The sequence below is a fragment of the Lethenteron reissneri genome, chromosome 21 (assembly GCF_015708825.2).
Source record: "Lethenteron reissneri isolate LAM-NWPU_2019-01 chromosome 21, ASM1570882v1, whole genome shotgun sequence".
Lineage (NCBI taxonomy): Eukaryota > Metazoa > Chordata > Hyperoartia > Petromyzontiformes > Petromyzontidae > Lethenteron > Lethenteron reissneri.
In genome coordinates, this window is record NC_083799.1 from 11,961,010 (window position 1) to 12,105,188 (window position 144,179).

Below are 144,179 nucleotides of genomic sequence, written 5' to 3' on the forward strand. Positions count from 1 at the left end.
AGCAATTGGTAATTAAATATATATTTTTTTACCTAAAAAGTGTACAATTTTGGAGAAGAAAAATTCACCAAAATAAATTGTCACGCACAACGAGGCTGTGTGCAAAATGTCAGCTCGATTGGATCACGGGAAGTGGGTTAAAAAACGACCGAAAGATTTGCACGGTCGTAAGCGCGCAAGCAAGCAAGCAAGTGAACTTAATATAAAGGATTTTAAAAAAGACAAAGATCCCCCCGTATGGCTTTAATAAACTGTCGGGACCAGCGCTGCAGCCCCCATAAAGGCCGCCACGATAAACAAGGAGGTGGGTGGCCAGCTCCCGACATAGACAAACACACACACGCGCACACATGGCACGGTCAAACCAGACGTGATCCGTGTACTGACTCGGCTGTTGCAGCGGACCTGTAAGCCCCGGCTATAGCGACTCGCACGTAAGACGCCTTTAGCCAGGGATTAAGTGGCATTTAAACATATACCTCGCGCGCCGGGTAATGCGCGAGGCGATTATCCAATTTACCCATTACTGCAGGCAGGCTAACCACAGGCTGCGTGTGAAATCTCGTCCAACAGCAATGAGCGAGACGTGCGATTAAAAGACCTTTTGCTCTCATGCACACCGGCTCACACACACCGCACAAAAGGCAAAGACCCCCCCCCCCGTATAGCCTTAACAAACTGTTGGGGCAAGTGCTGTTAGCGAGCACCTATGAAGGCCGACACGGCACACGAAGGGGTGGGTGGCCAACACCACGCCCGGCCGCCTTTGTCTCCCCAGCGGCGATGTTTACACGTCGCACCAGGTACTCATTTGAGGCTGAGTCGACCTAGGGCAGGCCCAGGACCGGTTCAGATAATCGTCACCGGCGTTGGCAAGCGCGCTAACCGCTACACTACCGCTCCCCACTCGCACACAAAGATCCCCCGTATAGCCTTGACGGACTGTACACAAGCACACACGCGCGCCCTCATTCCCCAAACCACAGCCCTCGCTGCTGCTGCTGCGTGTCCACAGGCAATCAAATTTTCACACTCGAGGCGTGCTGGGTCATTCTATTACGCTTTGGGTTTTGAACTAACGGAGCTGCTTTTTTTTGCTCTGACCCCCCCACCCTTCCCCTGCCCCACCGCTCCTTTCGCGGTTGGAGGAAAGCGATCGCATTTTTTTGTCTGGAGTTTAACGCGCGCTCGATTTCGCTTACGCGATGCGCTAACGAAACCGTCTCACACATTGAATCTGTGAAAGCGGCTAGCCGTCTTGGTAATTGAGCCACGTGGCAGAACGTTGGCGTGATCTCCCCACACCTTCGATTAACGCGGCTGGCTATACGGACGGCGCGAAATAAGTTCAACGTGCACGGGTACATATCGAGTGTGCAGGCGGCACAACTGCACCGGAGCCCACGGGCCATATGAATCCACAACATACGGGAAGATTTGAAGACGGGAGGGGTGGGGGGGGGGGCACATTTCATTATTTGCAACCATAGTCCATGACAACTACTTTATCGTGGCCCAGGATGGGTCGCATGGATAAACAGAGGCAGATGTTTTCATCGAATAAGGCGACACGAGTACAGCGTGTCGCACAGCGACGTGTCTGCGTTGGATTGGGTAACGAGAACCTTTGGGATGATCCTCGTATTTGCAAGAAGTGTTCCTAATTGGTACCCTACCCGATCGGGATCCCCTCTCTCGCATCGTCCATGGGATCAGAGCAGACATTTATTCTCGGGATAAGTCGTCAGCCATGGTCAATCCACTGCTGAATTAATATATCCCTGCGCCCATTGAAATTGGATCGTGGTAGTAACATGTATTTGGACCGACCATCTCTCTCCGTATGGTCAATAGAGGTGAATTGTGCGCTAAAGAGCTCCGTTGAATAATGCATTCATTGGGAGCCAATGTCCTTGACTGTTTTTTTGTTTTTAAGACAAAATAACGCGCTTTGTGGGTGAAAGAAATCCTCGCTCCGAGCCTCAACGCTCGTTTCCAGGAGGATCCAATTAATTTGTTAAACGAGTGTCATGGGAGGAAAGTATTGGTAGCAAGAGATACCACACGAGGGACTAACACTCAAACCTCCGCGCAGATGCATTCAAGCATTCCGGCGTGCTACTGCCAAATTGCTGGCCACTTCGAAACCAAAATTGGTTCCAGAGAGGCCCAACACGTGATCCACCAACTCTGGCCTCCACATCGCTGGCTCACAGGCGTGGGCCGTCATCATCGTCGGCCACGAACAAGTCACTGCTGAATGAAGACTTCCCCAAGTCGTTACCATCTCTCGCGGTCCCGCGCACGAGCCGATTTCATCGCTTCCTGTATTTTTCGATTTAAAGCTTTCGTGACTGCAGGGATTCATCTTCTTGGTTCTTTCGGTAAAGTCACGTAGAATGGAAATAAGTCATTCAGACTCTGTCTTCTTGACAGACCTGTTCTCCACCTGAGGTCGGCTGCTTGCGTTGTGGCCGAAACGTCGTGATAATTATTTTATTATGTTTTATTTTTATTATTTTATTATTTCCATTCTACGTGACTTTACCGAAAGAACCAAGAAGACGCTTCATGTATGTTCTGTATGTCGAACTCCTTTCACACCGTATGTAGCCAACCGCGCTAAACGGAGGTGCCGGGTTGAAGGACAACAAACAGCAGTGCTAAAGAAATGAGTTTCCAATCGAGATTTGATCTCCACAGTGGACGTCCTCTCGGCCTCGTGCCCTCCGTTGGTGGCCCCCACCACCACCATCACCCCCCACCTCCCTCCAAATCTTCTCTCCACCCACCGGCAATCTTTCAAGCGCAATAACATTTCCCTAACAGTCAAAATTATTTCCTGATCCATGCGTTGTTCCGCTTTGCTTGTGTCTCAGTCTAATTCCAAGGCTGCATCTGCTCGTGCGTCCTTTGCGCACTCTTCGTCGTCGGTTCGAGTTCCTTCCTGAACGCCCACGTGTCGGACCCACGTGTCACAGCAGGTAGCGTGCACTGCGCCACCACACCAGTAGCGTAACTAGCGTAGGGGGGGGGGGGCTGGGGGTGCCTTGGCCCCCTCCGGAGTGGATAAAGCTACGAGTTGGGGCCCCCCTGACAACCAATCATGTGAAATGTTTTCAACAACAGTCAAAAAGAACAATCCACTTATATTGCGAAGACGGAGAGCCCCGACAGCATTAAATGTTCGAGACCGTAACGACTATGTCATTCGACAAAACGATCCGCGAAATACAATGGCCTCTAGGTGCGACCGTGCGAGACAAATAAAATATTGCGGGGAGGGTCCCACCTGAACGATTGCCGCACCCCCTGAGCTGATGAGTGCGACGGAGCGATGTACGGCTACCTTGGGCCGATAAAATGTGCGAGGCCGCTCCCTATCCGCCCGGGGCTAAGGTCAGCGGCTCCGCGTTCAAGGAATGAAAATTCCCCACTAATGTGTCGGCGCACCGCGCAGGCGATCAGCGATGGAGCTCGCCATCTATAGACCGCACCTCAACTCATCGTCATCACCACCTCCATCCTCTAACTTCCCATGCACGCTCTGCCCCATGCAGCCTGCGCTTGTGGGAACGGGAGGCACCACCACCCCACCCCGCTTCCCCCACCCCTCCGCCCCGTACTTTTGTCCCCCCACCCCAGGCCCATACCTCTATGGCCCCCTCCTGTCACCAATCGATCGATTGAGCTGTTGGGTGTAGACAGGTGCGGGTGGCAGGTGCGGGTGACAGGTACGAGTGGCAGGTGCGAGTGACAGGTGACAGCGTCCGCTTGCAATTGTCTCGTGGAGGTTGCACGTCATCATCATCATCGTCACTGTCATCGCCAGCACAGCCACCATCATCAGACACATCACCGTCACTGGTCGCGTGACCAGCAGCAAGCCCTGCTACCGTCACTACCTGCTACCAACACGTATGTATGTACAACTTTTTTTCGCACCGTACGTTGCCAACCGTGCCAATCAGAGGTGTGGGGGGGGGGGAAGGAGAAATAACTACTGGCACCACCACCGCAACTGACGCCACCGTCACCATCACCACCCCAACGCCTGTTGCGTTTTCGTATTATTCCGAGTGTTATTCCAGTTGCTATCGGCGTCATGTTTTAGCTGAGTCATGACTCAACTAAAACAAAACTTTATTTTATACTTCACCAGGTAAGGCCCACTGAGCTATGCAGCTCTTTCTTTCAGAAGCCACGTGGTCAAAAATGATAGCTCAACGAAGTGGACATTTACAGCAGCCAAATATTCTGAACGGGTGTTGATTCTAAATGTGGAGGCGAAACCAAGAGGACCCGGATAAAAATCCACGCGACCACGGATAGAGAGAGAGAAAGAGAGAGGCATGCAAACTCCAAAAATACAGGCGTCAGGGTCGGGATCGAATCCACGACCTCCTGTATACCAGGCGATGGAGTTAACAGCTCATAGCCACCGCGATTCCCCCCGCCCCCCCCCCCCCCCCAAAGTGTCCGTTGGAAATGATCCCAGCAGCAGGGCTCAACATCACGCAGCCACTGATTCTGAGATGCCGTGCAGTCGCCTCGTATCAACACTGCGGCCGCTGCGGTGTTGACGTTTTACCCCCCCGCCCCCCCCCCGCCCCCATGGCATTCAAACTTTTTAAGTAAAAAAACATAAATTAACACTTTTTTAATTATTATTTCGCAGCCATATGTCATCGATATATCATCTCAGCTAATGATAGAGATGTGAGAGATATATGCACGTTGAACTTCTTTTGCACCGTACGTAGCCAAACGGTGCTAATCGGAGAGATCGTCAGCTCCGAAGATCTATCGGACATCTGCGTGGGAAAAAGAAAAAAAAAGCGGCTGCGTATCTCATCGGATTTATCTCCAGGATGAATACAGATTCCGATTGTGGTCGTCGGCTGGCCGCACTCGAGAACCCGGTTGTAAACCTCGGGCAGCGGGTGAAACCAGGAACATGAATTCTAGACTTGAAGCTTTCGTGACTGCAAGGATTCATACTCTTACTTCTTTCGGTAAAGTCACGTAGGTAAAAAATTGAAATTTTATTTTTTATTAATTTTAATTTATTTTTTACCTACGTGACTTTACCGAAAGAACTAAGAGCAGGAACATGAACCCAGGTTGTCGGTGGTGCCGGTTGAGTGCTCTCACCTCCCGAGGCACGCGGTCACCTCTGGCTGTAATGCGTTTGAAAGGTGTGATTACTTTCTTTGCACACCACCGCACAGGCACTCTGGAAGTTTGGTGTAATCATTTATTCACGTTTTTGCGTTGCAAGTTTAAGGCCGCTCGAACGCCGTGTCGAACGTGGCCTCTTTGCTGAACATACTTCGCCGCGCTCGTCAAGGCGTGAATGCCGGGGTGGGGGCGGGGGGCGGGGGGTAGTGGGAGGCCCAGGAACGATTCAGATGTCACTTGCAACCGATGTTAGCCCTGGCAAGGAATCGAACTCAAGACCCTAGATTTATAGTGTACCGCACGAGTTACTGCGCCTCCGAAACCACCTCAAGCATAAACATAACAAAAAATCAGCCCGTATATATATATGTCCCCTTCAACAACAAGCCTAACGCTCGATTGTTGTAAAAGTTATTATTATAATAATAAAAAAATGGTTTTCATCGTGCGGTGCAGTGCAGTGCGCCAACCACTAAGCCACCACACGGAACCTCATTTGCCGGTACCAAAATATGAGAATATATTTTCCCATTTTTTTCTGGCAACAAAGCAGGTGTTAAGATGTTAAAACACCAAACTGAAACATTTTACAAGGAATCATGTCTGCGTTAACCACACTACTTTTGGTCCTCTGGTCTAACACCGTTTGAGACGAGGCTCAAAAGAAAGCTGTCTCTGGTGTGGACCAATCAGTTTCAAAGACAATGCATATATTTACATCATTAGACCTCCTTTGCCAGTACCAAAATACAGAGCACAGTGAAACCGCGTGCCGTGCGGACCAATCAGCGACGAGGACGCCCTCGCATCCGGCGCAATGCCCCCATCCCTAGGCTATCGTGCTCATTCCGTCGCGAGAGTTACGACTAGAACCCCCCCCCCCCCCCCCCCCACGAGGTTAGACAGGGACGTTAAGTCGCTTATTGCGCGACTCCAGACTCGCCGAAGGGAAGTTTCGGGCAACGGACGCTTTCGAGTGGTCTTCTTGGTTCTTTCGGTAAAGTCACGTGGAAAGAAAATAATAAAATAATAAAAATAAAACATAATAAAATAATTCTCACGACGTTTCGGCCACAACGCAAGCAGCCGTCTTCAGGTGAAGAACAGGTCTGTCAAGTAGACAAGAGTCTGAACGTCGTGAGAATTATTTTATTATGTTTTATTTTTATTATTTTATTATTTTCCTTCTACGTGACTTTACCGAAAGAACCAAGAAGATGAATCCTTGCAGTCACGAAAGCTTTAAATCGACGCTTTCGAGTGGCTTTGTTTCAACTCGGATCAGCGCGTCCGTGGCAGACGCCCGCGGGATCGCGTCTCCCACGTCTCGCCACCGTCAGGGTCCGCCCGTGGCACGCGTCCTGATATCTCGTTCTCGAGGTGTGCTTTAATCGAGTGAGGTCATCGCCATTGCCGCGCCTACGACGAGGGCATCATCCCCTGTGCGCGCCCGTTTCCGTCGCATGTCGCAAGCTAAGCGGGTTTTCGCCTGGCCAGCACGATGAGTGACAAACAGCCGGAGCGAGAAAACAGCTGAACACATCACAGAAGACTTGATGCAAGTGGGAATGAGAGGGAAACTGAGCTTTGTTTGGGCACGTATGCCTGATGGAGAACAGCAGACAAATAAAAAATGTAATGATGAGAATAATGGAATGACCTGGCAGAATAGGACGACCCTGTAGAGCAGCGGTCCCCAACCTTTTTGGCACCAGGTACCGGTTTCGTGGAAGACAATTTTTTCACAGACCGCTGGGGGGGGGGGGGGGGGGGTTCATCATTCTGTCTTTCCCCTTTTCAAAGAAGCTCTCCAGCGACGTTTGTTTTTTACTCATTGTGGCTAGGGGTTAGCAGCTTGTGGGCTTACCAACACTGTGACTGAGACAAGTGCGCGATGCAGGAAAGAGGCGCGAACGTAAGTGGTAAATAATAAAAAAATGGGCGGGCCACGCGCGGACTCACCGCCCTCACCTCCTGCTGCTGTGCGGCCCGGTTCCTAACAGGCCACGGGTCAGTACCGGTCCGCGGCCCGGTGGTTGGGGCCCCTGCTGTAGAGAATGGCTGGATGACATTAGAGACTGGTGCCAGAGAGATGTGGCACAGCCTCAGCATCTTGGCACAGGATAGAGAGAAGTCGGAACAAGTGACAGAAATTGCGGTGGACACCTACGGGCATTCTGCCCGTGGAGTTTGATGATGATGTGTGGTCGGGTTAGGGTTAGCACCAAGGGTGCCAAGGGCTTGCCAGGCTTTGGAGGCGTAACCTTGAGAGGTGGTGGCCAGGAGATGGCAGCGCTGAAGGCAAAGAAACACTCGTTAATAGAACGGTCCATCAATAAAATGAGCCAAACATTTCCCAATGCAGGATCCTCCTCAAAAAAGACGTTGTACATGCAATCGTCATTTTAACAAGTAGGCTTTTGCGACCAATATCATCCATAATAGAGGTTGTTTTGGGTTAGATCGCGTGAATGTATAAATCTGTCGTTTAAACCCGCCACCACCCGACACAGCCAACTAGTAAGGGTTGTCACGTAAACAGAACGTGGCCAATTCGTCACTGTCACAGTCAACACATCTGCGCGTCTATTTAAAGAACGAAACAGTAAGACTTCTCCACAAATCTGGCTGTCGCCTGATGAAGCTAGTCGTAATTACTGGCGAAACGTCGTACTCAGATTGTAAATGTTGCGGCTTGGCTCTCCAACACACCGGTGTGCTGTACTAGTGACGAATTGGCCACGTTCTGTTCACGTGACAACCCTTACTAGTTGGCTGTGTCGGGTGGTGGCGGGTTTTAACGACGCATTTATATAGTCACGCGATCTCACCCAAAAGACCTCTACTATGGATCAATCGTCATTATACGTTGTCATGTTATGCACGTGCGTGCCGGTGTCCTGTGGCTGCAAGAAACGAGCCCAATGTGAAGTGAAAACCACTGCTCTGAAAGTGGCGAAGCGTAGTCCCAACTCCCCTCCCTCCCCTCCCTCTTTATAGTTCGGCCCCTGGGCCCCTCCGACTCCCGGAGCAGTTGCACCGCCTGCACCCTCGATCGCAACAAAGACAAAGACCCCCCCCCCCGACGTATAGCTTTAACATACCGTTGGGGCAAGTGCTGTTAGCGAGTAGCACCTATGAAGGCCGGCACGGCACACGAGCGGGTGGGTGGCCAGCACCATGCGCGGCCGCCTTTGTCTCCCCAGTGGCGATGTTTACACATCGCACCACGTGCTCATAATGTAATGCTGAGTCGACCTCGGGGAGGCCCAGCAGCGGTTTGGAAAATCGTCACTGGTGGTGGTCGTGAGCGGGAATCGAACCCGGTTCGCCGGGCTCGTAGCGCAGTGCGCTCCCCACCGATCGTGACGCCACGGCACTGACACACGCTCCTGCAGCCAATTAGAACGCGTCTCTGGATCAATTAGCGCAGTCATAACTATAATTGCACGAGAGCGAGGGGACAGGGCAGGGCTCGGGTAACCGATTGTCGAACTGTATCAGAACGTCTTGTGTCAATCTACTGCAGGGTGACAGTATCCACGTTGCCGCTCCGGTCAGAGGGGTGGTTTGACCATACTGCACCGCTCTGGTCATGTGCGAGTTTTGTGTAGAAGAAGAAGCTGACCACAACCACCGGTTCATCTATCTCCCACCGCTGGCGTCAGCCGTGGATAGGGGGGGGGGGGGATGGAACTCTTTGTTGTCGGGTTCAATAGTGCAGCGGCGCTAACCGCTGCGCCACCGCTCTATAGTAGCGCCCGTGTAATTGATGGGTGTGGAGCAACTCGGAGACCCAGAGAGACGTCTGCGGGGTCGTGACACGCTTGGAGTCTCCAGCCTCAGCCATCACCCCCCCCCACCCCCCCAGTCTTTCTCCAGTCTCGATGTCGCTCCACGTTTGTTTTGTTTTTTTAAGTTAGAGACGCGTCCCCGCGGGGTTTGCTGAGAACGTGATAATGTGTACCTGTCCACCTGTGCCTTCACACACGCAGAGAGAGAGAGAGAGAGCGACGAGGAAGGGTCACTAGGGACATGGAATCCGGTCTCGCATTAGATGTTCCGACCAAGATTCGAAAGAAAAAAATCTTAATTCATCTTCTTCTTGAACGCACGCAACCGCCCATTAATGGCGTGTCCGGCAAAACAGGTGATGGCATTTATTTTATTTATTTTTATCCACACATGATGGATGGTAATGACGATGGTGGTGGTGGTGATGATAATGATGACATTGATGATGACGGATGGATGGATGGAGAGTGGGCGAACGGGTGACTTGCTTGGCTGGATGGACGGATTGATTTAGTGGGGTGCGGTGGTTTTTTGTGAAAGAAAAAAAAGAGGCAGGGACGGCTCTCGACACTGAAGCCGCGTGGCCGCTAAGGGGCGAAATTCACAACGGCGACTCTCCGTGCGTGCGACACCGCGCTCGGAGAGAGAGAGAGAAGTCCGTGAGCCCAAGGGAACCCCACCTGGGGGTGGCATATGCCGGACCTGCGGTATCCACTACGAGCTCGACGGCGTAGCTTGTTTACTCTCCGTTGCGTGGGCCAAAAACCGGCGAGTGATTTTCACATTCCGCGCTCGTTTCGCATCTCGAAACTCTCTTTCGAAACGTAAAGGCGCCGTGCTTTGACATGTTACGCAGAGAGAGAGAGAGAGCTACCACGGGCGCCTTGCCAGCTGTCATCTCAGCACGAAACGCTGCAAGAGCATCCTGGGCTATGTTTTTTTATCACCCAACCACCGAAATCGATCCTTACTTAGCCCGCTTAACGCAGACTTTGCGACACACGAAGTTAAACATTGGCCCTCCGACCGCGTGGATGTCCGTCGAACTTATTTCGCACCGTAAGTAGCCAAGCGAAGAAGAAGAAGAAGAAAAAAAAACGACAATAATAATACGTAATAATAATCATGTTTGACAGCCCTCCGTTAATCCCCTGATAGACGACGGCCTCCCCTGCAAGCCGTGTCGGCCGTGGGAGAGGTGTGTCCATCACTTCACCGCGTGTCGCCGCTCCCCGCTTCCCAATGGCGTTCCTCTCGGCTGCTGGAGGCCTGAGCCCAACCAGTGAATAGATTATATCAGTGGACGATCATGACGATACGAGCATCTTTTCCACCGTCCTCCGGCCCCAGACCCCCAACCCTCGCACCTCCCCGTGCTCCTAATTCCCCTTCCACAATCAAATGTCCCCCCACACATCTCCCGCATCCTCCTACAGCCCCGCACCAAAGACAGAGACCCCCACCCCCCCGTATGGCCTTTCACAGACTGTTGGGTCAAGTGCTGTTAGCGAGTAGCGCCCATGAAGGACGGCACGGTAAACGATGGGATGGGTGGCCAGCACCACGGCCCGGCCGCATTCGTCTCCCCAGTGACGATGTTTACACACCGCACCGGGTACTCATTTGAGGCTGAGTCGACCGATAGGGATGCCCAGGACCGGTTCAGATAATCGTCGCTGGTTTTGGTGGCCCGCGAGCGGGAATCCAACTCGAGTCGCTGGGTTCGTAGCGCAGCGCCGCTAACCGTTGCACCACCGCTCCACAACCCCCCCCCCCCTCCCAGAATCCTCCACCCCCCGGCACCACCCCCACCGCAGTAGCCAGCACGAGAGAATGCGGGACTCGTTCTCTCTCTCCCCGTGTGTGTGTGAGTCGTGGCCGAGCAGGCCTCATTATCTCCAGCCACGCATGTTTATTGATGCGGCCAGTTTGCTGATACCGAATCAAAACAAACTCATTAATGTTCATAATTTGCCAAACGTAAACAAAGGCTCCCGTTTGTTTCATCCAGTAGCAACAGCAGCCGAAGCCCTGTCACGATAACTGCTGCCACTATCACCACAAGCACCACCAATGCCACTTCCACGAATGCCACCATCATTACCACGTCAACCATCGCCACAACCCAGAAGCATCACCACGTGCACCATCACCGGCACGACACCACAACCACCACCACCACCGCCGCCTTCACTACAATTACTAACGCGGTCACCAACGCCACCACCACCAGCACCACCAATACCGCCAACCACCATTACCATCACCACCACCATCAAGGACCCTACACCATAGCGCAAACTCCGGTCTTCCTCGCATCAACGGCTTTTGGCTGCTGGCCATCGAACAAAGAGGGCGGGCCACGGCATCGCGCGCATTCAGATGCGCTTCTGCGGCCGTCTGGAATGCTCTTCTTTCTTGCATGTACGTGTAACTTCTTTCGCGCCGTACGCAGACAACCGTGCTAATGGGAGGTGCGGGGAAAGAACAACTCGCCTCTGGAGGTATGCACTTTTAAATCTAGATTGAAAACTCACTTAGATCGAACTGCTCTTTCGGTTGAGTTTGCTATCCTTACTCCGCAACTCCGATTAGCGCGGTGGGCTATGTACGGTGCAAAAGAAGGTCAACATATACACACCACTGCCGCTACTACGATCACTGCCGCCACGACCTCTATTTAAAAATACAAAGACCCCCCGTGTAGCCTTTCACAGACTGTTGGGGCAAGTGCTGTTAGCATGCACCTATAAAGGCCGCATGTGACACGAGGTGGTGGGTGGCCAGTACCACGCCCGACCGCCTTTGTCTCCCCAGTGGCGATGTTTACACACCGCACCAGCTACTCGTCATTTAAGGCTGAGTCGACCTAGGGGAGCGCCCAGGACCGGTTCAGATAACCGTCAGCAGTGTTGGTGGCCGTGAGCGGGAACCGAACTCGGGTTCGCCGATGGTTCGTTCCGCAGCAGAGCGCACACCGCTCACACTAGCGCTCCTCACACCTCGACTATCATCACCACCACCACCACCACCACGGCCGCAAGCATCTTCTTTCTGTTTTAATCTGAGGCTGTGTCGACCGGGCGCGCTTGTCTGCACACGCCGCTGCGGATTTGACTTGCGAATCAAAGGTAAATTGGACATTAAGGTGACATCCAATTATACAATGGGGTACCCATAATAGCATGTACTTGCCTAGGTAATCATAGGTGGGCAAATCGAAAGGTTTGCTCGAAAATTGCTACCTTACTCCCGCAAAGTGTGGCAGAGTTATTAATTATCTGAAACAGCAGCAGCAGCAGACAGAGGCCAGCAGTTTCCTCCCGAGGATGCGGACCCGAGTTCAAGTCTATAGGCGCCAGAGGTGGGACAAAGTCATTGTTATGCAAGTCCAAGTCGAGTCTGAAGTTATCAAATTCATGACTCGAGTCTGACTCGAGTCCAAGTCACATGACTCGAGTCCACACCTCTGATAGGCGCGGGGTGGAAGATGATGAGCCGTGGTTACTGTCACAAATATTGTTACCATATTCTTTGGGGTCTTTCGGTAAAGTCGTCGTTTTTTTGGTAGACGTAGAGGCGATTGTATTGCTCCAGGCTCCTTTCGTAGCCTTACCGCGTATCAGAGCGAACTGTTAAGGCACACACAGGGCGATTCGACTTGCCATGTTTCCATTCAGCGGTTGCGAGGTGGTGCAGGCGTTAGCACACCGCACGATGAGCCCCAGTTGAGCGCTGGGTGGTGACTGACTTCAGTGGCGAGTGCAATCTGAACCGTTTCTGGAACTCCGACTCCCTAACAACCAGCGTGGCGAAGTATAGTCAAACATCTGACCGACACGGCGTGGGGAGGCCTTCGTCCAGCAGTGGATTGACTAAGAGCCGCGAAAGAATAACGTTCATTATTCATTCCAAGACTAAATTTTAACTGTTTACCTACTCCGCCAAATCTGTATTTTATTTCCCGTTAGTGCAATCCCTGTCAACCGAAGCTTTCGCGAGAATAACGGCCGCAGAATGATCGATTCGTCGAACGCACGAGTCGATGCGAGTGCCGTTCGAGTAAGAATCGTGTTTTAATCGATGAAAGTCACACGGCTACTGCTGAGCCACGAACCCTGGACCTCATCCTCCTCCACCTCCACCCCTCCCCCCCCCTCGGCCTCTGATAGGGGAGGGTCAAATCCCGTGTTATCGATTATGACTGTAGGTGCGTCCGTGCGACAGGATACACCACAATGCAACATCACCTCTCAATAGGGGCCGTCCGTTTAGTAGGTACGCAAAAAATCTGTCAAAACTTGACCCCTTAACCCCTCCCTGTACGCACGCTGACTTTTTACACCCCCCCCCCCCTACCTGCGTACGTACGCCTGACGCACCCCTCCCCCGAATCCTACAGAACGGCCGATTTTTAATCCACGCAGAAACGATCAAGGATTAATAATATTAACGTGTTTAAGCGGACTAACTCTTTTGAAGGCCAATGTAGACAAATTATTATCGAGGCTTCACCCCCCCCCCTAGTTTCCTATGCGTACGTACTAAATGGATGTCCCCATAAGAGTCATCGTTCTGACTATACCTCGCCTGGTATGCAGGAGGACGTAGGTTCGATCCCGATCCGGACGCCTGCTCTATATTTGTGTCTATCTCCCCGTGGTCCCAGGGATTTTTCTCCGCGACCTCCGGTTTTTCCCTCAACATTTTAGAACCAACATATGTTTAGAGTACTTGGCTGATATAACATTTCCAAGTGTTATCAGCTACTTCGTTGAGCTATCATTTGTGGCCAGGTCGCTTCTGAAAAGAGCTACATAGCTCAGTGAGCCTGACCTGGTAAAAAATAAAAATGAAAAAATTTAGTTTTTACTTTTTGTTTGCTCACGCTCTTGCTGTTAAAACCTTCACTAGAATGAGCTCTAGAAAGCCTCTCTAGGTGGTATTTGGCCTACTCTTCTCAGGCTCACCAGACGTCTTGGGAGACGTGGGAAATACCCACGCCTCACCCCACCTCACTATTCTATTCATGCGCATGATGGCAACTCGGTTCAGGAGTCCTGTTGCTAGCCACGACGAGAAGGCTTCAGGAGACAGAGAGAGTTCGTGTCGTTTCGCCGTTCATCCTCCTCCTGCGTTGAATGGGCGCAGACCACAGCGGTTTACCGTCCGGTCCGTAGTGTGGGTTACATGGCCACGGTCGCCCTGCTGTGGTCACGTGTCTTTAGTTTTTCATTCGTGAAGGAGATGCGCGCAATGGCTTGTTGGTGTGATGATGCGGTTGATTGCCACACCACCGTCAATTCGGAGGAACGTCAAAGCGATGATGTTTGGGTCTCGAATGAGGTGAGGTTTTTTTTTTCGTTTTGCGGACATCCACTTTGATCCATGCTGTTCGCCAGGGTTCTGAGATTCTAGGATGGTGACCGCAGCAGTAGCAGCAGCACGATCCCAGAAGGTGGATCGGGACTTGAGTCGACGACGAGGAACATTGCTCAGATCATGCTTGACGATTGGTAGGAGGGTTGCCAGAAAACGTGTAAACTACCTCGCAGTTTGCGCGACGTCTCCGCGGATATTCAGTGGCAGAATTTTCGCCAGAACAGGGAGCCAGGGGGGGTCGATGTCGGTTTTCAGTGTTCAGGTTGTGACCCGCACCGCGTTATGTTATTGTGTTTTTGCACATCGAGCAGTTTTGTGTACGAGGCCTGAGCGAAGCGACTCTGCGCCCCAGGCCTCACCACCACTGCACAAAAGTGCTCGCCACAAATGAACCACAAATATCTTCGCCGATGTCGTCAATGAGCACAAAACTCCATCACGCGAACTCCGCTCATCTTCGCAGCGGCGGTGGTGGCTTTTGGCTGCTTGACCATCGATCAAAGGCGGCGGTCACCGCATCGCGTGGCGCTTTCGGATGCGCCTTCTGCGGCCCTCTGGGAAGGCTCTTCCTTCCGGTATTAGGAAGCCGCTGGAGCTACGCACTTTGACACCATCGAGGTTGAAAACTCGTTTCTTTCAAGCTGATTTTCGCGTTTAGTTTGCTTTTCTTCGCCCCGCACCTCCGATCAGCGCGGTTGGCTACATACGGTGCGAAAGAAGTTCAACACACACATGCGCACACTGAGTAGAGCAGTGAGAGGTCGCTCCTGCTAGGCCGATCGACATTGGCGGTGAGCCCATTCACACTGCTGGGTGGATGAAGGCACGAATCTTCTTGCGCGCTGTTTAAACTTCCTGGCGGCGACCTCCTCCTACCCCCACCCCTCCCCCCCTCACCCCCCACGCCCCCCCCATGCTAAAGTCCCTCGTTATCCGCTCCCCGATCGCTCGCACAGCAGCTTAATGAGATGACGACCTGCAATCTCCCCCTAATTATAGCGCGGTGAACGCGCGACAAGACACTGATGAAGCAATATTCGAATTTTTGTGTGTGTCTGATTGCATGCGGCCGTGAAGCGGTCACACACACACTGCTCCCCCATCTCCCTCCCACCTCTCAATTCACCCCTCTCTCTCCCCCGACTCTCCATCCTACTCTCCCTTCACCCTAACTCTCCCTCCCCTAACTCACATCCCTCCTCACTTTTCTCCCCTCCGTACCATCCTCCCCTCTCTATTCCCTCTCCCCTAACGCTCTCCTCTGACTCTTCCCATCCTCTCCGGAATCTCTCCCCGAAACCTCTCTCCCTACCATCCTGCCCCCCCCCCCCCACCCCGTCTTTGTCTCTCATACACTCTCCTAACTTTGAGCGGTCTCATAACTTGACCTTACCTCTCCCTCCCATTCGCCTTCCCGTCCTCTCTCTCTCTCTCTTCTCTTACCTAACTCTCCCTTACGTCTCCCTTGCTGTATCTCCCCCACCCCTCACTCTCCCCACGACGCTCTCCCCTCCCTGCACCGAGCCCCTCTATCCAGCGCGCACTTTGACCGCGTCTCACGCCAGTGAAGCAGGATGTTGATGGCAATTCGCGTGCCTCGACTCGTCCACTCTGCGTATCGATCCGCGCCGCGGGAGGATTTTTCTGTTCGGTTTTATCGCTCCAACGTCGTGGGATCACGCAAACAAACAAAAAAAATCGGCGAATTGCACGTTGTTACTTTCAATCTTGACTTAAATATTTCGTGACTGCAGGAATACGCATTCTAAGGGTCTTTTGGTAAAGCCACGTGAAATAGAATTTAAAATATATATATATATATCACGACGTTTCGATCGCAACACAAGCAATCGTCTTCAGGTGAGAGTTAAAATATGAGTATCTGTCGCGATATTTATTATTATTTTTCTATTTACGTGGCTTTACCGAAAGACCCATAGAATATATTTTTTGGCGCAAAGGGTGTCGCGTGACGAGGCTGGTTTTAATTACCGGTGCAACGTCACGGCACTCGCATTGTTAATGTTGTGGATTTACTCTCACAAAGTGCCCGTGTCGGGTGGCGGCGGGTTTAGCGACACGATCTAACCCCCCCCCCCCCAAAAAAAAAACAACTCTATCAAGGATTATAAAACTATAATGAAATGTTCTTTATTTATTTGACACACCCATTGCCAAGCCACGGTGGGATGAATGCCTCCCCCACGTCATGTCGGGCATGAGGGTTATCATGTTTTTCCCATTACTTGAACACGATGTTGAGTGCCGGAGGTGATTAATTGATTGATTGATTGAGTCAAATATCATTCGTCACTCATGTTAGCCGTGGCCGGAAATCGAACTTGAATCGCCATGTTCACAGTTGCAATGGACGACCCACTGCGCTCCGTTGACAGTTGGGTGCACAAGCACACTTAATAAAACAATGACCACGAGACATTCGGCAAATAGCACTGTGGCTTTACAAATAAAAGCACACATATATAATAGGCAACGTTACGGGCAACGATCCTTCTGCATAGCACAGAATCCAGAGAGAAGGAGTGGACAATAAGCGTTTGAGACTGTACTTTACACCATGCGGCCTGATAAGAATTACATTTAAGACTTAGTTAAATATATAAGTAGCTTATCAGTAAATTGCTCGGCTATGTGCTTTTGGCTCTGGATTTTTTTTCTCTTACGGTTCATTTTCTGTAAGGGGTGGACAATCGGGGTGGATAATTGAGGTGGACAATGGGGGTCGTCGATCGAGGTGGACAATCGGGATGGACAATTGAGGTGGTCAATCAGAGTGGAGAATCGGGGTGATCAATCAGGGTGGTGGACAAGGACCCACAGATGTAAGGGGGCGTCAAATTATCAATGATAGGCGGCGATATTTTGCATCACCGTGGATATCGAGAGGCACTGAACGAGGACACCGCCAGAGACACGGGGAGAAAGACACGGGGGCGACGGAGACACAGAGAGACAGACACGGGATCGACGGAGACACGGAGAGACAGACACGGGATCGACGGAGACACGGAGAGACAGACACGGGGACGACGAAGACACGGGGAGAGAGACACGGGAGCGACGGCGACACGGAGAGACAAACAAGGAACGACAGCACGACAGGGTCACAGTGCTGGACATCTGTGAAAAAGAGCTTTATAGCTCATCGGATTCCTCCAGTATAAATAGATATTCCGATTCAGAGGCACAGTACAGGGACCTCTACATCATATGCATGTGGTCGTGAAATGTATTTAAGTCTCCATTGCTCTGCTTGTGACACTTAAGAGACTAAGACATTTAAAAACAATTGAATACTACCCAACGATGATATGTTCACGCTGCCCGGTCAACACGAACGATGCAACGTTGGTAGCAAAGCGTGGAATGAAATTAGGAACTTTCCGCATTCGTCATTCACACTCACGGCTGATGACAGAAAGAAGAAGAAGAATAAGAAAAAAGACACACACGCCATAGGCCGACGTTTCGGGCGATTGTCCCTTTTCAGGGAATATAGAGAGAGGGCAGACAGGACGGAGTGAGTGATAGTTTGAAGCGGCACTTTATTTACACCGTGGGGTAATGAAGAAACTAAATCCGTGCAGTAAAAAAACATAAAGCTGCCACTTGGATAAGTCGAAATGCGGGTATCGAGTGAACAATATTTCTTTATCTAGTTCATAAATCTTTGGGGGGTGGGATATAATCACGTCCGTCAACCCGCACGCGTTTATATTGTTTGACGCTTCAAATCGCACCCGGAGAAACACGTGTACAACAACAACAACAACAACCACAAAATAACACTCAGCCTTTGTGCATCGTGCAACAACAACAACAAAAAACCCCATCAACAGCTTCTGCACAACTTCCCCGTGGGACCTCGTGTCTCTTCTCGAGGCCACTCCTGTTCTGGGTGACTGACTGCGCTGCGCAGGCGACAGTAGCACGGAGTGGAGTGGCGTTGCGTGTGTGTGCAATGGGCGATTGGAGCACAAGTTAATTATTTGTCATCGATGCCATCAGCTGTTTATAACGTGCGATGGAAATTCCTATTAGAACAGTGGGAAATGCAAAACGACGGGGGGGGTGGGTGGGGGGGTGTAGTAGGGTACACGTTCTTAGACGCACCTGTGATGGTGTTCGTGACGGATTACAAAGACAAACACACGCACATCGAATCTCAACAACAGCAGACTATCGCCACGAAAGTTCTGACGAAAGAAATAACAAACCAAGACCCCCCCGCCCGCATAGCCTTAAACAGACTGTCGGGACAAGAACTGTCAGCAAGCATCAATGACGCCCGACGCGGCCAGAACCACGCCCGGACGCCTTTGTCTCCCCAGTGCCGATGTTTTACCCACCGCACCAGGCACTCATTTGAGGCTGAGTCAACCTACGACACGCTCAGGACCGGTGCACACATCATGTTCCAACGGATGCAAGTTATCCCGTGGCTGGTTCGTGGGGTACAGAGCGCAATGCGCTAACCGCTGCGCCACCACTCCACAGCTCTCAATGTCAAATACCCCCCCCCCCCACACACACATATATATACCCTTAACAGACTGTCGTACCAAGTGCTGTTAGTAGCGAGTAGAACCTATGAAGGCCGGCGCGGCACACGAGGAAGTGGGTTTCCAGCACCACGCCCGCCCAGCGCTCTCTCTGTGCTTCCAGTGTTCAGGGGCCTGCTCAAGGCGCGGCTCCGGCTGGAGCACGCCATGTACCACACACGTGTCGGTGATGTGCGCGTCTTCTTCGAACGCTGGGGAGCCGGACAAGCCCCTCTCTGTACCAGCGTGGACGGCACCCTCGTGGTGTTCACCTTCTGAAGCGCTCGCTCGTCACCATGGCGTGCGCGATGAACACCACCACGTGACTTTTCTTTCGTGTTATGCGCGGTGCATTTAGCGCCACAGCGCGTGGATTTATAGCGTTTGTTTGTGTTGCTGGTGACTGTCTATTTCATATCGGAATCGCCTCCAGTGCTGTTGCTGCTGGCGGCAATAAAAGTTGTTTAAAAGTCTCTCTCTCTCACACACACACACATTCTCACGCTCTCCCAATACACACGCACACACACACACAAACAAGTGTGGCTGTACGGTATTGATCTGTCGTTGACAATGCACGCATTCATTTCAACTCGGTTCCGATAATACGATATCATCCGCGCCGCGTGATAAAGAGTGCTGCCGGAGGATTGGACGGCAAGGTTAATCATTTACAAGCCACCTCCGTCAGTCCGCTACTGGATGAAGGCCTCGGCACGCCGCGTCGGTCACGTTGGTTGTTTGACCATACTTCACCACGCCGCTCAGACACCGTGTGCTAGAGTTGCATGTGCGTCACCCGGAGCGAGCTTTGTCCAACTCTCGACTTTACCGGTTTACTCAGAGTGATTTATAGTATATTTGGTAAAGAGTTTAGCTGCCAGACTTTACTTATGCGTTACCCAAATGAGAAACATTCAGATGGCCACTTTTGTCAAGGTCACGTGCCATAAGCCGAGACTACAGTTGTGCCGCATGTAGGGCTTTGCAGCCCATTCGGAAAAGAAGGAAATAAAAAACCACGAGGATTCGTTCTCGCGACGGGGACCCCGAGTGGTGTTGGAAGTGCCCCGGGCATTCGGTGCAGAGAACGTGGGAACGAGTCGTGGGGACCATCCCTCCCATCGCCTTATAAGTTGACAAAGACAACGATCACCCGTATAGCCTAAACAAAGTTTTCGAGGGAGGGGGGGGCAAGTAGTGATAGCGAGTCGCCCATGTACGCCTCGGCACACGAGGGGATGGGCGGCCAACACTACGCCTGACCACCTTTGTCTTCCCAGTGTTCATGTTTACACACCGCACTGGGTACTGATTTGAGGCTGAGTCAACTTAGGGGAGGCCGAGGACTGGTTCAGAAAATCGTCACTGGTGTTGGCCGTGAGCGGGAATAGAACTCGGATCGCCGGGTTCGTAGCGCAGCGCGCTAAGCGCTGCTCCACCGCTCTCCTCCCCACATGCACACATAAAACAAACAAAGATCCCTCGTATAGCCTTAACAGACTGTTGGGGCAAGTGCTGTTCGCAAAAACCTATGATGGCCGGCACTGTGGCACACGAGGGGGTGGGTGACCAGTACCGTGCCCGACTGTCTTGTATCCATTTTGACAATGTTTATACACTGCACTAGGTACTGATTTGAGGCTGAGTCGACCTAGGGGAAGCCCAGGACCAGTTCAGATAATCGTCACTGGGTGTTGGCCGTGAGCGGGAATCGATCTCGGGTCGCCGGGTTCGTAACGCAGCGCGCTAACCGCTGTTCCACCGCTCTCCTCCTCACATGCACACACACACACACTGACATATCCTCCTTAGCCCCCATCGCTCCGACCCCGATCGCGAAACACACGGAGCGCTCGTCTGTGCGCGTGTGTGGGTGGGCGGTGGCGCAGTGGTTAGCGCTTCGCTGCGCAGCGAACCCGGTGAGCCGAGTTCGACTCCCGCTCACGGCCAACACCTGTGACGATTATCTGAACCGGTCCTGGGCCTCCCCTAAGTTGACTCAGCCTCAAATCAGTAGCTAGTGCGGTGTGTAAACATCGCCAAAACGGATACAAGGCAGTCGGCAATGGTGCTGGTCACCCATCCCCTCAAGTGCCACAGTGCCGGCCTTCATAGGTTCTCGCGAACAGCACTCGCCCCAAAAGTCTGTTAAGGCTATACGGGGGATCTTTGTCTTTGGGTGTGCGAGCGGTAGAGCGCCGGGTGTCAATGCGAACGAAGTGGGAGGGCGCAGGGAGGCAAGGATAAGGGATATGGAAAGGGAAAGAGCTGGGAGCGAGAGAGAGAGAGAGTGAGCAAGTGAGAGATGGAGAGAGAGAGAGGGCAGGGGAGGGGAGGGGGGTAGATTGGATGAAGGGTGGGGGAGGGTTGAGAAGTGCTAGCGAGGCTGTCGCGGGGAGGAGCGGTGGGGGTAAAGCAACACTGGGAGGAGGAGGAGGGGAGGGGAGGGGAGCCGCAGCAGGAGGAGGAGGGGAGGGAGATGAAGCATTGGGTTGGTCGCTGGGCAGCTGTGCCGGCACCTTCCGGGCAGAGTATAAGCGGGCGGGAGGGAGCTGCAAGGAGGGCGGGCGGGCGTACTCTCGGCGCACTTCATAAGGGAACTTTTGAGTCGACCTCTCCGGGAAATGTTGGTGCCGCACGGCCGGGAGGCGGAGAGAGAACCATGCTACCGGCTGCGCTGCGCCCATCCAGCGCAGCGTCGCACGCAGCCGCTCTGCTCCTAGCGCTCACGTTCCTCACCTGCGCCTCCAACCCCGTCGCATCTTACTTCGGGTAGGGCGGTTGGTCCCAGCAAGCGCGCGCGTGTGTGCGTGTGTGCGTGCGCGTGTGTGTGTGTGCGCGTGTGTGTGTGCGCGTGTGCGAGTGTGCACGTGTGTGTGCGCGTGTGTGTGTGCGCGTGTGTGCGTGTGTGTGTGCGAGTGTGCGCGTGTGCACGTGTGTGTGTGCGTGTGTGTGTGCGTGTGTGTGCGCGCGTGTGTGCGCGCGTGAGTGCGCGTGTGTGTGTGCGCGTGTGTGTGTGCACGTGCGTGTGTGTGTGCGTGTGTGCGCGCGTGCGCGCGTGTGTGCGCGTGTGTGTGCGTGTGTGTGCGCGTGCGCGTGTGTGCGTGTGTGCGTGCGCGTGTGTTCCCGCGTGTTTGTCCGCGTGTTTGTCTGCGTGTCTCCGTGTCTCCGCGTGTCCCGACGTTCGTCGGATCACGAAAAGGGATCGGTGTTTCTCGTGACGGCAGCGTCAGTGCTGCGCCCGTGTTCGTGTCGGGATGTACGGGGTATATAATGCGCGTGCGTCGCGATCATCATCATCATCATCATCAGCAGCAGCAGCAGCCACGGTCCATCCACTGCTGGATGATGTGCGTGAGTGTGTGCGTGATTTGTTGTTTGAGGGTGAGTGGTTCGGGGCAGCGCCGCGCGCGTTCTACCTCGGCGCGAGGGGGGAGTCGGGAGGCGCTCATCAGCTCCCCCGAAAATTCGCGGCGCGCACACAGCGCCGGCTGACCCCTACCACCACCACGACGACAACTACAAGAGAGACTTGCAACAACAAGAAAAAATCATTAACTGCCGCGGTTAATATTTAATATTTTTCACACTAGTCCCAGTTTTTTGTTTATTCTTCCTCTTCTTCTTCGTCTCCTCCACACAAATGTAACCGGTGGAAATACGGACGTGGTCATTTGCTCAACCCTGTGCGAAACAAACGGTCACCGCTCATCACCGTCATCATTGGCCACGGTCAATCCACTGCCGGATGAAAGCCCCCCCCCCCTCCCCACCGCTCTCCTACTCAAAGCCACCGCCGCAGCCGCCGTGATCCTACGCACGAGCCAAACCCAAACGCTCCATCTCCGCGGCGGACGTCCCGTGGCGCCCTCTCGGACGCGTTCCGTTTATTGGCCGCCGCTATCCGATTGCCAAGCAAAAGCGGGCGCCGGTTTCGTGTCGTCTTGAGCAGTGCGGGCATTCAAATTACGTGGAGCGACAGACAATAAAAAAAACCGAGCCGGGAAACTGTTCATCATGGAACGTCGGTTATGCGTAACGGAGGAGGAAACACCAACAACGAAGATCCCCCCCCCAATCCACAACCCCCCGTATAGCCTGAGCAGACTTTTGAAGCGAGTGCCGTTAGCGAGTAGCACCTAGCGTGCGACCGCCTTTGTCTCCCCCGTGGCGATGCTCACACACCGCAGCCAGGCAGTAATTTGAGGCTGAGTCAACCTAGGGGAAGTCCCAGGACCGCTGCAGATAATCCTCGCCGTTGTTGGCAGCCGTGAGTGGGAATCAAGCTCGGGTCGACGGGTTCGTAGCGCAGCGCGCTCGCAGCTACACTGACGCTCGCAGCTACACCATTGAAAAACCACCACCGCTACCAACAACACCACCACCAACACCACCACCGCACCAACCTAAACAACCTCTCACCTCGCGCTCGATTCACGCGGCGAAACAACGCGGGTTCAAAGTGTACAAATGCAATGATTTACCGTTGATCGCAGAGTAATGTCCATCACACACATCCTCCCCTCCTCTCTGTCTCTCCACCACCACCAACCCTACAACCACCTTCGCTCCCCACTGCCCCCCCCGCCGCCCCCCGCTAACCAACACAACCACGACCGAACCACCCATCAAACCCCACCTCTCCGTCTCACCCCGACGACGGGTTTACAGATTAACGGGCAAGGAACCCCTCTCCGCGTTCATCTCGGGGCCCGAGGCGGCTCACGCGGGCCCCGTACCCCGACCGGGCCGCCTCAAGGGCTGCGAGCGTCTGCAGCTGGGGGGCGAGAGGAGGAGGCTGTGCAGGAGGGACCCGGGCGTCGCCGATGTCCTCCTGGGCGCGGCCGAGCTGAGCGCCGCCGAGTGCCGCGCGCAGTTCAGGGGCGAGCGTTGGCAGTGCGAACTCGAGGAACGCTACCGACTCAACATACTCAAGCGAGGTACATCGTGCAAAGATCGCCCCACCCCCCACCTCATCAGCGCACGCGTCTTGTAGCGTTAATAGACTCGTTGGGGGGGGCAAGTGCTGTCAAGCGAGTGGGACATGCGAAGGGATGATCACGGCACACGAGGCGAAGGGTGGGCAGCAACGAGCACGGCGATTTTTTTTACCATCGTCGCCGTTGTCAGCATCAGCGCCATCATCGCCGTCGTCATGAACATCATCATCACCATCATCATTACCACCATAATCATCATCACCACCACCATCACCATCGTCATCACCATCACCATAGTCATCATCACCACCACCGTCATCACCACCGTCGTCATCACCATCACCACCACCATCATCATCGTCGTGACGTGGGTTCTACCGCATGTTGATCGACGTGATGTCTCGACGTTTCGTTCCACCGTCGATCTTCCCCGATAACGTTTCATTTCTTGATTTAATCCACGTGCTGAGAGCTTCCTTGAGAGACTGAATCGAGCGCCTCACTTGAGCGTCGGGAAAGTGAGCGGCTCGATTCAACTGTACAAATAAAGAAGCTCCCAGCCAGCACGTGTCGCGAAACGTCGGACATCACATCATGCAGCACGTGTCGAGACGGCGCCATAGAAAACGAGTGTTCTAGATAATAGCAAAGATCGAGCGGTGGCGCTGTGGTTTGCACAACGCACTCTTTGAACCAGGCAAATTGAGTTCCAATCCCGGACGCGGCTGTCATCAGTTGTAAATGATACATGAACAGATCTTAACCACCCACCACCACCACCACCACCAATCCCGCTCCCCCACCCGTGTCAAAACCCCGTAGTGAAGATCACGGCGAAGTATGTTCAAACATATTCTTTGGGTCTTTCGGCAAAGTCACGTAGATAGGTTCAAAGAAAATCATTAAAACAAAATCTACGACGTTTCGATCACAAACGATCGCTTGTGCTGCGATCGAAACGTCGTAGTTTTGTTGTTGTTATTTTCTTTGAACCTTTCTACGTGACTTTACCGAAAGACCCAAAGAATATGAATTCCTTATGTTCAAACAACAACAATTCAAAATCGACAATTGCACTGGGAGATCATCCCGAAGGGTGCTGACTTCGGGGCCGTGGTACATTGCGATGTCTATTGTTATTCTGATGAAGGTCAAATAAAAAAGTCGCTGGGTAAATACGTACTTGCAGAGCGTGGTGGGCTTGCAATGATACTGCTGCTGCTGGCACCACTTGCCACGGCTATTACTGCTGCTGGTACTGCCAGTAGCGTAGCGAGCCACGAATGAATGACTACTGCTGCTGTTGCCGCTGCTGTTTTGCCGTATGCGGGTTTCCCTCGCTCTGTGCGCGTTGGGAGCGACACATTTGGGACAGAGTCGGGTTCCTTGCACAAGTGTTGCTACGCCGAGTGGAGTTTTTTTTTCTTTCCATTTTATATCCGGAGAGCCGCTCCTACGATGGATGGAGTTTGTTTTTAGTTGCCCGCAAGCGACGCACGGTTGGGTTGGCCGAGGTGTCGCATCCTGCGTTCGGATGACGAATTGTCCACGCTCACTCCGCACCCGAGGTCGATAAATGAGTACCGGGTTTGTTGGAGGTCGATAGTGGTCCGTGCTGTTACGATTGTAGAAAACTTCCACCAACACTATCGCTAAAATTACCATTACTGTTGCAATTACTATTACCACTACTTCTACCATTACTATTACCACTACTGTTACTATGACCACTACTATTACCATTACCACTACTATTGCCACTACTATAACCACTACCATTACCACTACTATTACCACTACTACTATTATTATTACCACTACTATTACCACTACTATTACCACTACTATTACCACTACCATTACCACTACTATGACCACTACAATTACCACTACTCTTAACACTACTATTACCATTACCACTCCTATTACCATTACTATTACCACTGCTATTACCACTACTATTACCAGGACTATTACAATGACCACTACAATTACCACTACTATTAACACTACCACTATTCCCACTATCGTTAACTCGGCCGCTACTATCACCCCTACTGCAGTACGAATCGTACTACAGTACTGCTATCAGGATCACCACTGCTGTTACCACAGTACTGTTTGACCATAACTACGACCAATAACCAGTGCTGCCCTACCACAATCGCTCCTACTTGTGCTGTCGCAATAGTTACTACTGGGACCACATAAGTCATAGTTCGCGGCTGCTACCACATTGACTCTTACCGCGACAGCACGCCACGAAGATAACCTCAGCAGACTGTTGGGGCAAGTGCTGCTAGCGAGTAGCGCCTATGAAGGTCCGGCACGGCACCGCGCCCGGCCGCCTTTGTCTCCCCAAGTGGCGAACGTTTAACACACCGAACCAGGTACTCATTCGAGGCGAAGTCTACCGATACAAAACAACTGTCACCATCACGACGAGCACATTGCTGCTGCGCCTGTGGGGGCCGTTGGCCCCCGGGGTCCCTCCCGCCAGCATCCCCTATTCCGTTTAAGTTACCCCACCTCCCTATTACTCGCTACGGTTTTGCCGGCATTCGAATGCGACGCCACTACGGTTACAGCCTCGCGCCGCGCTCCCACGCTGCGAGCATACGTGCGCACATCATCGTCAATCAAACGCCGTGCTCGCAGTATAGCCCTGTGCGGCACGTTACCAATGCGCATCCGTGTCCGACATGTAACGAACGTATGCACACACACACACGCCGCTCCGTGCACTCCAACTCCACACCAACTACGCAAGTTATGATCGCGCACCTGTATCACACACGGAGTGAACACACGCGACACCCACTCTTGCGCCGCTCTGCGCAGCGCTCGCCGTCTGCTGGCCGCTTGCGTTATGATCGCGCACCTGGGGTACGCCTATTACGCACGCCGCGAGCTTACGCACACACAGTACCACACGCGTTCCCACACGCAACCCGCGCGCTCAGCTCCGCGCAGCGCTCACTCACGTGGCGAACCACTGTGCACACAGCGCACCCACACGCTCACACTGCACGACAAGATCACGCGAGACCACGCTTCGCTATTAATGATTTATTATATGCCACCTGCGAATTGATGTTGAATCAGTGAGTCGACGAGGCTGGCCTATTCCACTAAACCTGTACCTATTCCCTATTTATCGGCTATGATTCTAATTCCCCTTCTTACTCACTGTTAAGTGTCCACGGCGGTCCGCTGATCCTTGTGTTAACCGCGTGCCTCGGTGCGTCGCACGGACGTCCGGGTCGGTGGCCCGAGCTGCGTCTGGTCGCCTGGCGCTGGAGTAAGAGAGCGATTTCCCCTCTGCGCTCCTCTATTTATCCTCCCTACCTCCCAAAGGGGATGCTGCGCTGAACAATGGGCTCGTGCACCCCAAGCCCGCGCACGGCAGTCCCCAGGCGCTGTTGATATGCTAATCAGTGTGCTGCGTGCAAGGCGTAAATCCTAATTACTCCCTTACCCTTCCTACCAATGGGGCTTGCGCGCTCAAGCGCAATTATCCCAACCCTCCATGACTATGCGCAACAGCCCCTGTGACCCCGCTATTCATGCTGTCCCGTGCCTCCCCTGCTTGCCCCGTCGACTCGTGGGGGTGTGTGTGGGGGGAAATGCGCCTCAACCGCGGTGGCCGAATGCCCCACGCCGCGACCACACCATATTAAGGCCGGCAGCAGCGCCGCGGTACCACGTAGCACGGGGGAGGTCATCCAATTCCCTGATCGCCGGAAACCGTGAGAATTAATCCCGATAAGGGTCTCTCGGATAAAAACCGGTCGATCAGGTAACCTTCCCTTCCAGCTCTATGGGGGGGGGGGGGGGGGGGGGGGATGCGTGCGGGTGTGTGCTTATGTGGGGCGGGTGATTGGGGGCAGTGCGGTGGGGGAAGCCGGGCGGCTCCCTGGCTCGGCAGAGCGGCCCCGTCGCTGTGGCACCACATAGCCCCCCGGGGTGCCAGTCCCCGTCCCGGGTTGACTTGAGCACCTCGCCTGGGTTGCCCCCACGAGGTATCGCCGCGGGGTCCGCGGGATTCGCCCGGCCCTTGTGGTTGGCCTCGGGGGTGGCGGCTCCGTCTCCTGGGGCTCCGGCGGGGGTCTCCTCCTCCATTCCAACGGCTCCCCTCGGCCTCTGGCACCTGCGGGCTGGGGAACAAACTCAGAGGCGGTGGGGTTTAAGGGTCGCCGTCCTCGTCGCCCCCGGCCCCGCCCGGGGCCCCTCGGAGCCCGGGGCTCCGTGGGGCCCATGTACTGCGCGAGGCCCCCGGGCACGGGGGGTGGGGGGACCCCGGGGTTTCGGGGTACTTGGACGGCGGGGCTCCCCCCCTCGGGGGCTGCTCGCCACGGCTTCAGTCGGCGGATGTTGACCACCATCTCCCGGCCCCTCTCTCCTCCCTGAATCAGCACCGTCCATGGTGAGATCTGCCGTCTCACAATCCAGGGTCCTCGCCAGTAGGTGGTCAGCTTCCCCACCTGTCCGGCACCGACGCGGGGAGTGTACAGCCACACCTCGGAGCCCGCAGTGTAGAAGGGGGGCTCCATACGGGGTCGGGCGCCCTGCTCTTGCCGCTGGTGCGCGGCCTCTCCGTGCGGGCAGGCTCGGCCCCTGGCCCCTCGCAGGGTCTCCAGCAAGTGCTCCACGGGGTGGCTCCCTTCCTCCCGTTGCGGCGGAGGAACACCGAACAGCAGATCTGCGGGCAGGCGAGACTCGCGACCAAACATCATTAGGAACGGGGTCTGTCCTGTAGAGGTGTGAACGGCGGTGGTGTAGGCGAACAGGGCATAGGGAAGGTGTTCGTCCCAGTCCTGTTGATTCGCGGCCGCCATGCGTTTAAGCTTCCCGGCCAGAGTCTGGTTCATCCTCTCTACCATCCCGTTCGCCTGGGGGTGATACGCCGTGGTTCGGTCCTTCTGGATCCCGAACTCTCGGCACAGCGCCTGAAATAATTCGGCCTCGAATTCACTACCCTGGTCGGTAATGACTCGTTCGGGGATCCCGCACTTAAGTACATAGTTTTCCACGAAGGCCCGGGCCACTACAAGGGCTGTTTTATCTGGGATAGCCACCGCCACGGGGTAGCGGGTGAAGTATTCCACCGCTACGAGAATATATCGGTTGCCCCGGTGGGATCGTGGAAAGGGCCCCTGCAGGTCGATTCCGACCAACTGATTCGTCCGACTGACTCGGAACGGCCTCAGGGGTACCTGGTACCTCGCCGGCTTTTGCCCACACTGCTGACAGGCCCGGCAGCCCTGCACCCAGGCGGCCACATCTTGTGCCAATTTGGGCCAGAGATACTGGCGACGCGGGGTCTCCCGGGTGCGCCGTTCCCCATCATGGCCCCCGAGTGGGTGGTCATGCACCAGCCGTAGCAGCTGGGGTCGCACCTGGGCAGGAACACAGATGCCCCCCGGCTGGCCGGCCTCGGTTAACTCCCGTACCACTCCGTTCCGCACACACAACCGGGCATACAAACCGCTCCAGGGTCCTGGTAGGGCGCTCTTTTCCTCCCGCAGTGCCGCCTCCACTGCCGCCAGATCCGGATCTCGCTGCTGGGTCTGTCTCAGCTGCTCGTCGTTTAGGCCCGGGAAGGCGCAGCCGACGTCCTCCTGGATCCGTCCGATCGGGTCCCGAGCCGCGGGTCCCGCGCTTGCCGGGCGGTCGACGGGATCCTCAGTGCCACCTGTGAGGGTTTCTGTGGCGCACACTGCACTCTCCCTCGCTGGGGGGGGGTCAGTGGCCGCGGCCTCTCGGGGGTCCGTTGCCTGCCGGCAGCGTCCCCCCGTGAAACACGGGCAGGCCTCCTCCGCCCTCGTCTCGGCGTACACCGTGGGTCGCCTCGATAAGGCGTCCGCGTTTGCATGCGTCCGGCCAGCCCGATACTCGATTTGCAGGTTGTACTCCTGCAACTGCGCCAACCACCGGGCCATCTGCCCCCGCGGCTCCTTGAATGTAAGAAGAAACTGCAGAGCATAATGGTCAGTGCGTACGCGACATCTCCTGCCGTACAAATACGGCCGGAACTGCTTACATGCGAAAATCACGGCGTACAACTCTTGGCGGGTCACGCAATAGTTCAGCTCGGCCCCACTCAAGGTCCGGCTGGCGTACGCGATGACTCGTTCCGTCCCATCCTGTACCTGTGACAACACCGCGCCCAGCCCGCTGCTGCAGGCGTCGGTGTCCAAAATAAAATCGGTGGTAAAATCGGGGAAAGCAAGGGTGGGGGCGTGGGTGAGGTGGTCTTTGAGAGTGGTGAAGGCCGTCTGGCAGGCCCCCGTCCACTGATAGGGGTGCTTAGGGGAAGTGAGTTGGGTGAGGGGGCGTGCAATCTCGCTGAATCCCTTTACAAATCGACGATAATAGGTGGCAAGCCCCAAAAATGATCTGATCTCCGTCAGATTCCTTGGCCGTGGCCACTCCACTACGGCGCGCACCTTCTCCGGATCGGTGTGCACGCCTGCCTCGCTGACGCGATGCCCGAGGTACCCCACCTCGCGTTGTGCGATGTAACACTTACGTGGCTTGAGCTTGAGATGAGCCGCTCGCAGTCGCTGGAACACCTCTCGAAGCCTGGACCAATGCTCAGACAAAGATCTACTGAACACTATCACATCGTCCAAGTAAATCAGGCACTGTTCCCATTGCAAGCCCCGCATCACCAACTCCATCAGCCGCTGGAACGTCGCGGGCGCATTGGTGAGTCCGAACGGCAACACTCGAAACTCAAACAGGCCCATCGGGGTGGTGAATGCTGTTTTTGGCCGATCCTCCTCCGTCATCTCCACCTGCCAGTAACCGGATGCCAGATCGAGGGTGGAAAAATACCGCGCTCCTGCGAGACTGTCGAAGGTGTCGTCGATGCGAGGTATGGGGAAGGCATCGCCGAGCGTGACTGCGTTTAGTTTACGGTAATCGACGCAGAACCGGGTTGACCCATCCTTTTTCGTTACTAGTACCACCGGGGCTGACCAGGGGCTCGCCGAGGGCTGAATTATGTTATCGCGAAGCATGTCCCCAACTGCCTCTTTGATTTGGGCGCGTTCGGGTGCGCCCACTCGGTACGCAGGGAGTTTGATGGGTCGGGCTGCACCAGTGTCAATTTGATGCTTAACAAGGTCGGTCCGACCCACGTCCGAGTCGTGTTCGCTGAACACGTCGGCATACTCCCGCAGTAACTCGCGCAGCCGATCGGCCTCTCCCTTAGGTAAGTCCGCCCATGGTACATGTAACGCGTCGAGCAGGGGAACGACCTCGGCTCGGGGAGTCGGGCCGACTCGCCAGGCCAGGTCCTGCTCACCCTCAGGACGACCGGGGTCCTCAGCCCAGAGTGCGAACACCGAGTCGTTAGAGTGGCGTGCGTGCAGGGGGTGTACTGTGGCTATCGGGGTGCGCCGTCGCAGTATCGCGGGGGTATTGTGGGGGTTAAACATCTGCATAAACAATCGGCCCCCATCTGCGTTTACCAACGTGGCGGATCCCACAACCCCATACCGTTTTGCCAACTCCGGGTGAGGAGTTAGCATTACCTCCCCTGATGGTCGGAGCGCGGGGTCGGTGGGGGATGTTGCCACCGGCACCAGCATCTCGGTGAGCGGGCCGATGGTGACTGCCGTCGCCAGGATAGCGGCCACAGGTGCAAAGCGGCGGCGCGTTGGTTCTCGTCCCAGGAACGGTATCCGCTCGCCGTTGCTCTCCATGGTGGCGCATCGCTGGCGGGGTTGCACGTTGAGTCCCAACCGTTCTAGGAGGTCGGTGCCTGCGATACACTCGTGACACAACGCACTCGACACGTAGAACTCCTGCGTGCATACCTGGCTGCCTATGCGGACCTCTAGGGTGGCTTTCCCCAGCAGCCCCATTCCGGCTCCGCTCGCCGTGTGCAGCGCGCGGTCCGGGGCCTGCAGGTGACGCACGTCGACCCCGATCGCGTTGCAGTGCGCTGCGCTCACGAGTGAGGCCACCGCCCCCGTGTCCAGTAGGATGCGGGTACGCACTCCGTTAACCTCCCCTTCCACCAGCGACGTGGCCCCCGTGATCCCCGCCACCAGCTCCCGTAGCCAGTCGCCGGGAGTCACCGTTTCCGGGGGCGTTGTTGCTGGAACCTGTGTGGAGATCACTCGCTCGCCATTATTCTCACAGCTTGTTTGTGTCGGGGCTACGTCGATTTCACCCCCCGGTGGTCCCCTCTCTAGGGGGGCCTTAGTGTTTGACCTTAGCTCTTGTCTAGCTCGGGCGACCTGAGGACAGTCCCTCACTAGATGCCCTCGGCGATCGCACATGTAACATGCCCGGGGAGGGGTGGCGGCTCCGTAGTGGGCTCTCTGCCCACTCCCTCCTCCCCCAGTGCGCTGCTGCTCATACTCTGCTTCTAGTCGCGCTATCCTTCCAGTTAGCCCTCCTACCGTGGAGTCTAGTTCCCCCATCTCGGATCGGATGGTCTCAACGGAGGATTGCAGTTGGGTCATATTTTTATTCGTTTCCTCGCGTACCTGGGTTACCCTCTCACCTACGTGAGTTACCTTGTTGTCTATCTGGGTTACCTGGCCGGAGACATCCTTTATACCCGTTTGTATACCGGCAACCCATCCCGGGGTTGTCTCGCGGGACACTGGATGCTCTCTTTCCCGGCCCCTTACCGTCCTCGCGAGCTCCTGTTCCTCCTCCTCGTCTTCCGAGAGCAGGCTCGCAATGGCGCGCTCTCGTCCCAGCCCCCGGAGCTGCGCGCGTTCGCTGTGAATTCTTTCACACTTACGTGCGCGCTCGACAAGGGCGTTAAAGGGAAGACGTGGGCAGCTCATGTCTGGCTGCCACCACGCCGTGCGAGACAGGTACCGCTGGATTTTCTCGGCGGCCAGTTCCTCAATAACATCAGTTGCGTACCCCGGGCGTGCGATCTTTGTTAACTCGCGCACATCCTCGGCGTAATCACGTAGATCTTCGCCAGGTTGGCGCCGGCGCGCCTCTAAGGCCGATTTTGCTTCCTCCTCGTCACGCGTGCCAAACCGCTGATCGAGTCGGCGCATCAGCTCCTCTAGCTGTGTCTGTGCGCTCGCGGGTAACGCTTCTACAAAATCGGCTGCCCGCCCATCAAGATTCATATTAAGTTGACGTACTGCCTGCGCGTCCGTCCATCCATTAATTTCCTTGGCCCCTAAGAGATTGCGGGCGAATGCCTTCCACGAAGGGGCCCCCCGGCCGGTAAATATTAGTCTTATTTTAGCGTGAGGTAACGCGGGGGTCCGTACCGCTTCCGACACCAATTTGTGGGGGCCGTTGGCCCCCGGGGTCCCTCCCGCCAGCATCCCCTATTCCGTTTAAGTTACCCCACCTCCCTATTACTCGCTACGGTTTTGCCGGCATTCGAATGCGACGCCACTACGGTTACAGCCTCGCGCCGCGCTCCCACGCTGCGAGCATACGTGCGCACATCATCGTCAATCAAACGCCGTGCTCGCAGTATAGCCCTGTGCGGCACGTTACCAATGCGCATCCGTGTCCGACATGTAACGAACGTATGCACACACACACACGCCGCTCCGTGCACTCCAACTCCACACCAACTACGCAAGTTATGATCGCGCACCTGTATCACACACGGAGTGAACACACGCGACACCCACTCTTGCGCCGCTCTGCGCAGCGCTCGCCGTCTGCTGGCCGCTTGCGTTATGATCGCGCACCTGGGGTACGCCTATTACGCACGCCGCGAGCTTACGCACACACAGTACCACACGCGTTCCCACACGCAACCCGCGCGCTCAGCTCCGCGCAGCGCTCACTCACGTGGCGAACCACTGTGCACACAGCGCACCCACACGCTCACACTGCACGACAAGATCACGCGAGACCACGCTTCGCTATTAATGATTTATTATATGCCACCTGCGAATTGATGTTGAATCAGTGAGTCGACGAGGCTGGCCTATTCCACTAAACCTGTACCTATTCCCTATTTATCGGCTATGATTCTAATTCCCCTTCTTACTCACTGTTAAGTGTCCACGGCGGTCCGCTGATCCTTGTGTTAACCGCGTGCCTCGGTGCGTCGCACGGACGTCCGGGTCGGTGGCCCGAGCTGCGTCTGGTCGCCTGGCGCTGGAGTAAGAGAGCGATTTCCCCTCTGCGCTCCTCTATTTATCCTCCCTACCTCCCAAAGGGGATGCTGCGCTGAACAATGGGCTCGTGCACCCCAAGCCCGCGCACGGCAGTCCCCAGGCGCTGTTGATATGCTAATCAGTGTGCTGCGTGCAAGGCGTAAATCCTAATTACTCCCTTACCCTTCCTACCAATGGGGCTTGCGCGCTCAAGCGCAATTATCCCAACCCTCCATGACTATGCGCAACAGCCCCTGTGACCCCGCTATTCATGCTGTCCCGTGCCTCCCCTGCTTGCCCCGTCGACTCGTGGGGGTGTGTGTGGGGGGAAATGCGCCTCAACCGCGGTGGCCGAATGCCCCACGCCGCGACCACACCATATTAAGGCCGGCAGCAGCGCCGCGGTACCACGTAGCACGGGGGAGGTCATCCAATTCCCTGATCGCCGGAAACCGTGAGAATTAATCCCGATAAGGGTCTCTCGGATAAAAACCGGTCGATCAGGTAACCTTCCCTTCCAGCTCTATGGGGGGGGGGGGGGGGGGGGGGGATGCGTGCGGGTGTGTGCTTATGTGGGGCGGGTGATTGGGGGCAGTGCGGTGGGGGAAGCCGGGCGGCTCCCTGGCTCGGCAGAGCGGCCCCGTCGCTGTGGCACCACACGCCTACTGATCCGGTGAGAGCGCCCGTCCCCTGCTGCGAGTTGGCATCGATCCGGTGAACCAGTTCGAGCCCTGGCCACGGCCACCATCAGATGTGCGTACGTGGAGGGTGCCTGCGTGTGCCTGCGTGTGCCTGCGTGCGCGTGCGTGCGCGTGAGTCGGGGTGGGTAGCGGTGGCGCGGGGGTTAGCGCAACTACGCTACGAACCCCGGCGACCAGAGTTCGATTCCCGCTCACGATTATCTGAACCGGTTCTGGGCTTCCCCATGGTCGACTCAGCCTCAAATGAGTACCTGGTGCGGTGCATCAATATCGCCACACATCCCATCGTGCGCCGTGCCACCCTTCATACGTGCCTGCTAACAGCACTTGCCCCAACAGTCTGTGGAGGCTATACGGGGGGTCTTTGTCTTTGTGGGGGTGCGTGGGCTACGGAGTAAGCAGCTGCTCCTTAGTTTGCTCACTGCACTGTACAGTCATCCCGACGACCTGAGTTCAATCCCAGGCCCAAATATAGCTACCCAACATCAGTGGCACGTCTTAATTTGTACCAGTTTTAGGCCTCATCTGGGTCAACTCAGCCTAAAATAATTACTGTACAGTGTCTGCTGCGTGTGTGTTATCATTATCAGCACTAATGACACAAAGGCGACCGGGTGTGGTTATGACTACACTTCCTCATCCTGTGTTGAGCCAGCCCTTAATAGGTGCTCGCTAACAGCACTGACGGAAGGAGCGCAAATGTGTTTCGACCAAAATAAAATCCAAACTAATATTTCAGTGTCTCCTGTCTCACGAACGTGCGCCGCCGCTCGTGTTATCGCTTTACCGGTGGCTTTACACCCATGGCGGAAATGCCACGTTCCCACGATGGGGGCCAGTCCATCCATACCAACCACTTCCCTATAAAACGGCAATAGTTTTTTTATTGAGCCAAGAGCGATGGTGGACCCTCGCGTCTGCGTGGTGTCTGCGGTGATCAGGATGAGTTCCAGCACAAACTGTGCGCACCCGTACATAGCAAGCAGCCCACTTGCTAACGAATAATAAACAACTACGACGGTAAACGTTGCATATCTGCTACTCTAGGAAGCGGTGGCGCCGTGGTTAGCAGAAGCCGGGGTCAATGTACGGCACCCGTCCTTACACCAGTGGCTCTTCATGTCAAAACTGATCCGAGGAATTCCGGCCACTTTCCTAACCGGTACCTAAGTGTGGTCAAACAACTCATCCATGGGCAAGCTTTCAGCCAGCAGCGAGTTAACAGAGGTGGTCGCTCATTCGTATTGTATCGTTATCTGTGCGTAGTTGTGCGTGCGTTAATTAATTCATCATAACCGGTCATGCTCTGTCAGCGGGGTCGGCTATGATGTCCGCGCGTCATGAGCCGTGTGTGCGCTCTAAGATTTCGTGTACGCTACGCGATGCGTGTGATCGCGATCAGCCACGGTCAAATCTACTGCCTCCCTGGAAACGCCGCCAGCTCTCACGATCGCAGCGATGTTATATGTGCAGCATGTACGTGTTGAATGAACTTCTTTCGCGCCGAGCGTGACCAACCGTGCTCATCGCAGGTTAGCACTTTTGGCGAAGCAACGCAGTGATCTATCTCGCATCATATAACCATTAATATGCTTCCGCTTATTATTTTAGTAAATGATTTTTTTAATATATTTATAATATTTTGTTTATGCTGAGCGTCTGCTGCTGCGTCCTGCACAGCGCTTTGCGATCCTTGATGAAAAGCACTACTATATAAATGTAATTATTCTTCTTCTTGGTTCTTTCGGTAAAGTCACGTAGAATGGAAATAATAAAATAATAAAAATAAAACATAATAAAATCATTCTCACGACGTTTCGGCCACAACGCAAGCAGCCGTCCTCAGGTGAAGAACAAGTCTGTCGGCTGCTTGCGTTGTGGCCGAAACATCGTGAGAATTATTTTATTATCTTTATTTTTTTTTTATTTATTTTACTTTATTATTTTATTCTACGTGACTTTACCGAAAGAACCAAGAAGATGAATCCCTGCAGTCACGAAAGCTTTAAATCGAAATGTAATTATTATTATCAGCACGGGAACTAATTTATTCGCTCCGTCTCCCCCGTAGATGTCCTCTGGGAGGCATTCCCGAACCTTGGCTGCCTCTCCGTTGTTGTTATTATTACTACAATTGTCCATGGTCCATGATTCCTCCTTCACAAGAGCCCTGTGCCCAAGGCCAGGCCAATATCGAATGTGTGAAGAACAAAAAATATAAAAATATAAAAAAGCCGGACCTACATAATAGATTGATGCACAATGAACACTAGTGTGTGTTGTTGTGTGATACACGAACTACAACTTCATTTTTCGATTTAAAGCTTTCGTGACTGCAGGGATTCATCTTCTTGGTTCTTTCGGTAAAGTCACGTAGAATTGAAATAATACAATGAATGACGCTGTCTCCTCGACAGACCTGTTCTCCACCTGAGGACGGCTACTTGCGTTGTGGCCGAAACGTCGTGAGAATTGTGATAATTGGTTCTTTACCCTTCTATCTGGCAACAAAACTGACAGATAGAAGAACCAATTATCATATTTTTGCTGGCAAATGAGGTTCCCATAGTCGTGAGAATTATTTTATTATGTTTTATTTTGATTATTTTATTATTTCAATTCTACGTGACTTTACCGAAAGAACCAAGAAGATATAACTTCATTCATTGCATAGGTGCGTGACGTGCAGTGGTAGTGCACGCAATTACGCGGGCACGCGTGGTATGCGCGTGTGTTTACCCACGTCAATAATAACAACAACAACATCAACAACGGGTACACCGAGACTGCGGGGAGGAAGGATGAGAGAGGGGATGTCTGATAATGCCACTGGGGAGGTGCAGAAGTATAAAGTAGGAGTGGTGGGAACTTCATTCTGGATTCTTTGGAGCGTACTGCCCCGTGGGTGTGTGTGTGTGTGTCTGTGTGAGTGTCTGTGTGTCTCTGTGTGTGTCTGTGTGTGTGAGTGTCTGTGTGTCTGTTTGTGTGTCTGTGTGAGTGTATGTGTGTCTGTGTGAGTGTCTGTGTGAGTGTCTGTGTGTGTGTCTGTGTGTGTGTGTCTGTGTGTGTCTGTGTGAGTGTCTGTGTGAGTGTCTGTGTGTCTGTGTGTGTGTCTGTGTGTGTGTGTGAGTGTATGTGTGTCTGTGTGAGTGTCTGTGTGAGTGTCTGTGTGAGTGTCTGTGTGTGTGTGTCTGTGTGTCTCTGTGTGTGTGTCTGTGTGTGTGTCTGTGTGTGTGTCTGTGTGAGTGTCTGTGTGTCTGTGTGTGTGTGTGTGTGTCTGTGTGAGTGTGTGAGTGTCTGTGTGTCTGTGTGTGTGTATGTCTGTGTGTCTGTCTGTGTGTGTCTGTGTGTGTCTGTGTGTGTGTGTGTGTGTCTGTGTGTGTGAGTGTCTGTGGGGAGCGGTAGTGTAGCGGTTAGCGCGCTGCGCTACGAACCCGGCGACCCGAGTTCGATTCCCGCTTACGGCCAAAATCAGTGACGATTATCTGAACCGGTCCTGGGCCTCCCCTCGGTCGACTCAGTCTCAAATGAGTAGCTGGTGCGGTGTGTAAACATCACCACTAGGGAGACAAAGGCGGCCGGGCGTGGTGCTGGCCACCCACCCGCTCGTGTGCCGTGCCGGCCTTTATAGGTGCTCGCTTAACAGCACTTGCCCCTACAGTCTGCTAAGGCTACATGGGGGGATCTTTGTCTTTTGTAACGCATGGGGAGCGGTAGCGTAGCGGTTTAACGCGCTGCGCTGGCAACCCAGCGAACCGAGTTCGATTGCCGCTCACGGTCAACGCCCGTGACGATTATCTGCACCGGTCCTGGACCTTCCCTAGGTCGACTCAGCCTCAAAGCAATGCCTGGTGCGGTGAGTAAAACAATGCCACAAAGGCGACCGGGCGTGGTAAGTGCCACCCCACCCCCTCGTGTGCCTCGTTCGCCGTCATAGATGCTCACTGACGGAAATTGCCCCGACAATATGTTGAGGCTATACGGGGGATCTTGTCTTTGTCTCGTACGTGGTCTGGGTGGGGGAGCGGTGGCGTGATGGTTGTCACACGGGAAACTCGAGTTCAATTCCCTGTGACGGCTGCTACCATCGGTGGCTTATATCTGAACCAGTCCAAGGCCCCCTTCACACGATGCCTCCAACCTGTGTATGCCCTCGATGCGCTCCTCATTCATCCATCTATCGGTGCGTCTGACGTGACTAATTAACTGCGGCATGTAGCTGCCCACGGACAGACCCCTTGAAGTATCTCACCTTGGCACCCATGAGCTTCACACAGTGCTAGTATGGTGCATGCGATTTGAGTGTACATTATGCCGTGCAATTTAGTTGTCCGATGGTTCTGAATACGGCTGATTGCCGGAAACGTCTGCCTATTATATGGATTGGCTGTATCTTTTCTGTTTTAAGGGATTGGTAGTGACGGGCGTGGAGAGTTGTGATCTCATCTAATACCCCGTGTGTACACACAAACCATTTAGTCCATCACTAAGCGCGTCACTTTCTCGTGTCTGAATTACCCACGACTGCCGTACCATTGAAATTATGATAAGCAACTGTAAGCTCTCCCCCCCCCCTCGAAACGTCGGAATCTTTTTATTTCTCTAAGTGACATTTACTTTCAATGTTTAGAATGTGTACGTATTTTTGGAATATTTTGTAATTTCGCTGAAACCGAGGGGCGGCGTGGCACAGTGATGGGCGCACGTGACCTGCTCCCTTCTATTCAAGGCCACGGCTGACGTCAGTGTCGGGTGATATCCAAAACGTCCTCATCAAAACCGCAACCATCTAATAGTGACGATAATTAGTTGCCAGAGTCATTAATAGCGTCATCGACACGGCTAAAGGGAGCAGACGCGTTTCTCGAAACAAACAGTGTGGTTTGGCGAGCCGCGTCCCTTAATTAGAGTCGCAGAGCACGTGGGTGCGTTAAATGAATGCGGGCCGTTTTTCATGTAGATATATATACACACAAGTATACAACGAATGCATGCTACCTCGTGCACTTTAAGCCAATGGCAGTTCCCATCCAAACCCACTGAGAGGCGACGCCGCGTGGCTGTGAGGACGGTGACCAAATCGTGACCGTGTCGCTCCAACAGGCATTGAAACACTTATTTCTTACCTTGTTGCTTTTGTATTTGTTTAAAACGTACTTATGCGGAAGAGCTACGCTGAGTCGTAAGACTCTTTTTCAGGAGGCTCCTACCGCATCACTTTATTTTTTTACGTTTTTTTTTACCAACTAATTTAATGGAATACATTTTTTTTTTACCTACGTGACTTTACCGAAAGAACCAAACAGTATAGATTCCTGCAGTCACGAAAGCTTCAAATCAAGATTGTACCGATTAGTTACTACTTCAGCACACCGATGTGTTGGAGAGTAAACCCAATACATTTACAATTTTAAAACGAAGTTTCGCTCGTAATTACACCCAGCCTCATCGAGCGATTTTGCCAGAATTCTGAAGACGTCTTCCTGCTTCCGATTTTAACATTTGCGCGATCTTACCCAAAAAGCCATTGTTATGAATAATACGATTTAAACAAAACAATGTGTTGTCTTACCAATAAAGGGCCACTGAGCTACACAGCTCTTTTTCAGAAGCGACCTGGCCACAGATGATAGCTCAACGAAGTGGCTTGTCATCGTGTGGAATATTATAGCAGCCAAATACTCGAAACGCACGTTGTTTATACATGTGGAGGGAAACCCTGGAGAAAAATCCACGCGACCACAGGGCGAACACGCAAACTCCAAATATACAACAGACGTCAGGGCCGGGATCGAACCCACGTCCCTTCTGTATACCAGGCGAGGTAGTTAACATCTCCTAGCATCCGTGGCGCCCCCAAGTGTGGGAGAAAACCGAAGCACCCGGAGAAAACCGGCACTCGCTCGACGGTAACACCGTCATCCCCGTACAGATAGAATCAGATAGCGATTAGTCCTCTTCCCGCACCGCCTTCTCCTGGCGAGCCAGGAGGGGTTGTTGCACGGCTCCTCCTCCTCCTCCTCCACTCCCACGTCAAGGGAGTTCCACACCATCGCTGCGGTGATCCACCATCCCTCGCTGCTTGCCCTCACACAGCGCTGGGTCCACAGGCAGTCAGCCACGTGGAGAAGCAGCAGCAGCAGAGCAGCCGAAGACTGCCCGGCAGAACGCTGGTGATGCGGCCGGCTTGATCGTGCTCGCCGTTGTTATTATTTTGATTACTTGAAGGAGACTTTAAAGTGCGTGCTATGCCCCGCTGCTGCTTGTTGCGAGGAGGGTATTTTTGGAAGCTGAAGGCAGAGCGGGGGAAATGGCTCAGGAAGGGGCACGGCGCCCGGCACCGGTTTGCCCGTAGTCCTGGCGGCACCGTGCGGTGTGAGTGTGGTGTGAGTGTGTGGTGTGTGAGTGTGGTGTGTGTGAGTGTGGGATGTGAGTGTGGTGTGTGAGTGTGTGGTGTGTGAGTGTGTGGTGTGTGAGTGTGGTGTGTGAGTGAGTGAGTGTGTAAGTGTAGTGTGTGAGTGTGGTGTGTGAGTGTGGTGTGAGTGTGGTGTGTGAGTGTGGTGTGTGTGGTGTGTGTGTGTGAGTGTGTGGTGTGAGTGTGTGTGTGGTGTGTGAGTGTGGTGTGTGTGTAGTGTGTGAGTGTTGTGTGTGTGTGGTGTGTGAAGTGTTGTGTGTGTGTGGTGTGTGAGTATGGTGTGAGTGTGGTGTGTGCGGCGTGTGAGTGTGAGCGTGTGTGAGGTGTGAGTGTGGTGTGTGAGTGAGTGTGGTGTGTGTGTGGTGTGTGAGTCTGGTGTGGTGTGTGAGTGTGGTGTGTGAGTGTGTGTGTGTAGTATGATGTGTGTGTGTGGTATGATGTGTGTGGTATGATGTGTGGGTGGTATTATGTGTGTGTGTGTGGTGTGTGTGTGTGTGTGGTATGTGTGTGGTATGATGTGTGTGTGTGGTATGATGTATGCGTGTGTGTGGTATTATGTGTGTGCGTGGTGTATGTGTGGTATGATGTGTGTGTGGTATGATGTGTGTGTGTGGTATGATGTGTGTTTGTGTGGTATGATGTGTGTGTGTGTGGTATGATGTGTGTGTGTGTGTGGTATGACGTGTGGTATGATGTGCGTGTGTGATGTGTGTGGCACGATGTGCGTGTGTGGTATGATGTGTGTGTGTGGTGTGTGTGTGGTATGATGTGTGTGTGTGGTTTGTGTGGTATGATGTGTGTGTATGGTGTGTGTGTGTGGTATGATGTGTGTGTGGTGTGTGTGTGGTATGATGTGTGTGTGTGTGGTGTGTGTGTCGTGTGTGTGGTATGATGATGTGTGTGTGTGTGTGGGGTGTGTGTGGTATGATGTGTGTGTGTGATTTGTGTGTGTGTGGTATTATGTGTGTGGTGTGTGTGGTGTGTGGTATGATGTGTGTGTGGTATGATGTGCGTGTGTGTGTGGTGTGTGTGGTATGATGTGCGTGTTTTATGTGTGTGTGTGGTATGATGTGTGCGTCTGGTATGATGTGTGTGTGTGGTATGATGTGTGTGTTTGTGGTGTGTGTGGTGTGTGTGTGTGTGGTATGATGTGTGTGGTGTGTGTGTGTGGTATAATGTGTGTGTGGTATGATGTGTGTGTATGTGTGGTATGATGTGTGTGTGTGTGGTGTGTGTGTGGTATGATGTGTGTGTGTGGTATGATGTGTGTGTATGTGTATGTGTGGTATGATGTGTGTGTGTGGTATTATGTGTGTGTGTGGTATGATGTGTGTGTATGTATGGTATGATGTGTGTGTGGTGTGTGTGTGGTATGATGTGTGTGTGGTATGATGTGTGTGTGGTGTGTGTGTGGTATGATGTGCATGTATGTGTGGTATGATGTGTGTGTGTGGTGTGTGTGTGGTATGATGTGTGTGTGGTGTGTGTGTGGTATGATGTGTGTGTATGTGTATGTGTGGTATGATGTGTGTGTGGTGTGTGTGTGGTATGATGTGTGTGTAGTGTGTGTGTGGTATGATGTATCTGTGTGTGTGGTATTATGTGTGTGTGGTGTGTGTGTGATATGATGTGTATGTATGTGTATGTGTGGTATGGTGTGTGTGTGTGTGGTATGATGTGTGTGTGTGCGTGGTATGATGTGTGTGTGTGTGCGGTTCACGTCCTGTGCGCTGCTGCGTTTTGGCGCATCCGCGGGCGGCGTTGGCTGCCGGCTTTGATGCCCCCCTCCCCCCTCAGCACGACGAGGCCGAAACCAAACAAAAGGGCCGCGCCTTAATGCGTTTTTTCCAAAATATTCCGTGCTCGGGTGACGTCACGATGTTGTTGTGTTGCTGTGTGTGGTGCGTGCTCGCTAACAGCACTTGACCCTCATTAAAAGTACGTTTGAGGCTACGCGGGGAGGGGGATCTTTGTCTTTGCCTGGGCAAGGGGGGGGGGGCAAGCACCACGCCCAGACGCCTTTGTCTTCCCAATGCTGATGTTTACACACCGCGCGAAGTAGTTGCTTGAGGCTGAGTCTACCTAGGGGAGGCCCAGTACGAGTTCAAATTCTCGCCACTGTTATTGGCCGTGGCAGACTGTAGGGGCAAGTGCTGTTAGCGACGGGGGGCACCCATAACGGCCGGCACGGCACACGAGGAGGTGGGGTAGCGATATTTATAGAGTGTGCCAGGTTGATCATTTGAGGCTGAGCGGACCTAGGGGAGGCCCAGGACCGGTTCCAATAATCGTCACTGGTGTCGGCTTTGAACAGGATTCGAACTCGGGCTGCGGGGGGCGGGGTTGGTAGCGCAGCGCGCTAAGATACAGACGCTCGATAAATCTTGACTCAAAGCTTTCGTGACTGCAGGAATTCATATTCGTTGGGTCTTTCGGTAAAAAAACTCTTAGGTTTTTTCGGTAAAGTCACGTAGATAAAAAATAATAGAAATAATAATAGAAATAAAGTCACATATATAGGTTGAAAGAAAAATAACAAACAAAAAACTACGACGTTTCGATCGCAACACACGCCAAACACAACAACGACAACGACAAAGATCCCCCCGTTTCGCTTTGAACAAACTGTTCGAGGAGCCAAGTCCTCTTAGCGAGTGGCACACACGACACCTCTTCATCGTGCAGAGGAAAGACATTGGCCTACTCCTCCTCCTGACACGTGCCCTCTGTGTGCAAGCGCCGTGTCCGATGTTCGTCGTCGTGAGCCGTGGTTTTTGTTGCGTTCCTTCCTGATCGACAGCGACGCTTTCCGTCAGCTTTAGCGTCACACTCAAACGGTGGGCAAATGACTTTGTCTCACTCATTAAACAATTGTCGTGTAAGTGTTTGACCCGAGACTTTAATGAGTGTAGACCTCGAGGATGATTCTTTGTCTTAGATTTTTTTTGGGGGGGATGGGAGGAGGAGAGGGGGTGGGGGAGCTGTAAATCAAAAAAATGTTGATTTCTCGTGATAGGCTATAGACTCAACTGGATAATTGTTCCAATTCTCAGCTTTCCAACCATTCTGTAGGACATCGTCACAATTAAAATAATGAAAATTATTAGCTCACGATTGTATCTATGTATGTGTATTACACGCACACAGAGCTCGCATCTACAGTATGTAGTATAGGCTGTCATGCAGTCTACATGTTGATTTAACTTCATGAACGATACGCTTGACAGATTTTACCTTTTAGAGTGCAGATAAATCGGCGTATTTGAATATTCGTTCGTGTAGAGATTTTACGAAATAGCCGACGTGGATTTATATATAAAGTACACACACATATATACAGGACTTTTATGTCGCACATCGCATCGAGATCGCAGAGACAGAGAGAGAGAGAGATGGACACAGGGTTTCGCCGACATGCCACGTGTGTTTGAGACGAATTATTTTGTCGTCTGCTGTTTCAGATCGCTCAAGCGTTCCGGTCGAGCAAAAAAAAAAACTCACTTATTTATATATAAACGAATATGTTGGTAACATTTCAACCACATGCCAAACTCTTATCTATTTTATTCTTATTGTCTATTGTTACCCTAAATAGATACAATCAGAGAATCAGAATATGTATTTATAATGAAGGAATCCGAAGAGCTATGAAGCTCTTTGTCACAGAAGTTCAGTAGGGAGACTTTGGGTTGGTTTGCTCGGTAACTGTGATTTAATAAAAACAAACAATTTATTAATGTTGAACTTCTTTCGCATCGTACGTAGCCAACAGCGCTAATCGGAGGTGCGAGGAAGATTGACATATGGATGTAGACGAATGGCGTGCCACCTTCATGGACATGTTACACAGAGTGATGGACGCACTGAGAGATTACACGTGGCAATGAATCTAGGAGTGGATTGCCAGAGGAGTGGAGGTGAGTTATCTCTGTACCTGTGGAGGGTAACAGCATCTCCCTGTGGGGAGTAAAGAGCGTGCGTGCACAGAGAATGAGATGTGCATTTCAGGATCTTTTGGGGGAAACGGATCGATTACTGAAACAAAATCAATACGCAGGCAATTCGCCTCCTGTGTTTTTACACATCCCATCATTTCAGCAACGCCGGTTCAACTCGACCAAACTCTGGACCGGTTTCGATATTTAACGTCTCATCAGCAAAGGTCACGCTTGCTTTCGGCAACAAGACCGAGAGCTCTTAATCGTTCGTGTGCGTGCATCTCCAGAACCCCGACCCTGCACCCGTGTGCTCACATGCGTGTGCGTGCGTCCCTCTGCCTCGCTGGGAAAATATACAAGCGGGCTGTTTGCGTGATAGCGAGAGGTACAACGATGAGCCGATCAGCCGCGCATTGCAGAGAAACCCACGGGCATCTGTCAGAGCCGGAGGTGACTGGGAAGACATTGGCGTCCCTGTCAGCGTGCGTGTGTTTGTGTTATGTCTGTGTTGTGTGTGTGTATATATGTGTGTGTGTGTGTGTAAATGATGGGGAGCGATAGTGTAGCGGTTAGCGCGCTGCGCTATGAACCCGGCGACCCGAGTTCGATTCCCGCTCACGGCCAACACCAGTGACGATTATCTGAGCTGGTCCTGGGCCTCCCCTAGGTCGACTCAGCCTCAAAATGAGTACCTGGTGCGGTGTGTAAACATTGCCACTAGGGAGACAAAGGCGGTCGGGTGTGGTGCTGGCCACACCCACCTCATCGTGTACCGTTGCGGCCCTCATAGGTGCTCGCTAACAGCACTTGCCCCTACAGTCTGTTAAGGCTACACGGGGGATCTTTTGTGTAAATGAGTCAGCGCTGGGGAGACAAAAGCCGCCGAGCGTGGTTCTGGCCACACCACCTCCTTCGTATCTATGTATCTATGTATGTATGTACGTTGAACTTCTTTCGCACCGTACGTAGCCAACCGTGCTGAACGGAGGTGGGGCGTTAATAGGCGCTCGCTCATTGCAACTTGTCCGAACAGATCTGTTTCGAGCGCTAAAGGTCTTTTGCTTTGTGTGTATGTTGTACATCTTAGATGTGCTCGCAAACAGCACTTGCCCCAACTGTCTATGTTTGCTAGATGGGGACCTTTGGGGCCGTCCATACATGACGTCATGTACCTAGGGGGGGGGGGGGTCAGACATTTGTGACGATGTGACGAGGGGGGGGGGGTTGAGAAATGTGACGTAATATAAAAATGCGCAACTTTAAATAAATATAAACAACACGTTATTACTCTAATAAAAATAAAATGATCATAAATGAAAATAAATCAATTAAATCACGACGTTTCGGAGGCAACGCAAGCTTCCTTCATCAGGTGTAAAAAAGGCACAGCAAAATAACAGTTGTGTTGCCTCCGAAACGTCGTGATTTAATTGATTTATTTTCATTTATTATTATTTTATTTATTATTTTTTTACCTACATGACTTTACCGGAAAAAAAACGTAAGAGTATGAATCCTTGCAGTCACGAAAGCTTCAAATCTAGAAACAACACTTTCTACTTAATTAAATAAACTTTTAAATACATGTTTTCTCCTACAACATCAGAGTGCAGCGCCACATTAAATACGCACTACAATGACAATAGTTTAAAGCGATTTGAAGCATCTTTTACTTTAGGGGGGGGGCAGAGCTTTGTGACGTCATATTTGAGGGGGGTCTGACTTTTTGTGACGCCGTGTGACGAGGGGGGTGGGGGGTCAAAAATCGTCCAATTTCGCGTGACGTCATTTATGGATGGCCCTTTTATACAAGCGAGGTGCGGCGACGCACGAGAGGTTCGCGAAGTGCTGCTCTATGAACCCGCCAACCCGAGTTCGATTCCCGGCCAGGGCTAACATCATTTGCGAGCCACATCTGAAACGAACTTGAAGCTGGCACAGCGTGTGTGTGCATGTGCTGCATCAGCGTTGGGGAGACAAAGGCGGCCGGGCGTGGTTGCTGCTCACCCACCTCTATAGGTGCTCGCTCGCAGCACTTGCACCACCAACACGAAGGCGACAGGATGATGCGTGTTTCAGACAATCAATCAGGCCACACGTACGCGTCGGAATATAAACCTGTGTTGTGCTATGAAGGGGGGATATTGCCCGAAACGTCGACCAGTACATATATATATAATTTTCATATTCCAAAGCGGAGCGTTGCGACCTCAGGCACAAACCGGGAGGGGCCGCGTGGTGATGATGCCGCCGCAAAGGTGGCCCAGGTGGTGGTCACGTGCAGGACGCGCGACTCCGGGACCACCGCTCTGCACCGCGGATGAATCGCGAGATCCGTGCGGCGTCGTCGACGTGCGCGTTGAACGTGCTTACGTCGTGTTAGCGGCGATCGCAATGAATTAAAAACGAAAAAAAATATATTTACATTTTTTTTTGTACATTTTTTTTTACCCGGGCGATGCCCGATTTTAGCACGCTCTAACGCACATCCCTTGTGGTGCGTTACTCGTTGAGCAGTTTTACGTGAAGATACTCGCAGCCCCGAATAGCACGGTTGGCTACGTACGGTGCGAAAGAAGTTTAGCATGCATACAAATACATACAACCGTGGGATGCGACTCTTATGTTCACATGAGTGGATACATCGCAAGCTCCTTGTCGTAGTTCACTGGTTGTGCGGCCACTACGCACTGAGCCCTGTTAACCCGAGTTTGATTGCCGGCCACGGTTAGCATCAGCGGCGAGTTATATCCGAAGCAGATTTGGGAATTGAACCGGCTGTGTCCCGTATCCTTCCTCACCTTCACCAACCAGCGCTGACCAGCTCAGCACGATGTGTGTGTGGCAGATGTGCTATCCAGCAGTGGATTGACAGAGGGGTGTACAGTATTATTAGTATTTGCAGTGGGTTATGCCTGAATTGTTATTGATATAATTACTGTGGTAATCGTTATAATTTGTATTACAGAGTTATCATTCTCATCTAAGTGTTTGTTTGTACTTAATGGTGATGATAAATGATCCTGAACACTCTACAGTTATTACTCTACTGATGTAATGACTGTAAGGCTTAATCTGCACAGCGATTGTCATGTGTGTGTGTGTAGGGAGCGGTGGCGCATTGGTTAGCGGACTGCGCTACGAACCCGGCCACCCGAGTTCGACTCCCGTTCACGTCGAACACCAGTGCCGTTTTTCTGAACCGGGCCATGAGCCTCCACTATGTTGACTCAGCCTCAAATGGTGCGGCCTATAAACATTAGCACTCGGGAGACAAAGACGGCCGGGCGTGGTGCTGGTCACCCACCCCCTCGTGTGCCATGCAGGCCTTCATAGGTGCTGCTCGCTAACGGCACTTGCCCCAACAGTCTGTTGAGGCTATACGGGGGATCTTTGTCATTGTCTTCTATGTGTGCGTCTATACTTGGGTCGACTCAGCCTCAAATGAGTACCTGGTGCGGTGTGTGTAAACATCGCCTCTGGGGAGACAAAGGCGGCCGGGCGTGGTGCTGGTCACCCACCCCCTCGTGTGCCATGCAGGCCTTCATAGGTGCTGCTCGCTAACAGCACTTGCCCCAAGAGTCTGTTAACGCCATACGGAGGATCTTTGTATTGATATACATCCTTGTAAATAGGTATGCATGTGCGATGTGTGTGTGTTTTAATGTGTACGGTACGTACGTGTGGATGTGCATATGTATGTTTTCGTGCATGTATATATACGTGACATGTGCATGCTTGTTAAACGAATAAATACGGCGTATACACATACAGACTGTCGAGACACAAATGCACAAGCTGATCAGAGCTCTGTGCGATCGAAACGTCGTAGTTTTTTTGTATTTTTTTGTTATTTTCTTTGAACCTATCTACGTGACTTCACCGAAAGACCCAAGAAGATGAACTCTTGCAGTCATGAAAGCTTAAAGTCAAGATTTGACCATGCATGTGTCTGTATGTCTATCTGTACACGTATGCGCACCTCTGATCAGCACTGTTGGCTACGTACGGTGCGATAGAAGTTCAACATACATTTATACTGCACATGTATCAATGTTTATGCGTATACAGTGCACACACGTGTGAGCATTATTGCTGTCTTGCTCCACGCCAAATGCCATCTCTCCATATTTCTCATCGCCATCCTCAAATCCATCCTCTTCCTCATGCCCATGCACACTCCCTACCTCACCCCCCATCTCACTCTCCACTCCCGTTCTTGAACTCATCTATCCTCATCTAAACCCCCAATCCTACCTCGTCATCACTCAAATCCCCACCTCATCACTCACACCTCCCCCTCTGTCATCTCCACCTCGACGTCCCCATCCCGTGTCTCACCTCCACCTCCATCTCCCATATCTACCTCTGTCTCCCCATCCCGTGTCTCACCTCCACCTCCACCCCCCATCTCCACCTCTGTCTCCCCATCCCGTATCTCACCTCCATCTCCCATCTCCACCTCTGTCTCCCCATCCCGTGTCTCACCTCCACCTCCACCCCCCATCTCCACCTCTGTCTCCCCATCCCGTGTCTCACCTCCATCTCCCATCTCCACCTCTGTCTCCCCATCCCGTATCTCACCTCCATCTCCCATCTCCACCTCTGTCTCCCCATCCCGTGTCTCACCGCCACCTCCATCCCCCATCTCCACCTCTGTCTCCCCATCCCGTGTCTCACCTCCACCTCCACCCCCCATCTCCACCTCTGTCTCCCCATCCCGTGTCTCACCTCCATCTCCCATCTCCACCTTTATCTCCCCATCCCGTGTCTCACCGCCACCTCCATCCCCCATCTCCACCTCTGTCTCCCCATCCCGTGTCTCACCTCCATCCCCCATCTCCACCTTTATCTCCCCATCCCGTGTCTCACCTCCATCTCCCATCTCCACCTTTATCTCCCCATCCCGTGTCTCACCTCCACCTCCACCCCCCATCTCCACCTCTGTCTCCCCATCCCGTGTCTCACCTCCATCCCCCATCTCCACCTTTATCTCCCCATCCCGTGTCTCACCGCCACCTCCATCCCCCATCTCCACCTTTATCTCCCCATCCCGTGTCTCACCTCCACCTCCATCTCCCATCTCCACCTCTGTCTCCCCATCCCGTGTCTCACCTCCACCTCCATCCCCCATCTCCACCTTTATCTCCCCATCCCGTGTCTCACCTCCATCCCCCATCTCCACCTTTATCTCCCCATCCCGTGTCTCACCGCCACCTCCATCCCCCATCTCCACCTCTGTCTCCCCATCCCGTGTCTCACCTCCACCCCCCATCTCCACCTTTATCTCCCCATCCCGTGTCTCACCTCCACCTCCATCTCCCATCTCCACCTCTGTCTCCCCATCCCGTGTCTCACCTCCACCTCCATCCCCCATCTCCACCTTTATCTCCCCATCCCGTGTCTCACCTCCACCTCCACCCCCCATCTCCACCTCTGTCTCCCGATCCCGTGTCTCACCTCCATCCCCCATCTCCACCTTTATCTCCCCATCCCGTGTCTCACCTCCACCTCCATCCCCCATCTCCACCTTTATCTCCCCATCCCGTGTCTCACCTCCATCCCCCATCTCCACCTCTGTCTCCCCATCCCGTGTCTCACCTCCACCTCCATCCCCCATCTCCACCTTTATCTCCCCATCCCGTGTCTCACCTCCATCCCCCATCTCCACCTTTATCTCCCCATCCCGTGTATCACCTCCACCTCCATCTCCCATCTCCACCTCTGTCTCCCCATCCCGTGTCTCACCTCCATCCCCCATCTCCACCTTTATCTCCCCATCCCGTGTCTCACCTCCATCCCCCATCTCCACCTTTATCTCCCCATCCCGTGTCTCACCTCCACCTCCACCCCCCATCTCCACCTTTATCTCCCCATCCCGTGTCTCACCGCCACCTCCATCCCCCATCTCCACATCTGTCTCCCCATCCCGTGTCTCACCTCCATCCCCCATCTCCACCTTTATCTCCCCATCCCGTGTCTCACCTCCACCTCCATCCCCCATCTCCACCTTTATCTCCCCATCCCGTGTCTCACCTCCATCCCCCATCTCCACCTCTGTCTCCCCATCCCGTGTCTCACCTCCATCCCCCATCTCCACCTTTATCTCCCCATCCCGTATCTCACCTCCATCTCCCATATCCACCTCTATCTCCCCATCCCGTGTCTCACCTCCACCTCCACCCCCCATCTCCACCTCTGTCTCCCCATCCCGTGTCTCACCTCCATCCCCCATCTCCACCTTTATCTCCCCATCCCGTGTCTCACCTCTACCTCCATCCCCCATCTCCACCTCTGTCACCCCATCCCGTGTCTCACCTCCATCCCCCATCTCCAACTCTATCCCTCCATCCCCTGTCTCACCTTCACCTCCATCCACATTTCCACATTTCCACAATCCGCCGCGCGCCTCATCTCCCGTCTTTCCCCGTCCCCCAAACCCTCGCTCCTCCTCCCCCTCCTCCCGCCGTCACCTGATCCGCCACCGTACGCGGTCGGAAATCCGCCGCAGGTTTTCGCGAGACCGCCTTCCTCTACGCGGTGTCGGCGGCCGGCCTGGGCCACGCCGTGGCGCGGGCCTGCAGCCGCGGGCGACTGGAGCGCTGCACGTGCGACGAGACGCCTGGCCTGGAGAACCGCCAGGCGTGGCAGTGGGGCGGCTGCGGGGACAACGTTCGCTACGCCGCCAAGTTCGCGCGCGCCTTCCTCCTGAGACATGAGGCCAGCAAGGACCTGCGCGCCGGGGTGGACCGGCACAACACTCACCTGGGGATCAAGGTGAGCCGCCTGCCGTCGAGGGAAATAGGGAAGGGTGGGGGAGGGAGGGAGGTGGTCATTTGTGGGAAGGAGAATTAATGGGTGGGTGGGTGAGTGCACGGAGGATCGTGGTGAGTAGGTCGCGTGTACGTTTGTATGTCGTTAACAACTCGTCACCATGGCGAGATGTTAACTACCTTGCCTGGTATACAGGAGTTCGTGGGTTCGATCCCGACCCTGACGCCTGCTGTATACTTGAAGTTTGCGTGTTTTCCCCACGGTCGCGTGGACTTTTCTCCAAGTACTCCGGTTTCTTCCTCCACATTTAGTATCAACATCACGCGTTTAGAGCATCTGTGCTCTGATACATTTCTACATGATAAGCCATTTCCTTGGGATATCGTTTGTAGCCAGGTCGCTTCTGAAAAAGAGCTGCATATCTTAGTGGGCCTTACCTGGTCAAATATAAATAGTTGATACATTGTTTGTACATTGAACTTCTTTCGCATGTAATATAGCCGGCCGGTGAAGGCCGGTGGGTGGGTTGATGGTGAGTGAGGGGAGGAGAGAGATACAGAGAGGGGATGGATAATGGGTAGTGAGTGGGTGGGTGGGAGGATGGGAAAGCAAGCGGCTGGGGGTGAGTGAGAGAAGCAGAAGTAAGGCAGTTGTTGTGGTCGGTTTGTGGTTCCTCTGGAGGGTGGTGAGTCTGGGGATGAGTAATAGGTTAGGTGGTTGGTTAGTAGAGTGGAAGAAGGATCATGGCGAGTGGGTGATGACTGTGGGGAGATGGGTGGTAGTGGGTTGGTGGGTTGGTTTGTAAGTTCATGGAGGAGGGTGGTGGTGGTGGTGGTGAGAATGATGCGGGAAGGAGTAGCCTGGGGGAGTTGTGGGTATTGGGGGATGTTCTTGTTGTGGTGAAGTTGAGTGATAAAGGTGAGGTAGGCACGTGGTGATGTATTGATGGGAGTGAAGCCGTTTGCATCTCAACTGCAGGTGACGTGTACCTGAATGTTAGTTTTGGGGTCAGGTGCCTGGGTGAGATATATTTTGGTGTAAGTGTGAGAATCACCTGAATGTGAGGTTTACCTGGTGTTGATGAGATATCAACAGGTAATTTTGAACCTCTGGTGACTAAAAATCTTGGCAAAGTATGATTGATTCCGATGTGTGCATAACGGGCGCAAAAAAAGTATTAATGGTCTTACTGTACCATCGAACATTATATCATGCAATCATTCATACGAATGCCCGCACCTGTGTTTTTTATTGGAAACATTGTTTACATAAGCAAGTAATTTAGTTCATAAACATGCTCGGTTACATCATAGACGAGGGCACATCCTCGATTCACATGTAACGCCTTGGCCTTGACACTGTCATCAATAGGCGATCTGTGCAGAATCTCGAATCGACCTAGGTTCATATATGACTCGCCACTGCAGTGCCGGATTATCCGAGTAGCAAAAGTACATATGCTTCGGGCCCCGCACTTTCAAGGGCCCTGCGCTAAATACTTTCAGGCTATCGATTCTGGTTTAGTGATTTTGCACTTGCTCTATTACTACAGTACTATACTGCCTTCAACTTTCATGAACGACTGGGTGTTTAAGGTTAACGATTTGTCATATTATCTGACTGGATATCGCATAAAAAATACAATTACTTTACTATGCAAGTAAAAAAATTTGTGTTTTAATATTTACGTGTTTTTTTATTTTCAATTTAGGGCCCCTTTATAACATATGCTACAAGCCCCGCACTAGCTTAATCCGGCACTGCGCCGCTGATGCGTTCCATTGCATGGGAATCAAACCCAGGTCTCTCGCTGTTAATAGCCGCAGGCCGCCAAGAACGACGCCGCCACTCCCGCGAGTAGGTTAACAACGCACGCTCGCCAGGGTCTTAGACTCCAAGCGATTGCAGACCCATTGTCTCCCCCCCCCCCCCCCCCACAGTGCCCAGAGCTTACCTCTTGATTCCATTGCAGCATAGCGCGGGGGGGGGGGTGAGATCTGTCACGCGTGCGCGTTAACGGCACGCGGACTGTGTGCCTCATGCTCTTCGTTCGGTCAAGTTGGACTTGTTGTAGATCAAGTGGTCGAGTCAAGTTTGTTTGTTTAACCGGTTGAGAACTCAAGAGACCAAACTAAACTAAAACTGCAGGTTTTTTTTTAAACCAGATATTATGGCTCTTTTTCAGAAGCGACCTGGCCATTCCAAATGATAGCTCAACGATGTGGCTTTTCACGTGAACATTTAAAGCAGCTAAATGCTGTAAACGCACGTTGATTTTACATGTGGAGGGAAAAACCGGAGAACCTCGATGAAAAATCCACGCTACCACGGGGGGAGAGGCGTCAGGGTCGGGATCGAACTCACGACCTCCTGTATGCCAGGCGAGGTAGTTAACATCTCGCCACCGTGGCGACCAGGATGTGTCTCAGTTGCAAGGGGCGCTACGCGGTGCTGCTGGTGGTGGTGGTGGCGCTATTTGGTGATTTTGTAAAACAAGTGCGGGTGGAAGAGCGGCGTAGTGGTTAGGGGACTGCGCTACAATCACCACTGATTCCCGGTAGTGGCGAACATCGGTGGCGAGTGATGTCTGAACCGGTTCCAGGGCACCCCCTTTGCCAAACCACGCAGACCAGCGCGGTTAGGTATTGGCAAAGACATCCCCATGAATGACACGGCTTGAGTAGGTTATGGATTGACAAAGAGCCACGCATTTATGTATTTAATGGGCAGTGGCGTTGCTAGCATCGCTGTCTGTCTGTCAGTAACTCGGCATGCAGTGATTCTACACAGGGCCCCTCCCCCGCGTCTCCCCTTTCGCCAATCCTGACGCCCTCCCACCCAGCAATTCAATCAGTCGTCACCAATCAGGGCCACGATTCGATTTAATAAAATATTCTTTCGGGACGCAAGTTTACCAACGTGTTTGTAATGTTTATACCAATATATATCGTTTGCAGACGTTTTGCTCGCTTCATCGATCTAAAGTCTAATACAGTGTTGGCAAATCATTTGCTTATACTCTATTAAAATGTGCACAATTCATAAGCCATAATTTCTCAGTTTTCATGACCACGTGCATCGTGATCGTAAGGATTGACGTCAATCAGCGAATCGATGCCTCGTCATCAGTGGCGTTGCGAGGTTGACACGGGCGCTGGTGGAGGAAATCAACCAGGACCCTCAATCCAAGTTACCCGGGGCCGAGACCCCTCTGGCCCATGGGCCCTAGGTGCCGTTGCACCGCCTGCACACTCGATAGCTTCTCTTAGTCACTGACCGAGGCTGCTCACCGTATTCAACGTTGGCTGTCATCATCGCCTCCCTCGCCGAACACCTTCATTGACTGTCGTTCAGCAACCACGACGACTCTGCCAGTTGTTGGCAGCTACTTGTCAGCTAATCTGATGACTCTTATCGACGCGCAGCTAAAGTACAATAACAACGAGATTTACGCTTACATAGAGCACCTGGTGCGTCGAAACGGAGACGCTGTGCCGAGAGGGCCTTGTGTCTCGGCCCGAAGGGGGCTCGGGACCTCTGTCGGGGAGGTAATATTCAGAGCGTGACGGGGAGGAGAAGAATAGTGGTCGCAGACTATAGGATAGACAAAGAAGACGCTTCATCGTGAGAGACAGAAGCAGACGGTCACACAGGAGGTCGAAGAGAACGGAGAGCATGTGTGCTTATGAGCAACATAGGATGGATTTCAGAATCATTATTTACACCGGAGGAATCCGATGAGCTATAAAGCCCTTTTTGACAAATGTCCAGGCGAAGCAGTGAGGATGACCGAGGATATACAACATTCACTGTCATTATCGTCAAAGACAAAGACAGACCGTTGGGGCAAGTGCTGCTAGCGAGCACCTTCGATTAGGCACGGTTGGCTATGTACGGTGCGAAAGAAGTTCAACATCCTGTACATACCATCCCGGCACGGCACACGAGGGGGTGGGTGGCCAGCACCACGCCCGGCAGCCTTTGCGTACCTGTTGATGATGTTATACACATCCAAGGGGAAGCCAATAACCGGTTCAGATAGTCCCGTGTTCGCCCTGAGCAGGAATCGAACACGGGTCCGCCGGGTTTATATCCCTTAGATAACGCGCTCACCACGACACTCCAGCTCACCTGTATGCATACGAGCGGAAAGTAGCCACATTGGGTAAAACACCACATTTGTGAATAAGGTCAGTTGACTGAAACGTCAAGGCTGTCCTTGCATCTCAGCAACAGTTTAGAAACGAATCCTGTTATCACCTTTTTTATTTCACCAAATGTAACGTTGTGGGGGTTGCTGTGTTCAGGCATTGGTGACCGGGGCTTAGACCATCAACTTCACTGCATTTGAGAGCCCGGTTTAGTGAGGGCGATTGCGACCCAGATTCAAACCCAGGTTCTCAGCGCTCTGTCCTATATCGCTCTGTCCATCTGTCCGCCTCTCTGTAAAGGGAGGGGGGGGGTACCCCGGGGGGGGGGGGTCCCCTAATACTCTCGCAAAGATGATCCGATATAAATCATACGATATGTATGTTTAAGGTTTTGCTGGCTGGGTGGGTGGCTGGAGGGGACGGACGGACGGACGGACGGTCACGTGCTAAGGATGTGCGCGTTGCTAGTGTCGAAGGACATTGCAATGCAGTGTCGCAATTAGGAGACAAAGGCGGCCGGGCGCGGTGCTGGCCACCCACCCCCTCGTGTGCCGTGCGGGGCTTCATAGGTGCTACTCGCTAACAGCACTTGCCCCAACAGCCTGTTAAGGCTACACGGGGGGAATCTTTGTCTTTGTTAGAGAGATGTGAAGATCTGCCCCCTCCCCACGCCACCCTCCGACACTCACGCGCCCCCAATCCCGGCAGGGCTGCTATTTGACTCACCACGGTGAGATAGTAGCACCATTGTGATTAATGTCGTGGGCTCTAGTGGCTGCGGGGGTCACGTGAACATAAACATACGAAATGTATTTCATCCAGCAGTGACAGTTCACTGCTGGGAGGAAGGGCACCACAAGCCGTGTTTGTTACGGAAGTTGCTTGACCATATTTCAGAGTCGGTTTGTGAATTGTTGATCTGTACATGTACGGATCAACAAACATCGATTACCGCGTGCACTGTTTTATGCATGCATCGTGAGCTGGCAAGATTGGTGTTAACTCTGTGAATGAATGCATCGTCACACGCAGAGTGTCAGTGCATCCTATCTCTCCGTTGGTCTAAACACAACTCGACTTAACGCCCAGTAACACAAGACAACACTGTGTATAAAGGATTGTAAATGTTGTGGCTTGGCTCTCCAACACACCGGTGTGCTGTACTAGTGACGAATTGGCCACGGTCTGTTGACGTGACAACCCTTACTAGTTGGCTGTGTCGGGTGGTGGCGGGTTTTAACGACACATTTATATATTTACGCGATCTAACCCAAAACAAACCTCGATTGTGGGTGTATAAAGGATGTTGAGCGGTGGCGCTTTGGTAGGCGCACTGCTCTCTGAACCCGGTGATTTTGAGTTCTATTCCCGGCCAAGACGAACTAATATCAGTGGCGAGTGATACCTGAACCGGTTCTGGACACCACCGTCTGCAAAACGGGTGGAGCGATTGACCAGAAACCCACGATTTGATTCAAGGGTCAATTACTTTGACTCATTTGCCCTGTCCCCTGTGCACCGTTTCTCCTTTGGTTCTCTCTCGTTCCTGCCGTTTTCCTCAGCCTCAATCTGACGTCGTGAGCAACAGAAGCATTCTCGCAAGCACGTGCAATCTGACGCGCCTGTCACGGGCCGCAGACATTTTATTGAGTCGACGATCAAATTCCTCGCCACATGCCTGGCTGGAAGCTGTCTGCCCTGCACAATGCAATGTTGTCCATTTTCGTTTCTTGTCTATACAGTCGGTTTTCCTACAACGCCGCGGTGGAAAGCCGCGTTCCTAAAAAAACAACCGCTTTGTGGAAAAATCGCGTTATAAGAAATGAATTATGATACTTAATGTTGGGTAAAGCGCGGGCCGCGATAACACGCGAGATGCGTACGCAGGCTGAGCAAAGACTTGAGGCGCGTGGTTGGTGACGTCGAGAAGCATCCAGCAGCATCCCGCCTTGTGTGACGCTAGGCCGAGGCAGCCGCACGCCCGCTTATTCCCAACTCGCACGACATCATTCTAGATTTGAAGCTTTCGTGACTGCAAGGATTCCTACTCTTTGGGGTTTTTTTTCGGTGAAGTCACGTCGGTAAAAAAATAAAATCAAATAAATGAAAACAACTAAATTAAATCACGACGTTTCGGGCGCAACACAAGCGTCCTTCTTCAGGTGGGGACAACGTAGCGAAAGCACAACCTCAATCAGCATTATTGGCAATTCGCATCGGCGTTGTAAAAACACGTGTTCCCAGATATAACCATCGAGGTATATACAATTCGCCTGATGAAAACTGCACGCGGTGTTTGAGCATCGTATTCGGTGTGCAGTCATCATCATCATCATCCCTTCCTTCCTGAGTTGACGTTATTGTGATGGTGACTCGGTAAGGAATTGATAGCTAACTTCAATAAAGAGGCGGTACAAATAATAATGAATTATGATTATGATGTTTATGCAAACAAAGCCAGGCATGCCCGTGTAGCTTTGGTCATCCGGAGATCTGAGCCGGAGTTTGCGCCATGGTGCATCGTGCCATTATGGCGAGATGTTAACTACCTCGCCTGGTATGCAGGAGGTCGTGGGTTCGATCCCGACCCTGCCGCATGCTGCATATTTGGAGTTTGCGTGTCTCTCCCCGTGGTCGCTTGGATTTTTCTCCGTGTCCTCCGGTTTCTCCCTCCACATGAAGAGTCAACATCACGCGTTTAGAGTATTTGGCTGCTGTACATTTGCACATGATAAGCCATGTGTAAATTTCTAATAGTTTAATAGTATAATAGTCTATCGATACCCACTGGGTCGTTGCTTGTGAATCCGATGCCGGTGCGGTTTGCGGGCGCTGCGTTTCGTTCGCCCGTGAAGGAATAACTCCGTGGCATTGTGAGACAACCTTCAAACGTTAACACTGAACCGTGCCAACGACGTTATGAAGGCGCCACCAGTCCAGCCTCGTCTCACGCTCCACTGATCTCCAGCGACAGTCGCTTCGATTGTCACAGCCTCGGCGCATCGTCGTTGCTAACTTTTATCTTCCCTCTTCGCGCCCCCCCCCCCCCCCCCACCACAACCGCCACCCGCCTCCTATGCCTGCTGGGGAACAACCGGCGGAAGATGGTGAAGAGCGGCGTGCGCACGACCTGCAAGTGCCACGGCGTGTCGGGCTCGTGCACCGTGCGCACCTGCTGGCTGCAGCTGGCGCCCTTCCCCGAGATCGGCCGCAAGCTCAAGCAGCGCTACGATACGGCCGTCAAGGTGAGCGCTGGTGATGCTGCTGCTGCTACTGGTGTTGCTGCTGGTGGTGTATCTGCTGGCGCATTTGCCGATGAATCTCATGTCAGTCGACCCCACGGCACCTGGGTCTGTCCCCGTGACCTCCTCCTGCCAGCAGCGAGCCTTCGACACTTCACGTGGCCTCAAAATGCACCTGGCCTGGCACAGGTGCCGTGGTGATGTCACCGTCACTTAATTTGTGTAGCGGTTAGTGCCGTGCTACGCTACGAACCCGGTGACCCAAGTTCGATTCCCGTTTACAGCCACCAACACCGCTAATGCTTATCTGAACCGGTCATGGGTCTCCCTTAGGTCAACTCAGCCTCGAATGAACACCTGGTGCGGTGTGTAAACATCGCCACTGGGAAGACAAAGGCGGCCGGGCGTGGCGTTTTGCCACACACCCCTTCGTGTGCCGTGCCAGCTTTCATAGGTGCTCACTAACAGCACTTGCCCAAACGGTCTGTTGAGGCTACACGGGGGGATCTTTGTCTTTGTTTGGTGGTGTTGGCACCGCCGCCCTGCGAGTCATCTGGGCGAGTTCCTTCAACTCCTCGCCCCTCTCTGCCCAGCGGGGCACGTGGGAAGGCCGCGTGCCTGCTGGGATAAAGTGTGGGCACTCCCGCCTCGTCCGAGACGTCCGCTTTAGCGTTGGAAGAGAAGGCCGAAATTGCCCTCGAGAGAGGGGGGGATTTCTGGAGCTCCCTTCGGCGGAGGCCCGTTCCGCCAGCAGTACAAGAGCGAGTGGCAGACTGTCACACCGCATCCAGTATGCCTCACGCTAGGAGGGTAGGGCACTACTTAGTACGCGAATGGGAAAAGTAGAGTTTTAGTTTGCTGGCATCACCGTCCTCCCAGTTTCTCGGTGTAAAAGTCAGCAGCTAGGATTCTCATTCTACTCCGGTCATATTTACAAGCTGCTCAGGATCCATTCTTATTCTACTCTGTGTCTGTGCCGCTATATTTGGACTTTGTGTGCGTTGACTGTCGTGCATTTTCCCACTTCGTTGAGCACCCGGTAAATATTGAGCGATCGTCTTTAAACTTGCCGTGCTTCAGTTTAACAGACACACAAATTTGGGGTGCCACGGTGGCGAGATGTTAACTGCCTCACGTGGTATGCAGGAGACCATGGGTTCGATCCCTGACCCTGAAACCTGTATATATGGAGTTTGCATGTTCTCCCCGTGGTCGCGTGGATTTTTCTCCAGGTCCTCCGGTTTTTTCCCTCCACATTTAGAATCAACATCACGCGTTTAGAGTATTTGGCTGCTATAAATTTCCACGTGATGATAAGCCAGTGGGCCTTACCTGGCAAAATAAAAAGTTTAGTCTAGTTTAAACCAGGAGGCTTGAACTTGAATACTTGAATTCAAAGTGTCCCCCAAATGCGTGTATGATACTATATGTATAGCATAAGACTATTTGCCGGCACAAATGAAGTAGTGAGGGACTTTTAAAAGGCATTTTATATAGTAGACAAAATAAAGAAGGCACAACTTTGATTAATTATGGCGCATCTCACTGCCAGCTTTCAGCATTGTTTCAAATGCATCTGCTGTTAAACATTATCATCATCGTGTCCCATCATCTATCCGCCGTTGGATGAAGCTTTCTCACGGCCCTGCGATGTGCTAATCTTGCACGCCATCTCCTCCTGCACGCGAGCCAATTTCCTCGCCCCACCTACGGGCTCCCAACGACGAGATCTGACTGTCGTTTAGCGGATACCGTGCCGCGCGTCTTTGTCAAAATCTGAATTTCCCACGAGGCCGAGATGCACGGCGGGACTGCGCGACTTCGCACGCCTCCGTCCGACGCGAGAGCAAGGGCCGTTCACCCGGTCAGTCTCGTGACGACACTCCAAACCACAATTACCCTAATTTGAAAGTCCATATACACAGCCGCTCGACGATAAGTGGCACTCGACTGCGTCACACATCCGGATCAAATGTTCAAGAATTGAAAATGCTTTAAGAAAAATATATATATATATTTCCAAAGTGGCTTATTCCCCCGTGAATTATTTGGGAATTTTTTCCGAGGTGTGGCTTTTTTTAATTTGTGTGGAATACCCGATTATAAGGGGTGGCGTGTGACGGCACAGCGGTTTTCCCACTGCACTATGAACCCATTGGTCGTAGTTCTATACCAGCGGTCCCCAACCTTTTAGGCACCAGGGACCGGTTTCGTGGAAGACAATTTTTTTCACGGACGTTTGTTTTTTACTCATTTTGGCTAGGGGTTAGAGCTTGTGGGCTTACCAAAACTGTGACTGAGACAAGTGCGTAGTGCTAGAAAGAGGCGCGGACGGAAGTGGTGAATAATAAAACAATGGGCGGGCATCGCGCGAACACGACCACGGGGAGAACTTGCAAACTCCAAATATATAGGCATCAGTCGGGATCGAGCCCACGATCTCCTGTATACCAGGCGAGCTAGTTAACATCTCACCATCGTGTTGCCCATAATGTTGATACGATACCACGGTTAACAAGAGTGGCAGGTGATAATTGAACTGGTCTTGTTCTCTGCTGACTGAACATTATGGCTGCTGGATTCAAACACAGTGTGTTAATCGCTACACCACCGCTCCACCCGCTCGCGAGAGCAGCGGTCGCGGCCCTATGAAGCGGCACCGATGGTTCGCACGGTTGGCTGTGTATGGTGCAAAAGAAGTTCAACGTACATACATGCATACGTACGTCGAACTTAAGTCGTCGAAGCCCCCGAGTGCAACGACATTCTAGGGCTTGGGATGCCGTCGCACCACGGTTGCGAGATGTCAATTACCTCGCCAGGTATACAGGAGGCCGTGGGTTCGATACCGACCCTGACACCTGTATATTTGGAGTTTGCGTGTCTCTCTCCCTGTGATCGTGTGGATTTTTCTCTAGGTCCTCCGGTTTTTCCCTCCACATTTAGAATCAATATAACAAGTATATTTAGAGTAATTGGCTATGATAAATGCCCACGCGATATGCCACTTTATTGAGCTAGTATTTGTGGCCAGGTCGCTTCTGAAAGAGAGCTACATAGTTCAGTGGGCCCTTACCTGGTCGAATAAAATATATTGTTTTAGCTTTAGCTTTGGCCGCGCGAGCGAATGGCAGAAGGGGCGCATGGTGGCACTGGGAGGAAGCACCTCGGCACGAGCGATTAGCAAAGTGTTTTTTGACGTTTTTATTGCAACAAAACGAGAGTCCGACACAACACGCCGAAAACATTTCGGTGAACAGGGGTACAGAAAATCCGCAGGTAATCCATTTCGGGCGCGACGGAACCGCACGAAAATGGGGGCGGGGTGGGGGGGGGGGTAGGAGGGAAGAAGCGGGGATAGGCGACCCCCCGCTGCTGCCTCCAGCCAAGTGTGGGAGAAGATGAAGATTTAAATGGGGGGGAGGAGCGGTGGGGGGGAGGTGGAGTGCAATTAGCTTTGTGTTTAGGTCAAGCAGAGCTCCTACCCCCGGGCGCTGCAGTACGAACGGGGGTCTCGCGTCTCGCCCGCCACGTTGAGATCAACTCTCGGGCCCCACCCGTTGCAGTTTCGCCCGCGGACTCCTGCGTTGCCCTTTCGTCGTTGGCCACCACCCCCCTGCCAATCCACTTGCCGGACTTGTGTACGTGCGTATCGTACACTGAACTTCTTTCGCGCTGTACATAGCTAACCGCGATAATCGGAGGTGCGGGGAAAGGAGAACGAAAAGGGGCCTCCCCCGTGGTGCGCCGGCCACGCCGATTGCCACGCCGAGATGCCGCAGGCCGGTGGAGCGGGGTGGGGGGGCGGAATTGGCAATTGATTTTCACTGACATTAGCCATGGCTGAGAGTTTGACTAGCACCCCCCCCCCCCCGCCCCCCCCCCCCCCCCCCCGGCAACTCCATCGTTCCTGGGATGAGCAATGTATTTGTTTTGGTTCAGAAACAAGAGCCTCCCTTCCGGGTGCACACACAGAGAGAAACGCCGTCGGGCCTGTAAGATCGGCGGGCAGGCAGCGGCCGTCTCCGTCACCCTGAGCTCATGTTGGCATCGAGGGTCGCGCGGCTGAATTGATGATTGCGTACGTTAGAGTTTTACGCAATCACGAACGATGTAGATTTAGATTGCATTCGCGTGAGCCTGAAAAGGCCCCAATGAGCTGTCAGGCTGGAAGGAACGGTGACCGACGGTCAAGAATAGCAACAGATTGGCTTCCCAGGGACAGAACGTGCCTGAGAGCATGTGCGCAGTGGAGATGGAGCGACGAATTTAGCTCGCGTGCAAGTGCAGGTGCTAGGCGGATGGTTACATCGCAGGGATCGCGAGAGATGGCGGCGACAGCTTTGGGGAGACCTTGATCCAGCAGCGGATTGATCGTGGCTGTTGCTGCTGATGATGTTGAATGGAATACATAATCCGTTAGGACGAGTTAACAAATCGAGGCTGCGTCTCTCGCTTACACAAATGCCCTCGTGCGCCCGACCCAAAGCTACGTTTCCAACCGCAAAGTGTCTCCGTGTTGCCACAGCCCGAAAAATCCGCTGACAAAATCCACTGACAAAATAGCCATTTCACACTCAACACACTCACACACTCCACTCAACACACACACACACAGACCCCACGCGGCCCCACGCACTCGCTTAAGAGCCGTTAGCCGCATTGCGTGCTTTCTCACGGCACGGGCGGCTTATGACGGCTGGGCCGTCAGGTTCATTCATGTCTCATCTTGGTCGCGACGTGAAAATGACTAATGTACGGTCGCCTACAGCCGGTCACTCACTCAACGATCATTGACCAACCGGCGTTTACTCGGCACAGGTATTATCTGGGCTTAATCTCTCACTGGATATTTTGTTTTGTCCGGGTCGCTGGTATATAGTCTGGAGCAGGCGCCACGTGACCCGTGGCCAAGGCCGTAGCAAGAGGCATACCTGATGCGGTGTGCTGGATGCGAACACTTGTTGACCCATCCCTACCGGAGATCAGTAAAAAAATCGCTTCGTAGCTCGTCGGATTCCTCCGACAGTCTAAATCAAGATCCTGATTCAGATTACATTTTATGGGTTGCCGACGCGGAATGACCCGGATTAATTAAAATCCCTGGGAATTAGGATCGATGTTTATAAATAAAAAAAATCTTATTTTTGTTTGCTGTCGGTTGTGTCTTGCGACGGCACGTCCAATACCTCATGCTTTTGCTCCGAGATCCCTGTGAGTGACCTGTTATCCGCACGAGCGGCGCTGCACTCTCCACGTGCCCTGACATAGAGGTTGTTCGCTGTGTGGCAGTCCAACCAACGTTTGTTTTCTTTCTCAGAGCTGTAATGTTCGCTAAGCTAAGTTTAAAAAAAAAATTGACGTGTATTATATTTGGTAGGTATGTATGTTCCATTTATTTCGCACCGTACATTACTAAGGTGAAGGGAGAAGCACAACAAATTAAACACAAAAAGCACTTTGTGAAGAAATTGGTTATAAATTTGGGTGCAGTCGTCGGTGATAGGGCCAAGATCATCAACGCATTGCGCTGGAGAGCCCAGCCACAGTGCAGCTAACCTCTTCTCATGTGTTTTATCACGATCGCTGAGCACAGACCCAAAGGTCCGAAACGCCAAACTACCGGAAGAAAACAGCACCATTGAAGCTGTGAAAGCTTTAATAGAGGGTTATGAGGACTCGAGAAAAGAGGCGGTGGGACGAAAATTGCAAAGCCGAGTGGTGCATGCAAAGAATCAGAAAGTTGCAGTTGCAGGCTGCGATCTCTGAGCCACACGGCCGCCTCATCTCTCACGGCCCCTGACCAGAGCCGGAGTGACAAGTTTGGCGCCCAGGTTGTTCGGGAAAGGCACAACTATTCTTGCACTCCGCCAGCACCAAAAATTTCAGCCACCGGCCGTCACTTGTCGCTTCGTATCCAAAAAAGTTATCTTCCCATCCAGGCGGTGCCCCCCCCCCCCCCGCCACCTCGGGAGGTGCGCTTACCCCGGGTGGCCCCCACTCCCCCACCCCCCAACCAGGCCCCCACCTCCCCCGACCCCCCCCCCCCCGAACCCCCCCACTCCTGCCACCCTTGTCACGGCACTGACCGAACGCGTCCCTCTCCACCTGACCCCCCCCACCTGACCCTCCCCACCTGACCCTCCCCACCTGACCCTCCCTACCTGACCCTCCCCATCTGACCCTCACCGCCTGACCCTCCCCACCTGACCCTCTCAACCCTGACCCTCTCGACCCTGACCCCATCCGCAGGTGCTGAGCGTGAGCAACGAGGCGGCGGGCGAGGGCTCGCTGGCGAGGTCGCGGCGCCCGCCCGTCAGCGAGCTGGTCTACGTCGAGGACTCGCCCAGCTACTGCCGCGCCAGCCGCTTCTCCCCGGGCACCGCCAACCGCAGCTGCCTCAAGGGGCGCAACTGCGACAGCGTGTGCTGCGGGCGCGGCTACAACACGCGCGTGCACACGGCCGAGCAGCCGTGCCACTGCCAGGTGCACTGGTGCTGCTACGTGCAGTGCCAGCAGTGCTCCAAGCGCGAGGAGATCTACACCTGCAAGGACGGATGATCCGGCCGGACGGCCCCCGGCGGGCCCCGGTGCCGCCTCGCCGACTGGGCGAGCTCCGTTCAATGCCACCGTCGAACGGAGAGGGGGGAGGAGGGTGGAAGCCGCGCCGGCGGTGCCGGTTCTGTCCGTTGACTTCACAGCCCCCCCCCACCCACCCGCTCGACGCGACGCCGGAGCCGGAGGCAGCTCGTGCTTCCGTTTCACTTCTCGGCGATGCGTTCATCGAACGGAGAAACGAAACAATTGGGGGGAGCGGGGGTGGGATGGGGGGGTTGGGATGAGTGGCCGGCGTTCTTCCACTTTGCTCTTGTTTCGTAGCGACGACGGAAGACAGAGAGAGAGAGAGCAGTGCGACGGACGGTGAGCGAAGGCGTCGTCGGCAGGGGGTTTGTGGACGGACCAACAACACAGGCACCGACGCCGGAGCCAACCACCCCCCCCCAACCCTGCCTCGGTCTCGTCAAGCAGACGACTCGGGCTGAAGGGCACCCCGCGGGGTTGCGCAATGGCCGCACCGGCAAGAGCACGAACTCGGCACGCGGCGCGTGAGAGAGGGCCCGGCGTGACCCGGCGCAGGGACGATGCTCGCACCGCCAAACTCGTGGAGGACTCCGGCGTCGTCGCTCGACCGCTTGCGCCCTGGCGGACGGCGTCTTCGTTGTCGTTGTCGCCGCCCGTGGTGGTGGCGACGCTGGTGGCGCTGGTGACCCAGTGCCCGGCTGCGGGGACGTGGAGATGAACGATCGTGTTGTGCTGCCGCACCGAGGGGCCGAGTGGCTCGGTCTCGACGTGTGTCATTCCGCGAGTCGTTCCTCGGCAACGTAGCGGCAGGAACGATGCGGGTGTGTTCCAGGGGCACCAGGGACGCCAGGGGCGCGTCGCGTTTGGGTACACGCATGGAGATTTGCGAATTATGCGAACGAAAATGTACACGCTGTTTCATGTAGGTTATTGGGGGGGGGCGAATAAAACTGTGCAAACGACACAAAAACCCACGAGAAATTATACAAACGAGACGGTAGAAAGAATGGGTTCTCCAGTCGAATGGCAGTCGTGAATAATGGCGATTCATCGAATCACTGGGGGTGTGGGGGAGGCAAATGAAATGATCTCCCTTGTGTGTCACAATTCACCTCCCCCCTCCCCGCCCCTCCTGTGTCAGGACCGATACAAAACCAGACGAATACCTAATTGATCGTCAGGTTCCCGGAGTTGAAGGGTGTTTTGTAGAGCCGGGTGTAAACTCAAAAGACCATGCCAGTCCCAATTTGCAAGAGTGGCCCGGACCGTACTCGTATCACGACTCAAACGCAGTTACGATGCCTCCCGTATGCCTCATGTACAAAGGAGTGAAAACGCTTTGGAACCAGGATACTCATCTCGCGCAGGCTTGTGCCTGTTGCTCTTATAGAGGTTGTCTTTTTGGGGGGGGGGGGGGGCTTAGATCGCGTAAATATGTATTTGTCGTTAAACCCGCCGCCACCACCCGACACAGCCGATGAGTCAGGTTTGTCACGTAAACAAAACGTGCCAATTAGTTACTAGTTCAGCACCTCCGGTTGTGTATTGGAGAGTAAACCCACGACATTTGCAATTTGAGTACGACGTTTCGCTGGTGATTACATACAGCTTCAGAATTGTGCCTTACGCGGCCTACATGTTAAACTACTCTTGTGAAACTTAACCATCCCGAAGACGAATGCACTTACTCGAGTGGAGATGACTGCACAGTACTTGTAGACAGGGAAGGGCTTGACATCCTCGAACAACGGCTTGGGATACAGCAACTTGGGATACAGAATTTTTGGACCGCCCAGTGCGAGTTCAAACATGTGAATGAATGTTTCCAGTCATACAAACAAAATACAAAAATCCTCCATGTATCCTTTCAACAGACAGTTGGGGCAAGGACTCAGAGCGAGCACATATTAGTCATACAAACATACGTATTCATATGTATCATATCCGCTATTGCGAGTTCACGCGAAGACGATGTGGGTAGGATAAGAAAATGTGTGGATTGGAGGAGTTTTCTTCTACCTTGCGGTGAATGGTAGCACCTCTCCTGGCTTCAGAGTTCGCGTAAACCCATCACGTACAAGGCACCCGGATAGAAACGTTGATTCGTACTCACGCCATTCACACATGGCAAGCTTAGAGAGTCGATTTCAATCAACGAATCGACGTGTCATTACACCCCCGTTTTTATACCCTTCGAGCACCTACGAACGCTGGCAGGGCACACGACCGGGGGTGGGTGGCCAACTCCAAGGGTCACTGTGAATGTGCCGTTCTTACGTAGCGCAAATATTACACCACGAGGCAAGGACGATGATGACGACGATGGACGATGATGATGACTCGCGATCAACTGCGTCTTTTTAAAGCAAGGACTGTCAAAGTGGTGTCCACTTTTCACTTTTAAATTGCATATCTTCTACATCCGATACAATGGGGGGGTATATCGTCCCAATGCTACGGTTTCTGATTGGTTCAACTGAGTGATGTTTGGTAGAGTGATGTGAATATGTGGGTGGTTCACGGACAATTCCATCCTGACCCTGACGATACCTGCTGTATATTTGGAGTTTGCCTCTCTTCCCGTGGTCTCGTGGATTTTTATCCGGGTCCTCCGGTTTTTCCCTCCACATTTAGATTCAACATCACGCATTAAGAGTATTTGGCTGCTATACATTTCCACGTGATACGCCACTTCGTTGGGCTATCATATGTGGCCAGTTCGCTTCTGAAAGAGAGCTTCTACATAGCTCTGTGGGACTTAACAGGTAAAATAAAATTAAAAGTTTAATTGTTTTTATTCGAACGTTATGCAGACTTCACGAACGTTCATGCGGCCTGCGTACGATGTTGCCCGAATCGTCAAGCAATGCGCGCGAACGTTCCCCGGCAGACTTTACGATTTTTGCAATCTAGACCTAAATTGTGAACTGTCTCAAAAAGGCCTGAAGCGTTTTCAAGGCGGGTGTGCCTCAAATGCGCTTACAAATGTGGTTTGGGAAATTGATAGGCCAAATAAATATTCTTGGTTCTTTCGATAAAGTCACGTAGAAAGGAAATAATAAAATAATAAAAATAAAACATAATGAAATAAAATTCTCACGACGTTTCGGCCACAACGCAAGCAGCCAAATAAGATTTAAATTAAACTATATTTACACTTCCATTCGCAAAATGTCGCACAAGGCCAGAACTAATATCTACACGCCGCTAAGAATGAAATAACTTAGGATTCGCTGATTGGGAAGAATCAATATCTATTATTCAAAATCGGTGCAATCTTTTCTTCTACTTGTAAGGATGTCTATTTGGAAGCCACGCACACCCTCTCTCTCTCTCTACCGATGAACAAGACGAACACAGTACTCACTCGGGCGCCTCAACGATGAGTGTTCCTGTTGTGACGCGTGCCGTGACGTCATCCCGTGACGTCGTCCCGAACAGCTCACACGGTCCACCACGGGGCAGGCCATCGGGAGAGTTCCACCCGCGGTGGACACGCGCGGTACGCTCTGTTTCGGTTGACGTCTTGAACGCCTCTCTCATCATGTGTCTTCGAGAGAGTCCGGAGGTGAACCGGCGAGGAATTTCTGGCCTGTCCAACTGGCATGTCCACGAGATGGGGAGACAGGTTGGGGGGGGGTGAATGATACCTATGGAAACTTCCAGACAGACTGCTGAAATTGCGAGTTGTCTCACTAAACAGTCGGACGCCTTTCTAAAGGGCAGGCTCTGCCGGTAATAAGTGATATTTGAAAAAAGTGTTTTAAACTCGCTTTTATGAAATGTACTCGTAATGGCAGAACTCCACGACTCCAGGAAGTGGCCCCGAAGCTTGCCATAATGTAAAGGGCCGTGGCCAATTACAGCCAAGTTGAGCGTGGACAATTAGACCCAAGCCGAAACATAACATATAAAAAAGAATGTTTAAAAATATAGATTTTTTATGATAGAATATAGTATTGTCATCAGTATGACATAAGTATACCAAGTTTGCAGTCGATACCACTTTGGGAAGTGGGTTAAAATTGAGTTACAATATTTGAGGATACAACAACGACAACAACAACAGAGTGAGTTAAAAGAAAGCGTGTCATAATAGAAAAACCCCTAAAATTCAGTCCCTTCAATCGTTGAGCTTGTATCGAGAAGACGATCTGTACATTTCAAGCGACCGCAAACGACATGATTATTCGTGACGGCACCATGAGCTGCTCTCTTGCCAACGCGGACAGTATTTATACAGAGATATATTGTGTTGTTATTATTCGTGTGTACATAGCCGCATTCTACACGTATAGGTCAATGTTAACGTTATACGCTCTCAATAAGGGTCATTTAAAATTAAAACTAATAGCCGGATGTCTTGCCAGGCAATGCGTGCGCACTTACCTGAACGTATACACGTCTGCGCATGCTGTAGATGCGCACACGCGTACATAGGGGGCCGTCCATAAATGACGTCACGCACCTAGGGGGGGGGGGGGGGTCAGACATTTGTGACGATGTGTGACGATGGGGGGGGGGGGGGGTTAAGAAATGTGACGTCACATCAAAATGCGCAACTTTAAATGAATATAGACAACACGTTCTACTTAATTAAATAGACTTTTTAATAAATGTTTTCTCCTACAACATCAGAGTGCAGCGCCACATTAAATACGCATTACACAGGCAATAGTTTAAAGCGATTTGTTTTTTTTTGGGGGGTGGGCAGAGCTTTGTGATGTCATATTTGAGGGGTGGGTCAAAAATCGTCCACAATCGCGTGACGTCATTTATGGACGGCCCCATACGTCACACGTGATGCAGGTGTATGCTGCAGAAGCTCGCGTGCATGTGTCTATGTGTTCATGAGCGCGCGCGGTAAGCAAGCCGCGTGTTGACAGGCGAAAACGAGCTGCCTGCATGCCGAGAAAGGAAATGTCGGTTAGACTCCCGTTCAGTCCGCATGGCTTAACTATTCGGCGAGAGTAAAATACGTCGGCTTACCATTCCCCGTTCATCTCGCCCGTACGTTCGTGTACTCTCCTAATGTAACGTACAATGCGTATGTTTCGAGCACGTGCACAATGCGTACGATTCACCACGCACGCATTCTCCATTGGAACAACCGCCATCGTATTCATGAAATTTAGTTTCAGTACGTGTCTCTCTCGGTAACGTTGCTGGGTGGGTGATTACGGGTGGACGTTTCGGCTATTCACACCTTATGTGGATTTAACGACGGTTAAGCACTCGGTTGCAGGGTAACATGACGGTTGTCGCTCTCGTGTTCGGTTGAAAGGCAAACATGTCCCGTTTTTTATATATATAACACACACATATACAAAAAAAATACATAGCCCATTTTGACCAAACATTGGTGATGTTTCAACAGGTTTTGTTTTGTTTGGGCCAAAAATCGCCGACCAAATGTCACATGTTTGGAGAGAGTCAACAACACGATCAGCGTCGACCCCCCCCCCCCCCAAACAGGCTCGGCACTTCTGCTACGTGGGGAGAGGGTAACGGCGGGTCACGCGGTCACAGCGGGCTGCCAAAAAGTCCAATCATTTGCACACCTCCAGCAGGTCTGTGTCGTCGCGGTTCGCGCGGTGAATGCTCGCGCTCCCATGCACCGCGGGAGAACGATGGTGACACAGACGGTCCCCCCGTCCTCCCCATCCTCTGATTGGTGTGCAATCCCAGGATTCTGCATAAGGAGTCGGGGGGTGGGGGGGGGCATTGACACAGTGGTCAAGATTGGCACTTTCCAATTGCGGGGCCAAGTGCTTGATTTTGACACCAATATATATGAACGGGAATGATGCCCAAACTGTCGACATTTTGGTAAAGCTCAGCCGACCGAAACGTTGTCATGGTTCCAATACAGTACGAAACACGAGGTGTGAAAGATACATCTTGGGGTCTCGCGTAGAAGGAGGAATGGAGCGATGGCAAAAGGCGAATGCCAAAGTCAACAGTGCCGTTATTCTTTCGTGTGTTTTGACTGACAATTGTTCATGTGTTCAATAACAAAATTAAAATTGATGGTAGAAATCTGGATCAAGGTGACCGAAAATGCAAAGAAAATTGGGGGTAAAAAAAATGTAATTTGGCAGAGTTGGCTCCCAGTGCCATCCACATTGTTTCGTAGCTGAAGAATCGCTCACATGCAAAATAATAATAGCTTTTTGATGATGATGATAATAATAACAACGTATGCTGTGAGCAAGTGCTTTGAAAGAGCCAGACAACGGGCCACGTTCTCATTGTGACAAATGTAAAAAAAAATCCCGTCATTTCGTGATAACACCAACTGGGCAGATCGACAAAAATACAAAACGTGGGTGGGAATCGAACTCGGCACGCCGGCTTCATACTGCAGCGCGCTACGCTATTGGCCACTTGTCGTTGTCACGATGGGAATCTAGTCTAAATAGTTCCTCTGGGATGAGATTAAAACCTCCCGGTGATGGTGATGGACCAAGTGGCCTGCACTTCAGTGGGACCCACGTCGCCCCGGAGCTCAATGTTGTAGCGTGGTCAGCATCGCACCTCCGATAAGCGTGGTTGGCTACGTACGGTGCGAAAGAAGTTCAACATGCATACATTGCATGGGCCCTGCTGCAAAGCAATTGAAGCAGGCCATCCCCGTCCGATATCCACCCCCTCTCTCATCGTAGCCCCGGCGCCAGCTGCCCATCAACGCCTGTGGGCACGCCCAGGGCAGTCGCACCGCCTGCACACTCGACAGCTACGCCACTGATCGATATCTCTCTCCATCGAGGGCGCTGGTTCCTTTTCTACGTGAGGCCACAGATGTGTGTGTGTGTGTGTATATATGTATTGTTTTGTTGTCGCCTTTCATGAGTACACTTCCGACATTGGAGTCGAGCAGATTTCTAGATTTGAAGTTTTCGTGACTGCAAGGATCCATACTCTTTGTTTTTTTCGGTAAAAAAAACAAAGAGTATCGAGCAGATTTCACAGATCGAATGAACAGAACCGCGGTCCGTGAATGTCCATCGCATGTGTGTCCCTGTTGTTTAGCAAATTAGTCTCGTGGGTCATGTTCATTGGTCGGAAACAAATGCAGTACCACTCGAGTACGCGCGTGTTTCAGTGGGTGCAGACGTCGATGCATCGTGGCGTGTGATGTGTCCAGCGACATATACAAGCATATGGTATATATGTGTATGTGTACGTACTCGCGCTGAGCCCATAGTTCACGGAGCGCGTGCAAACAGGCGTAGAATAAGACTATGTACACATTATAGTATTACTAACAGAGATCGTATATAGGTCGGCAAGGTTATTTATTTGGTATTGCATTTTTTGGGCTATAAATTATTTTTCTACCTCGTCTGTATAAACTTTTGCAGGTATAAGATGTACAGTAGGATTATTTTTTTGTAATGTAACTTATTTATATGCTGTACCGTACATGGATTAAGAGTAGGGATGCTTGTAACATAAACACTTAAGAATAACAACAACAACAACAAAAAATACATCTGAAAAAAAGCCCCACGAAAAAAAAATCTCTGCTTTCTCATCTTCCTCGATTGTGTTTCGAACCTTGGCGCAGTTGCGACCGAGTGATGATTGGTGGTGATAGTCGCCCTCCATTCGCGATGCACCGCTGGGAACGCGTGGGTCTGCCCGAGACCTTGCTCGGTTGAACACTGCCACCTTTGTCAGCCAGAAGGTCACTTACGGCATCCACCTGGCACGGGCCAGCACAGTACAAGGTGAAGCATGTCCGGAAACGTGATAACGCCAGTTCTAAACAATAAAAATTAGTCATGACAATACTTCAGCCTTGTGTCAATCCACTGCTGGATGAAGCCCTACCCCCGCCCCCTCTGTGCCGTGTCGGTCACGGGGGTTTGTTTGGCCATGCTTGACCACACTGGGCAAGTGTGGGTGGGTAAAGTGGAGGAGCCACACGGGCTGGTTGAGATATCACGATGTTCAGAGCCATGGTTGGGAATTGCCCTCGGGTCGCCAGGTTCACAATGCAATGCCCTATCCACTGCTACACCGCTCCACCCCCGCACGACGTAGGGCAGGAGTACGTTATTTGTGAAGTTTTATCTGCCTGTTGGAGTTCCAGATGTTAGTTATCCTGCAAAATGTTAGACTGTGAGGTGGCCAAGAGACGTCAGCGTTCAGTGTCACCCCCTTATATACTCAGCTTTCCTCCCCCACGAAGCCAAACGAATGCTCGTGAATGAACTAAACTAAACTTGTTTTTTTATTCTACCAGGTAAGGCCTACTGAGCTATATAGTATTTTTCAAAAGTGACCTGGCCACAAATGATAGCTCAACAAAAGCGGCTTATCATGTGGAAATGTATAGCAGCCAAATACTCTAAGCGCATGTTGATTCTAAATACGGAGGGAAACCCCGGAGGACTCGAATAAAAATCCACGCGACCACAGGGAGAACATGCAAACTTGAAATATACAGCAGCAGGCGTCAGTGTCGGGATCGAACCCACGACCTCCTGTATACCAGGCCAGGTAGTTAACGTCTCGCCACCGTGGCGATTATGGTTATGGACATTTGGCTCCTAACTTAAAGTCTGCGAGTTCAAATCCCGGTCAGGGGAATGGGGGAGTCGGCTCGGCCCACGGGGACCCGTGGTCACTAGATTGAGTGCGGGTATGGTTTAGTGGAAAGTCAACAAACGTTCTGCTTTGGAATGTGGCTTTTGGTCGCCAACAGAGTTTAGCACCGCTCCGCTGCTCGTTCGAGAAGGTATATTTAAAATTGATTGATACGTTGATCGGCTAATTTGGGGCTCTACAGCTGCCCTGTGTATCACCACCACCGCCTACCACCACCACCACCACCATGTGTTTCCGTCACAGCAATGACAGACGCAGAAGGTTGATGCGGTAACGTGTCACGGCTGCACCCGTCGCGAGCCTTAATTAACCCGTCACCACAGAGCGCTCCTCCACAATCCACCACCTGGCCACTCCAGCACGGCGTTCCACATCTCCCGGCTGTGCCTACGTCCAATTGAAAGGGCGTTCATTTGGTAGAAGTGTATGTAGCTGGACACTTTTGACTGATGATCACCAATCAATGTGCTGCTCTATATAGCTCTCTGACCGGGATTTCCTCGGCAGGTTGTAACTGGGCTTGGCTAACCGATGATGGCTAATTATAACAAAGCCATATATAACACCCTCGGCTGGGTATGACGCCCCGTTGGTTGGCCTCCACACGAACTAATATATGGACTCAATTAAGGAGTCCCTGTCGCTCCTGAGTGTGAGCGCTTCGCACCTGGTCTGCTGGGAGACAGACGCTGAGCGCAACACGTTCGGCCTGTCGGGTGTGGGTGGGTAGCCCCACAAAGACAAAGATCCCCCGTGTAGCCTTAACATTATGTTGGGGCAAGTGCTAGATTTGAAGCTTTTGTGACTGCAAGGATTCATACTCTTAGGTTTTTTCGGTAAAGTCACGTAGGAAAAAGAAAAATAGAAATAAAATAATAATAAATGAAAATAAATCAATTAAATCACGACGTTTCGGAGGCAACACAAGTCTCCGTCTTCAGGTGGGACCGTCACAGCCAAATTTACTGTAAATTCATTCCCGTAGACGAGCTGTGACGGTCCCACCTGAAGACGGAGACTTGTGTTGCCAACGAAACGTCGTGATTTTGTAGATTTATTTTCACTTATTATTATATTTCTATTATTTTTTTACCTACGTGACTTTACCGAAAAAACCTAAGAGGCAAGTGCTGTTAGCAATCAGCACCTATGAGGCTTGGAGTAGGGCATGTCGGCATAAGGCACTACCACTAGACTTCAAGGAACGCTTATGTCGCACGTACACCCTCGAATCGACGTGTGCCTCCACTTACTCTCACTGGAACCAACCTTCCTCCAGTTCTCCTAAACTCCACATCCAAGTCTTAATTTTATATCGGCGATACAATTTCCCACACCCGGCGCACCACATCTTGTTATTCCACTCTGTATGACCGGTGCTACTATTTACGTGCCTCCTCCAGGTCTATCAGCGAGCTCACCAATGCGGTGTTTGTGTGTGTGTGTGTTCTGGATTGTTTTGTGTGTGTGGCTGTGTTGGTAGAGAGGAGTGGGGGGGGGGGTTAGTGGGAGCAATGATTGTTCACGGGGCCTCCTTCCAAACCAAACGAAAGGGTAAACAGTGCCACATAATGCGTTTCCCGTGCAGCACAATGGGAGCTTCCAGAGCGGCACGGGGGAAGCTGGGCCGCCTCGCTTAGGTGAGGGGGCAGAGGTGGTGGGGGCGAGGGGGCAAAGATGGTGGGCGAGGGCGAGGTGGGGCAGAGGTGGTGGGGGCGAGGGGGCAGAGGTGGTGGGGACGAGGGGGGCAGAGGTGGTGGGGGCGAGGGGGCAGAGGTGGTGGGGGCGAGGGGGCAGAGGTGGTGGGGGCGAGGGGGCAGAGGTGGTGGGGCGAGGGGGCAGAGATGGTGGGGGCGAGGGGGCAGAGGTGGTGGGGGCGAGGGGGCAGAGATGGTGGGGGCGAGGGGGCAGAGGTGTGGGAGCGAGGGGGCAGAGGTGGTGGGGGCGAGGGGCAGAGGTGGTGGGGCGAGGGGGCAGAGGTGGTGGGGGCGAGGGGGCAGAGGTGGTGGGGGCGAGGGGGCAGAGGTGGTGGGGACGAGGGGGCAGAGGTGGTGGGGGCGAGGGGGCAGAGGTGGTGGGGGCGAGGGGGCAGAGGTGGTGGGGGCGAGGGGGCAGAGGTGGTGGGGGCGAGGGGGCAGAGATGGTGGGGCGAGGGGGCAGAGGTGGTGGGGGCGAGGGGGCAGAGATGGTGGGGGCGAGGGGGCAGAGGTGGTGGGAGCGAGGGGGCAGAGGTGGTGGGGGCGAGGGGGCAGAGGTGGTGGGGGCGAGGGGGCAGAGGTGGTGGGGGCGAGGGGGCAGAGGTGGTGGGGGCGAGGGGGCAGAGGTGGTGGGAGCGAGGGGGCAGAGGTGGTGGGGGCGAGGGGGCAGAGATGGTGGGGGCGAGGGGGCAGAGGTGGTGGGGAGCGAGGGGGCAGAGGTGGTGGGGGCGAGGGGGCAGAGTGGTGGGGGCGAGGGGGCAAAGATGGTGGGGGCGAGGGGGCAGAGGTGGTGGGGGCGAGGGGGCAGAGATGGTGGGGGCGAGGGGGCAGAGGTGGTGGGAGCGAGGGGGCAGAGGTGGTGGGGGCGAGGGGGCAGAGGTGGTGGGGGCGAGGGGGCAAAGATGGTGGGGGCGAGGGGGCAGAGGTGGTGGGGGCGAGGGGGCAGAGGTGGTGGGGGCGAGGGGGCAGAGGTGGTGGGGGCGAGGGGGCAAAGATGGTGGGGGCGAGGGGGCAGAGGTGGTGGGGGCAAGGGGGGGAGAAATATTGACGCCGCTCCGTCCGGGTCAACTACCCACAACGAGTCTGCACCCGGCACACAACGTCCAGTATGCATCTTCCTGTATGGATGTCGCCGTACTAGTTACGTGCATACTCCAGTATACCAGCAGCCCGCAAGATATTCGGTGATAATGTAAGCCCTGGTGGTGGGGGATGGGTATATGGGAGGGGGGGGCAGGTGCATCAGTTCCTACCGTGCGTTGGCCCCACGCGAGATTGACGAGCGGTGGTGTGAGACCGTGGCTCAGAGGCAGAGCCGTCCATAGGGGTGAGGGGGAGTTCTGGGGCAAATCCCAGCATGTGGGCTACCCACTGACGCTTTCAAACTGAATCGGAACTATTACATCTGACACCGTGACGTTGAAAGTGCGGGGCCCCCTCAAAGCGTGGGGGCCCGGGTCGGTCGCCCCGATTTGCCGGGAGGAGTGGGTGGGTGCCGTTCAGTGGTGTAGCTTTCAAGTGTGCAGGCGGTGTCATTGCACCAGGGTCACTGGGGTCAATAGGCCGATAGGGGGGTGGGGGACATCGGGCTATGAAAAGGGGGTTAGATTTGAATAAGGGGCCCCCTTTGTATGAGAAAAGGGAGTGAGTCATTGATATTAGCCGTGGCCGAGAATAGAACTCGGGTGGCCCGGTTCGTAGCACTGTGCATCTGCCAACCACTAACCATGACATGAGATGTGGCTGCCACCGTGGTCAGCGTCACTCACACTCCACACAGATAGATTCAATAATCAATGTTGCTGCACTGAATAAATCCTGCGGCCACACCCCACCTCGCAGGCCGTGTTGGCAACACCTAGTTTCTACCCCAGGCATTATGCCCATCACAGCGCGGTACACAACAGGCTCCATACCCGCTTAGCTTCCGCGCGAATTCGAGTTCGCCTGGCGCGTTCGGGGTGGTTTGGTCGTCAGCTGTATCCCGCACTGACGCGTTACGGAAATCCCCCTCCCCCCCCTCCCGACCCCCGGCTACGTGAACCCAACACGGCACCGCGCTCTCCGCTGTGGGCTCAGTCCAAGCCGCTTTCACATCCACGCCTGATTTATACCTCTGCGTCCTCCCGTGTTCACCGCACGTTCGTGTCGTCTGAATCCCACACTACAGGATTATCCAAAATTATCCCAAAAAAATACATTAAAAAACACGCACACTCTGGGTCACCCCCTTGGTCCCACAAGTCTAAGATGACAAATTATGAATCTCAATCGCACTTGTGTTAACGTGGCTTGTATGGGGCCCTGGTGCTAATAATTAAATACCCCCGCTCCCCCTAGGCGCGGGGGGAGGGGGGCCATTTCGTCTGGATCCTCTGGCCCGTGGATCCTGGTGCAATTGCACTGCCTGCACACTCGATAGCTTCGCCAAATCTGAAAGACCTCTTGTGTACACCTCCAATGTATCCATATTCTCCCCTCTCTTCTACCCCCCCCCCCCCAATCTTGACAGCAGTTCTGTCCCACACGGGGGTCCAGACAGAAGGGGTTCTTGACCCGGGACTGGATGGTCAGCGAGACAACATGAGCTGAACGACTCAGCCTCTAACAGACTGTTGGGGCAAGTGCTGTTCACGAGCACCTATCACTCTCCACTGATGTTGTTGTGTCCTACCGCACCTCATACCTGCACCATAGCCGTATAGGGCAGGCTCAGTGCTGTCAGCGAGCGCCTATTAAGGTCGGAGTAGCGCACGAATATGTGATTTTGTCCTACCAGTGTTAATGTTTGTACAATGTACCAGGTACTCATTTGAGGCTGAGTCGACCTAGGGGGGAGGGGGGGCAGGACCGGTTCAGATAATCGTCACTGGTGTTGGCCGTGAGCGGGAATCGAACGGCCGGGTTCGTAGCACAGCGCGCTAACCGCGACACCACCGCTCCCCACCCATACATACACACACACAAACCCGCACACGCGCACACACGTATACATACATAGAGGCACTGATGGATAATGATGAGGACGTGTGGTGATTGATGATAATGACTGATGACGAGGCTGCTGTAATTTAATAGCATAACCAAAATAGTATTTAAACCCGCCACACACATTCCTTACCGCTATACAGAGGGATTGCTTTGTGTTACTGCGAATGTTCTCGCTGTTATTTGGAATGTGTGATCGCTTTAATGAATAGTTGTTTTAGACGCAATATTTTATCCCACTCCCCCGTTCCGGTTTACTTCGAAGTGAGGGCTATAAAAAAAGTGAAATTGACTCCATATCCAGTTCCACGCGTGCTGCGGTGGCGAGATGTTAACTACCTCGCCGGGTATACGGGAGGTTTTTGGATTTGATCCTGAGCCTGACTCCTGCTGCAGTATATTTGGAGTTTGCATGTTCTGCCCGTGGTCACGTGGATTCTTCTTCGGGTTATCCGGTTTTCCGCTCCACATTTATAAATATGCGTTTATAGTATTTGGCTGCTATAAATTTCCACGTGGTAAGCTACTTGGTTGAGCTATCATTTGTGGGCAGGTCGCTTCTGAACAAGGGCTATATAGCTCAGTGTGCCTTACGTGGTACAATAAAAAAAATATAGTTATAATACTTTAGTTTAAACAAATTGTGAGCGTTCCTCATTACCATGTCGAGAACGAGTCAGTTTAAATGATTCTAGATTTGAAGCTTTCGTGACTGCAAGGATTCATATTCTTAGGTTTTATCGGTAAAGTCACGTAGGTAAAAAATTAAAATTAAAAAAAGTAAAATTTTAAAAATAAAAATAAATGACGCTTCGGAGGCAACACAAGCTTCCGTCTTCAGGTGGAACCGTCACAGCACGATTGCTGTATCAAGTACTTACTTACTTTTATTAATTTTAATTTTTTACCTACGTGACTTTACCGAAAAAAACTAAAAATAAGTTTAAATGATAACCAATGCCGGCACTTGTAAGAAAGTGATGAAAATTCCATAATCCGACGTCCAGCGATCAGTTTATGCGACCCGAGAGCGACGATTAGCTGAGTCAACCCGTCCACCCAGTTGGAATTTGAAACTCATGACCCTCCACTTATGAACGGAGCACGGAGCCTCGCGGGAGGATGTGATGGGATACACGTGGCGTATACACTGTTTCTCAAGTGTCTTATCGTGTGTATGGTATGACAGGCTATCATACACACGTCACGGTAAGTTTACTCTGGGTCACAATCTACGCGGTGTTTTTCCTCCGCTTTAATTTCAGTAATGCGGTAATAGCCAAAACATCAACAAGGCAAAGCGGCGACCAAACAGGCCACTTGAATTAAATTCCAGGCCACGGCTGACATCAGTGGCAATTCATATTTCAAATGTTCCTTCCCCCCCACTCTCCCTTCTTCACCAACCAGCGTCATAGAGAGTGTTATACAACTGTGAAGGCGAGGAGCGGTGGCGCAGTGGTTAGCGCACCCCACTACCAACCAGGCGACCTGAGTTCCATTCCCGGCCGCTGCAAAACATTAGCGTTAATGTCAATCAACCAACAAGACCGGCTGGGCATAGTGGGGACACTTTAAATCAGCAGTAGCTTTCAAAATGACTGGATTTGTTTAGTTTATTAATTAGATGATTGTATTGACCAGCCGTACCCAGCATCTGCTGGTAGATACAAACTCTTTAGACTTGGCACAATTCTCATTCGCATTGGTAGACGAATGTAATATATCGTACGGATTATATTGTGAAAAGTTGTATGTGCTATGAAGGGTCATTGCCCGAAACGTCACATTTTAAAATGTGTTACTTTTCGTGGCCGCAACGCTCTTGACGAATGTGTTGAGTTGCTACCGTTAATTGTGCTTGTGCACCGCTGCCAACAACAGCGACGGCACCAAATCATTCGATTCATTTCCAAGCAATTAGTCGCGTAATCTATAATCGTATAGAATTAGTCATTATTACTGCTATATTTAGGGACCGCGTCAAATCCAACCCGAGGGGTAGCGGTGTGTAGCGGGATTGCGTCAAATCGCCGCGGTCCCCGCGTCTCCTCCCGGGAACTCTTCTCCCTCAGGCGCCATATTGGAGGCGCTAGCTTCTCCCGCCCCGCGTCACCAAACACGTTTATACTTTCGATTTAAATCACCCGTCACAATAACAACAACCGAGTGATTCGTTAGGAGTGCGACAACAACCCCCTCCCCCCTCCAGGCCAAGCAGCCGAGAGCCGCGTGCAACATGTACATGGACGGGCAGCCGCCGTTCCCGCCTCCGCCCTACGCCGGCCTCAACGAGGACGCGGCCTACGAGGTGAGGCCCCCCCCCCCCCACCTCTGGGTGTTTGTCGCGATTTAATTGTGTCTCTCGGTTCTAAAGTTAATTAACTTTGCGCCACTGGACGGGTGTGCGTTGTGGTGGTGGTGCTCGTGTGTTGTGATTTGGACGTGTCGCGTTAATGTAACTTGTACTGTACGGTACAGTGGACGGTGGTTACCTCGTGATCGCCACAGTGTTTGTAAGGCTATATACTCTATACTCTTTGGTTCTTTCGGTAAAGTCACGTACGTAGGTTGGTTTGTAATAGTCTTATGCGATCCCGTATACGTATTCATGCGAGGGGACACATCCCCTCTTGACTGACTGTAGGAGCAAGTGCTGTTAGCTGAGTAGCACCTATGAAGGCCGGCACGGCACACGAGGGGGTGGGTGGGCAACACCACGCCCGGCCGCCTTTGTCTCCTGAGTGGCGACGCATACACACCACTGCATAAGGCTGAGTCGACCTAGGGGAGGTCCAGGACCGGTTCAGATATTCGTCACTGGTGCTGGCCGTGAGCGGCAAGTGGGAACGGTGCCGCACAACAATCGATTTTGTTGTACAACGTATCTAATTGTACATACTGCACCGGTATGTGTACTGTAGATGGGATGCATGATGCCCATCAATGTTGCAGTTATCGTGGCAAACGTGGAGATACTGTGCAGTAATTCATGAGGCTTAGACATTACTGTGAAATATGATGACGTATAATTGACATAATTGTGAAATATGTTCATGTAATGCTGCTGTGTGTGTATTACAGTGTGTAATGTGTGGACGTACAGTATTACAGCATATGCAGTTCTGGAAATGGCAACTTCCCCCCCCCCCCCCCTTCAGATTTGTATCCAATAATAAAACAGATTTTCGTCCAATCACAGATCTTGGGTTGTGCTTGATTATCTCGTAGCAGTCCTTTCCAAACTTTAGTTTTCATGTAGGGTTAGGCCAGGGGTCAGCAACCCAAATAACAAGTGGAGCCATTTTTTTTCGAATTGGTTAGGGGTTACATTCAAAAGTGGGTGGTTAGGTACCCAGTTCCGTACCCAGTTACATGGTAATTTCTCACATTAACATCACCAGACCCAGCCACTCCTTTATAACCCTTGGGCTACACCCATTTCAAACCTGTAAAACAGTCTGCATCAGCAGCAGGCCATGCTTTCCCACCTGAAGCCGGACGCTTGTGTTGCGCCCGAAACGCCGTGATTTATTTTATTTTTATACCTACGTGACTTTACCGAAAGAACCAAAGAGTATGGGTGGTTAGGGTTAAGCTCTACGGTGTTGGACTCTGAATTCGATTTAAAGTTTAGGGGGTTACATTTTCAATGACCGCTTCTCTTGCTCTGCATCTGTGGGAAAACTGCAGTTCCAGGCACAAATGGCAGTCCCCAGTACTCTGTTTATAGCCTTTGATAATACCATAGCAGAATAGAATTGTGTTTTTGCTTTCTTTAAGATTCACTGGACGTGTACGAGGCTCATGGAGCTAAGCCAAACTATCTTAGCATTTCACACGCTGCAATAATGCACACATTGACCGTTCGTTATATGCACTAGCACCTTAGATATATATTTAGTTAAACTAGGTGACAGCCCATTGACTCAAAGCCTCATTCCAGAGAAACTTGAGTCTTACAACGTACATCCTATCTGGTTAGATTTCTCGAGATGCTTGACATCATCTTACTTGGCATAATATAGCATGCATATTCCATTTTAGTATATAAATTAATTATGCTAACATATAAGATGCATTCAGTAAAATGACCAAGATTCAAACTATTGCACTACCCCTCACCTGTGATTAACACGGTTGTCTACGTATGGTGCAAAAATACGTTCAACATGCATACATACATACATTGTCGAATAACAGATTTGAATAAAAAAAAAATTAAGCCCTGCTAGTAGTGTTCGCATAAACTTAGCACATTTATTTTTTGCGAAAAAGAACAACAATTGAGGGAATTTTTTCCCCAGCTTATTTTGGCAGAAACGCATTTATAGCCGAGAAGAGAATTACGGTAGGTTCCGAGTGTTAAGGCTTGCGTCCCAGAATGAAAAATCCGTTTCAGATTAACAAAAGATTCTTGGCTTTTCACCATTTATCCTTCAAGGACATTTTGTATATAAACAATATGCAATTTGTTTTGTGCAACTCTGTTTCCCTACCGAATGTCACGTGCTCATCTTTGGGATGCTCTTTGGCATAAAATGTATTTCGTGGAAATATGGTCATCGGTGTGCGTTTGTGTTTTAATAACAATGACGCAATTCGAGTAGGTTGAACATTTGACAGGGTGGTGTTTATGTGATGTGTAACATTTACTTGCAGTGCATTACGTCAAGCATATATATAAAAAAATACACAGGAGGCCTATTATCCGGAGAAAGGGTGTGTTTTGTTTGTATCCATTGTTAAGCTATTGTGCAACGATATTTACGACATTTATTTTCTAAAAGGCTTGCGTTCACTTTACAAAGTTTCCAGTTAACTTGTCGGTTTGAATAAGCACCACTTGAATTAAAAGCTTTTTTGTTTGCAAAATCATTCATATAGATAAAAACGGAATTAGCCTTCCAAAATATATTATTCGCAAACAAGTAAAAAAAACCGTGTATCTGCCCTCTATATTTCATTGAGTAACTTCGTTATTGACACGGTTGCAAAAGAATAAGTAAAATATTAACTTCATGGGATAGGCAGATATTATATAATTAAGGAAAATTTCCTTCAGGAAACTACAGTGAATACATTGTTAAAGGTTAAGAAAAATCTGATTTTGGAAAATGGTAAGTTACTCAAGTTGTACAGATACATGTTTATGTTAATTAACTAAGTTACATATACTTAATGAAAAGCCAGTGTTTTGTGGGTTCAAATCAATGTTACCGACATGCTTTTCCATGTATTTCACGAAAAGCTGGTTGAAAACGTTCACCGTAGAATCTGCCTCCTTAACCACTGTTTTTGGCATTGCACGGTTGTAATTGTGTGACACGTTTTTATCTCTTCCTGCAATAAGAAGTTCTCATCGGCTCATCTGAGGCTGAGGGAACGGCTCCAGAAGACTTTGTATTACAGAAATGACGTCAATCCAAGAATGGAAGGTCTCTCTGGGCCGGTCGCTGGTAAGCCAACACCTGCTCATTCAAGTTTCGTGTGTGCCAACTCTTCATCACCTGGGGTAAAATCGAGAAGTGGAGTGGTCTGCATAAAATAAAAACACGGATTGTGAAAAAACCCTACGTAAATCATAGGTAGAAATGTTTGTTTTCATTTGAGCGTGAAGATGTACAATATGCCATCAGTTTTTATTGCTTATTAACCTAATCGGTTTACTTGTCAACATGTTTGCTGGCACGTTGGCAAGGAGTCATAAATTCCAGGGTTTTAGGCACAGCTGATAATTAAACCTGCTTGTGAAAAATATTATATTGATTGTGAGCATGATTAAGTCCAAAAGTTAAGCTGGATAATTGACAGTTAGCCTTTTGTCGTGAAATATTTGTCAATGTCACCAGACTTCATTGCACATTCTCCATTGAGATGGGGGATGAGGTATTGTGGTAGTCTGGTGTTTTTAAACTAAAGTCGTGCATCTTTGCAAACTTGTGCACAGATATTCACGACTGTCTTACTTATAACATGGCATTTATTTCGCTATATATTTGCACCTCTTCGCTTTTTGTATCAGATTTTAAGGCATTGATGGCATCATGATTCTGATTTCAATAATACTGATTTAGAGAATAATTTTTCCGCTTTTCTTCGTGCAGATATTGCTGTGGAGCTGTTCCAGAACGCAGCACCGAACCCTATGAGAAAGCTGCAGAGAAAGTATGCTTTGCACGTTGCCAGGTAACCTAAGTGGCACCTTAACAAACACACACGCCGGCCCTGTTCCTTCGTTCCTCCGCAAGCAGCCAGATCTGCCGGTTTATGTCGCTGCCAAGCCCTGCCGTCGGCTTGTGCTCAACACTTGCCCCATCGTTTGGTGAACTAATTATTAACCAAACTCAAAAAGTATGAAGACATTCTCCAGGTATCAATTAACCATTGTGATAATTATTCACCAGCGATCGCAAATAATTTCGTACGTGTGATGTATCACGCCTGCGTCTGGGTTTCATAACAATCATAATTTGTAATTGCCTGTACTTATTTTTTTCCCCTATATTTTATTCAACGCAGGTATGCAAATCGGTGATTAAAATTTTTATTCAATTAGGTTATCTTGCTCAGTGTAAACTGTGCCCATGTACTCTTCCCACAGCCCGTGGTGCACGATTATCACGGCAAGATAACGCACAGGACATTTTAATGCCATTCCCATAATAAGAACTAATGATGGGTGTCATTTATTAGCATTTTCTGTTTACGCGAACCCTGGTGCGTTTTCTTAACAGTGCGGCGCTTGGCATGGCCCTCTCAATTCCGAGTAAATAAAACAAGTGTTGTGATTTTCTTTTCCAACGGTTTGTAAATGTCGTCAGCACTGGATTGGCCACTTCCTGTTTGCATCACTGTGGCTTTTCAATTCGAGTCACGAAGTCGAACTAGAGTGGCCTTGTTTGTCTTTTAAGAACTTGTCCTTTTTGCAGAGCCTTTAAATTGCATATAGACGAGGGTGCGCAAAGGTGAATGCAGCGGTACCTTACACTGGGAGTGTTAAAATATACACTGCCTGTTGAGCATTAAGGTTTAAGCATTTCATAAATATTCAACAAGGCAGAAAGAAAGCGTTTATTAGTGATGAGGTGTCCCTTGTGGCGCTGCGCGTGACGTTCACTGCATGTTAAATTGAGCCTGGCAGTCGGCCATTATCAATCCCCTTGTGGGAGAGTGGTGGTGAAGGCGGGTGATGTAGGTTCATTGCTTAATACTGTTTGAGTTTACTTTGAAACTAAATAGTAAGTGCGTAGCCTAATTGGATAAATTGGTGATTTTACACTGACATAATATTCCTCGCATATAAGAAATAATCATTATTTAAGCATGTTATTTATGAGTCTACTTGTGGAAAGAATAAAAAATGTTGGACACTAGTGGCTTGCTCTCTGTTAGACTTCTCGTTATCTTGATTCTTCTATTAACTACTGTTATTACAGACACAGTATCCACAGTGGAGTGGAATGGCCATGCAAAAAAACCGGGGGCGAATAACCAAGCAAAACAACATGTTGCTTAAAAACAGAGCTCTGCATGGGAGTGCTTTTAGATGTGTTGTGTGCCTGCATGCGTAGTGGTGCAGCAGTACGCCCACTGCACTATCAACCCAATGACCTATATTCGATTCCCGACCAATTGACAGCAATGGTGGCAAGTGATATTTGAACCTGTCCCAGCCTCTCCCCTTCTTAAACTCATCCTCATTATACAAGTACCTGGTGCATTGTACCAACGTTAGCACTGGGGAGATAAAGCAACTGCATGTGCGTTGGTCACACTATCCCATTAGTGCACCACACCAACCTTAACAGCTGCTTGCTAACATCAGTCAACTCCTAGGGTTGATAATAAGACGGAATGGGGCATCTGTGTTGTGTGTGTGTGAGAGCAGGGAGGCATGCGTATCCCCATGCGCCATGATGCTGGCCGTCGTGTACATCGAGCGACTCAAGAGACGTAACCCCGAGTACCTCCAGAACATCTCCTCCTCCGACCTCTTTCTCATTTCCATGGTGTGTTTTCTCCCCATCCGCCGCTTTCCCCGCCCTTTCTCCCTCCCTGGCTCCCTCCCTCACCCACCCACCCACCCTTAATAATGTTTATTGAGAACATCTTAAGCCAGCAGCGTAAACACAATTATCTCGCGAAATAAATTTAAAACATTTACGTATGAAATTTTATACAGGATAGCTGTGTTTAATCACGTTTACAAGAAGCTCGTTTGCAAGGTGGTTTCGAGGAATGCGGCTTATAAATAGCTGTGTTCGGATCGGTGGACGTGTGATGCCTTTGGAAAAGGATCGGTGAGGGTTGCCCAGTGTTTTGGCAAGGAATTGGGATTCCTCCTTCACGTCCCCCTTTTCATGAGCTGTCGTGCTCTCTGACTAAAGTTGTTTGTTCGCGTGGCGTGTGGTTCTTATCCTCCAAACCACACATTTTTGTGCACTGTACACAGATGACTCCAAACACTTATTTGCCTTCACTGCTTGGAATTTTGGAGAGGGGACATTGTTTTGAATTGCATTTTTGCTTACGTAATTGACTTATTGATTGTGTTGATCTTGTGATTGAGCAATGTATTATAATTAGTGGAGTAGTACTTCGCCCCATTGAATTTGTGGTAGAATGTTTAATGGCTGCTTGCAGAGTTGTAATGATCGTCCATAAAGTTATGAGCATAGTGGGTGTGTTTGTGCCGAAAGTCACGAACAAGCAGTTCATGTTGGTCGTCAATATTGTAATATTGACTCGTGATTATTTTATTGCGTAGCAACATCAAATGAGGCGCATGGGGGCTTATTCATACCTATCTTCAGATTTTCCAACTGCTTTCTTGATATTTGAATGCGCCACTATTAATATTTTATACAATTCATATTTAAAGGGGAAAAGTCACTGTGACCTTGCCTTGTTAATTTCTCCCTTTTGGTTATTTGTACGTGAGGACAGGATAGCAACAATATCGTTACTTGCTTGCAGTGCTTCTTTCTCTGAATTTTCTCTTTTGTAATTAAGATATTTCAAAATGGGATGGAGCCCCGTGGTGTTGTTAGTGCACTGCACTATGAACCTGCCGAAATAAGTTGGATTCCAGGCCATGCTTATGTCAGTGACGAGTGATATAGGAAACTGTCTTTGTCCCCCCCCTTCACCAACCCTCAATGACCAACGTGATGAAATACGGTCACACAACTCCCATGACTAGCACAGCATGGCAGGACCTTCATCCAGCAGTGGATTGACAAATGGACTGTACATTTTACATTTCTAGGACGTTTCGGAAAACTAGAAGTATCAATTATTTAATGTTCTGGACACTATTTGGGCCTCACATTTTTTTACCCATTTCATGTAAAGTGGCTATGGTTATGTGAGTAACTTTTATTAAGTCGATGACACCTAGGCTCACACCTGCATACACACACATGCACATACGGCTGCCACGGAACAACCACGGCAGTAACAAACTGTGGGAGAAGCGACATGAAATAACAACAAGGAAAGCCCAAAGTGAATCCTTTAGTAGAGCAATGCGGGGCTCTGGATAATCTGCACGCTGAGTGATGTGCAGAGATGTGGCTCTCTGCTAACTCAGCACTTCTCTCGCTGGCTTGTGAGTGCAAAAACAAGTCCACTGCCTGTTTAACATCTGCCATTGTTGTCGAGCATGGCCTGAGCATTTTAGGGATGCTTTGACGGTTTGCCCCCCATTCTCCCATTCTACAGGACTTCCATTTTTTTTTCTTTTGCGCCGGCGTGTCGTCTTTGCTTTGCGGTGTGCGTACGGCATCTGTACTCTGCCTCAGCGGCTATCTTTCTTGCTATCAGATGGGGCAGAATTATCGGGGAGTGTTCATGAATTAGGTGCACCCTCGAAATCCTGGCTCAGTGCTTTCCCACGAGAGGCAGATAATGGGGAGGCTTGACTCAAGAATGCGTGTTTATTTGTAGAGGTGCAAGGAAAGATTTCATTCTTACAATCTTGAGAGTTGTATTTGATTTTAACGTGATGTTTTTTTTCAGACGGAATTTAAGGCAACTGAATTCTTTAGCGAATTTGTCAGAAAACGTGCTTAAAATTGTTTAAATGTTTCTGTTTTATTAATATTTTTTTAGCTTTTTTAGGAAAAACAAACTACTAATACGTTCTATGATACAACAATTATAGCAATGTATTATTTAATGTGATTATTATCGGCACCATATTAAACCGATGTTAATCACGGTGTGTGAATTATACGTGTTATCCATACGGCGTAAGCACAGGACAATGCGTACTTCTACACTTGCACTTTGTACGCCAATTTCCAACAGTGTCAAATACCCTTACGCACTTACAATATATGTACATAAATATTGGACTTCCGTTAGATTAGTCGTCGTCGTGTATTTAATTCCCAGTGTTTTTTTCCGGGTGTGTTTTGGAAGTTAAAGTTAAACAAAAAGCGACGTTCAACAAAGCATATGCTTATCACATTTTTTTCCTGTTGCACTTTTTGCACAGAAGGCAAACATTACTGCGGGCAACTGGCATAGTTATGTGAGCAGCTCACCGGTGTAACGTTTCATATTAACTTATCGTGCAGTTGGTCAAGTAGCGGAGCGAGCGAGAAATGTCGAAAACTGTAGCTGCAAGTCATTTGCTCTGATCTTTAGGGCAAACGTGAAGCAGTACGTTAGCACTGGGTAAACAGCCACCCCCCGCCCCCTGCTTCCATCCTCACCCCGCAGTCCCCCAGTCTCTCTACCCCCACCCTTCATCCTCTCCGCCGGTTCCCCTCTCCCGCGCGCCGCAGTGCTGCTTGGCAGCGCTCTGGCTCGAGACAGAGTACCTCTGCTGCCACTCGGTCCACTCCACTCTGTCCCAGGTGCCAGAGGTTGGGTTTGCCTAACCTTGGGCTGAGGGGCTTGACATGTGTCCACTGACTCTTAAGTGGAGCTCTAATAGCATGCAGTTCACAGCCCTGGGAAAACACAACATCATTATTACGTGTGCAAAAAAAAACCCACCCCCACCTCCCAAACCAAATGGTTCCTTGTATCTTTCTTATTTAGTACTTTAAAGTCCTTTAAAAAAAAACTGATCAATTTGATGGCAGGGTTTTTCCATGTCCGAACAGCAACATGTGATGTGAATTTGTGGTTGCAGCTGTGGTAATTGTGAGAGACAAAAAAACATTTTTTTTGGTTAACAGCAGCCAGCCACATTTTTTTAAACATCGAATTGCGATGAACAAAAGTTCTCGGACACGAGCAAGCAGTCATCGACAAATGGACGCGCGCCTCGATCATTGTTTCCGTTTTCACACATCCGCCAAGATCTTAATTTGGCATCAGTTAGAATCCCTTTTATAAACTTTGCACTAGTTCTAAAAAAAAAATATTCCCTTTATCTATTGACAAGACGGCTTCCTGACTTCCAGTGGCTGCTTGGCCAAAGTCTTGTCTCTCGTTTGACCCGCATGTAAACTGCGCGCCTTAAATATCTGCCCCCGCTCCAGAAACAGACATTCTCAAAGAAGCGCCGCGCTAGCACTCCCCTCATGGCTGCCGAGCCAAGGTCGGCCTTCCCTGCCTCTGCTGCTGCCGCCACAGCCTGCTGAGTGCAAGCGAGCCAATTAGGTCTGTTTATAGTTGTAGCCGTACTCCCAAAAATATCCCTACTTGGGAACCTGTCTTGGACTTCCTGCCACGTGGCCTTGCCTCCGTGCCCCATTGCACAATGTGGTGGTCAGATGTGAACTTCCTCGCCTGGTATACAGGAGGTCCTGGGTTCGATCCCGACCCTGACGCCTGTATATTTGATGTTTGCGTGTTCTCCCCGTGGTCGCATGGATTTTTATCCCTAGTCCTCCGGGTTTTCCCTCCACATTTAGAATCGACATTCGTATTGAGTATTTGGCTGCTATAAATTTCGACGTGATAAGCCATTTCGTTGGGTTCTCATTTGTGACCAGGTCACTTCTGAAAATTACTTTCTCGCTCACTGAGACTTAACTGGTAAAAGAAAAAATATTTTTTAGTTGTATTCTATCCTCTGGCTGCCCAAGATCAATGGCACCGCCTTTCTGTTGAGGAGCTGTCTTGTGTTTTACATTTCCTCTGTTGGGCTGAACCACGTCACCATCGTCCGTCCCCGTCTGTCCCCTGGGCACAAGCTCGCATGGTGTGCTTGTTTCCAACAGAAGCCTTTCATTTTTTTTGTCGCTTATTTTCTTTGTTGGGAAATTTGCGTTATTAGCGCTGTCAGTTGCACTGACGCTGCAGTAGTCGCTGCTGGTGATGCAGCAATTCATGCCTGCTACAAAAAAGCGATTAAATCAGTATAATGAGTTTTTATCACACTGTTAACTATCTCGTGAGTATTTTCTGAGCCTTTATGATATGGACAGTTCTGTCTGTCCATTAACCTAACTATAGAATAAATATATAAATTGAGTATAATTCACATTGGTCATGAATAACGGATTCCAACACATTATTTGATGTGTTTATCATGAACGAAATAATACATTTTAATCATGAATAAATGCATCATTACATGTTTAGTCGCAGCTCTTGATGTTTTTGTGCCGTTTCTGTTTTTTCCGGCTTATACAGACAAACAAATCTCTGATTTGTATTATTTTAATTTCATTGCAGTTTATAAACTTGTATTTGTACTCTTGCAACTGTACCGTTATGCATTTTAAATACAATTAGACATGGCTAGGTCCTGCTAGCTTGTGCGGGAAGAGGTCATTGTGAGTTCTGCATGTTTGTAATAAGACGTGCGTTTGTGTGTGTCTTTGCTCATGCGGTCGTATATGCTCACTTGTCTGTGGTAGTGTTTGCGTGTACACATTTTTAACTTGTGACTGTGTTCTTATGTATATTTACGTAGTTACGGTTTGTCAGACCTATATGTGTGTGTGCCCAGTGAGCAAGGTTTGAATCTTACTCGTGCACGTGAGAAGACCTCTTGTCTGTAAATATTTTATTCAATGGGTCTCCGCAGTCTAAAACCAAATTCCTGCAGGAGGTGTGTTTTGTCAGTGTTGGTTGGCCCCTCTTGCTCATCATGTGTAGGGCTGCTCACAAACATTTCCAATGAATTATTGCACCATGCAGGCTTTAAAGGGGGAGAAACATACAGGGTGATCAAGTTTACAAATCTCCCACCGATTTACAATTCATCACTCTTCTTCTCGGCAGCTGATTGAATATTGTGAAATCAATGGCTTAATATCTTACAGAGTAAAGTGTTAAAACGTTTTTAATATGTTTGTTGTGACTAGTGGGAGACGTGTAGAGGCTCTGATATAAAATATTGTTTTCACAATACTTTATTCTGATTACATTAGCAGGGTATCTATAAATGGATCACACCTTATATCCGCCATGTGTATGCAGTCGTTGGTCCTCTGCGCTAAAAACCCAGAAACCTGGCTTCAATGCCTGGCCATGGATAACTATTATAGCAAATCTCGTCTAAATATATCTTGGACCTGGAGGTCGACTTAGTCCTAGGTGAATACCTGGTGTGGCGCGTAAACGTCGGCACTGGGGAGAAAAAGGTGGCCAGGAGCGGTGCTAGTCGCCCTTGCTAACGGCACCTGTCCTGGTCAACGTAGCTATTTGAGGATCTTTGTGCATCTGTGTTTGTTCTTGCAGATGGTAGCCAGCAAGTACCTGTACGACGAGGGCGAGGAGGAGGAGGTGTTTAACGATGAATGGGGCACGGCCGGGAAGCTGGACACAGACACGGTCAACGCGCTGGAGATGGCATTCCTGCAGGCCATTGTGAGTGAGATGCGACGCACTAACCCACACATGCAAGGGACTTGCGCAACACCGCTGCAAGATCACACTTTGGTTTTTACTGGGTTTTTGATGACGTTTTAACATTCGCGCGGGTGAGTTCGCGCAGTGAAAACATTTGATAAGAACACATTGCTTCAAATTGGTCTGCGAAAAATGTACTGTTCCCTTCCTCCCCTCGTCGTGTGAGGACGCGGTGTGTTCAGCGTTGTGAGGTGGCTTTCCCTTTGAATAAATGCCAAGCAACAGTGCGATGTGGGAAAACTTAACTCTTGGGGCAAAACACTCTTAAGGCTTCCGCCTGGACACTGACGCAAATGGATGATCACTCAGAGGACAAAACGAGAAGTTTGTATATGGTGATGATGAGACCAGCTTGGCTGTGGTGCTCTAGTTTGTGGTGCCACAGAGAAGAAAATAAATATTCTCATGCAAGTTGTGACCTAGGCGGGTTGTGTGGCCGTTTTAATCGTATGACTCAATCCTGAGCACCCCTTTTACAGCGCTGTCGTAATTATACAACTCGTTATAATTTGTCTAGACGAGCACATTTTTGGAGGTTAAACTAGAATATCTAAATGACCGTATTGTATAAAAAAAATGCTAATGTGTCATAAAAAAAGATAGTGAAGTGAGTTTTTTAATCAACAACATATGGACTGTGTTTATCTGATAGGTCACAAATATTCTTCTTTTGATCTTTTGTCGTTTCGTGTTTTTTCTCTTGTGTACGCTCACATTCTTATTCTCTTCTGCCAGGACTGGGATCTGTTTGTCCGTCCTCACGATTTCTTCGGATTGCTGAGCCGGCTGGAGGGCAGGTATGCGCAGGAAGCGTTGGTCTCGCTTTGAACTCACCTGTGAAACAATCATGCCGCGTACCATACGTGTGAATTTTTTTTTCCGCCTCTCTCTGGGCGACGGAATAAATGTCAGGCCACATCCGCATTGATTGACTTGATGCTATCAGCCTCGACCTGTCACGCATGCCCCATGGTATTATTATATTTTTTTCCTTCTTTTACGCCATCGCCTTAATTAATTTTTTTAAGCGTTTAAGTGGACTAGCGTAATATGTGGGGGATTTGAGTCCCGCCGGCTGCTGTTGATGATTCGCGCAGATAAGCCGGCCCTTTGCTGTCTGTCACGACGCTGGTTATCTTTTGCCCTTTGGTATAATTCATTGTCCATCCTACCTGGCGAGAAAGGGGATTTATTTTCGGCCTTTCATCGCGAACACAGAAGCAGACGCATTGTCGACGTCGCCCTGCTTTGGTGAGGACCTGTCATCTCAGAGGGAGCCGGCCTCGCGACTTGCCGGCGACACTTTGTCTGTCGGCAAATTGTACGCTGCTTCGGCACTGCCTGTTGGCCTGTGGAGGAAGTTCCTTCCTGCGGAATTTCAACGACAGCGACTCGCCTAAAAATTTACTCCGCGAAAATCCTCGCCGCGAGTCCGCGTGGCGCTTAGCAACCGTTGCCAGCGAGCCTTCGAGATAGTTGCGGCCGTAGCGCGAACGTCCCCGGCGAGCCCTGTGGAGCAACGCGCCCCCCCCCCCCCCACCGCCTTTGCCCCCCGTGCGGGCGCATTCCACGCTGCCCCGTCGCCCGTGCGAACACGCTACACACGCGCACACACACACGAGACTCGCCTTAACCAAATTAAGAGGTTAATTTTTGAAGTGCGTGCTCGGCCATTGTGCAGACGCTGTGACCAAATCTCGGGTGTCCTCTTCCCGGTGACTAAGCACATCAGACGGTTCAGGTGTTGGGGCTCTGCTGGCGTGACCTTATCTGAGCTAAGCATCTTCACCCCCCACCCCCCCAAATGGCATGTTGTTGCTGTCATTCCATTGGGTTGAGCTTGGGGGGGGAAAAGGTCTGCTAGAGAGAAGAGAGGGCTGGCTGTCTGTGTGTGTGTGGAGGTCACAAGACGGGTGTCTAACTTGCCACGGGGTAGGAGCCCTCCAGGACTTGTGAGACTGAAGAAGTCATTTTAGGAAAGGTCCCATGCTGTTCATTTTGCATGCTGGGGGTTACCGCCATCGCCTCTTCAATGCCATCGCTGCTAAATCTTTAACTTCGTACCATTATACCACTCGTATGAACTGCATAAAAATGGTCGTCGAAAACGTGAAGGTTTTTGTTGCACCAGCGTACGTTCAAAATCCTCATTTACAACCCGTTTTCACGTTCAGATGTTCACACATTGTTTAGTATTTCACACAATCGCTCAGTTGGAATTTGACAGCTAAAGGTGTAACTTGAGTTGGGTTGAAGCAAGTTGCGTCATCAACGTAAGTGTTGCCTGCAGCGCATGCTGCGTGTGGAGCATTGCATGAAATGTTCAAAATACCAGGGCGTTCGCAAGATCAGGATGGATAATTTTACCAAACAGCAGCATGGGAAAATATACGCCTAAAAATTTTAACTCACGCGTAATAATATTTCAGCACGATTAGTTCTTATAACTTCCTCAAACGTTATTTAATTTGAAAATATTATTTTCTTTAATGAAAGTTCACATTTACGTGGTAATTTAAATAAAAAATCGTGGTCAGCACCGTAAAATATATAAAAATTTGTCACGTTTTACGCAATTTAATTCTAATTTATGACTGAATAACTGGTGTTACCCAGGCCTCTTTGCAGAAGCTGTGAAGACTTTCAGTCTGGTCTCAACGATAGACAATCACATTTGCGCTCATAATATTGCTTTATAAATGCTAATATACTCATAGATTGTAGCAGTCTCAAATCTACATTGAGCTGACAAGGGGAGTTTCACCCCAGCGGATATTTTACATGAAGAAAAATAAACTGGGTTGTGGCAACCAATTTTAACTAAACAGTTCATGTAAAACAAGGTTAAAGCAATTTGTAAGAATTATTTTGCAGCTCACGTCGGGAGTTTTATTTCACTGAATTGTGTTTAAAACGTGCGCTAAACTTATTTACATTGCTTCTCGTGAAAAGGATAACTGGTACTTGAATTCCATTATGCCATTTTCGACTGACTTCAAATTTATTGTGGGGAAAGTGAGTCTTTAGAGAAACATAGCTACGTGGTGCGGAGGTAATAGAAGTGCACGCAAGGTTATTGTCAGGGCTGGGGAGAAGGCTGGCGACTCGAGAGAAACGTGTCCCAACAGGTGAACAAAGTCCGCTCTTGATTGTTTTGTCTGGCCGAGGAATTACAAGTTAAGGAGAAAAGGATACACTGTAACACCCTTAATGCTGTTAAAAGATTACAAGCGATAACAGCAGATTAACTCCTCTAAAAGGCAAGATTATTCGAGTTTGTGCCGCTCGCAGGAAATAATTCTACACCGCACATCAGGGGTGGCATAAACAATGGGAGAGCGCCCATCGTGTTTGCTTAGCTGCAAATTTTGCTGAATGCAGAGGAGGGGGAAAAAATAGAAAAACAAACATTCGCCGAGGCTGTCCCGTGGAAAAAAGGAAAAGAAAAAGAAACAAATGAATGAATGTGGCTGTTTGCAGGGCACGCGAGCACGGGGATGGGGTAGGATCGCTGTACAGAAGTAGTTTCCCTGTTCATCTTTCGCACGTTTATCAGCGCGGGCTGGGATGCGCATGCATTGGTGTGCTTGTGTGCGCATGCGCTCCTCTAATTGCTACTGTATTGAGCATTCATCACAGCCTTCTGCTCGCTCGTCCACTTATTGGCTTCTGCACTTGCATTTAAGTGGCGATTCCAATGATCTGACTCTTTAAAAAGGACTGTTAAGTTGAAGATTTAGTGCCCTTTTTTCGTTGGAGGAATTGGATTTCTTGTGAGCAAGTTGCTCACGCCACGCATACCGCCAGAAAATTGCTAAACCAATGTGCAAAATACATTTTGAAAATGTCATCGCGATGAAGAAATGTACCCATAACGTCCGCTGTGTACTTGTGCTGACGCACGATACAGTTGTGTTGGCTGTGAGTGATTGAATGCGAATCCCTGTCAGCCTGCCCGCCTTAGTTAATCATTTCAGAAATTTTGCATTCCTTCAAAGCCTACAAACTCAAAAGGGTAAAATTCCTGATGAAATCCCAATGCACACTCTGGTCTTGACCTCGTGAACCACAACACGATACACGATGTGTTGTGAAACGTGCGCTCTTAAGTAATCTACATGACACTTAGGGCTGATGTGTTTAATAAAGTTTTTAGGGGCAAACCAGCATGTAATGATTCACTCCATGACAATTCGATGAGAAGTGATGATTTGGGGTCACGGTTAAATTCAGTAACCTATTCTTTTTCTTTTGCCATTTTAGTAAATGTAACCCGTCTCATCGTGAGAGTTAACGTTAGCCAATTAAATGTAACATAGAAGTTGAAAATGAGCGGTTTTTCGTACTTGCTGCAGTGCATTGTATCGTGAGCATGAGAATCGATTTTAATCGATGAATCGATGCATCGGACTGTGCCTGAAAGATGCGTACATGTCTTGAGTTCTATGCTCACTAATCTTTTGTTGGGCGAGTGACAGTGCATTGCGTATCCTTGAAAACTTAATTTTTGGCGTGTGCGCGCAGTTAGCGCTCTGCACTACAAACCCAGTATTCAGAGTTCGATTCTCGCTGAACCAGTCCTGGGCCTCCCCTAGGTCGACTCAGCCTCAAATGAGTACCTGGTGCAGTGTGTAAACATCGCCACGAGCGAGATAAAGGTCGTGGTGCTGGCCATCCACCCTTTCGTGTGCCGTTTTGTCCATAGGTGCTCGCTAACAGCACTTGCCCCAAAAGTTTATTCAGGCTATAAGGGGGATCTTTGTCTTGTGCATACACAACCATTAAATACTCCGCTTTTTTACACGCTTTTATTTAACTCACTGTCTGTTGTCATTGTTGTCGTTGTCGTATCCTCAAATCTTTTAACTCAATTTTAACCCACTTCCCAATGTGGTATCTACTGCAAACTTGGTATACTTATGTCATACTGACGACAATACTATATTCTACCAAAAAAATAAAAAAGGTATTTTTAAACATTCACTTTTAAATGTTATGTTTCGGCTTGGGTCTATTTGTCCACGCTCAACTGACGTTGGCTGTAAATCACCACGGTCCCTTATATTATGGCAAGCTTCGCGGCCACTTCCTGGATTCGTGGAGTTCTGCCATTACGAGTAGGGTACATTTCATTAAAGCGCATACATTTTTTATTTTAATATTACTCATATTAACAGTGCAGTGAGCCCACTTTCCCCTCTGTTTTAAACCCACGTGCATAGTGTTCGGGACTGAGGCCCACGGAGCTTCTGATTCCCCCTCCCGCGAACCTTCGCCTCGCGGTCTGTGCTCTGTATTGGGCTCCTTGAAATGTAATTAAAAAATATAAAAAACAGCACCCATCTTACACCGCTGTGCGATGTTGTTGTCCCCCACCCACCGTCAGCGTGGCGTGGCAGCAGGGCACGTGGCGGGGCTGGTTCTCCTACATGGACCTGTGTGTGCTGATGGACCAGACCTCGCTCCGCAAGGCCCTCACGCAGCTCTACCTGCAGTTTGCCAAGGTGGGACGGGCCTGTTCCACTCGGGAGCTGAGCTCTATACCAGGGGTTGTGGGAACCCCTTCCTTGCCGAGGACTGAATTTCGACTTTCAAATGTCTTTCGCGGGGAGGTGGGGGTGGGGGTGCCCGCAAATTGACACGCACCTTGACGATATTGAATAAGAGGCCCCGATAAATATTTTTTACTGAGCACGCTAAAATTAGAAACGTGGCAGCCAGGTCAAGAATGTTCACACGTCGTAGATTATTGGTGTGGCTAAGATGCTTACAGTGGCCTCCTATTCCCACGGACTGTATACGAGTTCTTTACCCCTACTTGACGTAGATATGTGGAGATATTTTTTTTTATTATTTGCCTTCCACACGCACGTTCTAACTGTTTTGTCACCGTCTGCACGGGACAATAAGTGGCGACTCATCTGATTTACCATAGTCATGTATATGTGTACAATGGAATCGGTTATGAAAAGTCAGAGTGATGATATGAACTGTTTCCACATCAGTTGAATAAATAGTTAATCACAAATTGAACTTTGAAGTTTTGAATGCAGCCTGGTGCTGACCAGCAAGAGTTGCCGATGAGGTGTTAAAATGATTATAAACTCTTGTACATTTTTGTTGTTTTTTTTCCTCTTTGCATTCCTCCAACTTTTAAATTAAAAAATTGTTTACTCCACCCTGGGATGTTTACTATTCTGATACAAAATCGAAAAAAAAAACTCAACTTTTTGTCGTTCAATTTTAATGTTTACTTGAAAAATATTTCTGCTGTTCTATTTGTTTATCAATGTGACCCAACTACCATAGTTGGCTTCCGAGTGTTAAATATTGTACATTCTCTAATGCACTATACAGCAAACATCTCGATACATAGAGGAAGATAAGTTGCAAAAGCAAGCAGTTCTCCTGGAGATACCGGTTAGGTTCTGTGTCTTAGCCTGTCTGACATGTGACTGAAGTTGTGTTTATCATGATAAGGTAGACACTACTGCGGTGACATTATAAATGACCGCCGTGATGCCATCGTCAATTCGCTAGACCACTCCTTGCACTGACTTTAAAGACTTGCCCTCTGATTAACGAAGCTTCAAACTCAAGTCGGACACCCAGGGGCACGCAGTCTAGGTTGTGTGTCCACACACACACACACTCACATACCTAGAGCTGTTTGGTATTTTTGGTTTTTCATTTAAAGCAACCATTAAAATGCGGGGGGTGCGATTGGGATGGCGCAGTGAACCCAGTGACTTAAGTTCGATTGCTTGCCGTGGCTAACACCTGTGGCGAGAATTACCGGAACTGGTCCTGCCACCCCCACCCCCCCCCACTGCTTCAACTTGCACTGATCAGCATGGTAAGATACAGTCAAAACCCCCTCCTGACAAAACACATAGAGAGGCATTCGCTCAGCAATGGATTGATAAAAGGCCGAGTGATTATATTTTATTAGAACGTGTGTGTGTTTTACGTGTGCACGTGTCTGGTTTGTGGAGTTGTCGTGCTCTGTACATGACGGTGCTGTGTCTTTGTGCGCTCGCTCGCTGCACTCGTTTGTGTTTGCATGTTAATGTCGAGGAGAAGAAGAAGAAAGAGGAATCCTTTGTACCCCGCTTGCAGGCCACAACTTGACAGAAACGTGGGAATGCCCAACACTCGCCCTCCAGTGGGGGCAAATAACACAGGTGGCGGATAGATATGTAGATAACGCCTGTCTGTGGCTGTGCATGTCTATCTCGCCATTGAAAGTTGTACGTTCGGAGAGAAGTATTCAAACGTAAATTAAAAACACATCTGATTGCATCTTTGAGTGCAAATAGTTAATGTTTGAACCTGTCAGGACGATACGTGTATGTTGCCTGCCTGCCGCCGGCCAGTTTGCTGAGGTAGACACAGCGCTTGATGTATGGGGGAATTATTTTACTGGGCTAATTTATACGTATGAGCACAAGGATGTGGCTTGCTGATAAATATTGATTCACTTTCGAGGCTTGTTTGCCGAGGGCTTGGTAAATTTGTATGAAACTCACCGTGTCTGAAATGTTTTTTTCCAGGCAGATTTACGCTGTCACTTCTGTATCATGAGTCTTGTGGGGTTTTTTTTGTTCAAACAGCGACGTTTATTTATTTAACGTCGTCTTTTTTGCACCCACATCTTTTTTGAATAACTTGGAAATCTTATGAACAGCGTGCCTGTTGAATTTCAACTTTGTCCTAAAAATTCGTCATCGGTCTGATTCAAGCATTGAGAATTAAGTGTCCAAAGCAGTGTTGACCGCTGCATTAAACAGTCTTTTTTATCGGTTAGCTATATTTATCTGCACTTCAAAGTCGGCAAGCATCCACAGGAAACGGATGTTTAAATGTTACAGTTCTTAGTCGTCATGTCAGATTGCATGTATTCCTCGATTTAAAATCAATTCTTATGCGCACTAAACTTGAATTGTATCGTGTGTGGGAATGTATTGCCCACAACCTGTGAAAATAGTGCAAATTATATTTGGGCTAATGGTGGCAAAGTGGCTACAAATGAGACGCAGTAAAAATAAAAGCAATACGTCATGTTAAAAACATGACAAGGATGATTATTATTGAATCAACTCACAACCTTCAATTGTCACAGTTCATCAATTTACTAAGGGATGAATGATTAAATTACTGTTGATTTACATCGAACTATAGATGGTAGTTCCAACGCACGGTTGTCTGTGCGCACTTTTCATGAATATGAACTCTTCAAGAAAGGAACGCACAGGAGTTCAACTCCAGTAAGAGCCCATTGACTCTGCGTGTGCTCTCTTGTTGCGTGTCTGGACAACGTAGCCATCGAGTAACGGTGTCGTAGTGAAGGCAGACGTCGAGGATGAAACAAGCATACGTAGGCATACAGCGACGCATCAATTCTCGGATGAAAATGTATAATTGCGTTCATGGAACGTGAGTTTAAAAACGGATTAATTACAATTTATGATATTCATAAGTGTCTTGAGATGCAGTCACATTTACACATTCCTGCGGAGGGAGCTGGTAGGAACGTTGGGTTGCTCGGTCAATGGCCAGGGTCAACGGCGGCGTGGTGTATTCCGCAAATATGCCCGACTGTGAGGGCGGGCACAAGCCGGTGTGAGTAGGTTAAACGTTGAGTTTTATAAGGGCACCAAGGGGTATAACCAGCCCCTCCCCACCCAGCCCCACCCCACCCAGCCCCACCCTCCCCACCCTCCCCAACCAGCCCCTCCCCACCCAGCCCCACCCTCCCCACCCAGCCCCTCCCCACCCAGCTCCTCCCCACCCAGCCCCTCCCCACTCTCCCCACCCAGCCTCTCCCTGCATGACGGACACAATAATCCCCTGTGGGCTGGTGTAACCAGGAGGTTCCTACCAGTAAAATGCTATGTAAATGTACATTGTGTAATTATGTTTTACATTTATGCTATTGTTGATGGTTAACCCTTTCCCTTCTGAAAACCGAATAGGACTTTGAAATACCTTTGGTAGGTTACACATTAACACTCATCTTAGCTTTATCTAGTAATACGTCAATTTAGGCTCGTCTTTGCAAAAAAATATATATACATTGTGGCCAGTTAAAATGTTTCCCATCTGGAACTGATCAGTGCAGCTAAGATGTTTACAGTGACTGCTAAATAAATATCGTTTGTGGGTAATTTTTAAGTGTGGTCGGATCCTTTGCGCGGTCGTCGGCCGTAAGAAACGAAGTTGCGTGCTGTTTGTGTGGCCCGCAGGTTCCCCCCCGCCCCCGGCAGGCTAGCGGGATGTTGTGGCTGACCCCTGTGCGTGCCTCGGCAGGTGGCGTGTCTCTGCGGGGTCGTCTATGTGGCAGGGCTGCTGGGAGTACTGGGCTCCACCGCTGCGCTCCACCGCGCTTTAAGCGCGAGGCAGCAGCAACAGCAGCAGCACGGATCTTCCGGGCTTCCCGCCGCCACGGTCCCCACACTTCATCCAGCCGTTCCGGCCCCACCGGGCGTGGCTGAGGGAGAGGCCACGGGCCTGGCGAGCCCCGCCGCACTTTCCGAACGGCATGGCGCGGCACTCGGCTACCGGGGCCCCGCGGTGCTGCTCACTGGGCAAAGCAGGCTGCCGCGGTTGAGTCCCGCGTTGAGAGACCACCACCCTGGCACGGCGGCAGGAGGGGCAGGAGGGGGAGGAATTGTGACCCTGCGGCGGATGACAAACGCACCACCGCCCGGAGCGGCGGCGGTGGTGGCAGCGGTAGACTCGAGCGATACCCCCGGCAACGCCTCTGCTGGCGGCTGGCTGGAGCTCATGACGGCAGGGGCGGCCCTGCTCTGGCGCCGCCTTTCGGTTGTCCCCGCCGACCTGGCTCTTCCGCAAGGCGAAACCGCGGCCACCTTTGCTGCTTCGGCCATCATGTGCCGACCGAGGAACTCGTCCGTGGGGCTGCGGGCCGTGGCCGGCTATGGGGCCATGTCAGGCTTGGTGCCGGGCCGCAGCGAGGCCACATTTCTAGGTCGCGCTCGTCCGGATTCACCGACTGTGCGAGTTGACCAAAGCGAAGTGGTGATGTTGCCCGCCGGCTGTTTTATGGCAGCCATCCACCGGCCTAACCCCCCGCACCTCCTCAAAGTGTTTTGAGTTCTAAGGCCCACAATTGGACTACAGAATTTGATAGTCATGGCTGAGATTTTGAGTTTAGATTTTTAGGTGCAGGGTTGGTGGCCTAAAGAGGATGTTGGGATGTAAAGTAAATGTGACGGCGATAATGAGGTCCCGTTTGCCTTAATACTGTTACCAATGTAGCAAGTTCAGTGTGATGCTGTTACGCTAGCATATTGAATGGTGATATAATACATCATTTTGATATTCAGTGTACATATGTACAGCAGATTAAACAGACTGCAAGTTTTGTACGAGAATGAAAGTGCATTTCTATTCATCTTGTCTAAACAATTTGGACACATTTGTCCACGTATTTTATATATGTCCTATGCGTTAAATAGGGACAGTGAGTTAAACAATATAACGTGCAAGGTTTTTTTGTTCACCCCTCCCCCCTTTGCACTGCATTTTGACATACTGAGCAAGAAGGTGCTCCAAAGGCAGTGTTTTGAATGTGCAAGTGACTGCGGGTCTCCGGGTAGTCGGCTTATAGATTTTTTGGCAGATGCAGTGCGTGATGAGTTTCACTCGCACACTTCCCCGCCTTTGACAAATGTCCGGTGAACGCCGCTGCGACGGAGCCAGCGTCTCGCCCAGCGTACCCCACACACACTCGCCCTGTGAACAAAACAGCCGTGAGTGTGAGCTCTTTGTGATGTATAAGCAGGGGGGGGGGAGGGGGGCGATGGTTTTGCCGTCATTTGATTTAAAGCATCAAGTAACTCCTGTTCAGATAGCGAGGGAAGCACAGCCAAAGGAAGTAGATTTTTGGGTTTGTGGCACGATCAAATTCTCTTGGCATTGTGTTTTAGACCCGTCTTAAGTGATTTCTCGGTCAACAGTGCTTTGGTTTATCGTTCATGTAACAACGCATAGATTAAAACGATCCTCATGATTATGTTCGTCAAAATATCCGTCGAAGAATTGTTATTTTTGGTCTAAAGAAATTGCTTACAGATAATATGCTGAAGTACATTGAGGCCAATGCAGCAATCAAGATACCGGTGCATGCTAGACAATTCCAAAAGAGACGGGGGTGGAACATTAAAACGACTTGTAAAAATGTTACAGGGATTACAAGACAGACAATAAAAACAAGACACGGTACATGCGGCGAAGTACAGTGAGACAAATAATACAATCCTGAATCGAGTCGCGACCGCAAATTTTGACAATTCATGTTGCTGGTTGTGTGAAGCGATTAGGTGCATTTTATTGCAGCACCTCGTGCATTTATGCTATGGATCCAATGCAAACAGCGCCGTTATCACCCGTTGGTCTCTTGGCCAACACCACAGTGAAGGTACTGATTTTGCTTTGCTGTGGAAAACACGACAATGTTGCTTCCCTTTTTACACACGGGGTATAGCAGTAAAGTGCTGCTGCTGCTTTGCATTACATTGTGCATCATGGCATAGCCGTAAACCCTGTGTGCTCGGTGCCTCATGTAAGAAGCCTACTTGCACATGTTTGTTGTTAGGCCGTGGAGTTGGTAGTGACCCTGTCCACCAATCCCGTGGTCCCCGCTGTGCAAGCCACACAGGCAGCAGGAAAGACCTTCACCCAGGACACCGTTCCCTTTGTGGGCGAAATAAAACCGGGGGGTTGCGACGGGTCACGGCACGGTTTTCGCAGTTTGGATTTGGTCAATGGAAGCGGCCACCTCTGCGATTGCACGCCGAGGTAGTTTTCCGCAGAAGCGCGCGCATTATGAAGGGGAATTTGGCCACACAATGTGTCGGTGGGCTTGGTCACGAGCGCTAAATAAATGAGCGATTTTTTTGTGTCCCGTTTCGCCCGCTGCCTGTTGAATTGCGCCGGGGTTTTTTGGAGAGAGGAATGGCAATTTTTCCGTGTTGGTAAAACGTAAAGTCTGAATGCGTTGCAACACGAATGGTTGACCACGTTTCCCCGACCCTGTGAGCCGAGTACCAAAATATTCATAATGGCCTTCGCCTAGGTGGGTCACGTGATGGTGATCATGCGGTCGGTTCACTCGCGCCCAGTGGCTGTGTGGGGGTTTTGAACGTGGAAATCTGCGTGAGTGTCCCAGGAGTATTTGTGTCTGGCTCCGCTTCAAGGGGTCTGGCGCCGTGGCCCACTCCTGCTTGGGCAGATTTCTTTTTTTCCTGTTTCAAAGCTATATCGATTAGTAAATAAATTGCAGCACGTCCTCCCATCGATCCGCACGCAACTGATGAGCCACTGTTGGCTCGTCTGATAGAATAGAATTGCATGGAGACGAAGAATGGAGGTGTGGACATGTGGCCTGGTGAATGAAAGGGGGCTCAGGGGATATGCTGGCAGTCATTTGTGAAGTTGGCAGTGTTGAAACGTCTTGAGATTTATGACCGAAGGAATGTGTACGTAACCAAATTATCAACCCTTTACATCTGATGTGAACTAGAAAACAGAACAGCAGAGTTTTTACTTAAATACAGGAATCCATGTCGCTTTATAAAGAAGTGACTTGATCAATTAAGAGCACAGATGGGATGCGTTTTTAAAACCGCGGCTGTGTCGCGTTAGTAACAGTTGTTAATTGTCAGAATCTCGAGTCGGGCGTGGTGGTATGTGTGTGTGTCACCTCAACTAGCTGCTCCCATTACCTGGTGTGCGCCGCAGGACATTATTTGCATGTGGAAGACGCGTTGTACATGGTGGCGTTATTTTGGTGATTGATGATAATGCTAATGACAAGTCATCTAGCAGGGCCATTCATTCATGGCATATATGAGGCTATTTGACACATTCTCATGGCAATAGTTGCCTCAACCAGGTTAAGCAGTATAGTCCATGAGGCCAGACCAGATATTTCACATGTTGGTACCACTATTGGTGGCATAACTTTACCGATTCCAATATCCTGTCCAATAACAGTGAATTGTGTGATAAACCATTTGCAGTTAGTGACTTAGCAAATAATTCGCTCCTATTAGCCATATAAATAAAGTTTTGCCACCTTGGATGGTGCAAATTACTGCTCTGGCCCTTTGAGGAGTAGAGATCCAGCCATATCCGCAAATAAATGAATACTTTTGGGAGTTGGATATTCACCAGAAGTCTAGACATTCATCTCCCCCCTCCCCCAACCTGGCAATTCGATAAAAAAATATTGTGGGGAATGTAGCGGCCACTATTGACTGCAGGGGACACATGAACCCATTACATGTTTAATAAACGCGTAGAAAAAACGTTATTACACGTGCGCTTGTATGCATCGTAGGCATAGCAATCGCTCGTATACTGAATTACTACACCTCTATTTTGCACATTGCGTGTATAAGGCAATCGGGAAATACATTTAAAGGGTTTCTTGAGATGGGCCGGCTCAAGCTAGTTATCGTTTTTGTTTCTGCAAATCATGGCGTTAAGTTGTAGTTCATTCAAAAGCTTACCAATTTTTGGGGGGCAATTGGTGCGATGAGAATACTAAACTTTTTATGCATTCTTTTTATCTCTCGGGAAGAGAGTTTTGTTTGTTTCTGTGGTTGTCCTTCTGGGAAACAACTGTAAAAGACCATTTGTAAAACTGAATTGGAAATATCACGACTAATCTATTTCCGCTGGTTTGGGTGCCCTTCGCTCATTTCGTAGCATTTTATTTACAGACGCGCACTACTCGCTGGCGTGCATGTTATGAGTGAAGTGCATAAAACAACGTTTTGAGGTTTTTTTTCTAAATGAATAACGATCTAAATACTCTCATAGCATAGCTATGATTGCTATACTTGGTAAGATGACATGGGTGTGTGTGTTGGCTTGGACTGGGAGATGTTAAACTTGCGGTCCGCTTAAAAATCCCGTGATTGACAGCACTAACAATGTCCCATCAGCTTGCTTTAGTTCACATGCCGAACCGTAATTCTGAGAGGTGTTTAATGCGGGGCTTACGTTTTTCACATCTATTGATTTAATGCAGCCATCAGGGGTTCACAATAACTTCTGCTGAATCGACGTCCTTTCTCCCAAAGATCTGGATATTGCTCCGGGAAATGTTCTGGTGTGAAAACTTTGCCCCCCTCAAGATTAACAATGGATGGCTTTAGAGGTCCTAATGCTGTTTTAATTAAAGATCTATTTAGCCAAACTTGACTTCTTTCTGTAGGGAAACTCTTAAAGGTCCAGTGTGGAAGTTGTATAATAAGGGGGGTGGGGGGCATAATGCCTTAGCTCGGTAATTGTCTTGTTCTGAAAGGATCTCGCACAGCCCAATATAATGTCTAATAGAGTGTTGTTGCACTTGCGAGCTGCCCCTGCGGTGTCGCCCTGAACTGTTGCATTGTCCAAAGTAAACCTGCCCCATTCATCGCTCCGGGCTCTAATTCTATTACCGGCAGTATGAAATGTGCTCAAGAATGCAGATAATATTGAGCGTTAGCAGTGTGTGGTGACAGCTTTAGGGAATTAAGGGCCCACTGATAAAATGGGGGAGAAAATGGTGTCTTGCTGATTTTGAGCAGAAAATGCTAAAAGTGTGGAGTTTTACCACGCTCTCTGTGCACCGTGGGCCGGCCGGAGCAGCGATACCAATTGTTGGGAAGTGTGAAAAGAGCGAGGCTGGCTTGTTGGAGCCCCGCAAACAAAAGCCATTACATGCCGTAAGCCTTCCCCCCGGGGTTCTGTGCCTCAATAGCGCGAGGCGTGCAGGGATGTAATGACCTTTGCTGACGCGTCCCCATAATGGGCTGAATTATACACGCCTTGCAGCTGCGCGGCCCAGCCGTCACTTTCTCCGCGCGACGGGCTATCGGAAAGTTTTGAGAATGAGATCCGGCGATTTAAGCGTCGCTCAAACCCTATATATGCCAATAGCACTAACTATTGCCGTAATAATTAGTATGTTTGCCATGCCTCTCGCGTTGCATACGTACGCTGGGAAGCGCTGAGAAGTATTCTGAACGTGAGAAACTTTTCGTGTATCGAACACGAGGCACTTTATCCAATTTATCTTGGTTATGCTTGAATTAAACTTGGCCCAGGGTTTAGTTATTCTCGAAAGTACATTGGTTTTTGTGGTAAATTTACTGAATAATAAAATGAAACATCTTTAAAAAGAAAATGTTTTTTCATCGTTTTTCTTATTTTATCTTAGCCTGACCTCTGCGAATATACAGCGATGCCACAATATAACAACACGATATATATATATTTTTTTTTTCCCTGGCTAAGCCTTTCTGCCAAAAAAACGTTTCATTTCTGAGAGAAAATACTGTTATTTTATTTTGGCTCACCTGTGTCTGTTTGTAAAAGCGACATTGTTGAGTTTGCTACCAACTAATAAAAGCAAACATTTATATATACTTGAAAAAGTTCAATATTTATGAATGCCAGTTGAGCTGCAAATGTTGGTCGATTAAAATGGTGCAAAGGAAAGAAAAACATGGGTGGAACAAAAAAAATGTTGCGACGTTTTGGTTGGTAGATCATTGATATTGAGTGTCATGTGCTACAGATATTCACCCTGCCGATAACGATCAGCAGGTAACTTGCACTGTCTGAGCATCTGGGAATTCTCGCGCTCGAGACATCGCGGACCAAAAACAAATAAATATAACGAAACGACTCCTGGAAATGTGTAGAGGACAAACAGTGTGGTGACTTGAATTTTTGTCAATTTTCAACAACCCTCTGTTGAACTGAGAAATGAATTGGATGTGAAAACGCAAGATAATACCGTTCATTGTCTGCAAAGAGCATTGGCGGGCAGCCAGGTTCGCAAAGGGGCCGTCACTCAAGGCGGACTTTCTGGCAGCCAGCGCTACTTCGTGTCCCACCATCGCCACCATCGAAGCCATCCCTACCATCACAGCCACCTTCAGCATCACCACCATCAATGCCATTCCTACCAACACAGCTACCTCAACCGCCAACTCCAGCATCACCACCATCAATGCCATCTCTACCTTCACCGCCACCTCCATCACCACCATCAATCTCATCCCTACCATCATAGCCACCTCCAGCAACACAATCTCATCCCTACCATCACAGCCACCTCAAACATCACTGCCATCAATGCCATCACAGTCGCCTCAACCATCACCGCCATCTCTATCACCATCAATGCCACGCACAGCCACCTCCACCATCATGAGTATCACTGCTAATCTACCATCACCACCACTCAACTATCGGTAGCAGCACACTGCCATCATTGCTGTCATTTTATTTGACCGTTCGATTCAACTTTTGATTAATTTGCTTATTCCTAGCACCCCACTGAATCTATACACCGCTGGGCCTTTTAAATTCCACGATAGGGATTACGTAAAAAATGTTTGTGGGATTCCAAGTTTGTTAACTCAATTCTCATAAACATTTTAAATTCCTTGAAGATCTTAGCTCGAAGGTCCTCCAAACTGGTGACTTGTTCTCACCGCCTTTTGATGGTCATTCTGGCTCCGCTGAGACCACGTTGACCACATCTGAGCACGTTTTCCACTCCTCGCTCATGTCAACACCGGTGTAATCTTGCACGGAAACGCGAACATTTTAAGAGAGAAGGCAACGACAATTACACCGCACTGACGTCATTGCAACTGGTGTTCCTTTTTTAAAACGTCTGGTGATTCTGTGTTGGCAGTGATGATGCACGAGCACTTTTAACATGAACACGGACGAAGGGCCATTGCCCGAATCGTCGCCTGTTATTAATGTTTTCTAATAAGGCAGCTTTACTGAAACATTTACTGAGTTTATTTTTCTATGTATGTGTGTATATTGAACTTCTTTCGCACCGTACGTAGCCAACCGCGCCAATCGGGAGGTGCGGGTGGAAGGACAAGAAGCGGTTCTCAAGAAATCCGTTTTCAATCGAGATTTAAAACTGCATAGCTGCCATGGAATTACTATTATCGGAAGGAAGAGTGTTCCAGACGGCCACGGAAGCCCATCCTTTACAACAACGCCACATCGACGTTAAGGCGCAACTGCGGCGTTGCGGAAAGTTCCCTTCCATTTGTTCTCGGTTTGTCTTTTCTCTCTCAGCGGCGCGTTAAGATCGCGTCGGCACCCCTGGACACGGAAACTTGTTTTGGCTTCATCTCCTTTCAGTAACACTCGCCGGGCCTTCCTGTTATCGTTACGTGTTCCAGAGCGGCAATGTGTGATCACAGTGTTCAGTCAATTCGTCAGTCCGCTGCCGAATGAATGCCTTCCCACGCCTCGCCGGTCATGAGCGTACTTCACCACGCTGGTCGGCGCAGGCTGGTGAAGGAGGGAAGGGTGGTGGTTTATCCCCGGGACCAGTTCGGATATCAGTTTGGCGGCTTCTTTAGCGGCGTGGTGCGCTACCGACGCACCCCCGCCACACCGCTTGCGTGTATTGTGTGTCTATAAATACACGGACACGTCAAGCAATGACCCCCCCGCCTCCCACAGCCCCATACCCCCCCCACCCCCCTGATTCTTCAAGATCCCCTGCCCACTGAATCTTCACCGTGAGATCCCCTTCAGCAGGGAGTTTTAACGCGTCACACCCCGTCTTGCAACCGGCGATTTCAGGATCACTAATCGGGTACTAGAGGGGCTGGGGGGGGGGGCAGCAGAGTGGACCTCTGGCCTGGCAACAGCGTGTTCCTAATTATAACGCGCTCGGCCACTTCCGTCACCGTAAGAGGTCTCGTGGTGCATTTGTGGCCCCGCCAAAGCGATGTGAAAGTCCTATTCGGCCCGCGGTAAGAAAATTCCCTCCCCCCACACACACCTTGATCTACAATTTCACATTAACTCCGTTGGCTTTCATCTTTAAACATCGTCATTTAATCACATTTATTCCTCGCCTCCGATGGAGTACATCTCGGTGCGCCTGAGCAACTGGTGCCTTTGAGACAATGACCACCGCGAGGAAGTGATCACACAGGCCAAGTGCAATGTTAAAACACAATACAACGTAGCCAATGCACACAAGGACACAGATCGCCCGTACAGCCTTAACAGACTGTTGGTGCAAGTGCTGTTAGCGAGCACGTATGAAGGCCGGCACAGCACACGAGGGGGTGGGTGGCCAGCACCACGCCCGACCGCCTTTGTCTCCCCAGTGGCGATGTTTACACACCGCACCGAGTACTCATTCGAGGCTTACACGAGCTAGGTGAGGCCCTGGACCGGTTCAGATATTCGTCACTGGTGTTGGCCGTGAGCGGGAATCGAACTTGGGTCGCCGGGTTCATAGCGTCGCGCGTTAACCGCTGCGCCACCGCTCTCCCAACAATTTACACAGCGAGCCAGAGGACAAAAGTTGCGCTGGGGTCTTCTCCCATTGTGTTTTTTTTTGTCCACTTCGAGTTCTTCATTTCACGTGCGCTTGTGTTCGGTGCGCTCAGCCGGAACCGCTGTTCCAGGAATTAAGTTGGGCACGCCGCAGCCATCTCGCCTTAAATTGTCAGCCTATATTATATTTCGAAAACATGTTCGTGGTCTGATTTGAAAATAGTGTAGAGTATTTGAAGAGTGTTGTGGATTGGTGTACATTCTACTCTAGTGGTAGTGCCTTACGCCAATGTGTCCTACTACAAGCCTGCCTCGCAGTATTCAGAATCGTGTTGATAGAGAAAGCAAGTCGTGGTTGTACAGTGATACCTCGATATACGAAGTAGATGCGTTCCTGGAGCTTCGTATATGGCAATCTCTCTTTTATTGAATAACTTTTTACGTCAGTACTATGATAATGCGTTGAAAGCCTTTGTAACTTTACCATTTCAGACTATAAACACTTCATAACTTACCATTCATCTTGTTCACAAATACGATTTATATTTAAAACAACATATCTTATGCTGCAAAGTATTAAAATGAATCAAAACTGGCAAATAAAAGGAACAGTGAAGACACGTAATGTAGTTGTAATTGATATCGTACGAATTCCTTGTTTAGTCGTAAATTTCAGTGCATTTCTCAGTTTAATTTATTCCTTAGCTTTATCTGTAAAATAATGGGAACAAAAACCTCGTGTATCGAATATACGCATATCGTTGTAATACCGCATGTTGATATAACCCGAGCTACGTACGTGTGTAGGTGCGTTACAATTCCGTGTGTCCGTCAACACGATGAAGCGTCCACCCCCACCAGCCCCCTCCTCCCCTCGCATAAATATATAAATATATATGTGTCGTTAAACCCGCCACCACCCAACACAGCCAATTAGTAAGGTTTGTCACGTAACAGAACGTGCCAATTTAGTGACTACTTCAGCACACCCGTGTGTTGGAGAGTAAACCCACAACATTTACAATTTCAGTACTGCGACGTTTCGCTGGTGATTGCAACCAGCTTCATCAAGCGATTCGCCAGGATTGTGAAGAAGGCTTCCCCAACCCCCCCTCGCCACCCACTCCTCCCCTTAGCCTTGACCATGAATCCCCCCCCCCCCTCCCCCCTTAAGCGCTCGTCTCCCCGCATGTGCGGTGGAGAGACTCGCAATTAGCGACGTAGTTAACATTTCCTTCACGGCAACAGCAGCAGCAACGCTTTACATGAAACAGGAACCGATAGCATCGACGTCTCGTGGGTGGAGGAGGAGGAGGGGGGGGGGTTATGGCTCCCAGCCCCCCCCTCTAGCCCAAGCGAGCCACGTACAGAGTGCATTATCTTTATCTGAAAGAGGATCGCAGTTTGCCGTTCTCACGGATGAAAGGCTCAATGGCAGAAGCCCTAATGCCCCCGGTACTGTATGTGTGTGCGCGCGTCTGTGTGTTCGTGCGTGCGTGCATGGGAATGAGGAGCCGTTTTAATTGGGCGTGTTTCAGACCAATTTGAAATATGTGGACGAGCTTTTATCATTCGCGATATTTACGCGTGTCAACTACACACGCACACAACACAACATCGGGCTGGAGTGTGGATGGCACAGTGGTTAGCGCTGAACTGCGCCCTGGACCTCTAGCTCACCTGAGTTTGATTCCCGGCCACGGTTGAATTCAGTGGCGAGCGATATCTGAATCAGTCCTTCTTGCAACTCAATCCACTCCAACCGACCGGCACAAAAAGCCCCGGGGGACCGACACTGCAGTGGATTGGCAAAGGGTCGAACAACCGGTGACCGGTAGCGACTTTCTCGTGACCTTAGCGTCACACTCCACGAATTGTTTGGTTCGCTGACGAGACGGATGCACACACATAGATGCCAGCGCTCCGGGGTGACCCTGTCCTATGCGTGAAGCCAAATCAAACTTTATGGACCTTTATTCTAAGGATACAAATTCGGCGATTGAGGATGATTATTTTTCCGGCAATAAAAGAAGACTCGGTTATATTTGTGCCCCATTCAACTCTCACAGACATATGACGGCCACTCCACCGCAACTGGTTTTACGCACCGACTCTACGGACCTGGAACACTTGGAGAGCATCCCCAACCACAGCTGACATCGACTGCCCAGTGGTGTCAGAAGCGATTCTGGGCTTCGCGAAGGTCGACTCAGCCATAGGCGAGTAAGGGGTGCGTTCCGTAAACATCAGTTCTGGGGAGACAAACGCGTCCGGTTGTGATCATGGTTGTATCACCCCCCTGTATACGTCCACGCGGGCGACCAGTGTCTCTCTCTCTCTCTGTGTCTGCGTGATTGCATCCTGCACGCACGTAGCCCACGGCAGCAGTGGGGAGTAACGCGGGGATCTAAGGTCAGACACGTGTTCATCCAGCAGTGGAATTGACAAAGGGCTGCGGTTATTAAATGTTTGACATGTGTTCCTGTCAATGCGTGCTCTCATTGACCCAGCAGCCAGACCGCCTGTACGTGCGTGGGTGCGACTACCCTGGTGTGTGCGGCCGCGGTGGTGAGATGTTAACTACCTCGCCTGGTATACGGGCAATGGCGGAGCCAGGATTTTCAGTTGGGGGGGGGGCAACCCCTCCAGCAATGAGAAGTGATCGGGGAATTGTTAGTATGTAAGGACTTATCCCTTGCTTTTTATTCGACGCGTGTGCGGCCATGGCGCAGCCATCGATCGAGGGTCGAATTCGAACCGCGTTGTGTGATCGACATCGCGCTCGCTGAAGGTGTTTGCCTTCAGGGAAGTCGTGTACTGTATACGCAACTGCGCACAATTCTGTGAGTCACTTATAACCGCTTTGCCGTTACTTATTGCCAATAATGGAATCAGACTATTGTCCTATCATCTCATAGAGTCCCTGGCACGTAATAATATGCTACACAGTGGCAATGGGGGTCGTAAAATGCCGATTTATTACTAATAAACCCAAAGATCCGATCGAAATTAGGGATTTCGATCGGATCATTGGGGGGGGGGGGGGGGGCACGTGCCACCCCCCCCCCCCCCACTGGTTCCGCCAGTGGTAATACAGGAGGTCGTGGGTTCGATCCCGACCCTGATGCCTGCTGTATATTTGTAGTTTTCGTGTTCTCCCCGTGGTCCCGTGGATTTTTCTCTTGGCCCTCCGATTTTCCCCTCGACATTTTAGAATAAACATCACGCGTTTGCAGCTCAGTGGGCCTTACCTGGTAAAAAAAAAAAAACATATTTCGTCGAATTTTTAGATCACGAGGCGAGTTCGATGCCCGGGGCCATGCCGCAACATCGGTGGCAATCGGCAAGTGGTGTCTGTCCGTTGACCCGCGCCTCCGCCAGTGACAGGAGTGGCTGAGCGCGGTGACGTGTCACTCGTCGAGTGGTCGAGGTCCCCTTTGTGAACCGCGGGTCGTCTGAAATGAAGTAGCGGAACGGATGCGACCGGCACGAGAGAGTGTAGGTTCGCCATCCCCCTACATTACATACACATTCTAGATTTGAAGCTTTCGTGACTGCAAGGATTCATATTCTTAGGTTTTTTTCGGTAAAGTCACGTAGGTGAAAAATGAAAATGAAAATTAATGAAAGTAAAATAAAATAAAAATAAAAATCACGACGTTTCAGAGGCAACACAAGCTTCCGTCTTCAGGTGGAACCGTCACAGCACGCTTATTTTACTTTCATAAATTTTATTTTTCACCTACGTGACTTTACCGAAAAAACCTAAGAATATTACATACACACTCACGTACGGTACAATGCAGTCTCTACGACACTTAACGTATCGATTCGCGTCAACACACACATGTACGAATATATGTACCGTGAGTGTGATAATCGATATTGTTTAATCGATACATCGGTATACGCTTCGCGGGAGAAGAAGTGGCACTAATTCTAGATTTGAAGCTTTCGTGACTGCAAGTATTCATATTCTTAGGTTTTTTCGGTAAAGTCACGTAGGTAAAAAATCTAAATTAATAAAAGTAAAATAAAATAAAAATCACGACGTTTCGTAGTGTCAAGCCGCACCTTACCATAATAAAGGCTCAGTCCTTTGTTATGTAGACTATCTGTAGTCTCAAGCCGCACCTTACCATAATAATAAAAGTGGGCCGTTCCTGGCCCATCCCCCCCCTCAACCAGTATATATACGGGGTAGTATCCCTTGGAATCTCTCATTTACTTGATTACAGCAAGCGTGCTGTGACGGTTCCACCTGAAGACGGAAGCTTATGTTGCCTCCGAAACGTCGTGATTTTTATTTTATTTTACTTTTATTAATTTAGATTTTTTACCTATGTGACTTTACCGAAAAAACCTAAGAATAAGAAGTGGCACTGATGACGAGGTTGTGACAGGCTGACTGGACGTCTGTGAGAAAAGAGCTTTACAGCTCATCGGATTGCTCTATTATAAATATTCTGATTCTGAGTGGCGAAAAAATGGGGGGGGGGGGGTGGAGAGGGGGAAGGGGTGGGGGACTGCTGGGTTTGGGGTGAAATGCTAATTTCTGGTGACTTGCTTGACAGATCTGCATTCTGATTTAAAACTTTCGTGACTGCAGGAATTAATATTCTTTGGTTCTTTCGGTAAAGTCACGTAGATAGGAAATAACATTTAAATATAAAAGTTAAAAAGAAAAAAAAGAAAAAAAATATTAAAGACCAAAAACTCAGAACGTTTAGATCGCAACACAAGCGATCGAAACGTCGTGAGTTTTTGGTATTTTATATTTTAAAATTTTACTTTTTTTTATTTGATTTTATATCTACGTGACTTTACCGAAAGAACCAACGAATATAGATCTACACTCATGTATGTATGTCGAAATTCTTTCCCACCGTGCGTGACCAACCGTGCTAATCATCGGAGGTGCACGTGCATCTTCATCTGTCAATCAGCTGCTGGATGTGGACCTCCTCACGCTTTGTCGTTCATGGGTTTCGCGGGGGGGGGCGGAGCGTTTATTTGACCATACTTCACCACGATCAGTCCAGAGATATAATTTATACGCAATGGGACATTGTGCATTTGTCAATTGCAAGGAATGTGCGTTAGTTCGGTTCCATCGACCAGGGTAGCAGACTGGTGGGAAAATGTGGTGGCGATACGATTGACAAGATGCCGATGAGGGTTTACCCAGGAAAGCCTTTCGCTGAGCACGAAGACTCGTATTCGTGAGGGTCCTGCCTTGGGATGTTTGGCCTATTCAATGAATGAGTGTCTGGCTACGTGTACCCGGAGAAAGCCCAGCATCTGCCCATCTCGCAAGGCCCGCAAGGCCTACAACACCTGGCAAGCCCTGGTGGTCACCCCACCGGGGGGGGGGGGGGGGGTTCAACAGGCGCAGCACCTGCTTGCCTTGCGACATCCGACGACATCGGCTGCATCCGGGGTGAATTTGGTTGTTGCCAAATGTTGAACCGCCACCGGGTTCCGTTGAAGCCGCCGCCACCGCCGCTGCTGCTGCTGCTTTTGCAGCTTGCGTGGTGGGGGAGGGGGGGAATTTCCTGCTTCGAAAAAGAAGAAATAAATAGGTCGAGAATTTCCAAAGGCCGACGAAAGCAACACCGCTTGGCCGATGAACTGGTTCAACCGTTTTTAAGAAGGACAACAAGACTATTTACCCGGATCTTCTGCTAATGTAGAATCCGGTGACTTGATGTGGATCCAAGTTCACATCGCCGCGGTGGCGAGATGTTAACTTACCTCGCCTGGTATGCAGGAGGTCGTGGATTCGATCCCGACCATGATGCCTGCTATATATTTGGAATTTGCGTGCCTCTCTCCCCGTGCTCGCATGGATTTTTTTTCTCCGTGATAAGCCACTTCGTTGAGCTATCAGTTGTGGCCAGGTCTCTTCTGAGAAAGAGCTGCAGAGATCAGCGGGCCTTACCTGCCAAAATAAGTTAATTAATAAATGGTGTTTTTTGGGTCTTTCGGTAAAGCCACGTAGATATAAAAATTTGCTATTTTTTCACGTGATGACGATTTCTTGTTTTGCGATCGAAACGTCGTGATATTTTAATTATTTGTTCTATCTACGTGGCTTTACCGAAAGACCCAAAGAATATGAATTCCTGCGGTCACGAAAGCTTTAAATCAAAATTAATGGTGGCAGAGCATCGCCCCAAGAATACTAGAAATCCCAGCAAACTTATGCGGCTTATCGTGTGGAACTTTATAGCAGCCAAATACGATAAACGCCCCCACAGCCTTAACAGACTTTTGGAGGAAGTGGTGTTACTGAGCCCAGGACCGGTTCAGATAATAGTCACTGGTGTTGACCGTGAGCGGGAAACGAACTCGGGCCACCAGGGTTTGTAGCGCAGCGCGCCAACCACTACACTACCACTCCCCACACACACAGTGACATGCGTGTTTGTGTGTGTGTCAGTGAGTGACACACAGACACGCACACACAGTGACACGCGTGTTTGTGTGTGTGTCAGTGAGTGACAAACAGACACGCACGCATAGTGACACGCGTGTGTGTGTGTCAGTGAGTGACAAACAGACACGCACACACAGTGACATGCGTGTGTGTGTGTTAGTGAGTGACACACAGATACGCACGCACAGTGACACGCGTGTGTGTGTGTGTCAGTGAGTGACACACAGTGACACGCACACACAGTGACACGCGTGTTTGTGTGTGTTAGTGAGTGACACACAGACACGCACACACAGTGACACGCCTGTGTGTCAGTGAGTGACACACAGACACGCACACACAGTGACATGTGTGTTTGTGTGTGTGTCAGTGAGTGACACACAGACACACACACAGTGGCATGTGTGTTTGTGTGTGTGTGTGTTAGTGAGTGACACACAGACTCACACACAGTGACATGTGTGTTTGTGTGTGTGTCAGTGAGTGACACACAGACACGTACACACAGTGACACGCGTGTTTGTGTGTGTGTGTCAGTGAGTGACACACAGACACACACACAGTGACACGCGTGTTTGTGTGTGTATCAGTGAGTGACACACAGACACACACACACAGTGACACGCGTGTTTGTGTCTGTGTGTCAGTGAGTGACACACAGACACACACACACAGTGACACGTGTGTGTGTGTGTCAGCGAGTGACACACAGACACACACACAGTGACATGTGTGTTTGTGTGTGTGTGTCAGTGAGTGATACACAGACACACACACACAGTGACACGCGTGTTTGTGTGTGTGTCAGTGAGTGACACACAGACACACACACAGTGACACGCGTGTTTGTTTGTGTGTGTCAGTGAGTGACACACAGACACAGTGACACGTGTGTGTGTGTGTCAGCGAGTGACACACAGACACACACACAGTGACATGTGTGTTTGTGTGTGTGTCAGTGAGTGACACACAGACACACACACACACAGTGACATGTGTGTGTGTGTGTGTATGTGTGTCAGTGAGTGACACACAGACACACACACACAGTGACACGCGCACATTGACCAGGCCGCGCAGCTATCACCATTCCCCGGACCTCCGCGCTAATTGGAGGCATTGGCCCCTGGGTCGCATGAGTCTCAGTGTACACAGAGGAGCAGATAAGCCTCCTCCTCTTCCTCCTCCTCGCCTTCTCTCGCTCTCTGCCAACAGCGATTCCAAGTGGCGCTACCGGAGGCTCCAAGCGGAAGCTAAGGGGGGATGGGGGGGGTGTCGGGGAGGGGGCACGTGATGCGTATGGCTGAATGATTGCATCATCGTCATCATCAATCATCTTACCGGGGCCTAACATCTCACTCGGGCGCAACTGTGGAGAGATGTTCACTCCCTCGCCCGGTATACGGGAGGTCATGGGTTCGAACCCGACCCTGACGATGCCTGCTGTATACTTGGACTCTGCGTGTCATTCTCTGTCTCTCTCCCCGTGGTCGCGTGGATGTTTCCCTCCGGGTCCTCCGGTTTTCCCCTCCACTTTTAGAAGCACGCGTTTAGAATATTTGGCTGCTATACATTTCCACGTGATGATAAGCCACTTTGTTGAGCTAACATTTGTGGCCAGGTCGCTTCTGGAAAAAAGAGCTATATAGCTCAGTGAGCTTTGCCTGGTCAAATAAAAAATAAAAGCTTCATGGTTTCATATTTCCCAGAACCGTGCTAGGTTGACTTTCAGGAGTATGGATTAGCGGCGTAAGGCACTACCACTAGAGTACAAGGTACGCCAATCCATGAGGCTCCAAGATTAGTGTGCACTCCACTCCTGTCATCATGTGTAAGTATTTATAGACAGCAGATGCATGAACTCAGTGCTGCTGCAAGAGTGGTTTTCGTTAAGATAAGGGCAAATGGATGTGGCTGGGTGCCAAAATAATTGACGGAACAGCGTTCTGAACTGTTCCGGCGGAAATAAAGCCCTGGTCATCCTCGCAGCTGCTGCTCTTGGTTAACCATCGAACATAGAGGGTCACTGCATCACGCGCTTTCAGATGCGCTTCTGCGGCCGTTAGGAAGCTACTGGAGCGATGCACTTTTAAATGACCTCGATTGAAAACTCATTTATTTCGACTTGTTGTTTGTGTTAAATGTATTGTCCTTCCCCCGCACATTCAATGAGCACGGTTGGCTATGTACGTTGCGAAAGAAGTTCAACATTTTTTTTATCATCATAAGCTACAATTGAGGTCAGGGTTAGGGCTGTGCAGGGCCAGATTAACCCAGAGGCTAATAATGCCTCATGCCCATTTTGTATATGCACTCCTTTAGGACCTCCATTCCATATTGTCTGTATGTTGAACTTCTTTCGCACCGTATGTAGCCAACCACCGTCGTAACAGCGTGGCCAGGGGGATTGTTTTTGGTATCTCTGAATCACGATGGCTTTGCCACAGCAGCGAAAGCTAGGGACTAAAACAATCGTTTGCTTGAACAAATTAGTGTTGCGAGTGATTTACGTTTGATGAATTTACCTCGAGTCGAAGACATGTTGTAATTTTACAAATTTGATTTTTTTTTCAACATATTTGATGACTTAATCGGGTTTTTTTTTTTGTTTTTGCAATATGTAACTACATACTCAGGCCCTTCCCTCCTATTAGCCATAAGCCCTCATGACCTTAATCCGACCCTGGGGCTCTGCCCTACATTTAACACGGACACTGCTCGGAGGTGATCGGCTAGTTCAGAGGTCAGGGCGTTGAGCCCGTACCGCCAGAGTTCAGGGGTTCGAGCCGCCCTTGATTAAGCCGGGTTCGTGTGCGCAGTCGAGTTGGTGCGCCGCGGGAGTGAGATGTTATCTCCCTCGCCCGGTGTGCAGGAGCTCGAGGGTTCGATGGCGATCCTCACGCCTGCTGAATATTTGGAGTTTGCGCGTTCTCCCTGGAGTGGCGTGGATTTTTCTCCGGCTACACCGGTTCCCCCCCCTCCCCCCACACGCACATTTAGAATTGACGTCAAGCATTTAGAGTTTTTGACTGCTCTACATTTCCACGTGACGATAAGCCACTTTCGTTGAACTTTCGTATGTGACCAAGTAGCTTCTGAGAAAGAGCTAAATAGCTGAGTGGTCTTTTCCTGCGAAGTAAAATAGTTGAAAAAGTTAGTCTGGTGGTCACCACCATAGGTTGTTATTCTGTTAAGGGGAAGTTACCCCGTGTGTTGGAGTTAAATAAATGTGTTGCCTCCAAGTATAAGTCTGCGACTAGTTGAACTCACTACACAAGTGATGGCTCTTGTGTTACCACGTGCCATGAACAAGTGCCAATGCCTGAAACGTCAACTTTTACATACGTTTCCTTTAAAGGCAGGGCCATTGAGGGATGTTGACATACTTTCTTCTTTCGTGGCACTCTGTGGTAGTTCTTCGATATCCACTTCTGCTGCCATTTCCCTAACACGGGGGGAGGGTGGGGGTGGATTTGCACTGCGAGAGATGGGAAGGGGACCCATCGGCCCGTGCCTCGACGCCGAAAACGCAACCGGGGTAAAACTGTGGAAACGTATCAAGAGAGGATCACCCAAACTCGTGGAATTGGTGTGTCGAGTAGGTGCGGGATTGTAACGGCAAATGACTGTCTCACACCTGCATCGATTCACATTCATCCACATCCCATTCGTACCTCTGCTCATTTACCACGCAAACCAAAATCGGCTCCTCTTTTGTAGCTTACTGCACACCTACCCTTCTGTGTCCCTGCCTGGCTCGCTCAAGCGAGATGGGATCTTCCTTATTGATAGATAGAAAGATGAATAAGTGAACAAACACGTGACAATAACGCTCAAGCGCGTCATTGCGGGACCATTGTGACGCGTGCTTTTGATGTTTGTGTCAGCCTCTATGCGTGTGTGTGTTGGCGCGCTGGGTTACGCACCCGGCTACCCGAGTTCGATTCCCGCTCACGGCCAACACCAGTGACAGTTATCTGAACCGGTCCTGGGCCTCCCCTAGGTCGACTCAGCCTCAAATCGGTACCTGGTGTGGTGTTGGCCACCCACCCCCTCGTGTGCTGTGCCGGCCTTCGTGTTCTCGCTAACAGCACTTGCCCCACCAGATAAGGCTATATGGGGGATCTTTGTCTTTGTGTTTGCGATGGGGAGCGGTAGCGGCGAGCGTGCTGCCCTACGAACCCGACGTCCCGAATTTGACGATTATCTGAATCGGTCCTGGTTCTCTTCTAAGTCGACTCAGTCTCAAATGAGTGTCTGGTGCGGTGTGTAAACATCGCCACTGGGAAGACAAAGGCGGCTAAAAGTGATTCCGGTTTTCTTACCCCCATCGTGCGCCTATCTGGCTTTATAATAGATGATCGCTAACAGAACTTGCCCCAACGGTCTGTTAAACGTTATACGGGGGATCTTTGTCTTTTGTGTGTGTGTGTGTTTCGAGACCGGTGTGTCGGTGTGTCTCTGTGCGTGTGTCGTGACGTTGCCGTCTTCTATTTTAATAATCTAGTGACGTCGTTGGAGCGCTGTGATGGAGCGCCCAGTCGTGATTTTTTAAAAAAGTATTTGTTTTTGTGTCCCACGCTTCAGAAAGCCGCGTCGGACCGCCCAGGACGGCCATCTCAAGTATGTCGCTACAAGATAAGAGCCGCGTGTTTGCTGTTCATCTCCAGGTTCTCCCTCGCTGGAGAGAGAACGCGCTGACGCAGATTGTCACTCGGCTGTTCCAAGCGAACCCGTGACTCGCCGCGATGGCGAGGAGACGTTAACTGCCTCGCCCGGTACACAAGAGGCCGTGGGTTCGATCCCGACCCTGACGCCTGCTCTATATTTGTAGTTTACATGTCTCTGTCCCCGTGGTCGTGTGGATTTTTCTCGGGGTCCTCCGTTTGTTCCCTCCATATTCATAACCAACGTGCGTGCAGAGTCTTTGGCTATTATAAACGTCCATGGGATAAGCCACTTCGTGGAGCGATCATTTGTGGCCAGGTCGCTTCTGAAAAAGAGCGATGTGGACCTTACCTGGTAAAAAAAAAAATCAGTTTTCAGTGTAAACTCGTTCGCATCGAATCATCTTCTTCTTCTTACGGTAATTCATCAGAGCGGCCCCGAGAGGTTCTCTGAGCCACGGATCAGCCCCGACAATGATGATCATCTCAAACGCCGTGGGAGGGGGGGGGGGAGGCAGAGGAAATTCTCACGAGCGGCAGAGGAGGAGAATCGAATCTCGTTGCACTGCAGCCCTGAATCTCGAGGCGATCGCCGTAGCGTTACGCGTGCGTGTGGGTGTGGGGGGAGGGGGATTGGTGGCGCAGCGGTTAGCGCATTTCGCGACCCCGCATCAGCGACACGCATATCTCAGCTATTCCTGGGCCTCCGCTAAGTCGACTCGGCCTCAAATGAGTGTCTGGTGCGGTGCGTAAACATCGCCACTGTGGAGCCAAACGCGACCCGGCATGACGTTAGCCACACCACTGCCCTCGTGCGCTTAATAGGTGCTCGCTAACATCACTTGCCCATACAGTCCCTATGTCCGTACGGGTTACCTTTGCCTTTGCGAGTGTGTGCGTGGATTCATGTGTCACTACGAGAGGGTGCGCGTGTGACCGCAAAGGGATTGGCTACGTACGGTGCGAAAGAAGTTCAACATACAATGCATTCGTACGTCCCCGTGGCAGGGGAATCGAACGTCGGGTCACTGTCGAGTTCATTAGCGAAGCGCGCTGATCACTGCGCCACCGCTCCTCCCCATACTGGACACCTGTGAAAAAATAAGAGCTTCATAGTCTTTGGTTATTTCGGTAAAGTCACGTAGATCGAAAAATAGCTACTGATCTATGAGCTATTTTTCTACCGAAAGAACCAAATAGTATTGATTTCTGCAGTCACAGAATATTCAAATCAAGAAAGAGCTTCATAGCTCATCGGATTCCTCCTGCGGTCCAAATACAACCCCCCAAAAAACATAATTTGATTCTGATGGTATAGAGAACGCGCCTTGCCCGCGTTGCGTTCTCCTTTGCTGTGGCTGAAGGCGTCGACGGAAGGAGGGGGGGGGGGTCGCTTCCTTCGGCTGCTGCTTCCAGACCACCACGACCCACCCCGAACCACCCCGACCTACCCACCCCCACCCACCCCCTCCCCCTGACATTTATTGGATTTTCTCACGCGTTCAGAGAGACGGGTGGTGTTGTTTTTTTTTGTTCGCTTTCTGCTGCAGGCAAAATTTCTTTGCGGCATCTTAATTCATATCTGGGCAAATAGATGTGAGGATTGGGCAGGTGTGGCGAGCACCTGCGTGGGGGGGAATGGGGAGGAAGGGTGGGTGGAGATGTGGGGACGGGGGCGACACGATGGGATGCTCCTCCCCCTTCCCCCTTCTTCACCTCTATCTCCCTCACCCCCCCCTCCTCTCACCTCTTCTCTCGGCTCCCACAGTCTATCAAGGCAAACCAAGCTCCACAACTCGCATACCTCCCCCAGTCCTCTTCGGCTGCGGTGTTGTTCACTCATTTTCAGAGGGGACCCACCACTTTCGCCGATAAGGCATCATCATCAGTGTGAGGGCCGCCACACATTTGAAAACATTGGGGGTTTGACAGCAGCACCACGATGATGATGGGGGGGAGGGGGGGGGTTCAATGTTGTCTATTGTCGGGGGCCGCACGTAAGTGCCACCAGGGGCCCCGCGGGCCTTGCAAATGAAGCACGCTGCTCGAGACGATGACGCGTCGCTGCGTCACGTGTCGCCGTGTCGTCACAGTGGGCGCAACCGCCCAAACGCGTCGGCGAGTTCGTCCTGAACGGGGCGAGTTTGTGGCAAGGCCCGGGTGGGTGGCTCGCGTTCGTCGGTGGGGCGGCGAGGGCGCGGCAGCTTGCGTGGGGGGAAGGTGGTTCCCGAGGATGTCAGAGAGGGAGAAAGGAAGAGAGCAGGGAAAGGAGACACAGAGCAGAGGGGGAGACTCGAGAGACAAAGGGAGAAGTATAGAAGAGAGAGAGAGAGAGATGCGAGAGAGTTTTGAGAGTGAGGGAGGAGGGAGAGAGACTTTTGACTTTTAAGCAACTTTAATTGCCGCCAGCAGCAACAGCACTGGAGGCGATTTCGATTCGAAATACACAGTCATCACAGCAAACAAATGAAAATAAACGCTACAAATCCACGCGCTGTGGCGCTAACAGCACCGCGCACAACACGAAAGAAAAGTCACGTGGTGGTGGTGTCATCGCGCACGCCACGGTGACGAGCGAGCGCTTCAGAAGGTGAACATGAGGGTGCCGTGCACGCTGGTACAGAGAGGGGCTTTTCCGGCTCCCCAGCGTTCGAAGAAGACGTGCACATCACCGACATGTGTGAGAGAAAGGACGCAAGGAAGGACGACCGGAAATCAAGAGAAGCGAGAGGGGGCGGATAGAGAAGGCAGGGAGAGATAGAGACGTATCGAGGAATTGGATAGCGCAGCGCGTGGGCTCGCTCTAAACAAATCACTCCCCCGTCCGCTCCCCCTCGCGGATAACGAGGCCACGCGTTGACTCTGTCTCCACGTCGATGGGTGACGGGGTGAGCGCGGGGGAGCGATTGGGTGGGTGGCGGGGGTGAGGGATGGGGTGGGGGGGGGGAGAAGTGAGTTGGGAGGATGTTGTGTGCATGGGTTTCGCGGATGATTATGGTGGTGGTTTGAGTGTTGAACCGAGATACGTTTTAATCGTCACCGTCAGTTGCAGATGGTTGAATCATCGCCATCAGCAGCGGCATCAGCAGCAGCAGCAGCAGCAGCAGCATTTTGTGTCCTTCCCCCGCACGTCCGTTCATCACGTACGCTGCGAACGAAGTTCAACATGCGTGCATGCACATCATTGGCAGCATTGTCGTCATCGTCATCATCATCATCATCCATGATCTATCCACCCGCTGGGTGAAGGCGACCCAGAGCTGATTCGCCACCGCAGTGGACTTCCTCTCGTTCGTTCGCTTCTCCCCTCTGACCGCCACTGCGGTCGTGCGGCCTCGAACACCGAGCACGCGGCACGGCTCTCGTTGCTCGTCGTCGAACCACGTGGCGCTTGCCATCGTTCGGCTCCTACCACCGGGCCAAATCCCTCCGTCCCTCCCTCCCTCCCTCCTTTTTTAAAATTCGTTTTAAACGATCAGACGAGAAAGATGCTCAGTCTTTAGGCACTTTACTTCGTTCATCATGTCGTTTGTTTGTATATATATATATATATTTTACTTATGTGCTCCCTTTTTTTTATTAAAGATATAACGCGGGTTTCCCGTGTAACATTAGTCCCATTGTGTGTTACTGTGTTCATAGACACCAACAAGAAACACAAATCACCCCCAAAAACCCATCACCAGGCGCTACTAGCACCATAGCGGCGAATGCACCTCCCTCCCCTCCCTCGGGGCGCCACGCTAGCGAGATGTTAACCGCCTTGCCTGGTGCGCAAGGAGGTCCGTAGGTTCATGTTTTTGTCAACTCGTGGTCGCGTGGAATTTTTCCTCAGGGTCCTCCTGGTTTTTTTTTTTTCCACCCCTTCACATTGAGGAACGCGTGCAGTTTCGAATATCTGTCTGCTGTAAATGTCCACGTGATAAGCCACTTCGTTGAGCTATCATTTGTGGCCAGGTCGCTTCTGAAAAATAGCTAAATAGCTCAGTGGGGCCCTACCTGTTCAAATAAAAAAAGTTTTTAAAAGTGCATCGATTTTCTCGCGACGTCTGCTGCCCAAAATCCACTTGACTTTCTTTTCCCAACGTCTCTAACATGCGCACGTTCCCTGGCAGTGCGTGTGCCTCTCTCTCTCTCTGTTTCTCGGTGTAATTCCCAGCATTAGCACCTTCCCCAATGCTTCTGTTTCTACCTCTCATCTCTTGTTCCGTTTTATTTGTCAACGTCCGCATTTCTTATCCTTTGGCCACAGCAGGTCACGTGCACCGGCCGTTAAACAGCAGGGGGTACAAGGAACGGACAGCCCCCCCCCCCCCACACACAGCGACTCGATTATTCTGTTTAACACTTCGTCGGCTTTCGCTACCAATATTATCCATAAAAAAGGGTTCTTTTTTTGGGTTAAATAGCGTAAATATATGTGTCGTTAAAACCTGCCACCACCCGACACAGACAATCAGTTAGGTTTATTATGTAAACAAAACGTCGCAGTTAGTTACTACTTCAGCACCACCGGTGTGTTGGAGAGTAAACCCACAACATTTACAAACTGAGTACGACTTTTCACCGGTAATTACAACTAGCTTAATCAATTACTGGCGAAACATCGTACTCAGAGTGTAAATGTTGTGGCTTGGCTCTCCAACACACCGGTGTGCTGTACTAGTGACGAATTGGCCACGTTCTGTTTACGTGACAACCCTTACTAGTTGGCTGTGCCGGGTGGTGGCGGGTTTTAACGACACATTTATATATTCACGCGATCGAACCCAAAATACCTCTATTAGGGATGATATTGGTCGCGAAAGCCTGCTGCGTGTTAAACAGAGGCGGGCGATTGGATCGATCAATCGATGCTCGTTGCACCACCGACCGACGATCGTTGATGCGTCACATTCGACGTGAGGCGCGGTGGGGGGGTGGGGTGGGGGGCGTTTTAGACGAGATTTTTTTTGTTTGTTCTGCAAAAAAATAATCCACGCCGGCGGTTAACGTGAGGATGTGTGGATGCCGATGGCAAAGCGGGACAGCGCGGTGGGAAATGGGCATTAGTCATAACAGTCTGTGAAGCAGGGCGGGTCTCAGCTTTGGGGTGGGGGGCGAGGGGAGGGTTTGAGTGATGGGGGGGGGGCACGGGGTTCCATCCCCTTGCATCCCGTTTCATTTCCACCGACATCGCCCCCTCCTCCTCCTCCTCCTTACTCCGCGAGCCCCTCCCTCCACTCATTATGGCGAGCGCCTGAGGCTCTGTCTCCCTGTACCCGACAGATGACGTGCGTGGGCTGGATACATCCTCCTCCTCAACAACATCATCATCATCAGTGTCATCATCACGTTGCCTAATCATCAACTCGCCACCACCAGCACCACCACCATCATCGTCAACGTCCACCACCATCACCATCGTCAACGGTAATCATGATCAGCAGCCAGAATCTACCTACTGTTGGTTTTAAGTTCTAGTGGCCTCACAATCACTACGTGGCGTAGTCGTTACAGGTTTAAGAACGATCACCACCGTCCAACAGAACAATGCCTAGTAAGCTAACGTTTCGGGTAATGGCCATTTTTCAGGGCAGTTGCGATTGACCGATCTACATATAGAAGCCCCCCCCCCCCCCCCCCAATCCATTGTAGGAGCTTTACAGCACTGGGACATTTTAAATGTTTGAAGAAGTTGACGTTTGAACACGTTTTAACTTACCGGTCAATCTGCCTCTTCCACCGACCCGCACACTAAAACATCGTGGTTGAACTTCTCCTTGGTTCTTTCGGTAAAGTCACGTAGAATGGAAATAATAAAGTAATACAATAAAACATCATCAAATAATTCTCACGACGTTTCGGCCACAACGCAAGCAGCCGTCCTCAGGTGAAGACCAGGCCTGTCGGGGAGACAGCGTCTGCATTTCATTCATTCAGTCCTCAGGTGAAGACCAGGTCTGTCGGGGAGACAGCGTCTGAATTTCATTCATTTAGACGCTGTCTCCCCGACAGACCTGGTCTTCACCTGAGGACGGCTGCTTGCGTTGTGGCCGAAACGTCGTGAGAATTATTTTATTATGTTTTATTATTATTTTATTATATCCATTCTACGTGACTTTACCGAAAGAACCAAGAAGATGAATCCCTGCAGTCACGAAAGCTTTAAATCGAAATCGTGGTTGAAGTGTCCCCAGCCAGCCCTCGTGCGTGACTCTGCGCCTGAGAGGACTTCATCCAGCGGTGGATTTGGCAAGAAAAAAAAACAACGGTTGTGTGGATTGAACAAACAACAAAAAGCTGTCACTCTGGTCGGCCCCCGAAGATATTTATTTTGTACAACACGGAACCCGCAGCGCCCCCTTGCGTGAATTCCTCCTCAATCGCGATCCACGGCCGCCCCAGTGGTCAACGTCACGTATCACCCTGTCGAAGCCCCTTCCTTCTTGGGTTAGCTCCGAGGATTAAAGTCCAGGACGCTGAGATCCCGAAATAAAATATTTCTATTTCCCCCGGAGAATTCATGATGGTTTATCAATCACGCGAACGGATAGATGTAGCCAGTCATAGGATCGAGCGGAAAAACAAGATCTTGAGTCTGAAGCAGGGAGTCGGCAGCACTGATGGCTGGATGTGCGGGGGGGGGTCAACAGAGCAGAACTTGCGACCTCACAGGCACCGGCTAAGGGCTCTGAACCCCGAGGCACCCGTGGAAAACTATCACGCGAAGAACTCCGGACATGCTCGCAAGCAGCGGCGGCGGCTTTTGGCTGCTCGCCATCGAACGAAGGCGGCGGTCACCGCACCGCGCGGCGCTTTCAGATGCGCTTCCGCGGCCGTCTGGAACGCTCTTCCCGTCGATAATTGGAAGCCACTGGGAGCTATGCACTTTTAATTCGTCTAGATTAAAAACGCTTTTGTCTATAACTGCCTTTTGCCTTTAGAATGCCCCCCCCCCCCCCGCGCACCTCCGATTATCACGGTTGGCGACCTACGGTGTGAAAGAAGTTCAACATAAATATATGCATAACATGTCTTGTCATTGGGTACTCCATAGAGGGTCCCCAGAGCTTGCAGAAGACCAACACAGACGTTGCGCCGCTGATACCGTTGCTGCTGCTGCTGTTGCTGGTGCGAGCCGCCGGCTGCAGCTGCAGCAGCAACAGCAGCAGCAGCAAGTGCTAGAGCTGACCCATTGGCGGCTCAACATTTGCTGACCAACGTAACGGCTACAACTCCGCGTGCCTCGGCGCACAGTGGGAGGCCGCCCTGCCCCTCCCTGGCCAGAGTGGGCAGAGCGGCCTGCAGTGAGTGAATCGCCTTCTGTCTGTCTCTCTCTCTAGGTTTGACCGGATGGGGAAGGCCAAATCTTTTTTGCGCTGTTTTATGAAGAAAAAAAAAAATCATTAAATCGCCCGAGCGTTTCTTCCTCTTCCAAGAATGTCAGCTCGCGAGTCGGGTAACGGGTTCGCTCGCGGGTCCCGGGTGTGCCGCCTGTCCGAACCTTTCACTTGAGGCAACGTGCGTGAGTGGGAACGAGAGAGCGAGAGAGGGCATTTGGTTGACGCGGCTGTCGAGTGTGCAGGCGGTGCGATTGCGTCGATGTTCGCGGACCCGGGGTGGCGAGGTGGGGACAGGGAGCACCGTTTTTCATTCCTTGAGCCAGGGCCCATGCCGGTCGCGATTTGCGTGCCACTGAGATAATTTGGAGTTGAGGAGTTGGGTGACAAGAAGGGATTGAGGTGGGGAGCGAGGCATGGAGGGGGGGGGGGGTGTGTTCAGAGTAAGGACGAGGAGAGATGGCTGAGACGGCGGGAGAGGAAATGGAGATGTGCGGGGGAAGAACGGGGTAACAATTGATGCAATTTTATAATGTTTATTTTTATTATTTTATTATTTCCATTCTACGTGACTTTACCGAAAGAACGAAGAATATACCCGCAGCAGGTTCATCAGTGGCATACCATTGGACCGTTTGGCGCTGCCAAGCCTGGTGGTGTTCATTCAGACGCTGTCTTTCTGACAGACCTGTTCTTCACCTGAGGACGGGTGCTTGCGTTGTGGCCGAAACGTCGTGAGAATTATTTTATTGTTTTATTTTTATTATTTTATTATTTCCATTCTACGTGACTTTTCCGAAAGAACCAAGAAGATGAATTGATAGAAGATTGAGACAGAGAGAGAGAGCGAAGACCGCGCTGCGATCACAGGTGAGGAGTTGTGAGAGAGGGAAGAAAAGAGTGAGTGGAGTGAGACAGAGAGAGAGGCGGCCGGGCAGGGTAGAGGGGGGGGGGCAACGAAGTGAGAGATTGAGGGAATAGCGAGGAATGATGAGAGATGTCAGCGCGCGAGAGAGAGAGAGGGGGGGGGGGAGGACACCCCTCGTGATGGCTGCACGGGTGTGAGATCGAGCCGTGATGGATGGACAGACGGCACCGCTGCTAGCCTTGGGGAGCACCCCCATCTCTCTCACCCCCACCCGCCTGCCCTTGATTGATGAAGGTATGCCAAGGGCGAGGGGATGCTCGCGTTAGCTGGAGGAGGGGCGGGGTCCCGGGAAGGGGATGGTGGGGGGGGATTAGGACTCTAAGTGGTGTGAGGGGAGGGGCGCGGGGTGTCGGGATCGCCCAGGTGATTGCGTGTGAGGAGGGGGGAGAGTCGCAGGTGTGACGTGGGGCTAAGGGCACGCGGGTTATAGCCCCCGAGGGGTGATTGGGGGGCGGAGAGTGGAGGAGATTTAATCCCGGGGTATACGACGTTCAAATCGCGTCGTATAGAGCAGGTGAATCCCGGAGCTAAGAGATTCTGGCCCTGTGCTATAGGAGAAGATGCGGGGGGAGGGGGGAGGGGAGCTATGTATCCCTGGGTTAGAAGAAGCACTGCTATCATCACTGTGCTAGTCGGGCCTGGGCTAGTTGGGGTGGGGAGCGTTACGTCGTGGAGGCTATCGCGGTGTGTGCTGCTGGCCGACACCACGAGATTGTCGCCTTTAAACGAGCGGAGGAGGAGGAGGCACGTCCCTCGGGCCAAGCCGGTCGTGGCCCCGGGGATGGGGGGAGGGTGCTACTCGACCGCCCCGGTCATTTTCGACGAAGCCACTCCGCGCTGCCGACACTGCGTTCCCATCGTGGAGGAGGGCTGCGTCCGCAGCTGCGCACACGGAGCGAGAGGCGACTTGAAACAACTCGAGAGGAGCTTGGGGGGGGGGGGGTGCCCTCTGCGGGCTGGGGGTGGCGACAGTCGCAGCAGGGAGAGCTGTGGGCGGCGGTGGAGGAGGTGGAGGAGGAAGAGGAGTTGGATGGATGGGCTCGCGATTGAGAACTATTTGCACAGTGGTCCCACTCGACGTGGACATCGTCGTCTCGGTCGTCTTCGCAGCTCCAGACGCAGCGCGAGGAATGTGGCCACGGGAACTCGCGAGGAGCGCGCGGCAGCGCAACGCTCACCTCGAAACACTCCTACCCTCGCTCAACTCCAAACACTCCTCGCCACGCTCACCTCGCAACACTCCTCCTCACGCTCACCTCGAAACACTCCTCCCCACGCTCACCTCGAAACACTCCTCGCCACGCTCACCTCGAAACACTCCTCCCCACGCTCACCTCGAAACACTCCTCGCCACGCTCACCTCGAAACACTCCTCCCCTCGCTCACCTCGAAACACTCCTCCCCTCGCTCACCTCGAAACACTCCTCCCCACGCTCACCTCGTAACACTCCTCCCCTCGCTCACCTCGAAACACTCCTCGCCACGCTCACCTCGCAACACTCCTCCCCACGCTCACCTCGAAACACTCCTCCCCACGCTCACCTCGAAACACTCCTCCCCACGCTCACCTCGAAACACTCCTCGCCACGCTCACCTCGAAACACTCCTCGCTCACCTCGAAACACTCCTCCCCACGCTCACCTCGAAACACTCCTCCCCACGCTTACCTCGAAACACTCCTCGCCACGCTCACCTCGAAACACTCCTCGCCACGCCCACTCTCACCTCGTAACACTCCTCCCCACGCTCACCTCGAAACACTCCTCCCCACGCTCACCTCGAAACACTCCTCCCCACGCTCACCTCGAAACACTCCTCCCCACGCTCACCTCGAAACACTCCTCGCCCTCGCTCACCTCGAAATACTCCTCCCCTCGCTCACCTCGAAACACTCCTCCCCTCGCTCACCTCGAAACACTCCTCCCCACGCTCACCTCGAAACACTCCTCCCCTCGCTCACCTCGAAACACTCGCCTCGCCACCGCTGATTTGCTTTAAATTGTCAGCTTGAAAAAAATATAACAATAGCGATACAGAGGTTTGGGTGCATTCCCCATCATTGTGATGCGTTTCGTTTGCGGGTTGCAAAGCAAGATTACAAAGATACGCACGGTGGCTAGGGGATGTTAACTTACCTCGCCGGGTATGCAGGAGGTCGTGAGTTCGATCCTGATCTGTGACACGTGCTGTATATTTGGAGTCTGCGTGTCGCTCCCTCCTTGGTCGCGTGGAATTTTTCTCCAGGGGCACCTCGGGTTTCTCCCACCACATTTGGACTCATGCGCGTGGAATATGTGTCTGCTAACATTTGCGATGGACAGAGTTCAGTGGCTTAAGCCTGGTGAAATAAAAGTAATAAACGTAGCTCTCTGTCCCTTCTACGGAATCATTAGAATGTGCCCGGTGAACGTATTCTCCAGTATCGATCTGTACGTAGAGCATTGAGCGCTTTTCACCTCGTACCCGCGGGGTTTCTCTGCGTGCTCCAGTTTCCTTCCACACGCCCAACAACTCATTAAAGGGAATTAACCAAACATTCCATTGCAGCAGACCCCTCCCATATTATTATTATATAAACGGAGTCTTAAAACTTCGTGTGACTCGTCTCGGTAAATAATTGGCAAATATTTGGCACATTCTTCCAGCCACAGGGATGTTATGAATCATCGGCCGAAACTCGTGGAATGATTTGTCATTAAACCAAACAGACACGTTAACCGACGGGTGATGAGTGAGTGCGAGCGGCGGGGGAGGGTGCCAGAAGAGAAAGAAACATGACAAGTCGCGAGATATCCCATTACAACACCGGCTGCACCCATCTTGTAGTTGTTGTTGTTGGTTAGCGAATGAGAAGAACGCATTGCCAAGTCCAGAGCCGTCTAATTTATCGTCTTCTTTATTTCGTACGGCTGCTGATGTAGATGCAGAGCGACAACCACAATTTCCATTCAGCTGGTCGAGCCGCGTAACAACCGCGTCAGGAGGTAGCGGAGTGGTGCATCATCGCTGTGAATGTCTCATTCGTTGTCAGTGGTTCACAACCAACAACAGCAAAAATCAACATATCCGTCGCCTGATGACGATCGCTTGTTGTTGCGATCGAAACGTCGTGATCTGTTATTTTTATTGTATTCTTTTTATTTTCTACCTACGTGACTTTACCGAAAGAACCAAAGAGTATGAATTCCTGCAGTCACGAAAGCCTCAAATCAAGATTAAGTGCCCTAAAATGCAATTAAAATGTTTATCTGCTGTGATGAAGAGCCTATTGCCCGAAACGTCGTGTTATATAAGACCTGCACTGTGTGACGTCTGTACCATAACCCATGAAATAGAGCCTAACAGGTCATTGTGCTCTTCCTCCTGAAATAAATGCAATGTTAAATCAACATGTGTATATTTTCCTTTCAAAGCAATGAGGTTCGTTTGCGGGTTTTTTTGTTACCTATAATTACGACTGTGTTCAACCTGAAGCTCGCGAATGGAGTATTCAGGCCGTGGCACGATGGATGCGGGCGGCCGCATGTCACCAGAATAAAGAATCTTGCTACTCATGGACGGTCGGCGATTCCAGGTCGAGGAGGCATCAGAGTCCACTTCGGGTTTCCGACGCTCGCGAGATGAATAAAAAACTAAACTATGCTTTTTTTTATTTATTTTACCAGATAAGGCCCACTTTCAGTCATTCAGACTCTGTCTTCTCGACAGACCTATTCTTCACCCGAGGACGGCTGCTTGCGTTGTGGCCGAAACGTCGTGAGAATTATTTTATTATGTTTTATTTTTATTATTTTATTATTTCCATTCTACGTGACTTTACCGAAAGAACCAAGAAGATGAATCCCTGCAGTCACGAAAGCTTTAAATCGATATTTAAGGCCCACTTCATCTCTTTTTCAGAAGCGATCTGGCAATCGTATGGCAATGCATAGCGGTCAAATACTCTAAACGCACGTTGATTGTAAATGCGGAGGAGAAAACCCGGAGAAAAATTCCACGCGACCACGGGGGGAGCGCCATGCAAACTCCAAATATACAGCAGGCGTCAGGGTCGGGATCGAACCCACGACCTGCAGTTAACGCGGTTGTGCGGGAGAACTCCGTGTACTTTATGCACGTGGAATTTTCTTCGCGCCGTACGTAGCCGACCGTGCCAATCGACGGAGGGGACGATTGACCGACTCAACACGACTCGCGAATATTGCCCGAGAGACGTTTGCGGTGGGCTGCTCATCACAGCAACCGTACGCGAAACCGTTCACCCATCGCGGAGAGAAATGTGTGTGTGCGTGTGTTTGTTTGTGCGTGTGTGTGTGTGTTTTTGGGGAGCGATAGTGTAGCGGTCAGCGCGCTGCGCTATGAACCCGGCGACCCGAGTTCGATTCCCACTCACGGCCAACACCAGTGACGATTATCTGAACCGGTCCCGGGCCTCCCCTAGGTCGACTCAGCCTCACATGAGTACCTGGTACGGTGTGTAAACATCGCCACTGGGGAGACAAAGGCGGTCGGGCGACGGTGCTGGCCACCCACCCCCTCGTGTACCGTTCCGGCCTTCATAGGTGCTCGCTAACAGCACTTGCCCCTACAGTCTGTTAAGGCTATACGGGGGAACTTTGTTATCTTTGTTGTGTGCGTGTGTTTAAATCGCGGGGGTCACGGAGTTCACGAACGAGAATTCGGAGGCGTCTCGCCACGTGGAGAGTTTCGGAGTGCGGCGTTGTGCCCACGTGGAACATCTCCCCCCCCCTCCACACCCGCTCCCCCCCCCCCGCCCCTCCCCGCCCCCCCAGGAGCGAAAAAATAGAAGGGGGGGGAAGGAAAAACAGTGGAAAAGGAATCTTCGCGCGGTTATCGAGATCGGGGGGGGGGGGAGGTGGCGACGGGTATGTGAAGGGTCCCTGCCTGTGCTTGTCTGTGTGCGTGCGTCTGTGCGCACGTGTGTGTAGGTCGACTCAGCCTCAAATGAGTACCTGGTGGGGTGTATTAAACGTCGTCGTTGGGAAAACAAAGGCGGTGGGGCGCGGTGCTGGCAACCCACCCCGCTCGTGTGCCGTGCCGGCCTTCATAGGTGGCTCGCTAACAGCACTTGTCCCAACAGTCTGCTGAGGATATACGGGGGATCTTTGTCTTCGTGTGTTTCGTGTCGTAGTGTAACGAGCCGAGTTCGAATCCCGCTCGCGGACAACAACAGTGACGATTAACTGAACCGGTCGTGAGCCTCCCCAAGGTCGACTCAGCCTCAAATTAGTATCTGGCGCGTTGTGTAAAACATCGCCAAAGGCGCGGGGGGGGGGGGGGGGTGTTGGCCAACCCCCTCGTGTGCCATGCCGGCATTCAAAGGTGCTCGCACCTTTGTGCGTAAATCAGTGCTCGTCATAATGTGCGTAAATCAGTTCTCGTCGTTACGTGCATTGACACCACGTGATGCCACTGGGTCTCTGCAGTGACATTGACACCAAATACAAAGATCCCCCGTATGCTGCTAGCGAGCACCTATGAAGGCCGGCACGGCACGTGAGCGGGGTGGGTGGCCAGCACCATTCCCGGCCGCCTTTGTCTCCCCGGTGGCGATGTTTACACATCGCACCGGGTACTCAATCGAGGCCGAGTCGATGCAGTGGATGCCCAGGACCGCCTCAGATAATTGTCACTAATAATTGGCGTTGGCCTTGAGCGGGAATCGAAATCGCTACGCTGCTGCTCACCATCGTCACAACCATCGTCACTACCACCACAACCATCGTCACCACCACCACAACCATCGTCAACACCACCACCATCATCACCACCATCACCACCACCACCACAACCATCATCACCACCACCACAACCATCGTCAACACCACCACCATCATCACCACCATCACCACCACCACAACCATCATCACCACCACCACAACCATCGTCAACACCATCATCACCATCACCACCACCACAACCATCATCACCACCACCACAACCATCATCACCACCACCACAACCACCACCACAACCATCATCACCACCACCACAACCATCGTCACCACCACCACCATCATCACCACCACCACCATCACAACCACCACCACCGCCATCATCACCACCACCGCTCGCTCCCACGTACTCGCGGCATAGCGGCCTCAATGGGCGCTCGCCAACGCCACTGCGGATCTGAGGGTCTTCCGTGGCGACTGCGTGTGAATTCGTGTGAATCCGTGTGAATTCGTGCATGACGGCGAGGAGGCATCGCGCGCAGGCGAGGAACGACGACCCCGAGTCAGGGACACGAGGCGGCGACTTCGGCGCTGCGAGACGCGGGGATTCCTCTTCCTACGCAGCCGGACGAAGGCATGGAATGCGGCTGCTGCTGCTGATGATGATGATGTTGCTGATGATGAACTCACATGACATTATCATGAGGATTTACCACTACTTGCTCCTCTTGAAAAAATTATGTCGTTGCTGCTGTATATACATTTGCGAGTGATGGTGATGAAGGCGATGTTCATAATGCTGCTGTTACTGATGATGATGATGATGCGTCTAGAACACGAGTCTGCAAACAAAATGACAACGAGCATTTTTGTTTCTAATCCGGTAAAATAAAACTCAAGATTACAAGAGCCGCAATGCATTGTGGTGGTGAATTCGAGACGGCGGCTCCTCGATGAAGGACGTCACGAAGCAGTCACTTGCAGAGTCGCGTGCGACTCCACAGCCTTGAAGGATCTCTCTCGCACACGATCGCATCAAAATCATTTCCCGTCGTGACACTCCGCCGCAACTAAACTCCACAGGGCGAGTGGAAAGCGCCCAGCGGACGAATCAATCGAAGCTCCGGACAATTTTATGTTTTTTTAAATTACAACTCCATACCTATTCGTCCGGTTTATGTTTGTTGGTGTTGCAAACACGTGCCCGTGTCTTCACCACCAGCCTTTGGCAGCGCAACACGTTAACCGGTCCAGGGCCTCCCCTAGGTCTACTCTGTGAGTACCTGGTGCGATGTGTAAACATTGCCACTGGGGAGACAAAGGCGGTCGGGCGTGGTGCGAACAGCACTTGCCCCAACAGTCTGTTAAAGCTATGCGGGGGATTTGTGTCTTTTGTGTGTGGAGAGAGAGAGAGAGAGCGAGAGTTCAGCTCTCTTCTCTAAACAGAGGCGTAACGCGACCCTCGGATCCAGCACGCCCGCCTCGCCGTCTCCTCGACACGCCAACGTCAACACGACGTCCAACCGAAGCGTGGTGGTTGAAGCTTGGCATGACCCGGCTAGCCCTCGCAAGCAGACGCGTAGCTTCGAATGCCTCAACGGGAGCTGCGTTCCAACCTCTCCTTGTTTGAATGAAGGCTCACCCCGACCTCAGGTCTTGTTGCGGACCAGCCATCGCAGCTGAACATCGGAGGTTCGTGTTCTTCACTCGTTTTCAAAGTTGAGTGGCGGGGCCACTTTCGCCGATTGAGACATTATCAGTGGTGAGGGCCGCCACGCGTTTGAAACAATTGTGGGGGTTTGACAGCGGCACGATGATGATGATGGGGGTGTGATGTTCACGCGTTGTGTGTTGTCAGGGGCCGCACTAAAAGGCCACCAGGGACCGCGAGTGACCCGCAGGCCTTGCAATGAAGAACGCTGCTCTAGGTACAGAGCAGTGCCTAGTAGCTCGATGGAACATTGGTTCAAGCGGGCACGACAGCTGATGAGACACTGCACGTGGAAACCGCTCCAGAGTGTGCTTGCATCGATGAGATGCGCTCCCCAGAGGCCGTGTGGCCGATGCGTTGTGCAGGAAGATCATTTAATGTTTGCGCGTGGAGTGACAACTAAGGGAAGGGAGGCGTTATAATGTTCTGTTCTACAGTAAGATCACGAAGAGCGGGGGTGGGGGGGAGGGGATTGATTGGGCAGTATCTTAGAAAATTAAAAAAACATTGTTTTTATTTGAACAGGTAAGGTCCCACTGAGCGATATCGCTCTTGTTCAGAAGCAACTTGGCGATCACAAATAAAAACCTCAACGAAGTGGCGGCTTACCGCGTGTGAATGTACAGCAGCCAAAGAGTCGTAACGCGTGATGTCGATTCTAAATGTGGAGGGACTCAACCGGAGGACACGGAGACAATTCCACGCGACCACGGCGAGAGAGACACCGCGAACACCCCAAATATGCAGCAGGCGTCATCAGGGTCGCGATCGCACCAGGACCTCCCGTAGACCGGGCGAGGCAGTTAACATCTCGCCTCCCTGGCGCTCAGAGTTCTGCCCCGCCGTATTTATTTTTACTTGACCTGATAGTTATTACTACGCGCGTGCGTGTGCGCGCGTGTGTGTACACTACACTGATGAGCATATCCGCGCCGACAGATGTACCGTGCCCAGAAACACTCGATAACTCACTCTTCCCATCGACTGTGAGTAAATCCGTCCGTGTGCAGCGCAAGAACAATAAAGTCTCGGCCGTGCCAGAAATTCGCAATTCATCAATGCACACGATAAACAAAGATGCCAAGCCCCCCACCACCACTCCACCGTATCGCATTAACAATGCTGTTGGGGCAAGTGCTGCTAGCGAGCACATTTGTTGAAGGTCGCACGGTGCGTTCGGCGAGGTTGATTGCGGTCAGCCTGCCCGCCTTCTTTGAGCTATTATGTGTGGCCAGGTCGCTTCTGAATTGAAAAAAATAGCTTCATAGCTCAGTGGGCCTTACCTGGTAAAGTTAAAATAGTTGAGTTTTAGTTGCACACGAAGGGGGGTGGCTGGCCGACAACACGCCCGGCCGCCTTTGTCTCCCCAGTGCTGACGTTTACACATCGCACCAGGCGCTCATTTAGGGCCGAGTCTACCTAGGGGGGGGAGGCCCGGGACTACTGCTCAGAAACACCGACGCTGCTGTTTGCCATCGCCCCGAATTTGAACTCGGATGTCTTTGGTTAGTCCGTTCGAGGCAGTGCCCCAACCGCTGCGCCACCGCTCCCGGGGACACGCGGGCGAGGAATTAAAAACAGGAAGAGTTGTTCAGTTAAAGCTTTCGTGACTGCAGGGATTCATATTCTTGGTTCTTTCGGTAAAGTCACGTAGAAGGGAAATAATAAAAAATAAAAAAAATAAAAAATATTTTATTTTATTATTTCCCTTCTACGTCACTTTACCGAAAGAACCAAGAACAAGAAGAGTTGTTCATCTGTGAGGGTGTTCATCTGTGCGAGTTGATCACAGTGCACCAGGTTGAGTCGCCTCAAATGAGCACCCTGCGTGCTGTGTAAACATCATCGTTGGGGAGACAAAGGCGGCCGGGCGTTGTGTTGGCCATCCCACCTCCTCGCGTGCATCGCGTCGGCCTTCACAGGTGCTGCTCTTGAACAGCACTTGCCCCGGCAGTCTCTCACAGGCTACACGGGGCATCTTTGCCTTCGTGGGCGTCTGTGGGAAAGCGCTCTCCGAGCGGGGAGAGACGCACGTGGCGTGATGCCGGCGCGCCTTTGATTCAGCGACATGAAAGGAGAAAAAAGGGGGGGCCACAGGAAACGCCTCGGTTTGTGTCTCTCCAATACTTCCCGCCGCCCCCCCTCCTCCTGCCCCCCCCCCCCTTCTTAACCCCCCCCCCACCCCCCCGCGCGCCTTCCCTGGATTCCTAAAACAGAGGAGAGTTTCGCAGCAACAAGGCACGGCAGAGAGAGGATGCTTTCGAAAAGCGGGCAGTCAGGATATCCCTCCCTGTCCGCGCTTCCTGCTGCTGCTGCTGCCACTGGCGGTCTCGCAGCTGCGTGATGCCTAACCCCGCTCACGAACAGTGTGGCAGCAGCAGCAGCAGCAACAACAACATCATCATCATCATGCACGACGAGGGTGAACTTCACAGAGCGCCTATTAATAGACTCGCATACACGATCAGTTACCGCGGGCACTCTGTTAGTAGCATCGTTTTGGGATGACGGTTGTGCCATTTCGCTATATTTGCTATGAACTATTTAAAAAATATTTACCAGGTAAGGCCCACATTGGGGGGGGGGGGGTGGCACGTGACACCCCCCCCCCTCCCAATGATCCGATTAAAATCCCAAATTTTGATCGGATCATTGGGGTTTATTAGTGATAAATTCGGCATTTTGCGACACCGACTACCACTTTGTTGCATATTATTACGTGCCAGGGACTCTATGAGATGATAGGACAATAGTCGGAGTCCATAATTGGCAATAAGTAACGGCAACGCAGTTATAAGTGACTCACAGAATTGTGCGCAGTTGCGTATACAGAGTCCACGACTTCCCTGAAGGCAAACACCTTCAGCGAGCGCGATGCCGATCACACAACGCGGTTCGAATTCGATCGTCGATCGATGGCTGCGCCATCGCCGCACACGCGTCGAATAAAAAGCAAGGGACAAGTCCTTACTTACTAACAACTCCTCTATCATTTTTCATTGCTGGAGGGGTTTCCCCCCCACCTCTACCTGAACATCCTGGCTCCGCCATTGACTGAGGTATTTTGCTCCTTTTCAGAAGTGACCTGGCTATGACGCACGATAGGTCAATCAAGTGGCTTGTCATCATGTGGAAATTCATAGCAGACAAATACTCTCAGCCAAGGGCTCAGCAAACAATATAACAAGAAGAGGCATTTTTTGTTCATTCAATGAAAAAAAAACCTCAATATGTCGAGAGCCGCAATGCATTGTGTGTGGTGAAAACGAGACCGGTGGTCCTTAATAAAAACGTCACAAAGCAATTCTTAAAAGAGCCGCAGGTTGGCGACCCCTGCTATAAACGCGTGATGTTCATTGTAAATGTGAAGGGGGGAAACCCCCAGACGACCCGGGGAAAACTCCAACACGACCAAGGGGAGAAAGAAAGAGACACGCAAACTCCAAATATATAGAGCAGCAGGCGTCAGGGTCGGGATGGAACCCACGACCTCGTGTATACCTGGCGAGGTAGTTGACATCTCCTAGCCGCCGTGGCGCCCCTGCATGATGGCCCATGGGCAATGCGCGATGATGACCGATGGCCGAGATTGATAACGGAATAGCAGCAAAAGGAGGGAACACACCCAAGAGGAAGCGCATCGAGGAAGAAAAGTTACGAGATCGTCGCGTGTGTAGCAGCGATAACGTGGCGGGCTTTGGGAGGCCTTCATCCAACAGCGGATAGAGAATGACCCTCGATCACCATCATAATTTTTATCATAAAATATTATCACATATTAGCTAAACCATCGGCACGTTAAATAATCGCAACCACCGTGATCACCACGTCCACCATCGCTGCTCACCATCATACACGTCGGTGAATGATCCCATCATCATCGTCGTCATCATCATCAAGTTCAAGTTCATTTATTAGGTATAGCCCTGTGAGCCATTCGGCTCTTGAATCGGGTGCAACCGCAACAAACAAAAAAACGTGAAAAGACAGAAAAATATTGCAGAAAAAGCACCGTACACCAACACTGTGTGCAAAAATCCCAGTGGGGTGCAAGTCAAACAACAACAACAACCACCACAAGACAACTTAGATTAAGGCCATCAGTCTAACTCTGTACTACAACGAACAAACATGGCCAAACCGAAAAACTTTTCAAAAATCACCAAAATAAAGCCATAAAAGCAATAAAACAGCGATCATAGGAATTGTGACCGAATTTTCACAAAAATCATGAGCATCGCCTACTCTCTCTCTCTCTTCACCGCTCATTAAAGACGCCCCGGCGGCCAGCTGTGTCGGGAGTCAGTAGGCAGCTCCCTCGTCATCACGCTCCGTCCATCCTTGAACGCGCCACTCCAAACGCTCTGAATTTTTGCCTGAACTCCTCCCCTGTCGACTGCCGTCGATGATGGGACCCATCGCCGCCGCCGTCGCAGTCCGAGTCGCCGCCACTGGCGGTGGACGATGTCTCCGGCTGTGAAGTGCGATCATGGTGAGCACGATGCTCACGCCGTCGGTGTGTGTGTGTGTTTTTTTTACGATTATTAGAACCGGTCCTGGGCCTCCCCGAAGTCGAGTTTAGGCTCAAATGAGTAACCGGTGCGGTGTGTAAACATACGCCACTAGGGAGACAAAGGCGGTCTGGCGTGGCGCTGGTCACCCACCCACTCGTGTGCGATTCCGGCCTTCGTAGATGCTCGCAAACAGCACTTGCCACAACAGGCTATACGGGGGATCTGTGCAACACGAGTAGTGATTATCTTAACTGGTTCAGACCCTCCCCTAGATCGACTCGGCCTTAAATGAGCACCTGCTGCGGTGTGCAAACATCAGGACTGGGAGAGACAAAGGCGGCCGAGCCTGGTGTTTAGTCACCCACCGTGTAGGGGCCAAACAACCCCCACCACAGACACGGCGCGAGGAACCATTCATCCAGCAGTGGATCGACGAAGATGTGTACAACATTGTTGTTTATTATATCACGTAATGTCAGACGTAATGGTTACACGGTATCCCCTACTCGCTCTCAGAGTCGCCGCGAGGAGGAGGAACCACAGACGGCGCGCGGAAAGACAGCACACGCGGTGAGCCGGCGTCAACAACTATCCAAGCTCTGCGTTCCTCCATATATTAAGATGCGGGGCACCACGGTAGCGATATCTTAACTCCCTCGCCTGGTATACAGGAGGTCCAGGGTCCGATTCAGACTCTGACGCCTGCTGTGTAGTTGGAGTTTGCGTGTCTGTCTCCCCGTGGTCACGTAGCTTTTTCTCCGGGTCCTCCGGGTTTTCCCTCCACATTTAGAAACAACGTCACGCGCTTAGAGTATTTGGCTGCTATATATTTACACGTGACAAGCCACTTCGTTGAGCTATCATTTGTGGCCAGGTCGCTTCTGAAAAAAAGATATACTGAGCTCAGTGGGCCTTACCTGGTAGAATAAAACATTGTTGAGATTTGTAGTCTGCCAAATCACGCGTGGATCTCTGAATTGAAAGACCAGTGTGCCAACCACTGCCACCCGGCAGCATCCCTATTGCAGTGTTTGTATTTAAATCCCGCATCGCTATGCTTCTCTGCGGCTTCCCAACGCACACACCGCACCACACACGGTTGTGGCAACGCATTTAAACATTAACCACGGCCCGTGCTTTAATAAAACACGGAGTGGGGGGGGGGCGGGGAAGAGTGGGGTGGTGCGATCGTGTGTGCGCGCGATGAGGATGAGGAGGAGGAGTTCACGTGGGGTCTGGCCCGGGTCAGGGAGCTTCCGTGCCGGTGCGGAACGGGATGCTTGGCTCTGGTGAGAAAATCCGAACCGAGTCACCGCGCCTGAGTGAAGGCGATGAGTTATGCTGCTGAGTGGAGCGGTGGCGTAACGGTTAGCGCACTGCGCTATGAAACTGTCAACTGTGAACTCTGAAGCCGCCCCCCCCCTACCTCCACTATCCGTCTATCCACCAATTAATTACATTCTCACAGGGTCTCAAGACTCTTTTCACGAGGGTCTTAGCGCGAGCTGAGCTGCATTGGCTTCCGTTTGCCGAGCGAATACATTAGAAGGGCGCACGCATTACACACACAAAGTGCTTGCCACAAATGCACCACAATACCTCGCTGATTTCGTCAAGGAGCAGGAACTACCACGCGATCTCCGGTCAT

The 144,179-nt window shown here is 50.9% G+C and overlaps 2 protein-coding genes across 3 annotated transcripts; both read left to right on the top strand.

Moving 5' to 3' along the window:
- Nucleotides 1-21,502: 21,502 nt before the first annotated feature.
- On the top strand, nt 21,503-70,212 carry LOC133345244 (protein Wnt-9a-like). Its single transcript, XM_061555835.1, has 5 exons — nt 21,503-21,695; nt 23,595-23,863; nt 51,538-51,803; nt 59,056-59,196; nt 65,446-70,212. The coding sequence occupies exons 1-5, from the start codon at nt 21,586-21,588 to the stop codon at nt 65,752-65,754; spliced, it is 1,095 nt and encodes a 364-aa protein (XP_061411819.1). The 5' UTR covers nt 21,503-21,585; the 3' UTR covers nt 65,755-70,212.
- Nucleotides 70,213-81,140: 10,928 nt separating this feature from the next.
- Nucleotides 81,141-108,835, top strand: CNPPD1 (cyclin Pas1/PHO80 domain containing 1). 2 transcript variants are annotated; one of them, XM_061555837.1, is made up of 8 exons: nt 81,141-81,387; nt 84,433-84,535; nt 85,184-85,265; nt 86,968-87,088; nt 92,730-92,858; nt 93,636-93,697; nt 98,287-98,404; nt 102,210-108,835. In XM_061555837.1, the coding sequence occupies exons 1-8, from the start codon at nt 81,316-81,318 to the stop codon at nt 103,014-103,016; spliced, it is 1,494 nt and encodes a 497-aa protein (XP_061411821.1). In that variant the 5' UTR covers nt 81,141-81,315; the 3' UTR covers nt 103,017-108,835. The 2 variants fall into 2 exon arrangements, with proteins under 2 accessions (XP_061411821.1, XP_061411820.1); XM_061555836.1 differs by having other exon boundaries at nt 84,430-84,535; nt 102,210-108,832.
- Nucleotides 108,836-144,179: the final 35,344 nt, after the last annotated feature.

Coding starts and splice junctions, on each gene's coding strand:
- LOC133345244 (XM_061555835.1), top strand. CDS start 21,586: ATGCTACCGGCTGCGCTGCGCCCATCCAGCGCAGCGTCGCACGCAGCC. Junction 23,864..51,537: donor ACTCAACATACTCAAGCGAG/GTACATCGTGCA, acceptor AATCCGCCGCAG/GTTTTCGCGAGACCGCCTTC. Junction 59,197..65,445: donor GCTACGATACGGCCGTCAAG/GTGAGCGCTGGT, acceptor CCCCATCCGCAG/GTGCTGAGCGTGAGCAACGA.
- CNPPD1 (XM_061555836.1), top strand. CDS start 81,316: ATGTACATGGACGGGCAGCCGCCGTTCCCGCCTCCGCCCTACGCCGGC. Junction 81,388..84,429: donor ACGAGGACGCGGCCTACGAG/GTGAGGCCCCCC, acceptor TCCTGCAATAAG/AAGTTCTCATCGGCTCATCT. Junction 93,698..98,286: donor CTGAGCCGGCTGGAGGGCAG/GTATGCGCAGGA, acceptor ACCCACCGTCAG/CGTGGCGTGGCAGCAGGGCA.